Source organism: Equus caballus, chromosome 13 (genome assembly GCF_041296265.1).
Source record: "Equus caballus isolate H_3958 breed thoroughbred chromosome 13, TB-T2T, whole genome shotgun sequence".
Classification (NCBI taxonomy): domain Eukaryota; kingdom Metazoa; phylum Chordata; class Mammalia; order Perissodactyla; family Equidae; genus Equus; species Equus caballus.
The window spans coordinates 9,441,743-9,554,573 of record NC_091696.1 but is presented as its reverse complement, the minus strand read 5'-3'; the positions used below and the strand labels follow the sequence as shown (position 1 = coordinate 9,554,573).

At 39.0% G+C, this 112,831-nt stretch overlaps 1 protein-coding gene across 6 annotated transcripts; it reads left to right on the top strand.

The window, feature by feature from the left end:
* Positions 1-8,210: 8,210 nt before the first annotated feature.
* Positions 8,211-100,693, top strand: LOC102148675 (NXPE family member 3). Of its 6 annotated transcripts, XM_014729875.3 has the most exons (8): positions 50,672-50,957; positions 65,663-65,761; positions 66,200-66,351; positions 78,171-78,925; positions 85,720-85,799; positions 86,173-86,385; positions 93,743-94,239; positions 100,564-100,693. In XM_014729875.3, the coding sequence occupies exons 3-8, from the start codon at positions 66,283-66,285 to the stop codon at positions 100,567-100,569; spliced, it is 1,620 nt and encodes a 539-aa protein (XP_014585361.1). In that variant the 5' UTR covers positions 50,672-50,957; positions 65,663-65,761; positions 66,200-66,282; the 3' UTR covers positions 100,570-100,693. The 6 variants fall into 6 exon arrangements, with proteins under 6 accessions (XP_070086907.1, XP_014585361.1, XP_005598675.1 ...); XM_070230806.1 differs by lacking the exons at positions 50,672-50,957; positions 100,564-100,693 and adding an exon at positions 8,211-8,792 and having other exon boundaries at positions 93,743-95,981; XM_005598618.4 differs by lacking the exon at positions 100,564-100,693 and having other exon boundaries at positions 66,265-66,351; positions 93,743-95,981.
* Positions 100,694-112,831: the final 12,138 nt, after the last annotated feature.

Genomic DNA, 112,831 nt, shown 5'->3' with positions numbered 1-112,831 from the left:
AAGTAAATGTTAAGTGGTGAGAAGTGCTATGAAGAAAAATAAAGCAGAATTTCGTTTACATAAAATTCAAAAACAGAAAAAACGAGATAATTTATTATTTATATAATAATTATATATTGTATGATATATTATATATTAATGTAGCATTATTTACTATATTATTATTAATATGTATTATATAATAATAGGGTGTTATTTAGTGATTTATCTACTTATCTATATCTATCCATATACAGTCATGCATTGCTTAAGGGCAGGAATACTTTCTGAGAAATTCATTGTTAGCTGATTTCATTGTTGTGTGAACATCATAGAGTGCACTTACACAAACCTAGGTGGCATAGCCTACTACACACCTAGGCCATGTGCTACTAATCTTATGGGACCACTGTCGTATATGCAGTCTGTCGTTGACTGGAACATCATTATGCAGCACATGACTGTATCTCAAAACAAAAAAGATAAGGGAATGAGAAATAAAATTTGGAATAATGGTTACTTCTGGGATAGAGAGGGGAATGGGATAGAGAGACACACAGAGGGTTTTAAAGTGTTGATAATTTCTATACGTCCACTGAATGTTTGTCTCCCACCCCCATAAATTCATATATTGACTTAATCCCTAATTTGATGGTATCTGGAGGTGGGGACTTTGGGAAGTGCTTAGGTCATGAGAGTGGAGCCCTCATGAATGGAATTAATGCCCTTATAAAATAGACCCTGGAGGACCCCTCGCCTTCCACTTTGTGAGGATGCAGTGCAGATGGCAGGCTATGAACCAGCAAGTGGGCCTTCATCAGACACTGAATCTGCTAGTGCCTTGATCTTGGACTTCCCAGCCTCCAAAACTGTGAGAAATAAATGTTTGTGTTTATAAATCACCCAGTCTATAGTATTTTGTTATAGCAACCTGAATGGACTATGGCAGTAACATTCTATTTCTTAAGTTCTAGGTCTCTCTGTCTCTCTCTTTCTGTGTACATACATACACACTGTTTTTTTAAAAAGCGTTTTTAAAGACTGGCACCTGAGCTAACATCTGTTGCCAATCTTCTTTTGTTGTTGTTGTTGTTGTTTCTTCTTCTCCCCAAAGCCCCCCAGTACATAGTTGTATGTTATAGTTGTAGGTCCTTCTGGTTCTGCTAAGTGGGACGCTGTCTCAGCATGGCTTGATGAGTGGTGCTAGGTCACTGCCCAGGATCCGAACCTGTGAAACTCTGAACTGCTGAAGTGGAGCACATGAACTTAACCACTCAGCCACAGGGCTGGCCCCCATACATGCTGTTTTTAATACATGAAAGATCTAATAATTTAAAAAAGTAAAGTAGGTCTAGTGACCCAGCAACTTCACCCCAAGGCATATACCCAACAGAAACGTGTATGTATGTTCGCTCAAAGACGTGTACTGGGATGTTCATGCAAGCTCAAAACTGGAAACTACTCAGATGCCCATCAGTGGTCGAATGGATAAATAAATTGTGTCACATTCACACAATAGAACCCTATAGAGCGATGAGAATGAATGAACTAAAACTACCCACAATAGCATGAATGAAACACACAAACTTGATGTTGAGTGAAAGTGATGTGGGGTCGGTGAGCTGAGGAGTCGAAAGAAAGATTTCTTGGACTCTCAAGGGCTGACAGTAGTGCTCTTTTATTTAGATAATAGTATGGAATAGCATGGGGACAGGACCCGTGGGCCGTCAGAGCTGCTGCTGCCACCGCTGCTGCTGCTGCCATGGGGACAGGACTCATGGGCAGTCAGAGCTGCTGCTGCAAAAATGGGTGGAGAGTAAGGCTAAATTTAAGGCATAGGTATGTGAGTTATCTCTTTACAGGACAAAGGAAAGAATATGTAAAAAGACTTGTTAAAATGGTATCAGTGCTGGTAGGATCTGGTTATTGGGTGGTCCTATAACTTTTAGATAAGAGTCAAACCAGATTAAGTAAATGGCAGAAGCCACCGCTTAAATATTATCTTCAGCTAAAGACAAAGGAGGATGTTGGGGGGAGGGGGGCGTTCAGTTACATGAGGTTGCCAGACAGTAAACAACTTAAGTCCTTGCCTTCCGCATTAAGAGTTTCCAGAGATAAGGCCATCCCGCATTCCTCCTGGTGCAGAGAGGGAGTCCCCACAGATGGAGACTTCCTTCACAAATGCAAACGCCTCTCATCAAAGGGCAAGCAAATTCCAGTCCTCAGAGCCTCCTTCTCATCTGCAGTTTTAAAAGTAACCAGCCTAAAATCCTCATCAAAAGAAGTCAATCAGAAGAATACATTTTGTGTGATTCCGTTTATGTGAAGTATAAAAACAGTAATGTATACCATTAGAAAGCAGGATAGGGTTATCCATGAGGGAAGGGTTGAAACTGGATGAGAGGGGTGCTTCTGGGGGCTGGTAATGCTGTTTCTTGATCTGGATGCTGGTGTCATATGTGCATTCAGTTTGGGAAATTTAGTAAGCTCTACACTTGTGACATGTGAGCTTTTCCTGTATGTATATTATACTTGAGTAAAAAGTTAAAAAACACAGTTGGGTGAGAGGATACAGCAGTTCAGGGTGGTTGGTGGTGTGCTATTTTATATGAAATGGGCAGGATCGACCTCTCTGATGAAGTGATAACTGAACAGAGCCCAGAGGGAGTGCACAATTGTGGTATCTACCTGGGGAAAGAATACTCTTGTGAGTGCTCAATGAGCTTATCTTAGACTATGAATACTTGAAGATAAGGATCTGGTTCCCCTTTAAAATTCCAGTGTCTACCTCAGTACCTAGAATGTTGCTAACCTTCGAGTTGAATGCTTTTTTTCTATATTGTCCCAGCTACTCCCAGGACTTTCTGGTTTTCAGAGATTTTTTTCTTTGGTCTCATGGTGTCTAACTCTGCTCTTTGTCCTTCCACGGTTCTTTCTTCTTTTGAAAAGGAGGGAAGGAATCCTGAGATGTGAAATAAACGTATTTACATCCATGCCAGCGGCAGAGCTGGCCTCCTCATTCCTGTCCAAGCTGTTTGCAAAGAGCCACAACACTCCCTCTCTCAGCCTAGCAGAGCATCCTGACTGGGGAGCACACATTCCTTTATTTACCCCTAACTCAACTCTTTCAAACACACACACCTTGTCCCACCAGGATCTCAAGAGACTCCCATCTCTAGTGCAGCGCTTACTACACTTCACTGCGACTGAGTGTTTGCCTGCCAACTCATGCACAAGCTGAGCAGCCTGGGAGTCAGGGATGTGATGTTTTCAATATTTTATTTCCAAAGCACATGACCATTACCCCATGGTCTTAAAAAAGTACTGTTTGAATGGATGTGTCAAGGTTAAGAGAACCAAGCAAGGCAGAATTGGACTTGGGAAGCTTGTTGACGGCTCTTCAATAGGGTAATAATAGGTACTAGGAAAATAAGAGAGGAGGCTGTGTGTAAGAGGCAAGGAGGTCTAGTTTCAAAGCAAGCAATAAAATTAAAAAAAATCTGGATCGAAAAGAAGAATGATGCTAAGGGAGGCAGCAAAGACGTGAAACCAACAGAAACTAGCCATAACTTAGCCACAGTATTATTTAGGGCCCTCCAGAGAATAAGGGAGAGAGAAAGAGGGAAATTTTAAGGAATTAGCTCATGCAATTGTGAGGGCTGGCAAGTTCAAAATCTGCAAGACAGGCCAGCAGGCTGGAAACAGGGAAGAGTTGACGTTGCAGTCTTGAGTCTGAATTCCACAGGCTGGAACTCAGACAGGGTTTCTATGTTATTATAGCCTTGAAGAGAATTCAATATTCATCATATCTAAAAAATACTTTCACAGTGTAAGGGAGGCAAAATTGTATCTCTGCCCTCTTAGGGTTTTCGGCTGGGTCTGAGAATTAAATTATGTCAGATTAACAGGAGAAAAGCATACAAATTTATTTAACATATGTTTTATGTGACACAGGAGCCCTCACAAGGAAATAAAGATCCAAAGAAGTGGCAATACCTAAATGCATTTATACTAGGTTGAACAAAGAGAAGCAATTGTGAAGAAGCAACTAAAATATGTGGGGAGGTGACAGAATGATCAGAATTATTTTTTATTTTTTTATTTTTATTTTTTGTGAGGAAGATTGTTGCTGAGCTAACATCTGTGCCAATCTTCCTCTATTTTGTGTGGGGTGCAGCCACAGTGTAGCTTGATGAGGGGTGCTAAGTCTGCACCTGGGATCCGAACCTGCAAACCCTGGGACCGTGGAAGCTTAGTGTGTGAACTTAACCACTATGCCACCGGCTGGCCCCCCAGAATTATTTTAATAAGATCTGTTTTACAAAATTCTCTAGGTCTCAACTTCTCATCCTTGATGATAAGAATGTTACTTTCCTTCCGGGATAAGGAGGACATTTCCCATACTAAGTTCTTATCTCCCGCTTTCTGGAAGAAAAAGGGGAGAGTCTGAGTGCCTTTTTTGCACCTACTGTTTTTTTCATTTTTTAATTTTTTTATTAATGTTATGATAGATTACAACCTTGTGAGATTTCAGTTGTACATTATTGTTAGTCATGTTGTGGGTACACCTCTTCCCCCTTTGTGCCCTCCCCCCACCCCCGCCTTTTCCCTGGTAACCACCAATCAGATCTCCTTGTCAATATGTTAACTTCTACCTATGAGTGGAGTCATATAGAGTTCGTGTTTCTCTGACTGGCTTATTTCGCTTAACATAATACCCTCGAGGTCCATCCATGTTGCTGCGAATGGGCCAATTTTGTCTTTTTTATGGCTGAGTAGTATTCCATTGTGTATATATACCATATCTTCTTTATCCAATCATCAGTTTCTGGGCATGTAGGTTGGTTCCACGTCTTGGCTATTGTAAATAATGCTGCGATGAACATAGGGGTGCAAGGGACTCTTGGGATTTCTGATTTCAGGTTCTTAGGATAGATACCCAATAGTGGGATGGCTGGGTCATAGGGTATTTCTATTTTTAACTTTTTGAGAAATCTCCATACTGTTTTCCATAGTGGCTGTACCAGTTTGCATTCCCACCAACAGTGTATGAGGGTTCCTTTTTCTCCACAACCTCTCCAACATTTCTCACTCTTGGTTTTGGATGTTTTTGCCAATCTAACGGGTGTAAGGTGATATCTTAGTGTAGTTTTGATTTGCATTTCCCTGATGATTAGCGATGATGAACATCTTTTCATGTGTCTATCGGCCATATTTATATCTTCTTTTGAGAAATGTCTGTTCATGTCCTCTGCCCACTTTTTGATTGGGTTGTTTGTTTTTTTGTTGTTAAGCCATGTGAGTTCTTTGTATATTATGGAGATTAACCCTTTGTCGGATAAGTGGCTTGTAAATATTTTTTTCCCAATTAGTGGGCTGTTTTTTTTGTTTCAATCCTGTTTTCCCTTGCCTTAAAGAAGCTCTTTAGTCTGATGAAGTCCCATTTGTTTATTCTTTCTATTGTTTCCCTCAACTGAGGAGTTATAGTGTCCGAAAAGATTCTTTTGAAACTGATGTCAAAGAGTATACTGCCTATATTCTGTTCTAGAAGACTTATTGTTTCAGGCCTAATCTTTAGGTCTTTGATCCATTTTGAGTTTATTTTGGTGTGTGTGCACCTACTGTTTTTTAAAATGCCTTTGGCTCAAAATAATTTTTATGTCAAAGAGGCATATTTTGGGGTGACATATTCTGGTTTCCATCAACAGCAACATCTAGACTGGTGTTTGACCCAACAACTGGGTACCATAGCCTAGCCAAGTTGACACATAAAATGAACCATCACAGCCACAAAACCCAAAAAGGATGGGTGCCCCTTGGCTGTGATAGTCTCTGTGGCAGCATTCATACCTGGGCCTCCTGGGTAATCCTTCCCACTGGCTTTCCCTCTTTTACCCCCACCCCCACCAGGAGTATTATGGGATAACTGAGCAAAAGGGAAGGAATGTGCTTTGTAAGTACCTTTGTTGGGGGAAGCACTGATAAGCCAGAAGGGGAGGAAGCATTTGGGTTTCTGGGGCATAGCAGCCTGTGAGTGCCAGGAGCCCATGTAATGTTGCAGAGTCCACCTCCTTGCTTCTCTGTGCCCAAGAAGGAACAAAGCTTATCTGATATAGGAAGGCTGTCTTAAAGCCCAGGCCACTTCTATTTCTCAAATTCAGTAGTGCGTGAAAAACCAAAGAGAAGCAAAAACAGAGTACCAAAACTGTGGCATGATTGACATAGTTAACATTTAACAAAGGAATGCTTTCAACACAGAGACATTAAAAGCTTTATGATTTTGATGGTCATGCAATAATTACAGGGTTTACCAAGTTAATCCATGGGGAGGATGCTGTAATGAGACACCAGTTAAGTTCTAAGCTCAAAGTTTTCTTCATTTCTTGTGGCTGTGTCTCTGGCTGAATATATAACTTTAGAGGGCAAGTTCAAAACCTGCATTTGAGGCTCTTTGTGAATGTGAGGCCCAGGCAAAAAGTTCCTCTCGCCTTGGCCTAGGCTCCAGACACAGCTTTAATATGCCTCAATTTCTAGTTATTCTTATGACCCTAAGGATGAGGTCTCAGGCAGAATTAGTAATATGGTCATGAGTCATCCTCAGGCCCTGGCCTCATACTTTTTTTCTGGTTATAAATCACACTCAACTGAATTTATAGTGCCTTCTAGGACTTAAGTTTTTCCCCTCGTGCTGGAAAGGATTCATTTGTCCGTTACTGAGAGGTACTATATGCCAGGCATTGTTCTAGGGACTGTGAATAGAACGAAGATCTCTACCCTCATGGAGCTTGTATTCTAGTGGATGGAGACAGAAAACAAGCAGTACACATAAAAGGAAAGTTAAATAGCGTGTTAGAAGATGAAAAGTGCTATAAGAAAAAAAAAAAAACAAAAGTAGATCAGGGTGATTGGGTCCAGAGTGTGGAAGCAAAGGGAGCATGCTGCAGCATTAAATAGGGTGGCCATGGTAGGTCTCTCTGAGGAGAATTGAGAAGAGTCAAGTAAAGACTGGAAGGAGGTGAAGGAATCAGCCAGGAGGAAACCTGGGAGAGAGTAGCTGTGGCAGAGGTAACAGCGAATGCTAAGGCTCAATGTGTGCACATACATGTGTGCCTGATGTACTTGAGAATCTGCAAAGAGGCCAATGTGGCTGGAGCTGAATGATCAGGAGGGAGAATAACAGCAGATGAGCTCAGGGAGATAATGGGGGCCAGATTATGTAGGGCTGTGTAGGAATTTGATTTTTCTTCTGAGTTAGTGATTGTCAACTTTTTTCCCCCATAAGTATGCCACTTAGGAGCCTTTTTAGACAATTTTATCTTCCTAATTGCTACCCTTTCATAAAATTTTAATACCATAGATATAACACACACTTGCTTATGTACTGTGGCCCTTTGAGGGCCACAAACCATTGTAATATCAAAGATTTTTTCACCTCCCGCCCCCCAGGAAACAACTTTCATCCCCTTGGAGATGCTATTGCTTCTGTTGAGAATGCATGCTCTGAGAGAAATACGGAGTCACTGGGGAGTTTGAACAGAGGAATGACATGATCTCATTTTTAAAAGGATCATTCTGGCTGTTTTTTGAGAAAAGACTGTAGGAAGGCAAGTGTGGAAGCAAGGAGACCAGTTAGGTAAGGGATTATGGTGGCGTAGACCAGGGTGATAGCAGTGGAGGTAATGAGAGGTAGCCAGATTCTGAGTATATTTTGAAGGTAAAACCAAAAGGATTTCCTGATGAGCTGAATGTAGGATGTGAGAGAAAATAAAGAGATAAGAATGATTTTAAAGTCAGATGGAGAAAGTCAAATACCGTGTGATATCACTCATAAGTAGAAGATAAAAATGACAGACAAACACATAGCAACAAAGATTGGATTGGTGGTTCCCGTAGGGGAAGGGGGAGAGGGGAGGGCAAAAGGCTTAATTAGCCTCACATGTGAGGTGACGGACTATAATTAGCTTTTGGGTGGTGAACATGATGTAATCTACACAGAATTCAAAATATATTACGATGTACATCTGAAAGCTATATAATGTTATAATCTAATGTTACTGTAATAAAAAAAAAGAAGAAAAACAAAAGAATGATTTAAGGTTCTTGGCCAGAGCTCCTGGAAGGATGACATCAACTTAGAAAGGAAAGGCTAAGGGTGGAGCGGTTTATTTGGAGAGTGGGTGGTGGTGGTGGAATCAGGAGTTCGGTTTTGTACACATCTATCTGAGAAATCTGCTACACATTCAAGTGGAGATTTTGAGTACACAGATATATGAGTCTGGAATTCAAGAAAGAGTTCTGGGATAGAGATTTAAATGGGGAACTGTTGGTAGATGGATGGTCTTTTTCTTTCTTTCCTTTCTTTCTTTCTTTCTTTCTTTCTTTCTCTCTCTCTCTCTTTCTTTCTTTCTTTCTTTCTTTTTTAAGGAAGATTAGCCCTGAGCTAACATCTGCTGCCAATCCTCCTCTTTTTGCTGAGGAAGACTGGCCCTGAGCTAACATCCATGCCCATCTTCCTCTACTTTATATGTGGGATGCCTGCCACTGCATGGCTTGACGAGCAGTGCATAGGTCCGCACCCAGGCTCTGAAGGAGTGAACCCCGGGCTGCCGAAGCAGAACGTGCGAACTTAACCACTGCTCCACCAGGTCAGCCCCTGTATGGTCTTTAAAGTCATGAGACTGGATGAGCTCACCAAGGGAGTGAGTATAAATAGAGAAGAGAACCGAGGACTGATCCTAGGAGCATGCCAACATCAAGAGGTTGAGGGAAGAGGAGGAACTTGCAAAGGAGTCTGAGAAGGAGCAATCCGTGAGGTAAGAGGAAACCAGGAAAGTGAGATGTCCTGAAAAGCAGGTGAAGAGCATGTATCAGGGAGCCGGTGCAGATGCTGCTCATAGGTGCTGAGAACCTTTGGTAGTTGATTGATAATTGGATTATGCACATAAAGGTCATTGGTAACTTTGAGAAGATCAGTTTCAATGGAGTGGTCAGAACAAAGTCTGATTGGAACCAGATCATGAGATAATGGGAGTGGAGAAAAGACATTGAGTAAATGCACCTGCTTTGAAGAGTTTACTGCAAAGGGATCAAAGAAACGGAGCAGTAGTTGGTAGAAGGCATATCAGTGATCAGATCAGACCTCAGTGATCAGTGAGTTCATGGGAGGGTTTTGTTAAGATGAGAGAATAAAAGTGTAGCTGTATGCTGATGGGAATAACTCAGAAAAGAGGAAATGATTGGTGATGCAAGGAGAATTTCTGGGGCAATGGCCTTGTAAAGGTGAGAAAGAATGGGGTTTCGGTTAAGGGTCTTCTTGGATAAGAGTATAGACAGTTCATCCATGGTAATTGGTGTGCAGGCCGATTATGTGGATGCAGATGCTGATAGGTGGGTAGAAATGTGGGTGGGGGAGTCTGTGGAATATTTTCAGAAGCGGGAACTGTGGTCTTTGGTTGAGAGAGAGGATAAGAGCCGGTATTGGAGTTTGAAGACAGAGACCCAGGTGTGAAATGGTCAGCCTAGAGTGAGTGGCTGAGAAAGTGCGGATGACAAGATCATTGGTGGAGAGCAGCTCGTTGAACAGAAAGGCTGTAGTGTTGAAAGGTTCACCTACATGGATTTTGAAATTGCTGAGTGTTAGGACAGATAGGGAATTGGAGAGAGTGACACTGAGCCAGATGCTGACATTGTTTAGAAGTAAGGAGGAAGTACATGGTGGCTGGTAGATAGCAGGAGCAACTTGCAGTGGGATCATAAAGGCCCTGAAAAATTGTTAGCTTGACTCCGATTCTTGGTCAAAGAAGTGGAGCTGGGAGTGAGGCAGGTGAGGGTGAGCAAATGTGATCTCAGTGGAGCAGCATGGTGCATTGGAGGGCCAAGGCCCAGAACCAGCCACCGAGGGACAGCCAAGTGACCAAGCAGATTGGGAGCCTGGGTAAGGAAAGGCTCTTCTTATGGCTTCATGAGAAGAGGAGTGTGTACTGGTTGGGACAGGCATTTGTATCTGAAAGATGCTGATGGTAAGACGGAGATGTGAAAATTCTCAGAGCTGCTAGTACAAGTGACCCCATACTGGCTGAAAGGATGGGAATCCAGTTGGTTTGTTGGCATCACTGTGGACTTCCCTTGCATCTGTAGAGAAATAGCCTTATATTACCTGTATTTGACATTATCAAAGCATCCTCTATTCAGTCTCTGAAACCTCAGCTCAGGGCTGCTATTAGAAACTTGCAAACTAAGAACAAGTTCATAAACTGGGGCCATATTGTCTCAACATTAGACAAAACAAAACCAAATAAAACAAAATTCAGGCCCACAAACATAATTTCCATCTATCTTTTTCCCTTCGAATCCTCCCTCTCCTTCATCCTCACCTCCCATTCCATGAGACCACTCACAAGAGATAAGGCAGCCAAATGTGGTGACCTTTTGCTTGCCTCAAAGAAATGACAACATGGCCCCTGCAGAAACAGGGAGAAGAATGGGAGACAAGGAAGGAGCTGAGTATGATAGGGAGTGGGACAGGAATGTGAACCCAGAGAGGTGTATGCTTGGGTGTGGGGGTCCAACTGAGCTCCAAATCATCTCAGAGAGATGGGGGAGATTGGCTCCATTGGAGAGATCTTTCCTTGGTTAGACTTGAGTGAGAATCCTTTCTGATATTGTCTTTCCCCTCAAAAACTCCTCCAAAGTTGATGAGATTGTAGTGTGATGAGATGACTGAATTTTATTTCATGATTCTTAACCTTTTCATCACCAATGACCTCCTTTGTATGGACTGAATGTTTGTGTCCCCCCACATTCATGTGTTGAAATCCTAACCCCTAATGTGATGGTATTAGGAGGTGGGACCTTTGGGAGGTAATTAGGTCATGAGGATGGAGCCCTCATGAATGGGATTAGTGCCCTTACAAGAAGAGACAGGAGAGAGCTTCCTTCCTGTCTCTGCTCTCTGCCAAATGAGGATAAAAGTAGAAGTCAGCAGCCTGCGATTCAGAAAATGGCTCTAACCAGAACCCAACCACGCTGGCACTCTGATCTCAGACTTCCAGCTTCGGGAACTAAATTTCTGTTGTTTAGAAGCCACCTAGTTTACGGTAATTTGTTATAGTAGCTGGAACTAAGACATCCTTCTTAGTCTCTTTTTAGAAAAATTACATTATGATGTAAACTTTTCCTCACTTTTGTTTTTCAAAACTTTAATTTCTACTTCCAATATCCACTGGATATTGGATACTTCCAGCAAGCATTTCTACTAAGTATTTTAAATGCTGAAAATAGTTCACAGATAGTCACAAACCCAACCGTGGGAACCCGACTGCCTCATTTCCTTTGTGACCCTCTTTGAGCAGCTCCCGCCATCAGTTCCTGTGTATGGTGCCTGCCACGTCCATATTACTATTGCCTTTCATCAGGGCTGACTTCATGTGTGCTGAAACCGTACAGTTGCACAAGGCCTAGTGCTTAGAAGGGCCTTTGCTGAGTTTAATGCTCTGCTGTCCCCATCTTGAAATTCGTAATAATTTTTGAACAAGGAGCCCCACATTTTCATTTTGCACTGGACCCTGCAAATTTTGTAGTCCATCCTGTTTATCATGATTGCTGGATATCCTGGGGGTGGTGGGCCCTGAATCACTCTGAGAATCTGCTCAGGAACTTGGCACGAGTGAAGGAGATCTCACTTCCTGACAATCTACACTTCAGACCCACTTTGTTTACTTGCATTAAAAAAATTTAAGCATGGACATGTATTCCCTCTTGCCTCTTCTGGCGGAAAACCCCTCCCACAAATCCTGTGCCTGTTGCTTTCATTTTTGTTTCCTTGTGCTTTATTTCATTTTCCCGCATGACCAAGTATGTATGTGTGAGCAAATATGACTCCCCTAAATGCCTGAGAGCTGCTGTGGGGACCCCTGCTCACCATCTCCCCCACCACTCTTTGCCCTTACCATGTGGGCACCAGTGCCTTTGCAAACAATTCCTGCTGCTGTTGATTGAACTTTCCCACCAAAAATGCAGTGAGAACCAAGGGTGGTGAAGGGCACAAGGGAAAAGAGAATGAAGGAGAAGGAATGGGAGAGAGAGGAGGGAGAAAAAGAAAGGAAGAGAGAAGTAAAGAGCAAGTAGGTGTAGCGGGGGAAGGTGAGGGTTGGGAAGTGCTTGGGATGAGAGGATGCTAAATGTCTCTACACAGCTGGTACCCTGCAAACCCCTCCCACCTAGGTAGGGAGACCCCTCAATGATCCTATGAGTGCTCTCCCAAGACCACAACAAAAACAAAACCAAGAAACCCTGAACTGGGTTTTAAGTCCAAACTCTTTAGTGAGGTATTAAAAAAACCCTTCATGATCTGGCTGCAACCTTCCATTCTAACTGCATCTTCTGCATCTGCCATCCTGGGATTACCCATCTTGGTCTCTCTGTATATGGTACGTCTATGTGGATGCTCTTCCCGCCTCTGTCTATCTGTGCACTATTTCATCCTTCAAGGCCCTCTTCAAACCACCACTTCCTCTGTGAAGATTTCCCTGTCACTAGATTTAATCTCAGGGTCTTCTGTGCTGTTCTAGTCTCTACAACATCGTACTGCTGCTACTAGTCTATGAGCTGGGGTTCCCCACTTTAGTTGTGAGCTCTTCAAAGCATCCCAGCAGCATATCCAAACCAGTTGTTGATCCATGTTTGCAGAATGAATAAATAAAAAGAGATAGATGAGGAAGGAGAAAATGGAAAAGAGAAAGAGCAGAAAAGGAAGAAAACCTGTTGATGCAAATAATCCATAACCAACATATAAATCAAAATTGAGGTGAGTTTATTATGAGCCAGAGTGAGAATTATAACCTGGGAAGGCCTTAGAAGGCATTTCGGCAAAGCATGGGTTTCACTACAGTCTTCTATCTTTTTAGAGCAAAGAACGTACATTAAACACACCCTGGGTACATTTTCATCAAAATTTCAAAGAGGTATTCAGTTACAAATTAGCAGGTCAACACCACCCTGATGTCAGGAAAGGGACTAATCCGGGCGTTACCAATAGGGCGTAGGAAGGGAAGTATGCATTCTTAAGCAGATGTACAATGTATGTTTGATAGGCCATAAGTCAGGCTTTTTAGTTCAAGCCAAATCAGTTTTGAACCCAAAAGTTACCCCATATACTTCAATATGTGAAAATCTCTTGTCAATTTCCCCTTCTGATCAATAATCTTTTAAAAAAAATTTTTTTATTAAGGTTATAAAAGTTAACATCCTTGTGAAATTACAGTTGTACATTATTATTAGTCATGTTATAGGTACACCACTTCACCCCTAGTGCCCTCCCCCCACCCCCCTTTCCCCTGGCAACCACTGATCCGTTCTCTTTGTCCATATGTTAACTACCACCTATGAGTGGAGTCATACAGAGTTCGTCTTTCTCTGTCTGGCTTATTTCACTCAACATAATACCCTCAAGGTCTATCCCTGTTGTTGTGAATGGGACGACTTTGTCCTTTTTTATGGCTGAGTAGTATTCCATTGTATATATATATATACACCACAACTTCTTTATCCAATCATCAGTTGCTGGGCACTTAGGTTGGTTCCATGACTTGGCTATTGTGAATAATGCTGCAATGAAGATAGGGGTGCATGGAACTTATGGAATTGCTGATTTCAGGTTCTTAGGATAGATACCCAGTAGTGGGATGGCTGGGTCATAAGGTATTTCTATTCTTAACTTTTTGAGGAATCTCCATACTGTTTTCCATAGTGGCTGCACCAGTTTGCATTCCCACCAGCAGTGTATGAGGGTTCCTTTTTCTCCACAGCCTCTCCAACATTTGTCACTCTTGGTTTTGGATATTTTTGCCATTCTAACAGGTGTAAGGTGATATCTTAGTGCAGTTTTGATTTGCATTTCCCTGATGATTAGTGATGATGAGCATCTTTTCATGTGTCTATTGGCCATCCATATATCTTCTTTGGAGAAATGTCTGTTCATGTCCCCTGCCCATTTTTTGATTGGGTTGTTTGATTTTTTATTGTTGGGTTGTGTGAGTTCTTTGTATATTATGGAGATTAACCCTTTGTAGGATACATAACTTGTGAATTTTTTTTCCCACTTAGTGGGCTGTTTTTTTGTTTCAATCCTGTTTTCCCTTGCCTTGAAGAAGCTCTTTAGCCTGATGAAGTCCCATTTGTATATTCTTTCTATTGTTTCCCTCATGTGAGGGGTTATGGTGTCCGAAAAGATTCTTTTGAAGCTGATGTCAAAGAGTGTGCTGCTGATATTCTGTTCTAGAAGACTTATTGTTTCAGGCCTAATCTTTAGGTCTTTGATCCATTTTGAGTTTATTTTAGTAAATGGTGAAAAAGAATGGTTGACTAGCTTTACACCTTCAGAGGTGCTGGAACGGTAGGAGAAAACATCGCTTGCTCCCCTAGAGTCTGCGATCGCTGCGGCGCGGGTCGGGAAGGAGCAGAGGAGGGGCTGCGCGACCAGGGGTTCATCCAGGACTCCTGCCACTGATTCAGTGGAGACCCGCTGATGGGGGGAAAGCTTCCATCCGCGGGGACCCCATAAATCAAGGGCCTTGGGAGACCAGAGAACAGAACTGATCTGAACCCAGACCAGCGCGTGTGAGTAACAGCCCCTCCCCCCCAGCAAAGCCAGTGGGTGCAGCCATCTTGCCCCAAGGCGGAGAGCTAACACGCCGCTCTTGACCCACATCTAGTGGCGACAGGCTGTAACTGCAACTGAATTCTACCACCATGAGAAAAAACCGCTCCTCTACCATCCAGCAATTTATAAAAGCTCCAGAGCAGAAGGAAAACAATAAAAACACAGAATTAAGTCCTGAGGACTTGGAATTAGGTAAACTAAGTGATAATGAATTCAGAGCAGCTATAATCAAAAAACTCAATAAGGTAGAGAGAAAGATAGAGAAACAAGCCGAGTTCTGGAGTTACTTCACAAAAGAGATTGAACTCATAAAGAAGAATCAAACAGAATTACTTGAGATGAAAAACACAATGGACCAGATAAAACAGAATACGGATTCCCTGAATGCCTGTGTAGACAACATAGAGGAGAAAATTAGCATAATCGAGGACAGACAGGCTGAATGGTGCCAGACAGAGGAAGAAAGAGAACTAAGAATTTAAAAAAATGAGGAAATTCTCTGAGAGATAATGGATTCAATGAGGAGTAAGAACATAAGGATCATAGGAATTCCCGAGAATATGGAAAAGGAAAATGGAGCAGAAAGTGTGCTTAATGAAATTATTGAAGAGAACTTCCCAAATCTAGGGATCAACGGAGAAATGTGTGTAGAGGAGGGTTTTAGATCTCCTAGATTTGTCAATGTAAAAAGACCCACCGCAAGGCACATAGTAGTAAAGTTGGCAAATAGGAATGATAAGGAGAGAATACTCAGAGAAGTAAGGAAAAAAAAGAGAATAACCTATAAAGGAGCCCCTATCAGACTGTCAGCAGATTTCTCTACAGAAACCCTACAAGCTAGGAGACAATGGAGTGATATATTCAAAGCTTTAAAGGATAAAAACCTTCAGCCAAGAACACTCTATCCGGCAAGAATTTCCTTCAGATATGAGGGAGAAATTAAATCTTTTCCAGACAAACAAAAGTTAAGGGAATTTGTAACTAAAAGCCCTCCATTACAGGAAATCCTCAAGAAGGCTCTCATACTTGAAAAAAGAAAAAAGGGAGAAAGGGGACACAATCCACAGACTAGGGAGACCAATGGATAGAACCAGAACAGAATAGCAAATATTTAACTATAGCATTAGGGTAAAAGTAAGGAAACTACCAAAACAAGGATGATCTTAGCACTCTAACTACAAATTAATAAGACGAGTTGGAATAAAAAATGAAAATAATTATTTAGGAGGGGAAGAGCAAAGGGTCTAAATCAGTATTGGTCAAGTAGGTAAGAGACCACCAGAGAATAGACTATATTATACACGAGATTCTAAATGCAAACTTCAAGGTAGACAGTAAAATAAAGTACAGAACAGAGTCACAAATCATAGATAAGGAAAAATCTAAGAAACCCAGCATAAGAAATTGCAGTATTAAATGGGTAGTCTAAAGCACACAGGAAAAGAAACACAGGAAAACAAGATAATGAGTGACAGATTGACAGCATTAAGTCCACATGCATCAATAATCACTCTCAATGGGAACAGATTGAACTCTCCAATAAAAAGACACAGAGTGGCAAAATGGATTAAAGAACACGATCCAACAATTTGTTGCCTCCAGGAAACACACCTCAGCCCCAAGGACAAACACAGACTCAGGGTGAAGGGGTGGAGGACAATACTTCAAGCAAATAGCAAGGAAAAAAAGGCAGGTGTTGCAATTCTCATATCAGACCAAGTGGATTTCAAAATAAGATAGGTAAAGAGAGACACAGAGGGACAATATATAATGATCAAAGGGACACTTCATCAAGAAGAAATAACGCTTATAAATATCTATGCACCCAACACAGGAGCACCAAGATTCATAAAGCAACTATTAACAGACCTAAAGGAAGATGTTAAAAACAACACAATAATACTAGGGGACCTCAACACCCCACTCACATCAATGGACAGATCATCCAGACAGAAAATCAACAAGGAAATAGTGGAGCTGAATGAAAAACTAAAACAATTGGACTTAATAGACATATATAGAACACTCCACCCTGAAAGAGCTGAATACGCATTCTTCTCAAGTGCACATGGAACATTCTCTAGGATAGACCATACGTTGGGAAACAAGGCAAGCCTCTACAAATTTAAAAAAATTGAAATAATAACAAGCATCTTCTCAGATCATAGTGCTATAAGGCTAGAAATTAATTACAAGAAAAAAACTGAGAAAGGCACAAAGATGTGGAGACTAAACAGCACACTACTGAAGAAGCAATGGAAAATTGAAGAAATTAAAGAAGAAATAAAAAAATACCTGGAGACAAGTGAAAATGATAGCATGCCATACCAACTCATATGGGATACAGCAAAAGCTGTATTAAGAGGAAAATTCATCGCAATACAGGCATATCTTAACAAACAAGAAAAATCCCAAATAAGCAACCTTAAAGCACACCTAACTGAACTAGAGAAAAAAGAACAAATGAAGCCCACAGTCAGCAGAAGGAGAGAAATAATAAAAATCAGAGCAGAAATAAATACTATTGAAATGAAAAAGGCAGTAGAAAGGATCAATGAGACAAAGAGCTGGTTTTTTGAGAAGATAAATAAAATTGACAAACCACTAGCCAGACTTACAAAGAAAAAAAGGGAGAAAGCTCAAATAAACAAAATCAGAAATGAAAGAGGAGAAATAACAACAGACTCTGCAGAAATACAACAGAGTATAATAGAATACTACAAAAAACTATATGCCAACAGAATGGATAACTTAGAGGAAATGGATAAATTCTTGGACTCCTACAATCTCCCAAAGCTCACTCAAGAAGAGGCAGACAATTTGAACAGACCAATCACAAGGAAAGAGATTGAAACAGCAATCAAAAACATCCCAAAGAATAAAACCCCAGGACCAGATGGCTTTCCTGGGGAATTCTACCAAACTTTCAGAGAGGATTTAATACCTATCCTTTTGAAGCTATTCCAAAAAATTAGGGAAGATGGAACACTTCCTAACACATTCTATAAGGCCAACATCACGCTGATACCAAAACCTGACAAGGACACCACGAAAAAAGAGAACTACAGGCCAATATCACTGATGAACATAGATGCAAAAATTCTAAACAAAATTTTGGCAACCAGAATTCAGCAATTCATCAAAAGAATCATACATCAGGATCAGGTGGGATTCATACCAGGGACACAGGGATGGTTCAACATCCGCAAATCAATCAACGTGATACACCACATCAACAAACTGAGGAATAAAAACCACATGATCATCTTGATAGATGCAGAGAAGGCATTTGACAAGATCCACCAGCCATTTATGATAAAAACTCTGAACAAAATGGGCATAGAAGGAAACTACCTCAACATAATAAAGGCCATATATGACAAACCCATAGCCAACATCATACTCAATGGGCAAAAACTGAATGCCATCCCCCTGAAAACAGGAGCGAGACAAGGATGCCCTCTATCACCACTCTTATTTAACATAGTACTGGAGGTCCTGGCCAGAGCAATCAGGCAAGAAAAAGGAATAAAAGGAATCCACATAGGGAGGGAAGAAGTGAAACTCTCGCTGTTTGCAGATGACATGATCTTATATATAGAAAACCCCAAAGAATCCATTGGAAAACTCTTAGAAGTAATCAACAACTACAGCAAAGTTGCAGGGTATAAAATCAATTTGCATAAATCAGTAGCAGTTCTATACTCCAGTAATGAACCAACAGAAAAAGAACTCAAGAATACAATACCATTCACAATCGCAACAAGAAGAATAAAATACCTTGGGGTAAATTTAACTAAGGAGGTGAAGGACCTATATAATGAAAATTACAAGGCCTTTCTGAGAGAATTGGATGACAACATAAGGAGATGGAAAGACATTCCATGTACATGGATTGGAAGAATAAACATAGTTAAAATGTCCATTCTACCTAAAGCAATCTACAGATTCAACGCCATCCCAATCAGAATCCCAATGACATTCTTTACAGAATTAGAACAAAGAATCCTAAAATTCATATGGGGCAACAAAAGACCCCGAATTTCTAAAGCAATCCTGAGAAAAAAGAACCAGACGGGAGGCATCACAATCCCTGACTTCAAAACATACTACAAAGCCACAGTAATCAAAACAGCATGGTACTGGTACTAAAACAGGTGCACAGATCAATGGAACAGAATTGAAAGCCCAGAAATAAAACCACACATCTATGGACAGCTTATCTTTGACAAAGGAGCTGAGGGCATACAATGGAGAAAAGAAAGTCTCTTCAACAAATGGTGCTGGGAAAACTGGAAAGCCACATGTAAAAGAATGAAAATTGACCATTCTTTTTCACTATTCACTAAAATAAACTCAAAATGGATTAAAGACCTAAAGGTGAGACCTGAAACCATAAGGCTTCTGGAAGAAAACGTAGGCAGTACACTCTTTGACATCAGTATTAAAAGGATCTTTTCGGACACCATGCCTTCTCAGAGAAGGGAAACAATAGAAAGAATAAACCAATGGGACTTCATCAGATTAAAGAGCTTCTTCAAGGCAAATGAAAACAGGATTGAAACAAAAAAACAACCCACTAACTGGGAAAAAATATTTGCAAGTCATATATCTGACAAAGGCTTAATATCCATAATATATAAAGAACCCTCGCAAGTCAACCACAAAACATCAAACAACCCAATCAAAAAATGGGCTGGAGACATGAACAGACATTTCTCCAAAGAAGATATACTGATGGCCAATAGGCACATGAAAAGATGTTCATCATCGCTGATCATCAGGGAAATGCAAATCAACACGACACTAAGATATCACCTTACACCCGTTAGAATGACAAAAATATCTAAAACTTATAGCAACAAATGTTGGAGAGGTTGCGGAGAAAAAGGAACCCTCCTACACTGCTGGTGGGAATGCAAACTGGTGCAGCCACTATGGAAAACAGTATGGAGATTCCTCAAAAAACTAAAAATAGAACTACCATACGATCCAGCCATCCCACTACTGGGTATTTATCCAAAGAGCCTGAAGTCAGCAATCCCAAAAGTCCTGTGCACCCCAATGTTTATTGCAGCACTGTTTACAATAGCCAAGACGTGGAAGCAACCTAAGTGTCCAGCAACAGACGAATGGATAAAGAAGATGTGGTACATATATACAATGGAATACTACTCAGCTGCAAAACAGAACAAAATCATTCCATTTGCAATAACATGGATGGACCTTGAGAGAATTATGTTAAGTGAAATAAGCCAGCGAGAGAAAGATAATCTGTGTATGACTCCACTCATATGAGGAATTTAAAATTATGGACCAAGAACAGTTTAGTGGATACCAGGGGAAAGGTGGGGTGGGGGGTGGGAACAAAGGGTGAAGTGGTGCACCTACAACATGACTGACAAACATTAATGTACAATAGAAATTTCACAAGATTGTAACCTATCAATAACTCAATTAAAAAAATGGTAAAAAAAAAAAAGGTTGATTTTCATTCTTTTACATGTGGCTGTCCAGTTTTCCCAGCACCATTTGTTGAAGAGACTTTCTTTCCTCCATTGTAGGCCCTCAGCTCCTTTGTCAAAGATTAGCTGTCCATAGATGTGTGGTTTTATTTCTGGGCTTTCAATTCTGTTCCATTGATCTGTGCATCTGTTTTTGTACCAGTACCACGCTGTTTTGATTACTGTGGCTTTGTAGTATGTTTTGAAGTCAGGGATTATGATGCCTCCAGCTTTGTTCTTCTTTCTCAGGATTGCTTTAGCAATTCGGGGTCTTTTGTTGCCCCATATGTATTTTTGGATTCTTTGCTCGATTTCTGTAAAGAATGACATTGGAATTCTAATTGGGATAGCATCGAATCTGTAGATTGCTTCAGGTAGTATGGACATTTTAACTATGTTTATTCTTCCAATCCATGTGCATGGAATGTCTTTCCATCTCTTTATGTCGTCGTCGATTTCTTTCAAGAAGGTCTTGTAGTTTTCGTTGTATAAATCTTTCACTTCCTTGGTTAAATTTATCCCAAGGTATTTTATTCTTTTCTTTGTGGTCGTGAATGGGATTGAGTTCTTGAAATCTTTTTCTTTAGTTCGTTGTTAGCATATAGAAATGCTACTGATTTATGTATGTTGATTTTATACCCTGCAACTTTCCTGTAGTTGTTGATTGTTTCTAATAGTTTTTGTATGGATTCTTTGGGGTTTTCTATATATAAGATCATGTCATCTGCAAACAGCGAGAGTTTTACTTCTTCGTTGCCTATTTGGATTCCTTTTATTTCTTTTTCCTGCCGAAGAGCTCTGGCCAACACCTCCAGTACTATGTTGAATAAGAGTGGTGAAAGTGGGCACCCTTGTCTTGTTCCTGTTCTGAGAGGGATGGGTTTCAGTTTTTGTCCGTTGAGTATGATGTTGGCTGTGGGTTTGTCATATATGGCCTTTATTATGTTGAGATACTTTCCTTCTATACCTATTTTATAGAGGGTTTTTATCATAAATGGATGTTGGATCTTGTCGAATGCCTTCTCTGCATCTATTGAGATGATCATGTGGTTTTTGTTTCTCATATTGTTAATGTAGTGAATCACGTTGATTGGCTTGCAGATGTTGAACCATCCCTGTGTCCCTGGTATAAATCCCACTTGATCATGGTGTATAATCTTTTTGATATATTGCTGTATTCGGTTTGCCAAAATTTTGTGGAGGATTTTTGCATCTATATTCATCAGTGATATTGGCCTGTAGTTTTCCTTCTTTGTGTTGTCCTTGTCAGGTTTGGGGATCAGGGTGATGTTCGCTTCATAGAATGTATTAGGGAGTACTCTATATTCCTCTATTTTCTGGAACAGTTTGAGAAGGATAGGTATTAAATCTTCTTTGAATGTTTGGTAGAATTCTCCAGAGAAGCCGTCTGGTCCTGGACTCTTATTTTGGGGGAGGTTTTTGATTACTGTTTCTATTTCTTTACTTGTGATTGGTCTATTTGGATTCTCTATTTCTTCCTGATTCAGTTTGGGTAGGTTGTATGAGTCTAGGAATTTATCCATTTCTTCTAGGTTGTTAAATTTGTTGGCATATAGTTTTTCATAGTATTCTCTTATGATCCTTTGTATTTCTTTGGTATCTGTTGTGATTTCTCCTCTCTCGTTTCTAGTTTTATTTATTTGAGACTTCTCTCTCTTTTTTTTTTTTAGTAAGTCTGGCTAAGGTTTTCTCGATTTTGTTAATTTTTTGAAGAACCAACTCTTTGTTTCATTGATCCTTTCTACTGTCGTTTTTGTTTCAATATCATTTATTTCTGCTCTAATTCTTATTATTTCCCTCCTTTTACTGACTTTGGGCTTTGTTTGTTCTTCTTTTTCTAATTCCATTAGGTGTCGTTTGAGATTGTTTATGTAAGATTTTTCTTGCTTATTGAGGTGAGCCTGTATTGCAATGAATTTCCCTCTTAGGACTGCCTTTGCTGCGTCCCAAATAATTTGGTATGGCGTGTTTTCATTTTCATTTGTCTCCCGATAGTATTTGATTTCTTCTTTAATTTCTTCAATAATCCATTGTTTGTTCAGTAGCGTGTTGTTTAGTCTCCACATTTTTGGTCCTTTCCCAGCTTTATTCTTCTAGTTGATTTCTAATTTGATAGCATTGTGATCAGAACAGATGCTTGATATTATTTCAACCCACTTGAACTTATTGATGCTTGCTTTGTTTCCCAAGATATGGTCTATCCTTGAGAATGTTCCATGCGCACTTGAGAAGAATGTGTAACCTGCTATTTTTGGATGAAGTGTCCTATATATATCTATTAGGTCCATCTGATCTAATTTTTCATTTAATTCTATAATTTCCTTGTTGATTTTCTGTCTGCATGATCTGTCCATTGGTGTTAATGGGGTGTTGAGGTCCCCTACTATTATTGTATTGCTGTTGATGTCTCCTTTTAGTTTTGTTAATAGTTTCCTTACGAATTTTGGTGCTCCTGTGTTAGGTGCGTATATATTTATAACTGTTATGTCATCTTGATGGAGCATCCCTTTCATCATTATATACTGCCCCTCTTTGTCTTTCTTTATCTGTTTTGCTTTGAAGTCTACTTTGTCTGATATAAGTATGGTGACACCTGCTTTCTTTTGTTCATTATTAGCTTGGAGTATTGTCTTCCAGCCCTTCACTCTGAGTCTGTGTTTGTCTTTGGGGCTGAGGTGTGTTTCCTGGAGGCAGCATGTTGTTGGGTCTTGTTCTTTGATCCATCCTGCCACTCTGTGCCTTTTGATTGGAGAGTTCAATCCATTCACGTTTAGTGTGATTATTGAAATGTGGGGGCCTACTGTTGCCATTTTATCACTTGTTTTCCAGTTCTTTTGCATTTTGTCCTGATGTAGAGCTGTTACTTTGTGTTATTGACCTTCTGCTTATCTCCTTTGTTTTGGATTTTGTAACCTCTTTCCTTTTTTTGATTTTTCAGGAATGAGTTTCTTCCTGAGCAATTCTTGAAGGGGAGGTTTTGTGGTGATGAACTCCCTTAACTTTTGTTTATCTGGGAAAGTTTTTATTTCTCCATCATATTTGAAGGATATTTTTGCTGGGTAGAGTATTGTCGGCCGCAGGTTTTTGTCCTTCAGAGTTTTGAATATTTCATTCCAATCTCTTCTAGCCTGTAAGGTCTCTCCTGAGAAATCTGCTGATAGCTTTATTGGGTTTCCTTTGTAAGTTATTTTCTTCTGCCTGGCTGCCCTTAGTATTTTCTCTTTGTAGTTGACTTTTGCTAGTTTCACTGCTATATGTCTTGGGGTTGGTCTTCTTGCGTTAATAAAGTTTGGAGATCTATTGGCTTCTGTCACGTGAAGTTCCATCTCTCTTCCCACGTATGGAAAGTTCTCAGCTATTATTTCTTTGAACAGGCCTTCTGCCCCCTTCTCCTTCTCTTCTCCCTCTGGTATACCTATAATCCTTACGTTGCATCTCTTAATTGAGTCAGATAATTCTCGGAGAGTTTCTTCATTTCTTTTTAGTCTTAATTCTCTCTCCTCCTCTGCCTGCAGCATTTCTATATTCCTATCCTCCAGATTGCTAATTCTGTCCTCCATATTATCGACCCTACTGTTCAGAGAGTCCAGATTTTTCTTAATCTCCTCCATTGTGTTCTTCATCTCCAATATTTCTAATTGGTTCTGCTTTATAGTGTCAAGCTCTTTTGTGACATAGCTCCTGAACTCATTGAGTTGTCTATCTGAATTCTCTTTTAGGTCGTTGAGTTTTTTCATAATGACGGTTTTGAAATCATCGTCATTTAGGTTATAGATTTCATTATCTTTGGGATTGTTTACTGCGTGCTTATCATTTTCCTTCTGTTCTGGAGATTTAATATACTTTTTCATCCTGCTTGATGGCATGGATTTGTGCCTCCACATAGGGATAGAGTTTAGTCGCTGCTTCCACTTGTTGTGACTGGTGTGGGGGAGGGACAGCTATTTAGACTGCCCCAACCAGAAACCCTGCCAGCTGTTACTGACTGGGCCTGAACCCCTCCTCGTAGTCACAGTGGTCCTGTGGGGTCCCTTGTCAGTTGTGGGGGCAGTCGCAAGGGGGCCTCAGGCTGCTGGTACCTACTGCTGAAGCCCACCTAGACGCACACCCTCCTTGTGGTCTGCAGCGGTGTTGTGGGCTTTCCCATCAGCCAGGAGCAGGATCACCTATAATCTCTGATTTGTCCCTAACAGAGCCCACCAGATCACACTTGTCCACTATAGCTCCCAGCAGAGCTATGGATATCTTCTGCAGTCTGTCATTAGCTCACCTAGCTGTGCTACTTTTGCCCCAGGGTCTTTCCACCTTGTGATTGCTTGTCGGGACCTCTCCACTAGTGCTGTGCAGAGGCTTTCGCTAAGTCTGCTGTAAGAACCTGGAGTTCCCCCCTGGGCTACGTAGCCATTTCACCAGAGCTGTATTCTGCCCCACTTCACTCTCACGGGATCTCTGGGAGCCCCTTGCCTCGTCTGGGACACGGCCAGAGTCCGTGGGCCTGGCGGTGGCTTGTAAGCTGCTGCCTTGTGGGGAATTCTGCTCTAGGGAGCTTCCTGGTGTTCCGAATGCTGGGCGGGGCCTCTCTGCCAATGGTGTGCAGAGGCCCTCCCTGCTGGGGGGATGTGGGACCCTGGAGTGAACCCCCGGGCTGCAGAGCCGAGTGTTGGAGCTCCACCCAGTCCCCAAGCATGTCCACGGGATGTCCAGGCACCCCCTGCAGTGACCCGTGTGCCAGAGACCGTGAGCCCAGTGGCACCTTGTAGTCTGGAGATGCCCAGGGGCATCTGCCCACCAGGAGCTCCCCTTTGTCCTGGATTCTGGGTGTGGCCTCCGTGCTAATGGTGAGCAGAGGCTTTCTCTGCCAGGGAGGTGCAGGATCCCCGAATCCTTCCCCTGCGCTGCAGAGCCAGGCGCTGGAGCTCCAAACGTGTCCTCAAGCACGTCTACAGGAAGTCTGGGCGCCTCCTGCACTGAGCCGTGCGCCGGAGACCGTGAGCGGTCTGGTGCCATGCCAGGCCTGCCAGGAGCTTCTCTTTGTTCTGGCTTCTGGGTGGGGCCTCCCTACTAATGGCAAGCAGAGGCCTTCCCTGCTGGTGGGTGTGGGACCCTGGGGAATTCCCTCTGGGCTTAGGTGTGATCACGGGGGGCTTGGGTAGGAGTGTTGTCACCTGTTTCCACCGTCGCTCTGCTGGTGAGTGCACACTCCTGCCCTTGGTGTGTGGTGATGCTATGGGGGAGTCTGCTGGAAGAGAGCCTCCTGCAGGAACTAGGCTGTCCAGCAATTGGGGGTCAGGGCTCAGAGAGTTTTCACTTGTTTCCACCTCCTCCCGGGGGGAAGTCCATCCGCCTTCTGATATGTAGTAGCACGAGACTTTTAGGTGTCTTGAGATGCTATCTGGATATCCTTTGTTAATCGGTGAATGTCCAATTAGTTGTAGATTCAACAGGGGAGAGACAAAGAAGACCTCTCACTCCACTATCTTGGTCCCGCCCCCTTGATCAATAATCTTTTGATAGAAAGCACTGCTGATCAAAATATTGTCTCTCGGTGCCAGAGTGGTTGTTGCCTGCCCTGGGTCCATCATGTCCCTTGGTGTTAAGCTTTTACTTTGTTGATTTTCCCAGTTATCCACACTGGGGGCAAATAGTCAGATATGGTGGACAAGCATAGAGGTATATATTAACAGGAGAAGTCTTTTATAGGTTATGTAACTTGTCAATTATTTTTAGATTATTGCACAAACGTTGAACCTGTGCTTTTGCATGAATTCCTATAGTTATATTGTTTATAACAATTATAGAACAAGTACTTGAAATGACTAGCTTAAAAATGAACTCTTAGGCACAGCCTTAATAAGAAAAGGGATTCATCCAGGGTTGTAAGATCAATCAACCACCTCAAGTCACTGAGAAATCATTACTATAGCTTGCATGCCAGTCATACAACACTGAGAAAATAGTAATTAGTTTTAATATTATGACTAACACAAGAATTCCAAGGAGCAATCGAAATAGGAATTGCAATCCAGGCCAAAAATGGAAGCCAATACCAGAAGGGAGCCAACCAAACAAATCAAGACCAGGTATAGGATTGCTCAAGGCATTAACCTCCTTTTTATCATGTGCTTTAGCAGAGACCATACACTGGAGGACTCATCAGGTGTGAAAACACAGCATTCAGTTTGAGTGTTATATATGTACCACCTTGGGATGCTGTAAGAGTATCTAAGACCATTCTATTTTGAAGAACAGCCTTTCTCATAAAAGGCATTTCAGTATATAATAAGGGTATTCCTGCTTGACTACTGTTAAAGGTTTCTGTATGTGCTGTGAGATCCTCTAGCCTCAAAGAAGGAGCAACTAGCTAGCTGCTCAGTGGTCATACCAGTGGAACACTGAATGAGGCCATCTGGCCTTAAGGAGAGGGAGATTGGCAACAGGTGTTAGCTCAGTGTGGCTCCTTCCCTGCATCCAAGGGAAACTCAGGGTGTAGTGGTTTAGCCATCCAGGCAGTAGCCAAGGCCAGAGACTTGTTCTACATAACCACTGAGTTCCATTAGGAGCCACCCAATAAATGCCTGGCTTTTAAGACCAGTCTGTTCCAAATCAGTCACTTTATTCAAGTATGATGGTATTTTGAAAACTTAAATGGAACAATTATAAAATAGGTATACAGTTTAAGCATAACAAAGGTTTAAATGAGGAGACACAAGGTTGGGAATACAGGTCTGGTCCAGAGTCTTTGGGACAGCTGTCTACAACAGATGCCATCTTCTCACCCTGGTTTGGAGATATTTGTCTTGATTAGTTGAAGTTGGGTATCAGAAATAGGAACTGAAACTGACTCAAGTGGAGAGGGCTTTTAAAAATGATCAATGTGAATCCATGAGTCTATGTCTTTTGATTCTGCAGTGGGTGAATTGGTTAAAAGTACCTGATATGGTCCTTTCCAACAGGGCTGCAAAGAGTCTTTTATCTGCTGCCTCTTCTAATAAATAAATTCTTCAGGTCATAGTCCATGATCTTTAAGGTCTCGGAGCTCTCTGTGAAAAGAATCAGCTACCAACCTTTCATTTATTTTAAGCATCTCAATGAGACCGTGATAACAATGTAATATCTCCCTTAAGCAAAGTTGGTTTATATATTTCCTCATCTAATTGCATAGGCCATCCAGTTATGATCTCGAAAGGAGACAGCCGATGTTTACCAAAGGGTGTGGATCTAAGATTGAAGAGCATTAGAGGAAGAGCTTTTGGCCATGAGAGAGTAACTGCTTCTGAAAGCTTTGCCAATTGCCAATTGATTGTGCTGTTAATTATTTCCACTAATCCTGAGGATCAGGGATGGTAAGCGCAGTGGAAATGCTGCATTGTTGGCCAAATGTTACAAATAGATTTAATTATTTGGTGAAATGAGTTCCCTAGTCACTATGTAACTCAGTAGGAATTTCTCAAACAAGAATTATGCTTTCCAATAATAATTTACCTATAGCCGTTGCTGTTCTGAAGGAAAGGCCTGAACACAATGTGAGAACAAACAGATCGTTACAAGATATATTTATCCTTGAGGTGGTGGCATTTGGACAAAGTCCAATTGCCATACCTCAAAGGATCCCTTAGGAAGGGGAAAGTGGCCCTGTGATTCATGAAATAATTTCCCTAGATTATACTTTGGGCATATAGCGCAATGAGTATAGGCTTTTTAAGCCACTGTGGAAGAAAGTTTCCAAAAGTATTGTTTTCCCCCTTTTGTTGCCACCCTTGCTTGTTTCCTTCTGTGGCAATTTCTTGAGCCTATAGAAGGAAACCTTTTACCAGGTTAGCAGAGTTAATAGAAAGTAGCAGGCATTCTTAAAGCTGGACAGCATATACAGCTTGATGACATCCCTGCTTATCATTTAAGTAAGACCCATCTGTAAACCAATTAAATAAGAGAATGCAGTCGTCTTTTCCTCTTGTGATGTTGAGAAGCAAGATAACAGGGTTAAAATAGCAAATAGTATTTGCCTACACAATATAACCTAAGAAGGTTTATCATCATTTACTTGACAATGCTTCCCATGCAATTTAGCACACCAAACAGGCCTAATTAGTATACCACCTTTTAAAGGGAGAGAGAATAAATTTTTTTGAGAAGTCTCAGGGACCCTCTGAAAATCATCAAAGAAATTGTCTTCCTTCTTCCAGGTCAAAAGAAAGCCTTCATTCAGGATTTGAATATTTTTTGCAGGGGAGCGTGTCAAAAATATCAAAAGGTTTTAAAACACTTGTTCAAACGGGAAACAATGCTGACTGCAAAACAATGCTCAGTTATCTATTAAACAGTCAAGGTCAAACAGTGAGTTAAAACAGCCAAAAAAATCTTAATAGTGGGCCAGCCCGGTGGTGCAGCAGTTACGTTTGCACATTCTGCTTCAGCAGCCCAGGGTTTGCTGGTTCAGATCCTGGGTGCAGACCTACACATTGCTTGTCAAGCCATGCTGTGGCAGGCGTCCCACATATAAGGTAGAGGAAGATGGGCACAGATGTTGGCTCAGGGCCAGTCTTCCTCAGCAAAAAGAGGAGGATTGGCAGCAGATGTTAGCTCAGGGCTAATCTTCCTAAAAAAAAAAAAGAAAAGAAAAGAAAAGAAAGAAAGAAAGAAAGAAAGAAAAAAATGTTAATATAGAAAATTATTTTAACAAAACAGGTTTTCTGCCTTTTAGGTAGACTTACTCAAACATAAAGAAAAACCTTTTACTAGTTCTTTATCAAGAGCAGACTGAGAGTTTAAGAAAATTATTCCTTTTAAGGGAGAAAGCCAATTCTAATTCTCATACCAGCTGCTTTTTATATTCAAACTCATTTACTTAATTAGATTCATTTCAATCTTAGCCAACTTGACCATGCACAAAACTCCTCAGGGTTTTACTTCTGTTAATCATCTGTCACTTCCTTTTTACATTCAAAATTTGTCCAGTGCCTTTCTTTTCCTTCCTAGTACTCAGGGACAAATTTTTCTTCTTCTTCTTTTTTTTTTTTTGGAAAGATTGGCACCTGAGCTAACAACTGTTGCCAATCTTTTTTTTTTTTTTTTCCTGCTTTATCTCCTCAAACTGCCCCCCCCTCCCCGTATATAGTTGTATATCTTAGTTGCAGGTCCTTCTAGTTGTGGGATATAGGGCGCTGCCTCAATGTGTGCTGATGAGTGATGCCATGTCTGCACCCAGGATCTGAACCCTGGGCCGCCACAGTGGAGAGCATGAACTTAACCACTCGGCCATGGAGCTGGCCCCCAAAATTTATCTTTCTTAACAAACAAAAACCTTCCATTCTTTATACCTTCTTCACTGAAAACATATATTTTACTTTCCTTGAATACAATGATGTTTTCCTTATTAATTCTTAATAGCTTTAATTACACATATTAATTAGAATTCTTAACCCTTATAGACCTTAATTTCTAAGTAAAAACTAAGTAAGCAATTAGAAACTTTCTTTTACCTGAGCATTTTTGGGCTTGGTGAATTTATAAATACCTTTTATAATTTCTGGAAACGTGTTATCTTTGTAGTACAATCTTTCAATAAAATATAAGACATGTTTACTAATAGACCCAAACATCTTTTAGTTTCTCTGTAATAAGAAGCCAAAAGGAGATAAACTTATACATGTTTAGTGATCATATTTCAGTATTTTATCTTATTTGAAAATGACCTAGATGCTCAATAAATTTCTATCACTTAACCTAATTTAATAAAACTCTAACATTTTAAATTACCAAAAAGAATTTGGAAGCTGTTTCTTTCAAGTATACATATCATAAAACATAATTATTGTACCCACAAACTCTTGCTCATTTTCATCCATCTAAAGCATTTGTTTTGAACAATTATGTTCAGAAAACTTCATGAGACATTAGACAAAATTAGCTATCATTTCAAGCTGTTATTTTGCTGACGCATTTGTAACAGGGATAACAAGAGCTTATTTGACGCGTAAACCCAGGCTGCATGCCTGCATCGTATCCAAATACTGACAACTCAGAAGACATGCCCATTTCAATCAAACCAACAAACTTAAACAAGCTTTCATTTACCCAAGACTAATTTATCTCATGTTAACTTGAAAGACATTTGGGTTAATTTCTATTACATTTAGAACTTATGTAAGTGCTTACTTTAAGCCAGTTAGACAGAGCTCTTAATTTTGGCCACACCATTGGAGATAAAATATCACACATATATAACATACATATAGACACACATACATAGAGTCTCCACAGCTATTGTTTTAACATTACTGCCATGAATCAGTTACAAGAATACACTAGTTATGAATCCAAATTTTGTTTTAAGATTTTTTACTAATATTTGTAGAGAAGACACTCAAGATGCTAGATTTTGGGCAAGATGCTCTTATGGACATTTTTCGGGCCTTTCCCCCCTTTTTTTGTTCTTCAGTTTTAGGAATTGGTGATGAGCTAGATAACAGTTCCCAGAGAGGCGAGGCTATAATCTTCTTCTGAGATAAAAGAACTGTGTGGAATCTGAACTGCCGCTAGAACCACTTTTCCAGTCCCACAGGGGTTTGTAAGTTGAAGACACCTCTCCAACTGTGTCACCCTATTTTGCTTTTTCCCCTGGGTGCTTAGTTTTATTTTAGCTTAAGCAAGAAGGCCTGGAAAGAAAATCCCTGTCAGGCTCTGACTATCAGCTTCTGGTTTGGCCAAGTTTCTGATCCTAAGTTGCTAAATCCTTTCAAATACCTTGTCAGCTTTCAGCCAGGACAAACAGTAACTTCCTGGTGGAATTGAACAGTTCCAGTAATCTTTAAAGTTTCAGTTTCCCAGAAAATCTCTCAAAGTTTCATTGACTAGAAGAGTAGATTACAGGTTTGTCTCTAAAGTCATGGCCTAATATTTTTCTTTAAGTAGTATTTATAACTTAATTTTCTATTTGCAACAAAACTTTCAGTAAGATTATTTTGGAACTTTAAAGTCTTTGCTTTTAAGTGCACTTCTTAAATTATCTTATTTAATTGGAATTTTCCTTCTAATGGCCAATGTGATTCCCCTGAGGCTGGCAGCAGTTTAGTAGGACCGTTAGCCATGAATGGAGAGCAACCAACATTTCTGTCTGACTATCTCTGACTGCAAAATGGGGTGCAACCACATTTGTCTGACCATATTTTGGGACCTCTAACCTACTGATTATTAAGCCAAGCCATCAGGACATGAAACAAACTTAGTAAGATTTTTTTTGCTGTTCTTTGTAAGTATTTACAGTTTCCGGAACCTTTAGTTTGAGCAATTGTGCTGGAAATTGGCAAGCTCAATTCTTTAAAGATCTGTTACCTGGCTCTTAAAAAGAAGCCCCACAGTGGCCACTGAAATGTCAAGTTATACCAGGTTATCTTGCCAGCCATTTACAGCTATCCTTATTTTGTTAAGCACTTGCAAGTCACAGCATGAAGCCAGCCAGAGTTCGGAGGTAAGGCTGCCCATTTGGGAACTAGCAGGCTTTTAGAAGCTCAATTTCCCACTTTTCTTTTAGTTTTGTTTTGCCATAAAGTCTGAGTAATTCCCACGGACAGTGTAGTGGGTCAGAAGTGTGCTGCTTGTGAGTGTTACTCTCTAAAAAAAGTCATAAACACTCTCTTATGTGCCTTGATTTTTCCTGCTGGTAGACTAAAACTGCCACAGGGGCTGTAGGGAAGGGAGACATTTCCTCTACCCACTCTGTGTCCTTCTGGCTGGACAGTGAATTAAATTCACATGAAACAGAATAAGAGGAGAAAATTAAACAAAGCTTTATAACAAGTATACATGGGAGAGACTCAGGAAAACTGAGTAACTCCCAAAAATGGCAGAGGTTCTCATCTTCAATACCGTCTTCATCTACAAAGGACAATGTTGGGGGTGGGGGAGTCAGTTATGGGAGATTACCAGAAGAGTACAGTAAACAAGAGAAAGGTTATTCTGCAGATTTAAGTCTTTGCCTGCACATTGATAAGAGTTTCTAGTGATAAGGTCATCCCCCCTTCTTCCTGGTACAGAGAGGAAGACACCTTTACAGATGGAGATCTCCTTTACAAATGTAAATGTCTCTTAACAAAGGGTAACTTCTACTTTTCAGAGTTTCTCTCATGTCTGCAGTTTTAAAAAGTAACCAGCCCAGAATAATCCTCATGTCAAAGAGGCAGATCGTGGGGTGGCCAATTCCAATCCTCCACAGGGCTCAGAACTTGGGTGACCAACCCTCATGTGAGCTTCCCCGGAGAAGCCTTTAATTAATTAACGTGAATGATAGTGGAGTTCCCTATGGGATCACTACACATCGTGAGGATTTGACCCTCCGACACACCTACTACTCAGGTTCTCAGTCACCTGAGAATGCCTTTCAGCCTAGAGGAGCAATGTCCATTTTCTTTGGAGCTGAACACATTCACTCTGTTATTTCTCTATCAAACAGTTTGTTCAGAGTTTATAAACAAAATTCCTTCCGATTTAAAGCCAAATTAAAAAGATCAGCCTTCCACTCCAAAGTTCCCTCTAGGCTTCCCATGCCTAGGAAATTCCCCCTAGGTTCGTCTGTCCTAGTAATTCCCCCCTTAGCTCCCTCTTGCCTAGGTATGTACTGCTATCCCATTAAGACACCTAGTCTTAAGGTTTGAAACAGCTCACATAAACTCTGAGCCATAGACTTAAAATAAGGAGGCCTGGGTTTTAGGAGAACTAGAGTCACCTGAAGAGTGCAGTGCTCTGGGGGTGCTCAATGGGACCTTATTGGTACCAAATGCAGGTTCAGTGTAGATTCTAGGTGGTCTCCGGTGGGTTTCTCTAAATTCCTGCCATGACTACACTACAAAAAATCAAAGGAAATAATCCATAACCAACTTATAAATCAAAATTGGGGTGAGTTTATTATGAGCCAGAGTGAGTATTATAACCTGGGAAAGCCTTAGAAGGCATTCTGGAGAAGCATGGGTTTCAGTACAGTCTTATATCTTTTTAGAACAAAGAACATACATTAAACACATCCAAGATACATTTTCATCAAAATTTCAAAGGGTATTCAGTTGCAAATTAGCAGGTCAACAAGACGCTGATGTCGGGAAAGGGACTAATCCAGGATTACCAATAGGGTGTAGGAGGGGAAGTATGGATTCTTATCTTAAGAGAGTGCATTATTTACTTTAATTGGTAAGCAGATGTGCAATGTATGTTTAATAGGCCATAAGTCAGGCTTTTTAGTTCAAGCTGAATCAGTTTTGAACCCAAATAGTTACCCTATATCCCTCAATATGTGAAAATCTCTTGTCAAACCTAATATGTGGTCAAAGAGGCATGAGAGCAAAAGAAGAGATTAAAGAGGAAAAAAATCATGCCTCATTCAGAATTTATAAAGTGCATTTTATGTCTTTAGAGCATTCACAGATTATATTTACCAACACGACTACTTTGTAATGTGAATAAGGTAGATATGATTAATTAACTTGCAGAAGAAACAGGTTAAACAAGTTATGTAAGATATATAATAAGAAAGTAGATACTAACAGTGAGTATGACCTGAATCCAGGATGTTTTTTGAGGGGAGTGGTGGTGGTGCATTATATATTTTTTCCCAGAGAAAAGGAAAAAAAAGATCAAGTGAAAGGAGAAGACCCCCCACCTCCCTCCAGAAAAAGAAAGGAGGGAGAAAAATATTTGAGCAGGGGTGGGGTAGGTTTTATTTCTATGCATTTCTCTTAGGTCAATTGTCACATTTAACTCCTCAACCCTACAACACTAGAGAATGGATTTGAGGTTATTTGTTTTGGAGAAATGAAGGCAGAGGAAGTGTGTAAGGGGGAAAGGAAACAAGTTGAGACTTAGGGTGAAAGAAAATAGTGACATCTCATTCTTTTGTCATCTGGACTAGAGACAGCTTGGGGTAGTACAGACTGGAACCCGAAAGGTGCAAAATGGGAAGAGGAAGATGAGAGTATGGTGGGTTTTGTGTAGGATCTCTAGGCTAAAACGTGTAGAGAAACAGAATTCAATACCTCAAAATGTCACTTTGGCGTGAGGATTATTTTGGGCTGGTTACTTTTAAGAACTGCAGATGGGGAAAAGCTCTGAAAATGAAGTAAAAGTTATCCTTTGTAAGAGACGTTTATATTTGTAAAGAAGACCTCCATTTGTAAAGATATTTCCCTCTCTGTACCAGGAAGAGAGGGATGATCTTATCTCTAGAAACTCGCATCAATCCAGAATGCAAAGACAAATCTTCATAATAACCTAACTCTTGTTTACCATGCTTTTTCTGGTAATCTCCCATAACTCACTCCCCTCACCCCCAACATCCTCCCTTGTCTTTAGCTAAAGATGGTATTTAAAGTGACAACTTCGGTCATTCCAGCGAGTTGCTGACTTTTCCTGGGTTTCCTCCATGCATACATGTTATAAAGCTTTGTTTGATTTTCTCTTGTTATTCTGTCTCACGTCAATTTAATTCATAGACCAGCCAGAAGGACCAAGAGGGTAGAAGACTTGTCTTCCTCCCCTATAACTCTATCCCAAGGGCAAAAGAATGGAGGAAGTTTGTTAATGAAGGCAGTTAATGTTTTAAAAACCAAATAATACATAAGCATTGTAAAAAAATTTAGGAAATATGCATAAGCAAAAAGAAGAAAATAAAAGTTACCCACAATCTATTATTCAGAGATACCTATTACCATCTGGAGTATAGTCTACCAGACATATATAAACACACATTGTTCATAGTATTTTATAATTTTTTTTGCCTAACAATAATTCAACCATTGTTCCATAAAATATATGCATATATTTTAACTACACACTTAAAATAGCTACCTAGTGTAGGGGATGAAGGGAATTCCTTTACCCTCTCTAGGTCCTTCTGGTTGGGTGATGAATTAAATTGAGACAAGAAAGAATCATAGGAGAAAGTCAAATAAAGCTTTATAACATGTATACTTGGGAGAGACCCAGGATAACTGAGTAACTCACGGAAACGGATGAGCTGTCAGCTTAAATATCATCTTCCACTAAAGACAAAGAGGATGTTAGGGGTGGAGGGAGTCAGTTATGGGAGATTACCAGAAAAGCACAGTAAACAAGAATAGGGTTATTATACAGATTTAAGTCCTTACCCTCCACATTGATAAGAGTTTCTAGAGATAAGGTCATCCTGATATTGAACCCGAAGTGAGTTTGCTCATCCATTGCACAGCAAGCCAATCTCTGACACTGGGTATAGTGGAAGGAAGCAGGAATTTTATTGCAAAGTGCTGAGCAAGGAGAATGGGCAGCTAACACTGTAATTCAAAACTCCTCGGAAAGCCACAAGAAGGGGTTTTTATTTGGGGTTTTAGGTAGGGGAGAGGGACATACAGCCTTGCTGGTTGGTGTCTTTCCACCAGCCTGCATTTGGCCTTGTGAGGCTGCTTGCAAGGAGGAGAGAGCCTGTGACATAAGGGATGTCCTTGAGGAGTAAGCAGGCAAAATGCTTTGATTTTAACCCCATATATGCTGGGTTCAATATAGGGGAACTGATATGAGGGCAGGTATCAATAGCCCCTTCTTCTTGGTACAAAGAAGGAGACATCTTTACAAATGGAGATTTCCCTTTCAAGTGTAAATGTCTCTTACAAAGGGTAACTTCTACTTTTCAGAGCTTCTCCCTCATCTGCAGTTTCTTTTATTTTTTCTCCCCAAAGCCCAAGGACATAGTTGTATATCATAGTTGTAGGTCATTCTAGTTCTTATATGTGGGATGCCACCACAGCATGGCTTGATGAGTGGTGTGTAGGCCTGTGCCCAGGATCCAAACCGATGAACCCTGGGCCGTCAAAGCAGAGTATGCAAACTTAACCACTCGGCCATGGGGCTGGGTCCCTCTAGCTTCTTAAAAGTAACCAACCCAAAATAATCCTCATACCAAAGAGACACATTTTGGGGTGGTCAATTCTGATCCTCCACACTAGCATTCAATTATATAATTTATATAATTTAATAATTTCCTCTTGTACACTGGGTTACTAAATTGTTTATAATTTTCATTTTTAGATACATGCACTGAGAATTCTTTTGCACATCCAGGATGATTTCCTTAGAATAACTTCCTAGAAGGAGCATTTTAAAGGATGCCAGGACACAATGTAGAGTAGTGGCTAAAAGCATGAGTTAAAAGCACTTATTTGCTGGGCCAGCCCAGTGGCACAGTGGTTAAGCTCGTATGCTCTGCTTTGGCAGCCTGAGGTTCACTGGTTCAGATCCCAGGTGTGGACATAGCCCCATTCATCAAGCCATGCTGTGGCAGGTGTCCCACATATAAAGTAGAGGAAGACGGGCACAGATGTTAGCTCAGGGCCAATCTTCCTCTGCAAAAAGGAGGATTTGTGGTGGATGTTAGCTGAGGGTTAATCTTCCTCAAACAACAACAAAAAAAGCACTTATTTGCTGTGTTACTTAGTTAAGTCATTTAATTTCTCTGTGTCTCTATTTCCACATCTGTAAAATGAGGGTGTGGGGGATCAGAATTGGCTACCCCAAAACATATCTCTTTGCCTTGATTATTCTTAAGAACAAAAGACTCTGAACGAAACTTTGACCTTCTCCCCAACTGCCTAAAAGAATTTAAGATAAAAGCCCTGTCCCCGGGACAGGCCATCACCATGGATAACTCTGGGTACTGGTAGACTGTGAAGGTCCTTGCTAAGCTGATTCTTATCTGCCAAACATTTACTTTTCCATTTCCATATGGAGTGCCTTCCTCCTATTTGAAGCCCTAAACCACCAGCCCCAAAATCCTCCTTTGTCTTTAGCTGAAAATGGTATTTAAGTTGGCAGTTTCAGTCATTCTGTCTGAGTTGCTCATTTTTCTAGGTTTCTCCCATGTATAGATGTTATAAAGCTTTGTTTGATTTTCTCCTATAATTCTGTCTCATGTCAATTTAATTCATAGACCAGCCAGAAGGACCTAGATGGGTAGAATTCTCTTCCTCCCCTACAAGAGTGATATCACACTACACCTTAGCACTATTGTGAGGATAAAAAAAATTAATAACACACTTAGCCTAGTGTATGGCACATGATAAAAGCTCAATAAACATGAGATATTATTTGCCAGAGAGCTCTTTCAAAAAGCAGTACAAATTACAAAGCACTCTATATCAGGTTACACTCCCACTTGAATTAATATCAGGTGTTATCACTCTTTTAAATTAGTGATCCTCAACTTTGCACTTTGGAATCACCTGGGGAGGCTTAAAAATACTGATACTGATACTGGCTCCACACAAGCTTGACATAAGGGAAGGCATTTTTGTAGAAAGGGAACAGTGTTGTCACTATGGATACCCTCTAAGTAATTAACCCAGCTGGACATACTCTGGCTTTCATGTAGGCTAGATAATAAATAACTGAAAAATAGAGAAAACTGCATGCATTATGACTTATGACCTCTGCTTAGCTTTATACCTCCTAGCTGCAATAAGACAGTAACTTTGTTCTTTTGAGTTCCTTAGAAATGTAGTGACCCTCAGTCTATGGCACCAGGTGACAACATTCTTGACTCTTTCCTTCACCACCCCCCAGAGAGAGATTCTATACTGGCATACATCATAAATGACACCTGAAAGGTCTGATGTGGTGTCCCCCGCAGTGTACAGCACCAGATGGTGTGGTGACCCCCAGTTTGCAGTGCCAGATGGTCAACATTCTGAACCTCCTCCTCTGTAGCCCACTAGCCCTATGTAGCTGCTTCAAGATTCTGTATTCTCTTTAAGATGGTTCATTAGGACATGAGTCCACTGTCTTCTGATTAGCTGGATTTTCACTTAATAAAAGTCCTTTCTCTACCACCATCTTGCCTCTTGATGGATTGGTTTTTGTCTTGTGGTGAGCAGATCATGCCCTTTGCCCAGCAATACCCAGGTCCCACACCAAAAGATTCTGATTTAATTGGTCTAGGATGTGACCTTGGGCATTGGAATTTTTTAGGCTTCCCAGGTGATTCTGATGTACAACTGGATTGATTATCACTGCTTTAATTCCTCCTTGATGGAAAAGTTAGATCAGTGTTGCCAGCAACTGGGAGGAGAGGAAATGTAGAGTAAGTGCCAAATAGATAGTAGGTTTCCTTTTGGGGTGATGCCAAAATTTTGGAATTAGATAGATGTGGTGATTATATAATGTTGTAAACGTACTAAATGCCACTGAGTTGTTCACTTTGCAATGATTAATTTTATGTTATGTGAATTTCAATTCAATAAAAAAAATTAACCTGGGGGGCTAGCCCAGTGGCATAGTTGTTGGGTGGCTCAAGATTTGCTGGTTCAGATCCTGGGTGCGGACCTACACACCACTCATCAGGCCATGCTGTGGCAGCATCCCACATAGAAAAACCAGAAGGACTTACAACTAGGATATACAACTGTGTACTGCGGCTTTGGGGAGAAAAAAAAGAAAGATTGGCAACAGATTTTGGCTGAGGGCCAATCTTTCTCACACACACACAAAAATTAACCTGGAACTATATTATGTCTTTTATTTTAATTTCCTTATTTACAAGTGTGATTAATTATATGTTTAGTGGTCATTAGAATGATTTTTCTTTCATTTTCTTAGGCCTGTCTATTTCCCACTTTTTTAACTAGTGTGTTCATTTGATTGATTTGCAAGAGCTCTTAGAATGTTAACCTTTATCTGACAAACATTTCAAATATTTCCTGTTTGTTTTTTGCCCTTCAATTTATTCATGCGTTTTTTTTTTTTTTTTGATGAGCAGGAGTTAAATTTTTTTTCTTATAATTATGCTGTCAATTTTTTTCTTTATGAGTTTTTTCTGTGGTGTCAGGCTTATAAAGTATCCCCCCCACACACATACACCACTAGAAAAGAGGAGCAAACTAAACCCAAAGATAGTATAAGGAAAAAAATAATAAAAATTAGAGAGGAGTAAGCAAAGTAGAGAATATAAAAAGAATAAAGAAAATAAATTAAACCAAAAATTAGTTCCTTGAAAAGATCAACAGAATTGACAAACCTTTAGCCAGACTAAGAAAAAAATAGAAGACTTAAATTAATAAAACCAGAAATGAAAGCGATGACATTACTACTGACCTTACTGGAAAAAAATGATTGTAAAAGAATATTATCGGCAGTTCTATACCAACAAATTAGATAATCTAGATAAAATGGACAAATTCGTAGAAACACAATGTGCCAAAACTGGCTCAGGAAGAAATAGAAAATCTGAATAGACCTATTAGAAGTTAGAAGATTGAATCAATGGTCAAAGACCTCCCAAGAAAGAAAAGTCTGGGACCACATGGCTTCAATGGTGTCACTCACTGAAAAATTCTACAAAACATTTAAAGAAGTATGAACAATTCTTCTCAAACTCTTCCGAAAAATAGAAAAGGAAGGAACACTTCCTAATTCGTTCCATTAGTCCAGCATTATCCTTACACCAAAGTTGGAAAAGTACATTACAAGGAAAGAAAACTGCAGACTGACATCCTTTATGAATATAGATGCAAAAATTCCCAACAAAGTATTAGCAAACTGAACCCAGCAGCATATTAAAAGGCTTATACACCATGACCAATTGGGAGTTATCCCAGGAATGCAAAGATGGTTCAACCTACAAAAATCAGTCAATGTAATACACCACAAGAATAGATGAAGGAAAAAAATCCCCATATGATGATCTCAGTGGATGCATACAAAACATTTGACAAAATCCAACATCCTTTTGTGACAAAAACACTCAGGAAACGAGAAATAAAAGGGGACTTCCTCAACATGATAAAACGTATTTATGAAAAACCCACAGCTAACATCATACTCAATGGCAAAAGACTAAAATCTTTCAAGAACAAGACAGGGATGCCTGCTTTCACCACTTCTGTTCAACATTGTGTTGGAAGTTCTAGCCCGAGCAATTATGCAAGAAAAAATAGTTATCCAAATTGGAAATTAAGAAGTGAAACTATCTCTATTTGCAGATGACATAATTTTACATGTAGAAAATTCCAAAGAATCAACAAAAACACTACTAGATTGAATAAATTGATTCAGCAAAGTTGCAGGACACAAGATCAACACACAAAAGTCAGTTGTATTTATGTTCATTAGCAACTAACCATCAAAAAAGAACATTTAAGAAAACAATGTCATTTACAAAAGCATCTAAAAGAATAAAATAGTTAGAAATAAAGTTATCAAAGGAGGTGCAGGACTTGTACGCTGAAAACTGCAAAACATTGCTGAAAGAAATTAAAGAAGATCTAAATAAGTGGAAAGACATCCATATTAATGGATTGCAAGACTTAATATTGTTAAGATGAGAATACCGTCAAAAGTGATCTACAGAGTCATCACAATCTTTACAATCCCAAAGGCCTTTCTTGCAGAAATGGAAATCACTCCTAAAATTCATATGGAATTGCCAGGGACCTTGAGTAGCCAAGCAATCTTGAAAAAGAACAAAGTTTAAGAACTCACGTGTCCCTATTTCAAAACTTATTACAAAGTCACAGTAATCAAAACATTGTGGTACCATCATAAAGATAGATATACAGATCAAAGAATCAGAATTGAGACTCCAGAAATAAATCCATACATCCATGGTGAAGTGGTTTTTTTTTTTCAAAGATTTTATTTTTTTCCTTTTTCTCCCCAAAGCCCCCCAGTACATAGTTGTATATTCTTCGTTGTGGGTCCTCCTAGTTGTGGCATGTGGGACGCTGCCTCAGCGTGGTTTGATGAGCAGTGCCATGTCCACGCCCAGGATTCGAACCAACGAAACACTGGGCCGCCTGCAGTGGAGTGCGCAAACTTAACCACTCGGCCACGGGGCCAGCCCCGTGGTGAAGTGGTTTTTGACAAGGATGCCAAGAGCATTCAATAGGGAAAGAAGGGTCTTTTCAACAAATGGTGTTGGTACAACCGGATATCCACATGCAAAAGAAACTTCACACCCTCTAAAAACTGAAATCAAAGTGGATCAAAGACCTAAATATAACAGCTAAAACTGTAAAACATCTAGAAGAAAATATGAGGGTAAATTTTCCTGACCTTGGATTAGTTAAAGGTTTCTTAGATATGACACGAAAAGCACAAATAGAAAAGATGAAATGTATAAATTGTACATCAACATTAAAAATTTGGGGCATCAAAGGTCACTAGCAAGAACGTGAAAAGACAACCTACAGACTGGGAGAAAACATTTGCAAAGCACATTTCTGATAAGGGCCTAATATCTAGAATATATAAAGAACTCCTACAATTCAACAAGAAAAAGACAAATAACCCAATTAAAACGTGGGAAAAGGACTTGAATAGACATTTATTTGAAGAATACTTATGAATGATAAACAAGCACATGAAAAGATGCTCAATATCAGTAGTCATTAGGAAATGCAAATCATAGCCACTAGGATGGCCATAATTTTTTTAAAACAGAAAATAACCTGTTGACAAGAATGCAAAGAAATTGGAGTCTTCATGCATTACTAGTGGCAATGTAAAATGTTGCAACTATTGTGGAAAAGAGTTTGGAAGTTCCTCAAGAAGTTAAAATGAGGGGCTGGCCCAGTAGCATAGTAGTTTAATTCATGCGCTCTGTTTCGGCAGCCTGGGGTTCGTGGGTTCATATCTCAGGTGCAGACCTACACACTACTCATCAAGCTATGCTGTGGCAGTGTCCCACATACAAAGTGGAGGAAGATTGGCACAGACGTTAGCTCAGCAACAATCTTCCTCATCAAAAAGAGGAAGACTGGCAACAGATGTTAGCTCAGGGACAATATTCTTTACAAAAAAAAAAAAGTTAAAATCAAAGTTATTCTATGACCCAGCAATTCCACTTCTAGGTATATCTCAAGAGAATTCAAAACATGTGTTCACACAAAAACTTGTATATAAATATTTGTAGCGTCTCTATTGACAATAGCCGAAAGGCAGAAACAAACAAAATGTCCATCAACTGCTGAATAGATAAACAGAATGTAGTATTATACATAGAATGGAATATCATTTGGCCATTAAAAGTAATGACGTACTGATGCATGCTGAAACATGGATGAATTTGGAAACGTGAAGCGAAAGAAACCAGAAACAAAAGGCCACTTATTGTATGTTTACTTATCGTACTTTTATTGTATCTAAAATTTCATTTAGATAAAATGTCTAGAAGAGGCCAATCCGTAGAGACAGAAAGTAGATTAGTGCTTAATGGGAAGAGGAGTGGGGAATGAGAAGTGATTGCTTAATGGATATGGGATTTCCTTTTGGGGTGATATAAAAATTCTGGAACTAGTTAGTGGTGATGGTTGCACAATATCGGAAATGCACTTAATGTCACTGAATTGTATACTTTAAAATGATAAATTTTATGTTACATATATTTTACCACAATAAAAAGTCCTTTCCAGTGCAATATTATATAAATCTTAATTTTCAAAAAATAATGGGTTTTGGTTTTACTATTAAAATTTTAGCACTTTAATCAAAAATTATCACAACACCATCTATTGAATAATGTCTTTATTCTGCACTGGTTTGAAATGCCACCTCTGTCATATGCTATCTACCATGCTTGGTCTGAGTCTAGGCTTTCTCTTCAGCATATGGTTGGATTATGTAGTTTTATTAGTCTGTCTAGTCTGTTACTAGTATGTGTTCTTATCTATCATAGCACATTTTAGTTTAAAGCATATTTTAAGATCAAACTACCTCTCGTTACTATTTAAGCATTTTCTTGGCGATTTTTGCACAATTTTTCCCTAGATGAACCCAATGATTATTTTGCTAAGTTAAGAATACCCAATGGTAAAATGAGTAAGATACATGAACTGGAAATTTATAGAAGAGAAAATCTTTATAAACACGTGACAACATAATGAACTTCATGAGTAATCAGAGAACTCCTAATTAAAACCACAATGAGGTACCATTAGAATTCGCTGGCTTGGCAAAACTTAGCAAGTCTGATAATACTCGTAAATATGTGGAGCAAAGGAACTCACCATTACTGGTGAGTGTATAAATAGTACAGTCACTTTGGAGAGCAATTTATCCACACCTAACAAAGCTGAAGATGCATATACCTTATGAAGTTCAGCAATTTTACTCCCTGATATAAATTGTAGAAAACTCTTCATGAATTGCTCACAAGGAGACATGTATGAGTATTCATTTCAACACTATTTACAAGAGTGAATAATTGGAAGCAAGTTAAATGTGCAACACCAGGAGAATGAATCAATTAACTATATTTTATTTATTCAATCATTTACTAAACAGCAGTTAAAATGAATATATTAGGGCTATATGCACAATTCTCAAAAATAATTAAGTGGCGGGGATACAGCAAGTTGTAGAATGGTATCTTTTATATAATGTTCATAACATGCAATTATTATGATTATTTAGTGGTACATGTTTGTATGGTAAAATAATGAAAAATGCTCGTCTGGTATTTTTCATTTCTCTTTTCTGGCAATTTATTTTTAATATATTTTACAAAAGCATCAGTTCATGACAGATCAGAAAGAAAATTAGCCTGGTCCTTTAGCACGGAGAGTTTGCAAAGTATTGTTCTAGAGAAGTCATCACACTTGCCCACAAGCAGACAAGCATAAGGATGTGAGTTGCAGCTTTGTTTCTAAGTATGAAAAATTGGAAACAACCTAAATTCCTATGGGCAAGAGAAAGTATAAATAAGTTGTCATATTCACACAACAGAATATGATTCAGTTTGTTAAATGAGTGAACCAGAACTACATATATTAATAGGAATAAATCTCAAAAACATATTGAGAAAAAAAGCAAGTTGCAGAAGGAGACATACAACTTCCACTTCTATACATGTTGAAATCAGGCAGATACAATTATATATATATTTATTTATATATATTTTTATGGATACATTTTGTGGATGGTGTTAACCGAATGAGCAGCTTTACAAGGCAAAAGTAAGTTTTAAAGAAAAGTGAGTCTTTATTAAAAAGTTTGAAAACTAAGGAAGTATACCTCAACCCACAAGTTGATAGGTGAGACCCCCTCAGTCTTTGGGTGGCTGATTTTTAAAGGCAAAAAGTACAACCTTTGCCAGGTAAGACTGAGTCCAGTTCTGATTGGTCACCCATGCCAGCTACAGTGTGTCTTGTGTTCGGAGCTTTCTAAACATCCTAACTGCAGGGAAAGACTACTGCATGGTTCTTCAACCATCTGGTGACAGTCAAGGTTAAAATGTAGTTTTTTACTTATGCCCATAGTTCATCCTTGAGGTAGTCATGATAACCCTCATGTCAACTCTGGCCTCTTTCTTTTCTTTTTCTCTTCTTTTCCCCCTATTGATCATAGATTTGACAATGTGACTTCTTTGATCAATTCAGGGAGTATTCAGGTCCCTCAAAATCTAAGTCCCCCCCCCCCCCAGCTGCTTGGGCTCCATCTAGTCCTACATGAGAAGCATCAGAGTGTGACATCGGCTGAACGTAAGTTGTGGCTTGAACCAGCATTGTGTGGGTTGCTGGAGTGGGTGACATCCAGATACTACTGCACAATGTTTGATCAGGTGAGTGGAGGAACTGTCAGCAAGCTGCCCTCTTATCAGAGGTCCTCCTGTTGTTCTGCAAAACAAGCTCAGAAACTTTGGTTACTTTGTTTCCCATGTCAATCTTGTGGGTATGAGGCATGGTTTTACCATAATCCAGGGAAAAATACAACTCTTTCAATCTCAGTTTCAATCCTACTGTTTTTTTTTTTTAATCATTTCTCAGTCTTGGGGAATGGGAGGGAAGACCTCTTTAGCTACTTCCTGCTGTTAAAAGGTGAAGATCAGGGTCAGAGGAATGAAATTGTTCTACCTTTATTTAAAATACTTTGGGTACCAGGTGGGGAGAGCAAGGAATGTTTTGCATGACTAATATTTTAGCACTTTGATCAATGGCTTTGGGACAACACTTAAGTCTATATTTTATAATTATATAGATGACCACACATATTAGCAAAATAGACAGTTGAAACTTTAGAATCCCCTCCATAATGGACCTGAATTATTGGGGAATCCAAGAGAAGAGGTCTATAAACCAATCGAGGTTAGGGCCTGGAAACTCAAGTGAAATCTGATGAAACAAAAAGAAAAACAAGAATAATGGTTGGAGCAAATCATAAATTAATTCTTGAGCCCAGGGGATGACCAGTCAAGAAGATTTTTAGCTGTCAGGGTCAAAGCATCCTTTGCAGTTTGAAATGTCTCTGATGATGTCATCAAGTGTTCAGGTAAACTTTTTGAGTGGCTTATACAGCTACAGCCATGAAGATTGTCTAAAATAGGCCATCATAGTGATCTCTCTTAAGTTTATACCGAGCCATCCAGTTTCAGTTTGCATGGCCTCAGGAAAAAAGGGTGGCCTCAATTCTCAATGATTTCAAATGAAAAGGATGAAAAAAAATGGAAACATTAGTTTGGAGATTTGTACCAGATATTTGAGGAAACTAGAAGAATTTGGCATTCAGTTCAGTTTATAGGTGGAAAACAAAAACCTCAAAGATACTTAATAGAATGAGAATCCACTATCTAAAAATGTGTACTATAGTTTTTACTGAAACATAATTTTTAAAAATAATTACACTCATGTTTACCCAAAATAGCCAAATTAAGACTCATTGGTTTGCAAAATAAGTCTAGTTTTAATAAACTTGGCCCAATTATTTACATAAGTACAATAAAAATACCAATTGATCATAAAGTGTCTTTTAAATCTGTTTTGCTGGAACTTTTTTATAAGGAATCTCAGATTGAACTTTAAAGGCCTCTTGGGGCCTGGAAAGTCAACCAAGGACTTGTCATCAGACTCTTCCTGCAATACCCACAGATTTGAGTGAATTCCTCTCCTTTTGATGTCCCCAAAATGCCCTAAGGTTCTTGCACCTGCCAGGGAATTGACCTTCATTACTTACCTGGGAAGGTTGCTGGGAACCCTGTAAGCAAGATTTTAGGCCAATATTTCCAAGCGGCTTTATTTGATCCATAAAGTCTACCCTTGTTCCTCAAAGCTGTTTGGCCATATCTGAGTTTATGTATGTTTTTCTCAAATATGACATTCCGTCAAAGCCATGGTAATATAACCAGTGTTTCTGATTGTGTCCTGTAGAAAACAGATTCTTGTTGAACTTATGCAAATAACTATATGGTCATGAATATAAGAATATTCATTCATTAAGAATTTTTAAATTTTGGAGGGATTAGATAGGGAGAAAAAGATAGATGCTTTAATTCTGCTTGCAAATTTCTATAAGTCATAGTTCCTCAAGAGAAAAAGATCTCCTTAAACCTGGAAAAACACAATATAAAAAAATCAGCAATATTTCAAATGAAGTCATAAAAATTATAATCATCCACATCAATTTATTTATTCCCATGTAATCAATTTTTGATCTTGGTCTTCCGTTAGCAGTTTTATCAGGCCAACAGTTTCTCAGTGTTCTTATCCAGCTCAGTTTTATAATCTGAAAGTTCACCAGAAACATGTATTTTAGAGCAAGTGTCAGAATCCTTTCCATGAATCTCTCTGAAGATGAAACATATTTTCAAAAACATCAGAGCAAAACATCTATCTGGAAATAATAAAACACTTAAAAATGGCAATTGAGAAAGAAAGACACTTGGCTATCTGTGACATACAACACTTTGAGATAATAACTAGAATTATGACTGACAACCAGGACAGATCATAACTTTTGGAATATCATATAATTAAAAAAAATTTATATTAATAACATTTACCCACATAATATAATCTAAGAAGGTCCACTATCATTTATTTGACAATGTTTCCCATGTAACTTAACACATCAAACAAGTCTAATAAGCTTAATATTTCTCTCTTTATAGAAAGAGAGGACAAGTTCTTTGAGAAATCCCAGGGCTGATTGGAAATTCTGAAAGTTTGTTTTTAAGTCATAAGAAAGATTTTTATCTAGGATTTGAACCCTCTGGGAAGTTTGTTAAAAATGTCAAAAGGTTTAAATATATTTGATCAAAAAGGATAACAAATTTTCGAGGACTTAATAAGACAAAACACAGATTCTTTATTTCCTAGGCAGATTACATTAAAGGTAAAGGAACTTTGTTTACAATTTCTTACTAAGAGAAGACCAATAATCTGAGAAGACTTTGTCCTTTAATAGCGAGAAAAACCAAATTCTAAATTTGCACCAGGGTACTTTTTTTTTTGTCAAGGAAGATTCGCCCTGAGCTAACATCTGTGCCAGTCTTCCTCTACTTTGTATGTGGGTCACCACTGCCACAACATGGCCACTGACAAGTGGTGTAGGTCCGTGCCTGGGAACCAAAGTGGACTGCCAAAGTGGAGTGTCCTGAAATCACTTGCTAGACCATGGGGCTGGCTGCTGTACCAGTGTACTTTTGATATAAAAATTTATTTATTTATTTTTTAAGATTTTATTTTTTCCTTTTTCTCCCCAAAGCCCCCCGGTACATAGTTGTGTATTCTTCGTTGTGGGTTCCTGTAGTTGTGGCATGTGGGACGCTGCCTCAGCGTGGTCTGACGAGCAGTGCCATGTCCGCGCCCAGGATTCGAACCGACGAAACACTGGGCCGCCTGCAGCGGAGCGCGTGAACTTAACCACTCGGCCACGGGGCCAGCCCCTGATATTAAAATTTATTTTTTAAAAAATTTATTTTAATCTTAGCCAGCTTGACCATGTACAAAACTCTTTCCTCAGGGTTTTACTTCCACAAACCTTTTGTCGCATTTTTTTACATTGAGAATTTGTCCCATGTCCTTTTTTTCTTTCTCTAGTGCTTGAGGACAAATTTGTCCTTTTAAATAAAACAAACAAAAATATTTTTATTTTTTATACTTCTTTACCGAAAACACATATCCTATTTTCTACTTTTCACATATAGTCCATTTTCTCAATTTTATAAGTTACAAAGCTGACCTAGAAAAGAAATGCAAGGCAATTGTTATAGAATAATTACAGATTTTATACTTAGAGGATAGCATAATTGCCTATACACTACATCAAATGAATATAAACTTCTTTTATATCATATAATTAAAATAAGCCATACACTTTTTGGAAATAACAACATGAGGTTCCCTTGTGTCTATAGGTTTATCCTGACGTTGCTCTGCTAAACTGGGAGTGATAGAACAGGCAGAGGCAAGAAGATCCCCATATTATTGCTGAAAGGGGTTGCTCTAAACTGAGTAAGCAGAATAAAGACTTGAAAGATGGAATAATAGCTTTGAAACTGATGGCAGAGCTACAAATATCTGGGAAGCCACCACCAGAATTTTTAGCTCAGTACTTTAGCAAGTACTTATAAGAAATGGGGGAATTTCTTTTAAACAAAGATTATTGTTTGGCTATAAATCTTAAAAGACAAGGCAGCAGAGGTTGAGCCTGTCAGAGAGTGATTACAGCTTGGCCTTGAGGAGTTATCACTGTGTGTACAGGACAGAAAGGGTGGTTGCTCCCGTATGGCCCTCTCTATCTGGCTGTGTAGCCCCTTGTGTTGCTCAATTTACTGTGGTATAAGAACAGTGGCTTTTAAACATGTTGGATCATATCATGGTAAGAAATGTACTATATGTTATGGTCCAGTATGTGCCTATATATAAACATAAAATCATATAAGTAACAGAAATAAACATTTATTAAACTGACATGTATTTTTTATTTCAGTATATGCCATACATGTATTTTGCGAAATTACTGTCTTTCACTTAAATATGTAGATTTTATAATAAATTTATCTATATATTATAAATAAAATTGAAAAATATATATCATCCATTTATCCATATTGATAAATGTAGATGCCATGTACATTTTTTATTTACATAAATGTTACTTATAAGTTATCAATAGTCTGTTATCATAGTTTGAAAAATAGGAAGTTACAGTAAATCCTCCACAGTAGGAGAAAGCTCTTATCAAGGTTCCATTGTTTTTCATCTTTTAAAGGGGCTTGTGGTGCTTTGTCTGCACCCTCTCAGCATCAATGTGCCCTGTTTTCATAGAGTTAATTTATGATTATTACTCTAAGTGTTCTGACATTTTCTCTTTGATTCCTTTTGTATTCTCAGCTTTTTTCAACTTTAAAAAAAACTATTTGTTGGGGGCCGGCCTGGTGGCACAGTGGTTAAGTGCGCACATTCCATTTCGGTGGCCTGGGCTTTGCCAATTCGGATCCCGGGTGCGGACATGGCACAGCTTGGCAAGCCATGCTGTGGTAGGCGTCCCACATATAAAGTAGAGGAAGATGGGCACAGATGTTAGCTCAGGGCCAGTCTTCCTCAGCAAAAAAGAGGAGGGCTGGCAGCAGTTAGCTCAGGGCTTACCTTCCTCAAAAAAAAAAAAAAAGACTAAAAAAACTATTTGTCATCTTTATTTTCCATTGAAAACTAGGAAGCAGGCAATTGTGAACTGTCTATCATATATTAACATCCTGTAGTAGTTTAGCAAACCCATAAACACATTTTATAATTTCCAAAAGCATGTTTCTCTTTACAGAAAATTTATTAATGTGGCACAAAACATGTCTCTTGATATACCCAAATTTGTTTGTCTCTGTAAAAAAACTAGGAAGCCCAAACTAGACAAACTTATGTTTAGCAACCAATATCTTAGTATTCCATCCTACCCAGAAATGATTTAGATATTTAATGAATATCCATGATTAAGTTTAATATAGTATAAGTTTTTGTTTTATTTACATTTATTTGAACACTTTTTTTAACAATTATGTTTGGATTAGACATTAACTAGTTAAACATTACCCCAAGTTATTTTTCCTGCTGAAAAATTCCACAGCAGAAACAGCATGAGCCCATCCAACCAGTAAACCCAGGTAGAAAAAGTTGTATGTTGGCATTATATTCAATATTGATAACTCTGAAGACATTCCTGTTTTTATTAAACCGGCAAATTTAAACAAGCTTTTATTCACTAAAGATTATTTTTATATCATGTTAACTTGAAAGATATCTGGGCTAACTTCTATTACATTTAGAAATAATTTATATAAGCACTTACTTCAAGCCAATTAAATAGAGCTGCTTTAGAAATTTTACCATCCAGAGGCAGACAACTATATATAGAGGGAGACTCACATACATAAACATACTGTGGGGGACTGGAATTGGCCACCCCAAGACATGTGTCTTTGGTATGAGGATTATTTGGGGCTGGTTACTTTTAAAAACTGCAGACATGAGACAAACTCTGAAGAGTAGAATTTACTTACCCTTTGTTAAGAGAGATTTACATTTGTAAAGGAAATCTCCATCTGTAAAGGTGTCTCCCTCTCTGAACCAGGAAGAAGGGAAGATGCCTTTATCTCTAGAAACTCTTAATGTGGAAGACAAGGACTTAAATTTGCATAATAAACTCACGAGGTTTACCGTGCTTTTCTGGTAATCTCCCCTAACTGTCTCCTCCCACTCCTAACTTCCTCCTTTTGTTTTTAGCTGAGGATGTTATTTAAGGTCACAGCTCTCACTGTTTTGGCAAGTTACTCAGTTTTCCTATGTCTCTCCCATGTATACACATTATAAAGCTTTGTTTAGTTTTCTCCTGTTATTCTGTCTTATGTGAATTTAATTCGATGTCTGGCCAGAAGGACCCAGGTTGGGTAGAGGAAATGTCTTCCTCACCTACAGTTTGGTGATCAGGGTGTGATAAAATTTCACTGGCTGGACACTGCTCACTCCTGGACTTCTGCAGCTGAGAGATCCTGGGCCCCTAACAAGAGCTGGCAAGAGGTAAGAGTTCTTACCACATCAGTCTCCCGGATCTCTGCCTGCAGGGTCCAATGGAAGCAAGAATGATGAGGTTTTTTTTCTTTTCTAAATTTAGATTAGCAGGAGAAAATTTTGGTGAGGCTAGCTTCTTGGATTCAGCTACTCTAGAATTTGGTTGAATACTCCTTGGTTGTAGATCCTTTTCCTCTCAGAGATAGTACTTTCCTTGTCTCTGTCTTTTGTTGTTTTAAAATATTTTTAATTGCTTTTCTCCCCAAATCCCCCTAGTACATAGTTGTATATTTTAGTTGTGAGTCCTTCTAGTTGTGGCATGTGGGATGCCACCTCAACATGGCCTGACAAGTGGTGCCATGTCTGCGCCCAGGATCCAAACCGGCAAAACCCTGGGCTGCCGAAGTGAAGTGTGCGAACTTAACCATGTGGCCATGGGGCCAGCCCCTCTGTCTTTTCTTTTTTTGTCATAAGACACAGGCATCTCTATAAGCCTGTTGTCTGGGCCTTTTGTCTTGTTCTATGTCTTGAGAGCTTGGCTTTGTGACCTTTCTGGTCTCTGCCATCAGAGGATGCATGTACTGGGACACATCTTGGTGGCCAGTCGAGTAGACTGGGATTCTGGGACAGACTGTCTTTGTCCAGCTGTGTCAGCTCTCAGGGGAGTTTGTAATAAGGGATCCCAATTGCTTTCATAAGGGGTCTTTGTCATCTCAACTTTCATTGCTTGCTGTGCAATGAAGGTCTTTACTTTCTTAGACTATTTTTGGGAGTGAATTTTCTGGATCTCTTTTGGGGATGCCTCTTGCACCCATGGTTAAGCTTATTGGTATGAGTTGCTGTTAAGATCCTATTTGTCAATGTGGCGAGATGATGGATCATTTAAATTGGAAAAACTTCTAAATTGAGGAAAAAAGTTTGTGAGAGCTCTCATCATAAATTTTATTGGTACCTATGGAAAGTCCAAATTAAAAGGAAGCACACACAAAAATAATGACTAGCCTTAAGGCCCTGACTCAGGTTACAATTGAATTGATTAAATGTAAAAGTCTAAGTGCTGATAAGATTACAAAGGTAGGAATGCTTGAGCTGACTTTTTAACAAAGAGGCTATATCGACTTTACCTGAGTATGTTTTAAAATGTCTGGCTGGGGATACTTCCCCTATCCAGTATTATAAAATGAACACCTATTGATAAAGTCCTAATGAAAGCTATTAGTAGAGGTATATGAGTTGATGGGATTCAGATGAAATTTATAGAAAATTGATATATTTATGGGGTTTATGTAAAGTGATTGTATCTCTTTTTGCTTGATTGTATTATAGATTGTATTGTGCAGACAGACATTGTCTCACTGGGGAATGTTTCCCCTGCCTGATTGTAAGACTCTTAAAAGTATGACACATTGTCCTGAAAGTTTTAGAAAACACAAATCTTTGACTCACCTCTTAAGTTAAAAATTTTCCTGATATAAAGAAGCAATTGGAAGGGTGTAGCTGGAGGGGTGAGTCAGCCTTTTCTTTTTCTTTCTTTCTTTTTTTTTTTTGTCTTTCAGGCTGTAATGCTATTCTTTGGGAGAACTGGAAGCAGCGGTTTTTGTCTTGCAAATTTCTGCAAGGCCGGATGTGTGGTTCTAGCGGGAAGTTCAAAGTGCAGCTGTCTTTTGCCAATTGCAAAGCCTCCCTTCATTCCTCAAAATGCTCCCAGATGTTAGTTGAGACAAAAGAGTAAGACATTAGAAATAGATAGGGCAAGTATGCCCCAGAAACCCCATTTTTAAGAAAACTTGACTGGTTTCTCTGTATCTTTATGACGTAAATTTTCTGCTCCCATCTTCTCTAGGACATGAGAGCCATTCTTTGAAATGCAAATGTTTCTCAGAAACTAGTGAGTTTTGTATTGCACCTGATTCATAACAAAAATTTAACATCTCTGTCTGTGTCTACCTGCGTGTTTATGTATGTCTATATGTATGTTATATATGTGTGCTATTTTACCCCCAGATGGCATGGCCAAAATTAAGAGCTCTGTTTAATTGGCTTAAAGTAAGCACTTACATAAATTCTAAATGCAATAGAAATTAACCCAATGTCTTTTAAGTTAACACGATATAGATTAATCCTTGGTAAATGAAAACTTGTTTGTTTGTTGGTTTGATTAAAATAGACATGTCTTAAGACTTACCATCACTGGATATGATGCAGGTGTGCAGCCTGGGTTTACTAGTAAAAAAAAGAAAAAAAGTTCATGTTATCCCTGTTACAAATTTGTCAGCATAATAACTTAGATTGATAGCTAATTTTGTCTAATGTCTCATGAAGTTTTTGTGGGTAATCTAAACATAATTATTTGGAACAAATGATTTAGATATAAATGAAATAAGAGTTTATAGATAAAATTTTAGCAATAATTATAGTTTATGGCATGTGTATTTAAAATAGCTTCCAAAATCACTGGTAACTTGAAACTTTGAAGTTTTGCTAGGTTAATTTAAATGATAAAATTCATTGAGTGTCTAGATCATTTCCAAATAAGATATTAGACATTAATTATTAAATGTAAGTTTATCTACTTTTGGCTTCTCATTGCAGAGAGGCTAACAGTGTTTGAGTCTATTAGTAAACATGCCTTGTGTTTTATTACTTGAAGTAGTATGTTTCCTAGAAATTATGAAAAGTGTTTAGAATGCTCATATAAAAGACAGTTCATAGTTGCTCACCTTTTTAGTTTTTACTATGGTTTGTTAAGGGCTAAAATTCTAATTAATATATGTAATTAAAACTACCGAAAGCTAATAAGGAAAACAGGTCTGTATTCAAGGAAAGTAAAATGTATATTTTCAGTAAGGAAGGTATAAAGAATGGAAGTATTTTTGTTTGCTGGCTTAAGAAAGATAAATTTGTCCTAAAGTCTTCCTAGAAAGGAAGAAAGGAGGCATGGGACAAATTCTGAATGTAAAAACAAAGCTGTAGAAGGTTTTTGAAGGAGAAATTCTGAAAGGAGTTTTATGCTAGTCAAGTTGACTAAGATCAAAGTAAATCCAATTAAGTAAATGAGTTTTAATGTTAAAAATAAGCTGGTGAAGAAATTAAAATTTGGTATTCTCTCAAAGGATAATTTTCCTGAACTTTTAGTCTGCTCTTGGTGAAGAGAGTATGGAAAGCTTTTTCTTTAAGTAGATTAGCAGAAGGGTAGGGATTTTATGTTTTATCAAAATAAATTTCCCATATTGTTTATTAAGTCTTTAACCACAGGTGCTAAGGTCTTAAAGCTATTTAATCTTTTGGATTTCCCTAAAAATCTTTAGTTGTCACTATGCTTAAATGGATAACTAAACATTGTTTCAAAGAGATCTATGGTATTATGTGGGTAAATGTTATTGATATAGGTGTTTAAAAAATTATGTAGCATTCCTAAAATTCTGATATGTCCTGGTTATCAAGCACAATTCTGGTTATTATCTTAAAGTGTTGTATGTCACAGAAATCACCAAGTTTCTTTGTCAATTGTCATCTTTAAGCCTTTTGTCACTTACAGACAGTTATTCTTTTACTCTGAAGCTTTTGCAAATATGTTTCATCTTCAGAGAGATTCATGGAAAGGCCTCTGACATTTACTCTGGAATGCAGGTTTCTGATAAACCTTCAGATCTTAAAACTGAACTGGGTAAGAAATTACAGAACTCTAATGGAGAAACTAATGACCTCATAAATCTGCTAATAGAAGATTAATATTAAGAATCAATTATATAAGACCGTATGAGCTGATGAGGGTGATTATAATTTTTTAAGACTTTTCATTTGAAATATTGTTGATTTTTTAATTTTTTTCTCAGATTTAAGGACATCTTTTTCTCTTTTCTCTTATGCTAACTACGATGTATAGCAATTTGGTGAAATTATACCTTTGTGAGCAGAATTGAAGCATTTGTCTTTTTCTCCCTATCTGATCCCTCCAGAATTTGGAAACTCTTAGTAAGTATTGTTATTTTCATGGCAATATAGTTACTTGCATAAGTTCAATAAGAATCTTTTCTTCTTATAACAGGACACAATTGGAAACACTGGTTATCTTACCAAAGCTTTGACTGGAATGTCATATTTGAGAGAAACAGGCATAGACTTATATATGACCAGACAGATTTTGAGAAACAAAGATTGGACTTTATGGAATAAAGCCACTTGGAAATATTGGCTTGGTACCTTTTTTACAGAGATTCCAGCAATTACTTATCTGGTAAGTAAGGAAGCTCACTTATCTGGCAGGTGCAAGGAACCTCAAAATATTTTGGGGGACCTCGAGAAGAGAGGAGTCCACCAAAATCTGTAGTTACAGGGAGGCAAAATCTAATGGCAAGTCCTTGGCTTGGCTTTTTCAGCCTCAAGAAGCCTTTAAAGTTCAATCTGAGATTCCTCATAAAAAATTCCAGCAAGGCAGATTTAAGAGCTTATGTGATCAATTGCTATTCTTGGGGCACTTATGTGAATAATTGGGCCAAGTTTTTTTGAAACTGTTTAGTCTTAATTTGTCTATCTTTGGTAAAAATGGGGGTGACTTTAGAGAGAAAAATTATGTTTCAGTAAAAAACTATAATACACATTTGTGGATATTAGATCCTAGTTCTGTTAATTGTCTTTGAGGGTTTTTTTCTACCTGTGAACTGGACTGGATCCTGAACTCTTCAAGTCTCCTGAACTTTCTGACTACAAATCCCAAAAACTAATGTTTTCAATTTTTTCCCTCATTTTCATTTGGAATCATTGAGAATTGAACCTGCCCTTTTTCCTGAAGCCTTGCAAACTGAAGCTAAACAACTTGATATAAACATACACAGCAATGGTAAGATGTAAACCTCTTAGAAAGATACCTGAATGCCTGATGACATCATTAAAAACATCTCAAGCTGCAAAAGATGCTTTGACTCTGACAACTAGAAATCTTCTTGACTGGCTGCCCCTTGGGCTTAGGAACTGGTTTATAATTTGCTCCAACCATTAACGTTGTTTTTCTTTTTATTTCCATAGAAATATTTACTAAATACCTGATTGCTTCCTTCCACAAATAGGCCCAACTTTGGGAGACCTCCTGCATCATCACCTTCTAAAATGAATTTAATTGGACTGATCTATTATCAGGACTAAGAAATGTTCAGTGAGATGAAACAATCTACCACTCAACTTCTGGACCATGAAACTTCTTAAAATTTCAAAGGACTGTGAAACTTAAAAATTTCAAAGGCAGGACTGTGGGGGAGTGGAATTGGCCACCCCAAGACATGTGTCTTTGGTATGAGGATTATTTGGGGCTGGTTACTTTTAAAAACTGCAGACATGAGACAAACTCTGAAGAGTAGAAATTACTTACCCTTTGTTAAGAGAGATTTACATTTGTAAAGGAAATCTCCATCTGTAAAGGTGTCTCCCTCTCTGAACCAGGAAGAAGGGAAGATGCCTTTATCTCTAGAAACTCTTAATGTGGAAGGCAAGGACTTAAATCTGCATAACAAACTCACTCGGTTTACTGTGCTTTTCTGGTAATCTCCTCTAACTGACTCCTCCCACCCCCAACGTCCTACTTTTGTCTTTAGCTGAGGATGTTATTTAAGGCGACAGCTTCTGCCATTTTGGTGAGTTACTCAGTTTTTCTAGGTCTCTCCCATGAATACATGTTATAAAGCTTTGGTTAATTTTCTCCTGTTATTCTGTCTCATATGAATTTAACTTGTAATCTGGCCAGAAGGACCTAGAGTGGGTAGAGGAAATGTCTTCCTCACCTACAATACACACACAGATATAGACAGAGACTTCTAAAATTTTAGCCACATCTCAGGCACAAAACTCGAAAGAATTTTTGGAGCCAGATAGCTTCCTGGCAGTTGCACCTGTTCAGATGGCTAAAGATTTTTTACTAAAAATTCTTTTCTTTTGTGGTAAGGATCCTTTTTAGAGCTGTTTTTGAAGTCATTTTATCTTTTAGAAGCTTCTGTATATTAATCAAAGAATGCATTCCATTGTTTCTGAGAGGTATGATAGCCCCCTTTTTCCAATTGAGCACACAAAGAAACCAATTTGGGAATATCAAAGGAGCTCCATTGTGGCCAGTGTAATTTTAGATCATCTCTAGTAATTTGGACCCACAGGGGAAGGAACTTGCAACTGTTTGGTCAATAATTTTTGTACATAAATGCTGCAGGAGTGATGGCAGGCAGTTGGCCATTTTCTACTTTTCTTGAGCAATCTTTAGAACAAAAGATTGTTCTGAAGTCCATCCTGAATGGAGACACCTCCCTGTATTGGAGACACCTCCCTGGAGAAAATTCCCTGGAGAAACCCCCTTGGAAACCAGCTGCAGCTGAACCTTATTAGGGAATCCCCTCTTAAGGAGCCTCTAGACCTCTATCAAAGTATGGGAGCTCAAGGATGCGAGAGGGCCTTACCTTGATCCTCCTCCTGAGGCCATTGGAGATGTGGAGGAACAGTCAAAGGGCTCTGGGCTGTGCCAGCATGCAATGTCCAGTAGACCCCCAAGAGGAAATCTGGTAGCCATTTCACATCCCATCTTCATCACCAGAAATGTTAACTGAAATGAGCAGCTTTATGAGGCAAAGATAATTTTTACAGAAAAGTGAGGTTTATTAAAAGGTTTGCAAACTGGGGAGGTACACCTCAACCCTCAAGTTGATAGGTGAGCTACCCTTTGGTCTTTGGGGGGCTGCTTCATTTTTTTGTAAGGTAGATTGACCTTGAGCTAACACCTGTGCCAATCTTCCTCTATGTTATGTGGGATGCCTCCACAGCATAGCTTGATGAGAAATGCATAGATCCACACCTGGGATCCAAACCTGTGAATCCTGGGCCATCAAAGCAGAGTGCACAAACATAATTACTACCCCAACGGGCCAGCCCCTGTGTGGCCAGTTTTTAAAGGCAAAAAGTGCAGAGTTTGCAAGACTAAGGCTGAGTCCAGTTCTGATTGGTTTCCCTTTCCAGCTATAGTGTATCTTGCGTCTGGGGCTTTCTAAATGTCCTAACTGCAGGGAAAGGCTACTGCATTGTTCTCTGGCCATCTGGTGACAATCAAGGTTCAAATGTAATTTTTTGTTTCTGCTCGTAGTTCCACCTTGAGGTAGTCATTGTAACTGTCATGTCCACTCTGGCCTTGTTCTTATCTCTTTCTTTTATCAATGATATTGATATTGAGCCTGAAGTGAGTTTGCTCACCCATTGTGCAGCAAGCCAATCTCTGACACTGGGTGTAGTGGAATAACGTAGGAATTTTATTACTGGACAGTGCTGAGCAAGTAGAGAGGACAGCTAATGTTGAAACCCCAAACTCTCTGAAAAGCTAACAGGATGGGTTTTTGTTTGGTGTTTTAGGTAGGGGAGGGGGAGCATACGGCCTTGTTTGTCAGAGCTTTCCCACCAGCCTGTGTTTGGCCTTGAGATGACTTGCAGAGAGGAGGGAGCCCATAACCTTGTTGATCAGCAGCTTTCCCACCAGCCTGCATCTCTTTGTAGGGAGGAGATAATGAAAATAGGTTCTTGCCCTTGGCTGTGTCTGTCTTCATGGAGAATAGTGGATTCTGGAGCTAGGGAGCCAGGGAGTAAGCAGGGAAGGAGTGCTTTGGTTTTAACCCCATATATGCTGTGTTTGATGTAGGGAAACCCATATCAGGGCTAGTATCAATCCCCCTCCCCATTTTATGTTTATCCCTCAATCTTGAGGCATTTGCGGTGGTGACCAATCTAGCTACTTCCTGCTGAATTGGGGCACAGGTTGTGTCATTTCACTGAACCAGTCTTTTAATAAGGTGGTGATGCAGGTAGGCTCCCAAAGTTAGACCTGTATCGTGTAAGTAAGGAACCAGGTATTTAATAAGAAGTTTTTCTAGAGAAACAAAAAGAGAAAAACAAGGTTAACGGTTGGAGCAAATTGTAAACTAGTTCTTAAACCCAGGGGTCAGCCAATCAAGATTTCTAGAAGTCAGGATTGAAGCATCCTTTTGCAGTTTGAAATGTCTCTGATGGTGTCATCGGGAACTGAGGTAGCTTGTTGAGTGGCTTCCACAGCAGCAGACATGAATCCCTCTTAAGTTTATATTAAGTCCTCCAGCTTCAGTTTGCAAGGCTTCAGGAAAAGGGTAGATTTAGTTTTTAATGATTCTGAATGAAAATGATGGAAAAAACCTGAAAATGTTAGTTTGGAGGTTTGTAGCCAGATATTTCAGTAGACTAGAAGTATTCAGGATCCAGTCTAGTCAACAGATGTAACAAAGATCTTAAAGGCAATTGACAGAACCAAAATCCAATATCCACAAAGGTGTATTATAGTTTTTATTGAAACATAATCTTTCTCTTTAAAATCACCCTCACTTTTATAAAGATGGCCAAATTAAGACTAACTGGTTTGCAAAATAAGTCTAGTTTTAATAAATTTGGCATCATTATTTACCTAAGTACTGCAAGAATAGTAATTGATCACATAGACTCTTTTAAATTTGCTTTGCTGGAACATTTTATAAGGAATCTCAGGTTGAATTTCAAGGGTCTCTCAAGACCAGGAAAGCCACACCAAGAACTTGTCATTAGATTTTGCCTGCAGTACCTACAGATTTGGGTGAATTCCTCTCTTTGTGAGGTTCCCTGAAATATTGAGGTTCCTTGTATCTGCCAGAAGGAATGACAGCCTTTACTCAACCTTACCGGGTTACTGAACCCATATGCAAGGTACCAGGCCAATATTTCCAAATGGCTTTATTCCATAAAGTCAACCTTTGTTCCTCAAAAGCTGTCTTCTTATATCCAAGCCTGTATTTTTTTTTTTCAAATATGATGTTCTAGTCAAAGCCTTGGTATTATAACCAGTGTTTCCAATTGTGTACTGATATAAGAAGAACAAATTCTTATTGGACTTATGCAAACAACCATATTGCCATGAGAATAAGAATACCTACTCACTAAGAATTTCCAAATTCTGGAAGGCTAAGGTAGGGAGAGAAAGATAAATGCTTCAATTTTGTTTATAAATTGTTATAAATCATAGTTCCTTAAGAGAATAGAGAAAAAGGTTTTCTTAAATCTGGAAAAAAACCAAAACATCAAAAATCAGTAATATGTCAGGCAAAAAGTCATAAAAATTATAATCGTTCCTATCAGTTTATTCTGTCCTGTGTAATTGGTTATTGATCTTAACCTTCTGTTAGCAGTTTGTGAGGTCACCAGTTTCTCTGTTAGAGTTCTGTAATTTCTACCCAGTTTAGTTTTGCAATCTGAACATTTATCAGAACCTGTACTCTAGAGTAAGCACCAGAGTCCTTTCCATGAATTTCTCTGAAGATGAAACATATTTGTAAAAACATCAAAGTTAAACAACTGTTTGTAAATAACAAAACATTCAAAAATGGTAATTGACATAGACACTTGACCATTCCTATGACGTATAACATTTTGAGATCATAACCAGAATCATGGCTGACATTCAGAACAGATCAGAATTTTAGATAAGTTTAAAAATACTTATATTAATAACACTCATTTACATAATACCATTTAAGAAAGTTTATCATAACTTATTTGACAATGCTTCCCATGTAATTTAACATACCAAACAAGCCTAATTAAATAAGCATTTTTTCTTAGAGGAAGAGAGCAAATCTCTCTGAGAAGTCCCAGGGGCCCTCTGAAAATCCCCAGAGAAAATTTCCCTCCTCATCCGGGTCAAAAGAAAGCTTTTATTCAGGACTTGAATATTTGTGTGTGTGTAGGAAGCTTGTCAAAAGTACTAAAAGTTGGGGCCGGCCCTGCGGCTGAGTGGTTAAGTTCGCGTGCTCCACTTTGGCCGCCCAGGGTCTCACCAGTTCGGATCCCAGGCTCGGACATGGCACCGCTCATCAGGCCCTGTTGAGGTGGCATCCCACATGTCACAACTAGAAGCACCCACAACTAAAAGTATACAACTATCTACTGAGGGAATTGGGGGAGAAAAAGCAAAAAAAAAAGAAAAAAGCTTGGCAAGTTGTTAGCTCAGATGCCAATCTTTAAAAAGAATATATTAAAAGCTTTAAAACATCTGTTTAGACAGGAAACAAAGCTCACTGTGAAACCATGTTCAGGTATCTATTTAAAGTGACCACAGAACCAATCAAAGGGAAACAGAGTTAAAATAGTCCAAAAAACCTTTTTATAATCTTTTTATCAAGAGCAGATTACAAGTTTAGGAAAATTATCCTTTTAAGAAAGAGGAAACCAAGTTTTAATTTTGTACCAGTTTACTTTTGACATATAAATTTATTTAATTGGATTTACTTTAGTCTTAGCCAAATTGACCATGCACAAAATTTTACAGGGCTTTGCTTTCACAAACCTTTTGTTGCTTTTTTACATTCAGAATTTGTCCCAGTACTTTAGGGCAAATTTATCTTTCTTAACTCAAGAAACAAAAATATTTTTAATTTTTATACCTTTTTACAGAAAGCATGTATTTTATTTTCCTTGCATACAGACCTTTTAGAAATATGTGTTTTCTCATAGAAAATTCCTCAGCATACATAAAACATGTTTATCAATAAACCCAAGTATTTTTAAATTTATTTGATGTAAGAAACCAAAGGTAGACAAATCTATGCTTAGTAGTTAACCTTTAATATTTTATCTTATGTGGAAATGACTTAGATACCCAATACACTTTTATTATTTAACTTAACTTAGTAAAGCTATAAAGTTTGTTTCCAAAAAGATTTTGGAAGCTGTTTTTTAAGTATGTAGACTATAAAACCTAATTATTGTACTTAAAAACTTTTATCCAGTTTTAATAATTATGTTTAAATTACTTTTAAAAACTTTATGTGACACTAAAGCAGTTAACCATCATTTTAAGTTGTTTTAAGTACATACATCATAATATATATAATTTATTGTTAAATACTTTTTCCAAAAACTTTTAGCCTTTTACATTTATTTAGTTTACCTGTTCTCAACAATTATATTTAGATTGTCCACAAAAACCTCATGAAACATTAAACAAAGTCAGCTATTATATTAAGTTATTAGTTTTGCTGATAAACTTTGTAACAGAGATGACATGAGCTCATTTGACCAGTAGACCCAGGCTGTATGTCTACATCATACCCAGTGCCAATAACTTTGAGGACATGTGTATTTTAAATCAAACCAGCAAACTTAGACAGGCTTTCGTTCATCAAAGATCATTTTCTATCATGTTAAATAACTTTGTCTCTTAGAAGTTTTTGCATATTAATTAAAGACTGTATTCTACTATGAGAGATGTTGAATCCTCTCTTTTCAGGTTTCCCAGAACGGCCCTTACAATTCCAAATTATCTCAAAAGTTTACATATTTTTACTTTTTCACTTTTAGATGAGGAATTTTGGGAAGTTGAAGGGAAGCTCAGCTTGCTGGGAAGCTCAGCAAGAGAGTAAACAAAAGCAGCAGATCTGAGTTGGGCTGCTGGCATGTTTAAATTATTTAATTATTTTCTCTTAAAGAGGAAGTAAAGTGTTTCTGATTTTTATTTAGAAGCCTCAAAAGATTAAAACAGGTTTCCCATTGTAGCTGGCTTTTCCAACTGCATATGTAAATACACCAGTTTGGGTGAACTGAAATTGGCCCATTTAAGTTTATCGATTTCTATAAAACTTTATCTTAGTTATACTAATGCTTAGACTTTTAATTATAACTTACATTAGAATTCCATTAACAAGTTTTGGTATTACAATATTGTGTAGGGGAAGCATTCCCAGTTAGACAGAACATTTATTCCCAAAGCAAATATCCAGGAAAAGTTGACATAACCTCTTCATATGATACTAGCTTAAACACTTTAATTTTTATGGTCTTATTAACATTTGTAGCCTAACTGTTGCCCCAAACAATTGCTGGTCAGGTTTTTCACTCTGATTTCTGCCTCCTGACCTTTTAAATTTTTCAAAGTGGGGTAAATAGAACAGGTTTGTCTGATGTCCTTTAATGTTGGGGAGCCAATGGGGGGGGTCCCTTTAGCCCATCCAACCTTAGGCAGTGTTTTATTAAAACCTTTGTTTTAAATTTATTCGTGTCTGTTTCATTTATCCCATTTTTCTTTTTAATAACTAGCTCAAGATTTTCATCCTGTTGGCGTGAGTTCTGTGACTCTTCCCTTTCTGATTTCTCTTTGTTAACTTAATGTTTTCATTAGCATCTGTAAGACAATGAGAAGAAACTGAGACCCCCCCCAAGTTTAAGTTTTTAAGACTAGTCATTACATTTTTCTTTTAATTTAGTCTTTTTATAGGTACCATAAAACACCTGTTTATCATGAGAGCTCTCTAAAAAGTTTCCCAACTTAAGGATCCATTGTTGGCTATTTTTCTTTCTCTGAAGTCTAAAGAATGTTGTGGCCACGTGGTGTTACAAAAGAAAATCATCCCTCTTTAGACATTGGCTTATAGCTATAGGTTGACCAGTCAGCCAAAGTTTTTCCCAAGGGGCTCTTAGGTGGAATAGATGCGGCACCTCCCATGTTAACACTTTTAAAAGGACAGACAAACAGACAAACAACAGCAAATACCAAACAAGTGCACTTTCCCCAAAACCCTCGGCCACAAACGGAAGCCAGAATAAAGACCAAAACCAAAACCAAAACTAAAAACCAAAGTGCTTCCAGTCCCAGCTTAGTCCGTGTCCTACACTCGGTGGGCGCCCAACAAATGAAGATGCGCCATGCAGATCTTCCCAAATGAGCAAGGACAAGGGACCTCGGTTGTGCACACCCGAGGGACTTACCAAAGTCTGGCTGGGGCATCACGACTTCAAAATAAACGGAGCCCAGAGGGCTGCCAGGTACCCGTTATTTCTAGCTCGTCCTGTTGGAAAAGGTTAGCACAAGGACAAAAACAAAAACTACCAGCTACTTACAAGAGACATTTTCCTAAGTCCTGAACCTAGTTTCTTCCACCACCAAAGCAAAAGCCCCGTGGGCCAATGATGTCTGGTTAGCAGCCAGTCGCCTGGGGCTGTCCCTGAGACAAGGGGCTCAGGCAGCTGCAGGACAGCTTGCAAGAGAGGGCTTTGGCCAGAGGTTAGTGTGCAACACATGAGGCGTTGTCCAGAGTTCATTGACCTCCCCGCCTTCCAGGGACACTGGGCCTGCGCCCTACATGAAGGAATGTGTCTGGGCTTGGGGCCAAAGATGGCCACTTTGGCCCTGACTCTAAGGCACAAGTTACAAAGAGTATGTCCTGCATCATGTTCCTTGTCTGGGCTGGCCACCCCTAAGGGCATCTGACAGGACTTTAGAAACATCTCATTCGTGGGAACAAAAAAGATAGAAACACCATATCCGTGGGAACAAGAAGAAATAACTCAAAAGTATCCAAATGTCTGAAACCCTGAGTCAGAACCTAGAGAAACCTTAGGATAAAAGGGAGTCACAGGCATAGAACAATTGGGAGTCTCACTGAGGAAAGGACACTTTGCCTCAGACCCAGACAATCGGAGCTCCCACCATCCACCGTACAAACTATTGGGACTTCCCTGGCTGATTGTGGTGTGGATGTTGTAAATACCGATTTGTTGTTCCCCTTTATCCCTACTCCTTGTTATTTTCCCCTTATCAATAGACTTTGATTGCTTAAACAACCAAGTAGCCTTGGCGATACCTGTCATTCCTTGCCCTTTGGGGCTGTAGACAACAGACGTCCACTTGGGATATGGTCCCTTCTCGGTCGCCAAATTGATATTGAACCTGAAGTGAGTTTGCTCACTCATTGTGCAGCAAGCCAATCTCTGACACTGGGTGTAGTGGAAGAAAGTAGGAATTTTATTTTTGCACAGCGCTGAGCAAGGAGAGAGGGCAGCTAATGCTGAAATCCCAAACTCTCTGAAAAGCTAACAGGATGGGTTTTTGTTTGGGGTTTTAGGTAGGGGAGGGGGAGCATATGGCCTTGCTGGTCAGCAGCTTTCCCACCAGCCTGTATCTCTTTGCAGGGAGGAGATAATGAATCCAGGTTCTTGTCCTTGGCTGTGTCTGTCTCCATGGAGAATAGTGGATTCTGGAGCCAGGGAGTAAGCAGGGAATGAGTGCTTCGGTTTTGCCCCCATATATGCTGGGTTTAATGTAGGGAAATCAATATCAGGGCTGGTATCAATATGAAAGATATATGGAAATCATAAATGTCCTGATGGTTATCTGGGAGAGGTTGAAGGGAAAACAACCGAGGAAGTATTTTTTGTTTACACAAATTTGAGGTGTGTACGGCAAACTGCTGCAATTTGATAGAGCTGGGTGGCTGGCACACCAAGGCTTAGTTGTAATTTTCTTATTCTTCTCTGTAGGTTTGAAATTTTTATAAAGATAATGGATAACTGCACCTTTAATTTTGTAGGTATTATTGCTTTTCTCTTCAAAATGAATGTCTTTGAATTTTTACAATGAGTAAGTTTAAGGAAAAATGTTAAGTAAAAAACAGTGTAGACAGGATATGGATATGACAAAATCATATGAAATTCCTAGTGCATGACTGAAGGATAGGGAATACTGATACGGTTTGCACTGTCTCTTTCTACCCCAGCTGATTCAGAGCGTCGGAATCAAATTTGAATCACAATCAACAATAAGAATGTTGATCATTGTTTTGGCATATTTATATTATTTTTCTTTGGATTGATATTCCAGCTCTCTATTCTACCTTATTATTATTTTACCGTATGTATTTCAGGACAGTGGGCACTGACGCATGCTGAACCCCACCCTGACTCCCGCAGACCTAAGTCACTTCTCCATGATCCTCTGGAATAATCCACGCTGACATTCTCAGGTAGATACACTCTCCCTACACTGGGAATTTGTCATGCCAAAGTCCTCCCATTTTAGGGTCACAATATATCAGTAAAAAACTACAATGAACACCAAATACATTTTATGAAAATTTACAAATGGATGACAAAATGTAAGTTCTCTCACTGATGGCTTTTGGATATGGTGAATTATTATTTAAAACAGTTGTGAAAGAGGTAATGCCTCAGTTGCGTAAACCTGGCTTAGTGTAAAGACCCAAGGGTGTCCTTGGCAACCTAGAATGGAATCTGCCTGCTTACAGGAAGCTGCATTGGTTCCAAAGGGCAGAAAGTGAGACTCCAAGTTCTAGGGGGAAACTAGGACCTATAAATGTGTATTTTTGAGAGAAACAGGGCTGTAAACTTCCACGTCCTCTTGTGGAAAGTTACCAGAGCTAACACATTTTATTTTATTGCAGGGCTCTGTTAAAGTTTTATTGCTTTATGTTCTACCTGAGTCCTTGGTTCATATTGGATATTTCAGAGAAAAGTCTAGGCTGCCATGGGTCCATTCGTGGAGCAATTCAAGGGGTACAAGAACCTGATTGTGGCATTGGTTTTTCTGGTTTGGGTGAGTACTACCCTTGCCTCTGCTCCTTCTGATCGCTGGCTCATTTGTTCTCTCCTCCTGCAACCTCAGGTTTGGGTTGATTATTTCTTTAATCTGGGAGAGGGGACTGAGGGAAGGTCTTGATCTCCTTACCTCTGCCCCTGTGTGACTCTAGGAGCAACAGTTGTAGGGTGGGATGTCATCCTCAGGAGGAGGGTCAGTGGTTGTGTGTTGGGGTCTATGAGGGAATACAGAACACAAACCCGGAAGCAATTGTTCCAGGAAATGCCAACGGAGGGAAAAAAAGCAATTCCCCTTGTTCTTAGTCCTCTCACCCTTCAAAGGTGTTTTCCTTTCTGCCCCAGCGTAAGAAAAAAAGATAGTCTATGATGTCCAGTTCTGCTTTTTAGCAGAAGAAAAAGAAGCACAGATTCAGAAAGAAAAAATCCCTGTCTGGAAAGAGAATGGACAATTGCCGGGACTCGACTTTGTTTTGTCTTTTGGGAGCTTGGGAATGGCACAAAGCTAAGAATGCCTCCAGAAGAAAGCCTTTCCCTGTTGTCCTTAGGTCAAAACTGGAGTTCTGGGCCTTCATGTTGCTGTAGATGGATTTTCTTTGGCCTGTTCAAACTCCCGTTGAAAACAGTTGAATGGGTTGTTAATATTTAAACAGTAGGAGATTTCACATGAAAATATTGATTTCTGGTTCCTGTTAAGTGGTTGATCTGACAAGATGGGTTCAATAAATTGGTCTTTATTCTAGGAGCATGAAGGAGCTTGGCAGGGGAACCCTCACTCTTTAACAATCAGGTCCAAAGAAAGCGTTGATTTCATTTCCTGAGTAACCTTTCCCTGTGAGAAGGAATGAGACTTCCAGATGCAGCAGCCAAAACTTTGCACCTTTACAAACAATTGAACTATAACTTACATAAAAATATATAAGTTGAAAGTGCTCAATGAAATAAAAGATAACATACCTGTGTATGTTATCATCACTCCAGTCAAGAAATAGAAATTACTGGTACCCCGAGAAGTTCCTCTTATGTCTCCTTCCCTCTCACTACCGCCCTCTCTTCTTTTCAACTATAAACATTATAGTTTACTTTTGCCTGATTTTGCATTTTATAAAATGTAATTATACACTGTGTACTCTTTTATATGTATCTTCTTTCACTCAATATTTCTGTGAGATTCATCCATGTTGTAGAATAAAGCTGCTATTTGTTAATTTTCATTTCATTATAGTATTTCAGTGTATGAATATATGAGAACTTATTTATCCATTCTACTGATGATGGACATTTAGGTTGTTTTCAATTTTTGTCTATTTCAAATATTGCTCTTATATGCAATATTTGTCCATGTCTCTTGGTGTGCATATGCATGGCTTTCTGTGGGGTTTATACCAACGAACTAAATTGCTTGGTCCTAAGATATGCTTACTTTGGTACATACTGCCAAACAGTTTTCTAAAGTGGTTTTCCCAGTTCATGCTCTCACCAGAACAATATGAGAGATTCAGTTGCTTCATATCCTCACTAACGTAGGTATTGTGTGTCTTTTAATTTTAGCCTTTCTTCGAATATGTAGAGGTATTTCATTGTGGTTTTAATTTGCATTCTTTTTCTTACTAATTCAGTTGAGCACCTATTCATGTATTTCTTGTCATTTGAATTTCTTCTATTATGAAACGCCTATGAAAGTATCTTCTGTCTATTTTAAATTGGGTTGTCTGTCTTTTTCTTATTAATTGTCAGGAATTCTTTGTAGATTCTAGATACAAGTCCCTTCATTTTTTACATATGTTGCAACTATCTTCTCCAGCTCTGTGCTGTGTCTGCCTTTCACTCTAATAGCGTCTTTGATCAAAAGAAATTATTTTTTATTTTTAAATTTTATTTTATTATGATCTCACAATGTGAGATCTACCCACCTAACAATATTTGAAGCATATGGCACAGTATTATAGGTACAGTGTTCTATAGCAGATGTCTAGAACTTACTCATTTTGCTTACCTGAAATTTATGCCCTTACCCCTCTTCCCAGCCCCTGGAAAACACCATTCCATACTTTGATTCTATAAATATGACTATTTTAGATACTTCATATGAGTGGAATCATGTAGCATTTGTCTTTCTGTGACTAGCTTCTTTCACCAAGCATAATGTCCTCAAGGTTCATCCATGTTGTCTCATATTGCAGAAGTTCCTTCCTTTTTTTTTTCTTTCAGGAAGATTAGCCCTGAGCTAACTCCTGCTACCAGTCCTCCTCTTTTTGTTGAGGAAAATTGGCCCTGAGCTAACATCTGGGCCCATCTTCCTCTATTTTAAATGTGGGACACCTGCCACAGCCTGGCTTGACAAGTGTGTTTAGGTTCACACGTGGGATTGGAACCAGTGAACCCCATGCCGCCAAAGGAGAGCGCACGAACTTAACGGCTTTGCCACCGGGCCGGCCCCTTTTTCCTTTTTTTAAGGCAGAATGATATTCATTATATGTACATACCACATTTTTTAATCCATTTATCTGTTGACGGATATTTCCACATCTTGGCTATTGTGAATAGTGCTGTAATGATCATGGGAGTGGTAATATCTCTTCGAGATCCTGATTTCAATTCTTTCAGATAAATACCTAGAAGTGGGATTACTAGATCATATGGTAGTTCTGTTTTTAATTTTAGGAGGAACATCCATACTGTTTTCCATAATGACTACACCATTTTTCATTCCCACCAACAGTGTGCAAGGGTACCAATTTCCCCACATCCTTGCAGACACTTCTCTTTTGTTTTTTTGTTTTTCTTTTGATAATAGCCGTCCTGACAAGTATGAAGTGATATTGTGGTTTTGACTTGCATTTTCCTGATGATTAGTGACGTTGAGCATCTTTTCGTATACTTGTTGACCATTTGTATGTCTTCTTCGGAGAAATGTCTGTTCAAGTCCTTAGCGCATTTTCTATTTGGGTTATTAGTTTTATGTTGTTGTGGTTATTGAGTTGTTGGATTTTCTTATATATTTTACAGATTAAGCCCTTGTCAGATATATGGTTTGCAAATATTCTCTCCCATTCTTTAGGTTGCCTTTTCACTCTCTTGATTCTTTCTTTTGCTGTGCAGAAGCTCTTTGGTTTGCTGCAATCTGACTTGTCTATTTTTGTTTTTGTTGTCTATGCTTTTGGTGTCATATTCAGAAATATCATTGCTTAGACCAATGTCAGGAAGCTACATCCTTGTTTTCTTCCAGTAGTTTTATGATTTCAGGTCTTAAATTTAAGTCTTTAATCCATTTTGAGTTGATTGTGTATATGGTGTGAGATAAGGGTCCAATTTCATTCTTCAGCATGTGGATATCCAGTTTTCCCAACACCACTTGTTGAAGAGACTGTCCTTTCTCCATTTATGTGTTCTTCACACCTTTGTTGAAGATTAGTTGACTATGGATGTGTGGATTTATTTTTGGGCTCTCTATACTATTCCACTGGTCTATATGTCTGTTCTTATGTCAGCACCACACTGTTTTGATTACTGTAGCTTTGTAATATTTTTTGGAATCAGGAAGTGTGATACCTCCAGCTTTATTCTTCTTTCTCAAGACTGCTTTGACTATTTGGGGTCTTTTGTGGTTCCATAGGAATCTTAGGATTGTTTTTCTATTTCTGTAAAAAGTGCTATTGGGATTTTCATGAGGATTGCATTGAATCTGTAGACCACGTTGGGTAGTATGGACATTTTAACAACATTAATTCTTCCAATCTATAAACATGGGGTGTCTTTCCATTTACCCGTGTCTTCTTTAAATTCTTTCATCAATGTTTCATAATTTTCAATGTGCAAATCTTTCCTCTTTTGGGTTAAATTTACTCCTAAGTATTTCGTTTATTTATTTTTTGTTGCTTTTTGAATGGGATTGTTTTCTCAATTTCCTTTTCATGTAGTGCATTGTTTGTGTATAGAAATGACTGATTTTTGTATGTTGATTTTGTATCCTACAACTTTGCTGAATTTTTTTTTATTGGTTCTAACAGTTATTTTGTTGAGTTTTTGGAGTTTTCTACATATCTATATTATTAAGAGTTTAAATCATGAACGGATATTGAACTTTATCAAATGCTTTTACTATGTCTATTGAGATGATCATGTGGTTTTTTAATTGCATTCTGTTAATGTGAGGTATCACATTGATTTGTGTATGTTGAACCATCCTTGTATTCCAGGGATAAATCGTATTTTGTCATGGTGTGACATCCTTGTAATGTGCTGTTGAATTTTGTTTGCTAGGTTTTTTTTTTTTTTGGTGATGAAGATTGGCCCTGAGCTAACATAACATCCATTATTGATCTTCCTCTTTTTGCTCGAGAAAGATTGGCACTGAGCTAACATTTGTGCCAATATTCCTCCATTTTGTATGTGGATGCTGCCACAGCATGGCTTGATGAGTGGTGTGTAGGTCTCTGGCTGGGATCCAAACTGGCAAACCCCAGGCCACCAAAGTGGAGTGTGTGGACTTGACCACTACGCCACTGGCCCAGCCCCGGTTTGCTAGTATTTTGTTAAGGATTATTGCATCTATGTTTATCAGGAATATAGGCCTGTAGTTTTCTTTTTTGTGGTGTCTTTGTCTGGCCTTGGTATCAGGGTGGCGCTGGCCTTAGAAAATAAGTTTGAAAGTATTACCTCTTCTTCTAATTTTTGGAAGAGTTTATTTGAAGAGGATGGATATTCATTCTTTTTTGAATATTTGGAGGAATTCACCAGTGAAGCCTTTTGGTCCTGGGCTTTTCTTTGTTGGTATGTTTTTGATTATTGATTCAATCTCCCTATTTGTTATTGGTCTGTTCATGTTTTCTATTTCTTCTTGATTCGTTTTTGGTAGTTTGTATATTTCTAGGAATTTATCCATTTCTTCTAGGTTATCCAATTTGTTGGCATATAATTTTTCATAATTGTCCCTTATGATCCTTTTTTATTTTTGAGGTGTCCATTGTAATGTCTCCTCCTTCATTTCTGGTTTTATTTATTTGAGCCTTTTCTCTTTTTCTCTTAGTGTAGCTACGAGTTTGTTGATTCCGTTTATCTTGTCAAAAAACCATCTCTTAGTTTTGCTGATTTTTTTCCTATTCTCTATTTTTATTTACTTCAGCCCTAATCTTTATTATTTCCTTCTGCTAAATTTGGTCTTCATTTGTTCTTCTTTTTCTATTGCCTTGAGGTGTAAAGTTAGGTTGCTTATTTGAGATCTTTCTTCCTTTTTAATGTGGGCATTTATCAATATAAACTTCCCTCTTAGTACTGCCTTGCTGCATTCCGTAAGTTTTGGTACATTGTATTTTCATGTTTGTTTGTTTCAAGATATCTTCTAATTTCTCTTTTGATTTCTTCTTTGACTTCTTGGTTGTTCAAGTTTATGTAGTTTAACTTCCATATATTTGTGAATTCCCCAGTTTTCCTTCTGTTATTCACTTCTAGTTTCATATCATTGTAGTTAGCAAAGATACTTGGTATACCTTCAATTTTATTAAATTTGTTAAAACCCATTTTGTGGCCTAACACGTGATCAACCCAGGAGAACGTTCTGCATGCACTTGAGAAGCATGCATATTCTGCTGCTTTTGGGCAGAAAGTTCTGTATATCTCTGTTAGGTCCATTGGGTCTATAGTGTTTTTCAAGTCCTCTGTTTCCTTGTTGATCTTCTGTTCGCATATTCTACCCATTATTGCAAATGGCATATTGAAGTCCCCCACAATTATTGTATTGCTGTCTATTTCTCCCTTCAGATCTGTTAATATTTGCTTTATATATTTAGGTGCTTTGATATTGGGTGCATGTCTATTTATAATTGTTATATCTTCCTGGTGAGTTGACTCTTTTGTCATTATGTAATGTCCTTCTTTTTCTCTTGTGAGAGTGTTTGACTTCAAGTCCATTTTGTTTAATATAAGTATAGCCACGCCTGCTCTCTTGGTTACCATTTGCATGGAAGATCTTTTTCTATCCCTTTACTTTCAACCCATGTGTGTCCTTAAATCTAAAATGAGTTTCTTGTAAACAACATATAGTTGAGTCATTTCTTTTATCCCTTCAGCAACTCTGGCTTTTGATTGGGGAGTTTAATCAGTTTACATGTAAACCAGTTACTGATCAGTTAAGATTTCCTATTGCCGTTTTTTAAATTGTTTTCTATTAGTCTTGTAGTTCTTTGTCCATCTTTTCCTCTGTTGTTGTCTTCCTTTGTGTTTTGTTGAGTTTTTGTATTGATATTCCTTGATTTCTTTGTTTTTCTTTTGTGTAACTTCTATAGATATTTTTCTCATGGTTACCATGGAGATTACATAAAATATCTTATACTCATAACAGTTTCTTTTAAGCTGATAAGAACTTGAATTCAATCACATACAAAAACTCAACTTTTACTTCTCCCCCCAACGCACTTTATGTTCATGTCGTCATAATTTACATCTATTTCAATGCATATCTGTTAGCATATTTTTTAGTTACAGTTATTTTTAGTATTTTTGTATTTTAACTTTTATACTAGAATTAAAAGTGATTTAACCACCATCATGATAATGTTATATTCTTCTATATTTGTCTACATATTTACTTTCACCAATGAGTTTAATACTTTCTTATGCTATTGTGTTGCTGTTTCTTGTCCTTTCATTTCAACTGGAAGAACTCTCTTCAGCATTTCTTGTAGGGCGGATCTAACTGTGATGAACTCCCTCAGCTTCTGTTTGTCTTGGAAAAACTTCATGTTGCCTTCATTTTTGAAGGACAGTTTTTCTGGGTAGAGTATTCTTAGTTGGCAGGTTTTCCCTTTCAGCACATTGACTATATCATCTCACTCCCTTTTGGCCTGCAAGGTTTCTGCTGAGAAACCCACTGATAATCTTATGGGGCATACTTTGTACGTGACAAGTTGCTTTTCTCTTGCCATTTTCAAAATTTTCTCTTTTTCTTTGACATTAGATAATTTGATTATAATATATTGGTGTGAATTTCTTTGAATTCATGTTATTTAGGTTCTTTTGGGCTTCTTGGATCTGGAAGTCAATTTCCTTTCCCAGATTCAGAATTTTTCAGCTGTTATTTCTTTGAATAAGCCTTCTGAGACTTTCTCTCTCCCTTCTTCTTCTGGGACTCCCATAATGTGAATATTGGTCTGTGTGACAGTGTTCCATAAGTCTCTTAAGATTTCTTCACTCTTTTTCATTCATTTTCTTTTTTCTTTTCTGATTAAATAACTTTCAACGAACTGTCTTTAGTTTGCTAATCCTTTCTTCTGTTTGACCTAGCCTACTGTTGAATCCCTCTAGTGAATTTTTCAGTTCAGTTATTGTATTATTCAGTTCCATGATTTCTGTTTGGTACTTTTAAATATTTTCTATCTTTTTGTTGAAATTCTCACTTTGTTCATGCATTGTTCTCTTTACCTTGGTAAGTAACTTTATTATGGTTATTTTGAATTCTCTGTAAGTTATAAATCTCCATTTCATCAGAATCCATTTCTGGAGATTATCTTGTTCCTTTGTTTGAAACATATTTTCCTGTTTCTTCTTCTCCCTTGACTCTGTGTATTGGTGTCTGTGTATTAGACAAAGCAGCCACTTTTCCCAGTTGTCCTGGACTGGATTTGTACAGGAGAAGACTCACACCCATTCACCCAGAGTTTCTTGAGGCCCCTCAAAACTTTGTGCTATTCCAACCTGCCTACTTTCGTTGTAGCCCCCAGATATCTAGGGTATGCCAGGTCCCATCAGTCCCTTGGGACAAGGGAGACTGAAGCTAATGCTTCAAGCAACCCCCAGAAAAGCTGGATCATTTTATGCTCTGTCCAACTCTTTCCCACCCCTGGGAGAATCTAGGAGGTGGAGTTTTTGTCTGCTTAATCTGTGCTGAGCTGGGAGGAGGAGCTATGGTGACTACCAGCCTAAGCCAGTCTTTGTTCTTTCCCAGGCAGCTAGATTCTGCTGGTCTTATCAGCATTCCAAGACTGTCAAGATAGAAGCCAGTCTTCTGGGGAGCCTCATGGAAAGATTGGGGTTCTAGACAAGTAGACCAACTCTCTCTTTCCCTTAGTAGAAGCTGGGAGCTGGGGTTCTCTTCCTGATCACATGGCACTCTCCCAGGGGTAGGGATCCTGCCAAGAGAGTGTCCTGAATCTGCCTACAAGCATTGGCAAGTCTATTTTTGTGTTCTCCTGCAGTGGAGAAGCCTTTCAATTAATTTTTGTATTTCTCACAGAGGGAATTAGTCTGTGAATTGTTGCTGAATCTTTGTATTCATGGGAGGAAAGATGATCCAGGGCTTCCTACTCCACCATCATAAAGATGCTACTCCTGAAGGTTCTCTTTTTATTTCTATCTAGATAGGTTGTAGTTTTATTTTTATAATTCCACTTTTGTTTAAGAGAATTTAATTTGTTTTTATTATGAAGTATTTCACATGTACCAGAGAATATATATAAAATGTATATGACATATCAAGAATAATAAAACAAACATCCGGGGCTGGCCCCGTGGCCGAGTGGTTTAGTCCGCGCACTCCGCTGCTGGCGGCCCAGTGTTTCGTTGGTTCAAATCCTGGGCGTGGACATGGCACTGCTCATCAAACCACGCTGAGGCAGCATCCCACATGCCACAACTAGAAGGACCCACAACTAAGAATATACAACTATGTACCGGGGGGCTTGGGGAGAAAAAGGAAAAAATAAAATCTTAAAAAAAAAAAAATCCACATAACCTCCCACATCTAATAATTGTTTTTGTATTGAACTGATATTCTTGGTCTCTGTCTCTCAGATCTGTTCAAATTTGCTGTAACCAGAAGTCTAGGCCACTCTTGCTGTTCAGTTAAAATCTTCAGGACCCTTTGTGTGGTGGCAAAACTGCAAGTGACAGAAGGAAAAACAATCTTTTCTCCTGGGAACATGGGACATGTTCATTTGCACATTTTTGCCCTTTATCAAGGTGTAGACAGGAAGCCATTCTGACTTGTGATCTCTCAGTTTATTGTTCCCCTGATATTCTCCTAGCCCAGAGTGAGGGCTTGTGAACAGGCCACACCAGGACCAGATACCTTACTAGGTACACTTTCCCCCAAGACTACACTGGCCTGGAGTGCATTCCAAGGAACCATGCGGTACTGGATCAGATACTAGACTCTATAATGTTGATCCCTGCTCCTCTCCAGCCCAGAGATGAGCCAATCCTGTAAGTGTTTTCTCTTCCATCAATCAAAACAGAAACTGCAGCCACAAGCACACCTCCCATGTGATGCCATAGCCTAATGTGAAACAACTATCCCACGTAAAACTAAGAATGCTCTCAACCTCTCCAAATGAGACAAGCAAAAGTCCCATTCAGTTGTATATTCAGCTTCAAATCCAGGATTCCTCTTCATCAGGAATGGATGCATATCCTTATAATCCTGAAACTTTTATTTACATCATAAATTTAATCTCTACCAACACACCCACCATACAATGGTGGAGGGGGAATAAGTCACCACAATATAAACTCTAATTTAATTAAAGGAAAATCAATGTACACGGTCATGGGTTAAGAGCACAAAGTTCATTTGGTGGGCAAAGATAGCAAGAAGTCATGTTCTGGGTAGTGCAGTGAATTCTCTGGTCAGCCAAAGAGTTGCTTTGGTTTTGTCTTTTGGAAAGGGTGTCTTTTATCCATTGTTCTCCAGGGTCAAGCCTCAGGAGGGATGATTTGAGGTGAGTCCCCTTCTGGGGTTGCGTTTTTGCACCTTCCCTTCTGTTGATTTGGTTACTAGTATCTTAAATTGCCTTAGTCTATGAGTGATCACAGTCCTTGATTACTAGCTCTGGAGTTCTGTTATAAAACAGCTCCATTTCAGTCTCAGTAGCTGCCAGGCCATTCAGTTCCTCTGGACTTCATTAGTTGAGTAGTAATTGTATTAGCTTCCTATGGCTGCTGTGACAAATTTTCACAAACTTAGTGGCATAAATAACACAGTTTATTCTCTTACAGTTCTGGAGATCAGAAGTTATTAAAATGGGTCCACAAGGCTGCTTTCTTTCTGAAGGCTCCAAGGGACAGTCCCTTTCTCTGCCTTTTCCACCTCCAGAGGCAGCTTGTATCCTTTAGCTTATGGCGCCTTCCTCCATCTCCAAAACCAGCAGCACAGCCTCTTCAATTCTTTCTCACTTTGGCTCTGTTCCTCTCCTTCCATCATCACATCACCCTCTGTCTTCTGTAGTAAAATCTTCTTCCTCCCCCTTGTAAGGACATTTGTGATTAAATTGAGGGCTGCATAATCTAGGATAATCTGATAACCTCCCTATTTTAAGATCTTTAACTTACTCACTTCTGTGAAATCTGGTTTGCAATATAAGGTAACATATTCAACGGATCTGGAGATCAGGACGTGGACATCTTGGAGGGTTGTTATACCGTTTAACATAATCATGACTCTCAAGCTCACACTTCTAATTCTATTACAGATGGCCCCTGACTTACAATGGTTCAATTTACAATTTCTTTACTTTATGATGGGGCAAAAGCAAGATGCACTCAGTAGAAACTGTACTTTGAATTTTGAAGTTTGATCTTTTTCTGGCCTGGCAATATGTGGTGTGATCCTCTCTTGTGATGCTGGGCAATGGCATCAAGCTGCATTCCCAGTTAGCCACACGATCACGAGGGCAAACAACCCATACATTTACAACCATTCTGTACCCATCCAATCATTCTGTTTTTCACTTTCAGTACAGCAGAATTACATGAGATATTGCATACTTTATTATAAAATAGGCTTTGCATTAGATGATTTTGCCCAACTATAGGCTAATGTAAGTGTTCTGAGCGCGTTTAAGGTAGGCTAGGTTAAACTATTATGTCTGGTAGGTTAGGTGTATTAAATGCATTTTTCACTTAGCGATATTTTTAACTTGTGGTGAGCTTATCGGGACGTAACCAGGCCGAGTGCATAGACTCCCTCCCACATCCACCACCACAAGCACACAAAGCATGGGCTTTTTCTACTACTCTTCCTATTTGGATCCTTATATTCTCTGGTCTGTATCTGTGACTTTGTGTTTCTCAGAATATGAGACCAGAGACCTCTGGGCTCCAGGATGGGACTTCTTGTCATAGCAAACACCATGTCTTCCCAGAAAAGAATCTGCCATATCTCACTCCTTTTTCCAACCCACCTTTATGTCTGTGCTTTTCTACAGGTTTTCATTTTCCAGAGGTTTCTGTGGTTGAATTGCTTCTTCCTGCCAACTTAGCTCAATTAGAGAGGGAGCTCCCTAAGAGATGTTCTCATCTCCTTCTTCTATAACCCTCAGTAGCAGTGACTAAAGAGCTCACCCGCCCCTGAATCTTTATTGGAAATCTGGGATGGAGACTGTGGCGGTGAAGTTGTGGAGAGAAGGAAGAAGAAGAGGAAAGGGGACACTTACTCAGAATGCCAGGTTCTAGGAGGGAAGCAGGATTTGTGAGGGGTCCTCAAGCTAGAGATGTGAGGGTTGAGTGCAGGCCCGCACACATATCTGTGTGGGAGTATGTGGGAGGGAGGGAAGATGATAGTGGAAGGAATAAGCCTGAGATAAGGAGAGAGTTGAGCTAAACCAGAGATCTAACTTTACCTTCACATGAGATGCTCCTTTCAAATAAATATGGTGGTGACTCATACCCCAGGCCGATGAGTGACAGACAGCATGATGGTACAGGCAGAACAGGCCTCCTGGGTCCTACCTGGCAGAAGGGATTAGCCTTGGGGAATGGAAATCTCCTTCCCAGAAGAAAGTGAGGGAAACATAAACCACTGATAGATTTCTCTTTCTCTACCCACAGATCCTCTATTTCATCTTGTCCTTGCCTGACAGCACCATCCATCGGCCCCCAGGACCCCGTGCTGCCTCTAAATCTGCCTGCAAGCCCACAGAATATCCCTCCCACTTGTCCTTTCTCCCCCAGGAGCTCGCCAACCTGACCCATCTTCTGTACTGGCCTCCAACCCCAGGGGATGAAGGGGACATTTTGGCCTCCACCAGCCCCCAGACCTCCACCTACCGCCTGAGGGGTCCTGCCCAGGCTAGCTATGCCCTGGGAGGCTACCTGGAGGCCATCCTTGTGGCCAGAGACCACCGGGGCAGGCCCAAGACCCATGGTGGGGATCTGTTTCGGGCACAGCTGCTGGGTCCTGGCTTGAAGGCGGGGGTCCCTGGGGATGTCCAGGATCTGGAGAATGGCACATACCTGTTGTCTTTCCCTCTGCTCTGGGCTGGGCAGGCCCGTGTACAAGTGCGGCTGATCCACTCCAGTGAGGCAGTTGGGGTTCTACGAAGAATCTGGAGAGAGAAAAGGGCCACAGTTGATTTTAGAGGGTATTTCCGGGGACCCACAGGAGCTGAAGAGACTGTGATTTGTAATGTTGACCCCCAGTCAACTGGAGCGAAAGGGCCTACCTGCCAGTACAGGGATGTGGTTTCAAGTGAGCTCTGGTTCTGTGCTCAACCACCTACCCTGCCCTGCAACTCTTTGGTCGGACACTCAAGTGGGAGTTACCTGAAAGTGACTGTACCACATGATGAGGCCCTGCTGGCATGGTAAGAAACTCAGAATCCAGGATGTCTGCCCCAACCCTAAGCCACACCCTTCCTTCTAAATATTGTCCCTGTAACCCAATGCCCTTCCCTCAGTTTACATCACTCATTTACTTATACTCTCATTCAACACATGCTTATTGAACACCTGTTATATGACAGACATTTCCAGACTGACATATACTACATTATACCAGTCAGCCTATCAATTGATCTGAGGTTTAAAGGAAAAATATGAGTTATCCAGGGAAGATAAGAGATAAGGTATTCAAGACAGAGCAAACGACATCAGGGCAAAAGTGGCTTGAGTGTGTCATTCATTTATCTAAATTTCTATCTTCACTTAGATTTTCATCTGAACATTGCTTATTATTTTGTTAGATCTTCAATTATTTAAATAGATTTTAAAGATATTTGTCCATAACTTTTAATCATTCTCAATGTAAGAGCTGGTGTGAATACCTGGGTCTGCCATATTACTAGGAAAAGGAAGTCTCCATTCAATTTCATTTGTTTCTGCTGGTATCTTCTCAGAAATAGGTTCCTCCTATTTCTTTTAGGATTTCCTACCTTTTTCCAGTTTCATGATCCAGAACAATCAATCCATCTATTTCAGTCTTTCTTATATGGAGTAAAAATTGTTAAGACTATAAATTTCCTTCTGACTACAGCTTAAGCTGTATCCTACAATTTTTGTATGAGAGCTTTGTTTTCATTCAGTTTTACATGTTTCATCATTTCTACAGTGAATTCCTCCTTAACTCATGAATTATTCAGGAATTATTTTTAGTTTCTGAATAGAAAGTAGGGAGGTGGCTATCTTTGTATCTTTTTTTCTTAATTTATTTGCATTATGACAAGAAATATGGTTTCTATGATATTGATTCTTTGAAATTTGTTGAGAATTTATTTGTGATGCAGCAAATGCCTGATTTTTCCTTCATAGTCTATGTTTCCTTGAAAATAATTTGTATTTTCTATTCCTTCAGAATGGAATTCTGAACCTATTTGATTTAGCTTATTTTTTTTATCCCAAACATGTATATGTTCACTAATATTGTGTCTGCTTAATCTATTAGTTTCAGACATAAATGTATTATACTGTTTTTATAGATTTGACAGTTTATACATTTCAAGGCTATATTGTTTAGTACATTCAACTTTGTGATTGTGTTTTATGTTATTAGTAAATTATTCATTTTACTTTCTTGCTTTTTGTCTTATGTTCTAATTTTTACAATGAATATTGCTATTATAGCTTTCATTTGCTTAGTATTTTCTTGGTATACTTTTTTCATGTCTTTATATTTCAAAATTTCTTTGTGAAATAGTTTCAGGCAAGTCTCTTGACATGACATTGTGGCATTTGTTTAGACCTAGTTACATAAATCATGGAAGAGACTAGATCCATAAACATAACTAACTTTATCTAAACATAGTAGGTATTCAAACCAATGGGGTACATATTGGATAGTAAATAAAAAGAAAAGAATGTGATTAGATCTAAACCTCACAGTATATGCATAAAGATCAATGCCAGGGGGATTAAAAACCTAAATGTGAAAAAGCAAATCTTAAAACTCAAAGAAGATAATAGCAGGAAATATCTTTATGATTTTGGATTAAGAAAATGTTATTTTAGGTATAACAAAGGCACAACTCATAAAATAAAATATTCATAAATTGGGCAATATATAAATCAAAAATGTTTCCATTACAAAAAGTCCCATGAACATAGTTTAAGTCAAGATGTAGACTGGAAGGTGATATTTTTGACACAAATAATTGGTACAGGATTAGTACTTACAATAGATAAAGAAATCTTATAAGGAATACTATTCAGCCATAAAAAAAGAGAATGAAATCTTGCCATTTGCTGACCACATGGGTGGACATTGAGGACATTATGCTAAGTGAAATAAGTCAGACAGAAGAAGACAAACACCATGTCATCTCACTTACATGTGAAATTTAAAAAACAAGAACAAAAACCAAGATCACAGATAACACAGAGCAGATTGGGGGTTGCCAGAGGTGGAGGATCGGGGCTGGGTGAAATGATTGAAGATGGTCAAAAGGTTCAAACATCCAGTTATAAAATAAAGGTCATGGGAATGTAATGTACAGCATGGTGACAATAGTTAATAATACTGTATTGTATATTTGAAAGTTGCTAAGAGAACAGATCTTAAAAGTCTATCATTATAAGAAAAAAAGTTTAACTAAAAAAAGAACTCTTACAAAACAATAAAAAAATTATACAGCTAAATAGAAAAATGGGCAAAAGATATAAACAGGAAACCACAGTAGAAAAAATTTAAAAATATACTCAAACTCATGAGTAATCAGGGAAATTTAAATTAAAACCAAAATATGATATCCTTTAATAATTTTTATACTAACAAAACTTTGTTTTTTGCTGAGGAAGATTGGAGCTGGGCTAACATCTGTTTCCAATCTTCCTCTTTTTGCTTGAGGGAGATTGTCCCTGAGCTAACATCTGTGCCAATCTCCTTTTATTTTGTGTGTGGGGTGCTGCCACAGCATGGCCTGATAAGCAGTGTGTAGGTCCGTCTCCTGGAATTGAAAGTGTGAATGCCAGGCTGCTCCAGTGGAGCACGTGAACTTAACCACTATGCCACCAGGCTGGCCTCCCTCACAAAGCTTTTTCATCCAACAAAAACAAGTGTGATGAGGATATGTAGAAATGGAATATCTCATATACATCTGGTGAGCGTGTAAATAACAACTTTGGAGAGCAATTTAACAATACCTAGTAAAATTGAAGATTCATATAATCTACCATCCAAAGATTTGCTTTCTATGTAGAATTGTAGAGAAACTTTCTCAGATGAGACCCAGGGCACATGTGAAAGAATGTTCATTGCAGACATTGTCTGTAATAACAAAATATTAGAAACTATCTAAGTGACAATCAATAGGAGATGGATAAATGAATTATAGTGTATTGGAACAATGGAATCATATAGAAGTTAAAATGAATAAAGAGCACCTATGTCTTATAATTTTATAATTATAAATCTTGAAAGCATAAGGAGTCAAGTAACAGTACACACATATGATACCATTTATGTAAAGTTTTAAAAGTTGCAAACAATACTATTGAATATTTTAGACACATAAATATATATAAAATGTATAAGATGTGGATGAGAATCATGAATGCTTACGATAGTGACTACATCCTTGTGGGCAGCGGAAGGGAAAAGGCAGTAGTGTGGAAGGCGAATCTGTGGTAACTTTGATCTATTTCCTTTTTTTATTTAACTTTTTATTGTGAAATAATTGCAGACTCACAGGAAGCTGTGAAAATAGTATATAGAGTCTCGTGAACACTTTAGCCGGCTTCTGCCAATGATGACATCTCATATATGTTATACAACATGAAAACAGGAAAACTGACATTGGTAAAGGACTGTTAACTAGATTTCAGACCTTATTCAGTTTTTACCAGCTTTTACACGCATTTATTTGTGTGCGTGTGTGTGTAGTTCTTTGCAAATTTACCCCATGTATAGACTTGCGTAACCAACACCACAATCAAGATATAGAAATGTTTCATTCATGCTATCCCATTATAGTCATTCCCACACCCCCATTCCTGTCCCTGTCACCTGGCAACTACCAATCTGTTCTCCATCTCTATAGTTTTGTCACCTTAAGAATATTATATAAGTGGAATCATACAGTCTGTAACCATTTGAGATAGACTTTTTTCACTAAGCATAATGCCTTTGAGATCCATCCAAGTTATTGCATGTGTCAATAATCCATTCCTTTTTATTGCTGCCTGTTATTCCATTGCATAAGTTTGTTTAACCATTCACCCTTTGAAGGACATTTAGGTTGTTTCCGGGGTTTGACTATTATAAGTAAAGCTTCTATGAATATTCATATATGGGTTTTTACGTGAACATAAATTTTCATTTCTCTGGAATAAATGCCTGAGTGCGATTGCTGGGTTGTGCAACTGGTGGATGTTTAGTTTTATAAGAAACTGCCGAACTATTTTCCAGAGTGTTCGTACCATTTTACATTGCCACCAGCTATGCCTGAGAAGTCCAGTTTCTCTGTACCTCTGCAACATTTGGTGTTAACACTAGTTTTTATTTTAGCTATGGATTTCTTTCTTTCTAAAGAAAGATCTAATTCAAACGTGGCAAAATGTTAAAATATGATAGAGCTGGATGTTGAGTACACAATAAAATAACTTAAAATGTGCTTAGAAGGTAGGAGAAGAAGACAGATAACCATGGCAGATGTCTTTCAACAAGTTGTCCTATGAAGGAAAGGAACCTGATGGAGTTGTAGCTACAGGAAGAGGTAATGGAAGAGGGGCTTGATTTAGTGGAGTAGGTTGTGATTATGTTTATATTCTGGAAGGAAAGAACTCAAGGGAAGAAGTTAAAGATGGTGCAAAAAAGGAAAGTGGTGCCATCTAAAAGATACAGAAGGAGATAGCGTTAGGGTTCAGTGTCACCTCTTCTTGTGAACATGGTAAGGAGGAAGTAAGGATGGGTGTAGAAGTTGATATGTTTTCTGGTAAGGGAGTTAATATTGAGAGAGCTCCTCTGTAAATAAGGAGGTACTGTCCCCACCTCTCTTTCTCCTGCCCTTGGATGTGAAGAGAGAAAGATAAGGTGAGTGCCCAGTCTCAGCTTTGAGGAATGGCAGAGACATCTAAGTGGAAACACATGAAATGACTGCCCAATAGTATTTCCAGCGTCACCAGAACTGGAGCCCATCAATTCTTTTTCTTTCTTTCTTTCTTTGGTGAGGAAGATTGACCCTGAGCTAACATCTATTGCCAAACTTCCTCTTTTTGCTTGAGGAAGATTGTCACTGAGCTAACATCTGTGCCAATCTTCCTCTATTTTGTATATGGGATGCTACCACAGCATGGTTTGATGTGCAATGCGTAGGTCTGCACCCGGCATCCAAACATGTGAACTTCAGGCTGCCAAAGCAGAGTGCGTGAATTTAACCACTATGCCACCAGGCCAGCTGGCTTCAGCCCATCAATTCTAGAGACAGCAGTTCATACATTTGTGCAACAAATATTTATTGTTATTTAATAGCTATTTGTTTAATTACAGCCTAATCCTATGGTCTGAGTTTTTTGTTTCAATTGAAAACATTGTTTTAAATCTACTTCATTAAGTGTAATTTACATACAGTGAAACGTACTTGTTTCCAAGGTGCAGTTCCATGAGTTTTGATAAATGTGTGTACCCATATAACTGTCACCACAATCAAGATATAGAACATTTCCATCGCACCTAAGATTCCCTTGCGTCCCTTCATGGCCAATTTCCCTCACTCATCTCTAGCCCCAGGCAAACAGTGATTTGTTTTCTGAAAGTATATATTAATTTTGCCTTTTCTAGAACTGCATAAAAATGGAATCAGACTGTATGCACTGTTGTGTCTGGCTTCTTTGCTCAGTAAAATGTTTTTGAGGTTCATCCGTGTTGTAGTTGTACATCAGTAATTTTTTCCTTTTTATTCATGAATTGTGTTGCATTGTATGGATATACCACAGTTTGTTTGTCCATTCACCTCTTGATGAACATTTAGGGTTGCTTCCAGGTTTTGGCTGTTATGAATAAATCTACCGTGAACATTGAGGTATAAGACTTCTGCAGGCAAATATTTTTGTTTCTCTTCGATAAACACCTGTGTGTGGAATTGCTGGAAGCTTTTTGTTACCATACTTTATTGTTTAGAACAGTTGTAGATTTACATAGAAATTGAGTAGATGGTACAGAGAGTTCCCTTATCTGCTTTCGCCCCCAGTTTCCTCCGTTATTAACGTCGTACATTGATGTGGTATATTTGCTACAATTCGTGAGCCAATATCGATGCATTATTATTAACTAAAGTCCACGGCGTATTTAGGTCTTTCTGGTTTTAACCTAATGTCCCTTTTCTGTTCCAGGATCTCATTCAGATACTTCATGACACTTAGTTGTCATGTCTCCTAAGGCTCTTGTTGGCTGTGACAGTTTCTCATACGTTCCTTGTTTTTGATGACCTTGACAGTTTTGAGGAGTGTTGGTTAATTATAGTGTAGTATTCCTGTCTGTTGGAATTTGTCTGATGGTTTCCTTATGATGAGATGAGGGTTATGGGGTTTTGGCAGGAAGATCACAGAGGTAAAGTTACATTGTCATCACATCATATCAAGGGTACACACTGTCACCACGATTTAGGAGCCTTGATGTTGCCCTAGTCACTTGGCGGGGGCAGTGTTTGTCAGATTTCTCCCCTGCAAAGCTACTTTCCCCATCCCATCTTTGGACATCACTCTGTACAGCCCACACTTCAGGAGTTGGGGGTTATGATCCCTATTGTCTGAGCATTTATGTAACAAAAATGATTCTGCTCCATGTTCCTTCCAGAATTTAGTGCCAGGAAACCTTTGTCTCTCCTGGCACGCTTGTCCATTCCCTTTGATCAGAGAAGAACTACATGCTCCAGCTCGGGTGTACTCTTATTACCTGGACTGTTAGTGAACTGAGGGCCAATGGGTGGGTTGATTACTGAAGGTCCTTCTCCCAGATTCCGCATACGATTTTCTCTTCCTTCCATCATTTTTTTGGAACTCCTTATTGTAATTGCCTCAAACTGTAAACGTGCTAATTATATTGTAACTAGCTCAAACCCTGTTGGACTCAGGAAGAAGAGAAATTACAAGCCAACCATTGTATGCCCATACTGGACTCAAGCTAACACTGGTTGCCTTCCCTCAGTGCTCACTCTTGGTGTTTCTCTAGGAATGTGACAGACAAGGTGCTCCCACAGGGCATTTCTCCAATCCAGATCAGAATGGCAGCCACAGGGAACAGCAGCCTGGGTGAGTGGGACTGGCACATGCTGGGTGGAGGGAGGTAGGGGTAAAAGACTTAGAAGGGTTCTATTCCTTGACTGAGAGTTTAACCACAGCCCCCCTGCCAGGTAAGTGTAGCATAGTGGTTAGTAACATGGGCTGTAAAGTCAGACTTCTTGGGTTCAAATGCTACCACTGCCCACCACTATTCTTGATCACGGGTAAATTGCTTAACAATTCAGTGCCTCAGTGTTCCCACTTGTAAATGGAGATGAGAATCGTATTTCATGGATTTTTGTAAAAGAATGAATGAAATAATACATGGAAAGCACATAGAAGAGTGCCTGGTATTTTGTAAGCTGTAAATGTGAGCTCTGTTCTGCTTTTTCCTTTCCTGTAGCCCTGTCCCCACAGCTCCCCTGCCGCCCTGGGCTCCCGGCCTCAAAGCCCTCTGGTTTCTACCACCAAGATGTGTGGCACTCACTGTCTTGCTCCGGCCGCTCCTTCTCCACTGCTGACAGCATCCTGGGCTGCCTGGCTGGCCACGTCATCCACATGATCGGGGACTCCACGCTTCGGCAGTGGTGGGAGTATCTGCGAGACAAGGTCCCCTGTGAGTGGCTGTGAAGGGAGAGGGCAGGACACCTGAAGCCCCATGTAGGAAGAGGTGAACAGGCAGGGCTCTGAGAGACAAGACTCCTGTGTTTGTGGTAGAGACATGTGGCAGGATGCTGGGACTTTTCCAAGGGCAAGTGAGCAAGGGAATCAGAGCTGGGAGGATGTAATTATTACCTTTCCGGTTTAGTTTACCAGAAGTTATGTAATGAGCTCAAATGACAGCATAAAAAAACACCTTTCAAATAATACAATTTCTGATAATTCAAAAACAGTCCCCCCATTTAGTTTCTAATTAAAAACCCCATTTCCTCTCTTAAGTAAAATCAACATGTGAAGGACAGAAAGTTCAAACTTTTGTCTCCCATCCCACCTCAACTTCTTTCTTTCTTTTATTTTTTTTGCTTGCTGCTGCATCCTGACCAGCAGCTGGTGGAAATTTGGTTCTCTTTGCACCTAAAACCCAAGTGACTTCTGCTGAATGCATGTAGTTTCCTCAGCCTCTCCAAAGTCAAATTAATCTGACCCCAAATCTTCCACGTGTACCATTTGTCTACATAGTCAAGATTAATGGGAAACAGAAAACTATCACAAGACTTGTGAGTTACCTCCCATTTAGAAAAGAAAACCAACGCTTAGCATCTGTAGTGGTTATTTTAAGTAAGATGATGTCCTAAGCAAGCAGTACCTGGTACAAAAATATTCCAAGTCTTGAAGATATGTGAGGAGGAGGAGGGTGGAACAGAAGAGCTAGCCAGAACGCCCGTCAGACTGGGGCTGCCGTTCATTGATCGTAATCTCTGTGAACTCAATTGCAAATTAGCAGCTGGCTAATTGTATCACTTGCTTACCGCGTTTTTGAGGAAAGTCCACCTAAGCTTTTATTTCCCATCTCAGACAGAAATCACAGATACATTCCTGTCTTCCTGCAAAGTTTAGAAATTTGCCATACTGTCACCCTCAGTCACTAGGCCTAATTTGTGGTTCCTCTTTATTTTAAAGAGGTGTAATTGACAAACCATAAATAGCACATATTTAAAGCTTAGAAGCTGATGTTATAACATATGTGTACACCCAGGCAACAATCTCCACAAATAAAATAGCATATCCATCACCCAGAAAAGTTTCCCCTGGCCTTTCCTAACTCCTCTCTTTCACCCTTCCCACTCCCTCACTTCCACCCTCCTTCCCCAGGCAACCACGCATCTGCTTCATGTCTCACTAGCTTAATTTGCATTTGCTACAACTTCATATAAATGGAGCCATATGATGTGTACTCTTTTTTGTGTGTGGCTTCTTTGACTCAGCGTAATTATTTTGAGATTCATCCACATTTCTGTGTATGGCATTAGTTCATTCCTTATTTATTGCTGTGTAGTATTCCCTTGTGTGGATATACCATTATTTGAATACCCATTCATCTATCGATGGACCTGTGGGTTGTTTCTAAGTTTTAGCTATAACAAATAAACCTGCTAGGAATATTTGTGTACAAGTCTTTGTATGGGTATACGCTTTCATTTCTCTTGAGTAAATATCTTAGAGTGGAATGGCTTGACCATGTGATAGGTGTATATTTACCTTTTTAGGAAACTTCCAAACTTTTCTGCAAACTAGTTGTATCATTTTACGTTCCCACCATCATGGAAACTTCTAGTTGCTCTGTATTCTCACCCATACTTGGAGAAGTCAATCTTTTAAATTTTAACTCTACTAATAGGTATGAGTGTTAACAATGGCCCAGTCAAGCATTTTTTATGATGGCTGCTTTAAAAACCCTTTTCAGATAATTCCAACATGTGAGTAACCTTGGTGTTTGCACTTGCTGATTGTCCTTTCTCATTCAAGTTGTGATTGTGTGGGTTGTTGGCATCATGAAGGATTTTCTGTTGTTTGCAGGACCTTTTGAGTAGTAATTTGTGAGTCTCTGGATCTCATTTTACCTTTGTTTTCCCAGCAGATAGTCACTCTGTGTAGATGTACTGTGCAGGTTCAGGTGGGTGTATTTTCAGCTCCCTTTTGAGGCCTGCTGGTGCCATCCCAGTGAAAATGGAGCACCAGCTCCCACAGCCTCGTTGTCACTGGGTGAAGGTGAAGTTCAGCTCCATACGTTGCCCTGCTGACATGAAGGGCAGTGAGCACAGTGCCAACTAGCATTTCTGTTCTCCACCTTTTTCTGCTATTTGGCTTCCAGCTGGGAGTGGAGGCTTAGATCCCTCCTGGAGTCAATTTTCTTTGATTTGATGTACATATCACTTTGATTCTTTCCATACTACAAAGAACCAATTAGCTATCTCAGATATTTTTCAAAAACACTCAGTAGGTGGAATACATAGAATGGATACCACATTAGAAAAATTAGTAAGCTAAAAGATTCTTCCAGAATTCAGGTCATCTCCCTCAGCACTATAATATTCTGTAGAATACTCTTTACCCTGTTATAGTTAATAACTCTTTATATCCACTTTCTCTGTTCAGATTAATGTGCAATTTCTTTCTCCTGATTGGACCTTGACTGAAACACTAGTAATTTCTAATGATTCAACTTTTGACATTTCTCATTTTTATAGTAATAAAAATAGCCCTGCAATTTCAGCGATTTTACACACTGAAAGTTTATTTCAAACCCACCCAAAGGCCAGTGATTGTTTGGGAGCAGCCTTCCACATTGCTGTCCTCAAAGCTGTGACTTTGGAACCCAGGTCCCTTTAATCCTCTGTCTCCACTGTCCCCTAGGGCCTCCCCAGAGGATCGTCTGCACCCAGCCCACTGATAGGGAGAAAGAGAGAGAGAAAGTGAGAGAGAGAGAGAGAGTGGAGGGTTGTATGGGATGCTTTATGTCCAGGCGTGGAAGTGGTGTACGTCTTCGTTGCCCAAGTTCCATCACCACAACCTGGTCATGGTCCAAACAGAGAATTTGGGAAACATAGTCTTTAGACAAAGAAAATGAGGTCATGAGCAACTAGCTAGCCTCCTCTTCCCATGTACTTTCCGATGTTTTTCCAATACTTTCCAATGTATTTTCATTAATTTTAGTCGTATCAGTTAACTGTGTTTATATTTTTATAATCATGTAAATATTTTTCTCTTCATAGTTAAAACTAATACAGTGATTTAGGTTCTTGTGTAGCCTTTTGTTTTCCCTTGTCTTTCCCTCTCTCCCACTTTGCCTCCCTCCTTCCCTCCTTTCTTTCTTTGCTTTTTCTCTCGTTTTTCATCAATGCCTATTTATTGAGCACCTCCAATGTCCAGGCACTGTTCTAGGAATATGGCAGTGAACAAAACAAAACATCAAGATTGCTGGGGCTAGTCTGGTGCTGTAGCGATTAGGTTTGCACACTCCCCTTGGCGGCCCGGGGTTTGCATGTTCGGATCCCAGGCGTGGAGCTGGCACCATTCATCAAGCCATGCTGTCGTCCTGTGGTGGCCTTCCACTTTAAATGGAGGAAGATAGGCACAGATGTTAGCTCAGTGACAATCTTCCTCAAGCAAAGACAGGAAGATTGGCAACAGATGTTAGCTCAGGGCCAATCCTCCTCACACACACACACACACACACACACACAATTCAAGATTCCTGTTTTGTTGTGCGTAAACTCCAGTGGAAAGTATCAGAAGCAAGTAACAAAATAAATATACATACAATTCCAGATAGTGAAAAGTTCTGTAAAAAAAAATATGAAAATACAAGATGGAGAGGAGGAGGAAGATAGATTAGATAGTCAGGGCAGGTGCTTTAGAGACAGTTTCATTTGGGCTGAGTCCAGAATGATAAGAAGGAGCCAGTTATGTGACGATCTTAGTAATAATCTCTGACTCATTCAACCCTCTGCCTCTTTCCCAATTATACCTGTGCACCTGAACACAACTGGAGGAAAACTTTCAACCATGCTGGCTGCTCCCTCTTGAAATGCATGCCCATGAACCTCCAGGGGCCCTAATGCTGCACAGAAATCAAGGTGGTTCTCAAAATGTGGTGCCTGGATCTCCCCAGCATCACCTGGGAGCTTATTAGAAATGCAACTTCTCACACCCCACCCTAGACCTACTGAATCAGAAATTCTGGGGAGGAGCTCTGTCTGTGCTTCAGCATGCCCTCCAGGTGATTCTGATGGGCACTGAATTTCGAGAGCCACTGCTCTGGTCCCAGGTCCCCCAGATATCACTCTCCTAGTTGACTACTTCACAGCTTCTCCTCTCTCCTGAAAGCTGCCTCAACCTCGCACTCAGCTGATGATCTAACATATTTTCTTGAATAAAATGAGGCAACTGGAAATGAAATTCTACAGCCTCTTACCACATTTCCTCATCTACCAGCATCAGTATTAGTATTCTCTGTCTTCCCACCTGCTTTTGTAAATTAGCTCTCCATGCTCTTCTCCACGGCTGGTCCTTCAACTTCAGCTCCAGATCTCATCCCTTCTTGCCTACTCAAACACATCTCTCTACCAGTTTCCCCCTCTGCCTCCTAAATCATCTTTCCTCTGAACTGCGTTATTTCCATCACATGCCCACCAGCATATAAACATGTGACTTTTTACTTTGTTTTCATATTCTTAAGTATTTGAGGCAATTACAGACATCATGACATTCCACCCCCAAAATATTTCAGTATAAATCTTTTAAAAACAATATTTTTAAACATAATCAAAATAAGATTATCATGCCTAACAAAATGAATAATAATCCTTAGCTCTAATATCCAGCTGATATTCAAATTTCCTCTATTGTCCTTCAAAAATCTATACAGTTGTCTTTTCAAAGCCAAATCCATTCCAGGACCTGGTTGTTTCCTCCCTTGATTTCTTTAAATCCAGGCTAGTCCTTCCTTTCCTTCACCCTTCTTTAAGGAAAAGTCAGGACCAGTTGTCTTGTCAAATATTTCACTTTCTGATATTTCTGATTGCTTCCTTATGGTGACATTTAGTTTGCCCTCTATTTCTTATAAACTGGAATTTAGAGTTAAAGGCTTGATAGATTCAACTTGAGCATCGGCATAAGTGATGTTGTAAGTTCTGTTTGCAGCACGTTGGGGGATGTATAGTATCTGATTGTTTACCATGAGTGATGATAAGAACAACCACTGGATAAGGGGGTAAAAACCCGATCCCTCCACGGTACAGTTATGTTTTCCGCTTTGGACCAGAAAGGAATCTACTGGTGTTGTTTTAGCATTGTATGAATTCTAGAACTCTCCGTTAACTATTCTCCTAATGATTTTAACACAGCTGACAATTATTGCCTGTATCAATCATTATATATGTGTTACAAAAGGGTGATTTTCTAACTTGATTGTTCTTTCTACACTATTAGCTGGCCTTTTTAAGTAAAAATAATGTTTTCTCTCATTAAGTGGAGCTAATAGGTTACCTTGAAAGATAGCTTCTCCTGGGAGGGCAAGAAAATGTTAAACTATTTCCCTTTAATTACCAAATTACCATTAAAAGAGCTGGTTTAAAATGGTGGCAAATGACTCCTTTTATGAATATCATTATGGATACATGGATTTTTATAACTTTCGTGTGATTGAACCTGTATTTTATTATAAAATCATTATTTTCTCTAAGTGCTTTCTTTCATTATTTTCTCTAATATTCTAATTTTCACAATCTCTGCCAAGTTGGCTCCTTTGTCCTTTTTGACAGACCTCCAGCATTAGAAAGGTTCCTTGATTTCTGGCACAGAGTTATTGTAGGCTCACTTTGTACTAGTCTGCCCTAGACCTGGAATTTGTTGATTCTTCAAGAATTCATGGGAAATTAGAAATTAATATCTGAGTTTTGTAAGTGCTCATTATTATTGGGGTATCATTATTTCTAGGCCATTCAACAGACAGAAGATGAAGATAGATGGTAGACAGGTAGATGATAGATGGATAGACTAAAAATCATGAAGTCATATTGACATTTCAAATTGATTTTAGAATTAGTGTTTTATTTTATTTGAATTTATGTTTGTATCTAATTTACGTATACAAAAATCTAAATTTAAATATATAAACACAATTACTTACCTGCTGTATCCTATCATAGTAAAAGAAAAAAGTAATTTCAAAGTAACAATACCGCCATTACTAGTAACAATAAAACCACTGAATGCAGTTGAAAGATCTGTTTATAGATGACCAGGGCTGTGTTGAAAGGACTCAGAAGTCAGCTTGCACTGGACCAAAAATAAAAACAAAAGAGAACATTTGATTATCAACAAAGACAAAAAACTGCAGTGGATTGAAACACAACAGACATGCTTAAATCCACAGATTTATAATGATAACGTTTTGGACAATTTTAGGCAACCAACTTGTTATTTTAATAACTGATAAGTAAAGAGAATCAAGTCTTTATCCTGTCTTTCCTATATAACCAAATGGCAGGAGAGGGGAAATTTCTCTCTATAAAAATATTCCAACTAATAAATAAAGAAGGAATGGTAACACTAGAATATCATCATTCTGTAACCCCTAATGAATTAATGGAGTTAGTCCATTATCATCAATAGCTGCTCACATCACAGAGTGGAGCTATCCAGACAATATGTGGCTCCTGATGGAAGCACACAATCACTACCTGTGAAGCATTGCTCCCCAAAATGAAGCACTGCCCCCAAAAATGGAATCTGAATTCGATGAAACCTCTTGAGCTAACCACTAATTATGGGAAATGCAGAGGATAGAGGAAAATGTTAAACACTATTGATGTTCAAAGCCAACTATGGGAAACTATAGAACAAACAACATGGTTTCTTTGACAAAGAATTGCAAGTGGAAAAAAAAAAGCAGGTGGAGGAGGGGAAGCCGATAGATTGAAAAAAATCTGAGAGACCTAACCACCAATCACAATGTGTGAAACTTATACCATCTGAGCCAACTGCAATATTCCTTTGTAATTCTTTTTGTCCTTAGAATGCATCTCCCTAAGTACAAAGAACTGTGTCGTGAAGTCACTTGAAATAAATTCTTTCTCTGTGTGCTTGTTATCAGTTTCATAAATATTTAGGTTTCTATCTTTCATTTATGTTCCCAGTTTCATGGATTGCACATTTCAGATTTAATTTTTGAATATGGATATACATGAATAGTTTCATATACATGAATCAAAAGTCAAAACTATATAGAAAATTACTCAGAAAGAAGTCTTGTTTCCATACCTTCCTCTCAAACTCCATTTGCCTTCCATCTATGGTAACTATTTTGTTGATTTCTTATTTATCCATCAGATATTTCTTTTTACAAATATAACCTTTTGTGCATCTGTATGCATGTCCTGGGAAGCAGGGGCTAGAGCTTTTATTTGTACAAGAGGATGGTACACAGTCCTGTATCAACCCTTAAGCCTCTTCTCTCCTTCTCCCCACAGCTCTGAAGCCAGTGGATCTACATGCCATACATCAGGCAGGGCCCCTGATGGCGGTGGAAACCACTCGGGGCATCGTGTTAAACTGGCGAGCCCACGGCTGGCCCCTGCGCTGCCTCCGTGCACCAGTGGCCTCCTTGCATTCCGTGGCCCAGGAGCTGAGCGGCCTGGCCGGGGGCCCCCACACGGTGGTGGTGCTGGGCCTGGGTGCTCACTTCACCACCTTCCCTCCATCCATCTTTGTGCGAAGACTGGCAGGGATCCGGGCAGCCGTGGCTGCACTGCTGGCCCGGGAACCCCGCACTCTTGTGATCATCAAACTGGCCAACACCGGCTACAAGTCCGTGTATGGCAGCGACTGGTTCACCCTGCAGATTAACCGGCTCCTCCGAGCTGCCTTTGCTGACCTCCGTGTGGCCTTTGTGGACGCCTGGGAAATGACCTCCAGTCTGGCCCTGCCCGACAACATCCACCCAGGACGGCTTATCGTCAGCAACGAGGTGGACGTCCTCCTCTCCTTCATCTGCCCCGCTTAAGCCCTCCTGCAGGTTTTGGAGCTGTGTGGACGGAGGCCGTCGGGATTGTGAAGAGGACCGGAGACATGATGGGACCCTGAACTAGCAGTGATTCAGAGAAGAGTGATTAACCCAAGACTTACTACCTAGGGTTAATCACTGTTAACATCTTGGTGACCATCTGTTCATACGTTTGCCTATGCATCACACATATATGTGTGTAATTCTACATAAATGAGATGATATTTTACATGCCTTTTTCTTTTTTGAGGAAGATCAGCCCTGTGCTAACATCCGTGCCCATCTTCCTCCACTTTATACTTGGGATGCCTGCCACAGCATGGTTGACAAGCAGTGCGTAGGTCTGCACTGGGATCCGAACCTGTGAACCCCAGGGCCAGCAAAGTGGAGGGTGCTAACTCAAATGCTACACCACCAGGCCGGCCCCATGCCTTCTTTTTAATTCTCTTTTTTGGAAATTTTTATTGGTTTAATCGTAGATTATGCAGTTGTAAGTTATAATACACAGAGATCCCTCATACTCTTTCCTCAGTTTCTCCCAATGGCAACATCTTGCAAAACTATAGTACAATATCGCAACTGGGATATTAACATTGGTACAATCCACCAATCTTATTCAGATTTCCCCAGTTTTATTGTATTTATTTGTATATGCATGTATTGAGTTTTATGCAGCTTTGTCCCATGTATATGTTCATGTCTAATTCTTTTTTTTTTGCATTTTGATGAGGAAGATTGGGCCTGAGCTAACATCTGTTACCAATTTTTCTTTTTGCTTAAGGAAGATTGTCACTGAGCTAACGTCTGTGCCAGTTTTCCTGTATTTTGTACGTGGGACATCACCACAGCATGGATTGATGGGCGGTGTGTGGGTCCACACCCAGAATCCAAACCCACAAACCCCAGGCCACTATTCTTGATTCTGGGTAAATGGCTTAACAATTCAGTGCCTCAGTGTCCCCACTTGTAAATGGAGATGAGAATAGTATTTCATGGACTTTTGTAAAAGAATATATGAAATAATACATGGAAAGCACATAGAAGAGTGCCTGGTATTTTGTAATCTTGGCAAGCCATGCCGTGGTAGGTGTCCGACATATAAAGTAGAGGAAGATGGGCACGGATGTTAGCTCAGGGCCAGACTTCCTCAGCAAAAAGAGGAGGATTGGCGGCACATGTTAGCTCAGGGCTATCTTCCTCAAAAAAAAAAAAAAAAAAAGAAAGAAAGAAAAAGTCAAAACTATACAGAAAATTACCCAAGGAGAAGTCTTGTTTACATACCTTCCTCGCAAAGTCCATTTCCCTTCCATCTATGGTAACTATTTTGTTGATTTCTTATTTATCCATCAGATATTTCTTTTTACAAATATAACATTTTGTTTATATGTATGCGTGTATATATATTAATGGGTGTACATAATTTTATTTAAATTTTTATTGTAAAATATAACAAAACAGAGAGAAAACGCATAAAACAGTTTAACAAGTTGTTATAAAATGATCACCCATATAACACCCACCCAAAGGAAGAAAGAGAACAAGACCCTCATTCCAGAAGCCCCCTGATAGCATGTCTTTCCCAAGTTATAACTCCTTCTCTCTCTTCCATTATTCTAGTTGTGCTCATTATTCTAACTTTTATAATATTTATGCCCTTGTTTTTCTTTATAGTTTTGCCAACTTACTGGGCATTCCTAAACAATATATGTAAATTTTGTCTGACTTTCAACTTCATATAAATGAAAACATACACTGCGAATTCTGTTGTGTCTGGCTTCTTTTGCTCAATCGTATGTATTTAAGATTCATCCGTATTCTCTCATGTAATAGTACTTCATCCATTTTCACTGTTATGTGGTATTTCATTGTATGATTATATTACACTATATTTTACATTCTACTGTCGATGGGGCTATCAGGAAAAATACCACGATCAATATTCTTGTGCATGTAACTTTACAGTCCACATGAGCGTGTGTTTCTGTAGGGTGTCACCTGGCAGTGGTTTTGCTGATCAGAGAGTAGGTGTGTCTTTAGACTTATGGATTCTGCCTATTTTTAAAAAGTGATTTTACCAGTTGACTCTCTCACCAGTAGTCCTTGTCATTCCACATTCTTGCCAGCATTTGATATTACCATTTTTAAATACTTGTCACAAATTCTGGGTGTGTAGTAGTGGCTCATGTGATTTTAACTTCAATTTCTCGATTACTTATGAGATTACACATTTTATTTTAAGTTTTGGATATTTGAATACCTGATTGACCATTGACTGGGGAGCCCATCCTTTCCCCATAGCTCTGCAGTGCATCTTCATCATGAATCATGTGTCCATGTGTGGGTCTGTTTTGGGGCTCTCTATTCCGTTCAGTGAATCTGTTTGTCTACCCCAGAACCAATACCAGGCAGTCTGCATTACTATAGTTTTGTAATAATTTTGGATTTCTGGTGGACAAGACCTGCATTTTTGTTCCTCTTTAAAAGGGCATGGGCAATTTTTCGGCCTTTTGCACCTTCGTATGACTCTTTTTAATCAATTTGTGGAATTAAAAAAAATTGCTGTTGAGATTTTAATTGTGATTATATTGAATTTGTAGTTTAATTTGGTATCAACTGAGATATTATTAACATGGTGTATCTTTCCATTAATACTATTTTTGTTATTTATTTCTAATGTAATTCATTGTGACCAGAAAACGTATTTCACATAATTTGTCTTTTGAGATTTAGTGAGACTCAATTTTTTACCCAGTATACAATCAATTTTGTAAATGTTCCACATGTGTATTCTATAATTGACAGCTTTATAAATAGAACTGGTTTTAAAATCATGTTGTTCAAATCTTCTACATCATTACCAATCTTTTGTCTACTTATTTTACCAAATACTGAGAGATATGTATGAAAATCTCTCAGGATGATTGTGAATTTGTCTGCTTGTCCATGTGTTAGGGTGTATTTTGAAATTTGCTTTATTTATTTAACACCATATTATTAGATACATAGCTATTTATAATTATTACGCATTCCTGGCAAATTGAATTTTTTATCATTATAGAGAAACCTTTCTTATTTCTACAAATGAGGTTTGCATTAAGGTCTATACCAACGTCCTTTGGTTACTATTTGCATGATGTATCTTTTCCTACTAGATTTGTTTGAATCAGGATTCAAACAAGGTACACACATTGCATTTGGTTAAGTCACCTACCTTTCTCTTAATAGTTATAGTGCTATTCAAATTAGCTATTACCTAGTAGGTGACTTGTAATAGTTTGTGCTTTTCAATGAATTGGTCCATTTCATCTAAGATGTCAAATTTACAGGTGTAGAGTTGTTTGTAGTATTTCCTTATTATATTTTCGATGTCTGCGGAGTCTGTGGTGATAGCCTCTGTTTCATTCCTGGCATTGGTAATTCTTGTCTTCTCTTATTTTTCACTTGATTTTTCTATATTTTCAGTTAAATGTGATAAGAAATGGATTTTTCAACAAATTCTACTTTGGCTTTGTTGGGATCTTTGAAAGAATAGATTGATGCCCTTCATTGCATCTTTGTTTCTGGGAAATTTTCCACCATTATCTCTTCCAATAGTAACTATTCCTATTTTTTCTCTTTTTTCCTCTGGCATTCCAATCAGATTATGTTCTATTTTTCTCACTCTATTCTTTGTATCTTCCCTTTCTTCTGTGCTTTTTGTCTTTTTCCCTCTTCACTTATTTTTGGATTTTTCTCTCCAATGTGTGTAGCAACTCACTGCTTGTCTCTTCAGTTGTGTTCAATGTGTTGTTAAACCCAATCACTGGTTCTAATTTTTAGGTATTGTAGTTTTTTACTTCCATCATTTCGGTTGATTCTTTTTCAAATCTCCAAATCTTTTCTTATAGTTCCTGGGTCATTGCTGAGATTTTCAAATTAGACTTTTATTTCCTTGAACATAGTAAGCATAGTTGCTTTATATAATGAAGTTCTTTGAAGTTAATTTTGGACTTCCTCTTTTCTCCCTATCCCATGATGTTCCTAAGCGATTTTCTTATTCCTATGGCTCTGACACCATCCATAATTACAATGAATTCCAAATTAATCTTTCTGACCCAGACCTCTCTTCTGAACTCCAACTGCCATGTGGATGCCTCTCAAGCATCCAAAAGTTCAATATAGCACTAACTTCTGGATCACCTTCCTCCTTCCCCAATCACTAAAATGTAATCTAGACTGCCGGAAACACAGTAAGTACCATTATCTCCCAATTGCTAAAACCGGGAATCTGGGACTCGTTGATATCTCCCGTGCTTTGATGCTAGCATCTAACCAATTATCTAGTCCTGTGTACTCTACATCAAAAATATATTGTTTCAGTTGTTCAGGATATGAACTAATGTACAGCATGGTGACTATAGTTAATAATATCTATTTTATATTTCAAACTTGTAAAAGGGTAGATCTTAAGTGTTCTCATCATACACACAGAAAAAGGCAACTGTGTGAAGTAGTGGATATGTTAATTAGTTTAATTGTAGTAATCATCTCACAATGCATATGTGTATTAAAATATTATGTTGTACACTTTAAATACACACAGTTTTATTTGTCAATTGTGCTTTGATAAAGCTGGAAAAAATTTAGCTACTAAAAGAATAAAAAAAATACATACATATATATATATATATATATATATATATATATATATATAAATCTGGAACCCACCCTGTTCCCTCTGTCTCTGCTTCTCTCCATCCTTGCCCATTGCCAAGCCTGTTATAAAGTCCTTTAAACTGGACTTCCTATTTCACTTCTTAGTCCCCATATCTTCACAACAGGTTTTCACAAAAGAGCAAGTAGGAGCTTTTTAAAATGTAAATTGGATCGTGTTACTCACCTTCATTGGACTCTAATTTTCCTGGGGAAAAAGTCAAAATCATTAACATGATGTACAAGAGACTACATGACCTGAACTTGCCTATATCTCTAACCTCACCTAATGCCATTCGTTATGCTCCGAGAGCATCAACCTTCTTTTGGTTTCTCAAGATTTCCACCTCCCCTTCTATGTCAGGAAATCTCTCTCTTCAAAGAGACAGTAAGCTCCATGAGGACAAAGACTTCCATCTCTTTTTCACCGTTGTTTACAAAAGCACCAGGAACAGTGCCAATTTGTACTTGGGGAATACTGTTAGGTGAATGCAGCCAAGATTATTATGAACATAAACTCAAAGTCGAATGCAAGAGTTGGACATAGGAAACCTTAAAAATGAACAAGGAATAGGACTTGAATTATTAATTATTTTTTTTAAAGATTGGCCCTATTCTAACATGTTGCCAATCTTTGTTTTTTGTTTTCCTTCTTCATTTCCCCAAAGCCCCCCAGTACATAGTTGTATATTCTAGTTGTAGGTCCTTCTAGTTCTGCTATGTGGGACGCCACCTCAGCATGGCTTGATGAGTGGTGCTAGGTCCCCGCCCAGGATCTGAACCCGCAAAACCCTGGGCCACCAAGGCAGAACACGTGAACTAAACCACTTGGCCATGGCACCGGCCGCTGGACTTGAATAATTTAACTTCAAATTAAGACGCAGAGAGGTAGCAGATGTGACTAAAACCCTCCCCATGGAGAGCTAAGAAAAAAGGATAAAACATTGGAAAGTCATCCAAAACAATAGCTGACTGATATGGCACAGTAGGGGGAAATTGAGGACGTAGAAAGAAAGATTTGTGCAGAGATAATAGACTCATTTATCACAGCAATGTATAGAATGTTCAAGCAATGGAACAATATAGAGAAAATATTGAATGGGCAGTGGGAAGTGTGGCCTCAAAGCTCAGGAAGATATCAGCTCTTAGACAAAAACTGAAGCGGCAGAAGTGAAATCCCCACAAGGTAAATGATAAAGAAATGTGGTTGATAGTGATAGAATTTCAGGGAACGCCTTCCTTTACAGAGTGCAAGGAAAACATGAAGCAAACAATTGAGCAAAGAATGACCAGAAAGGTAGGAAAAAATGGGATAATGTAGTGCTACAAAAGACAAGAAAGGAAAGGAAGATTTTCGGAAGAGGTTAACCAGCATAGGGAAGCCAAATGCCTTAGAGAATTAAAAGGAAACTGAAAAAGAGTTCTGATGGATAATAGTGAGATTCTTGGCAATCTTAAAATTTAGGGAGGTGGCATTAGGGTTTAGGGACAGAATGCTTATGTCCTGGGAAGTAGGGACTAGACGTCGTATTTGTACAAGAGGATGGTACACAGTCCTGTATCAACCCTTACGCCTCTTCTCTCTTCTCCCCACAGCTCTGAAGCCAGTGGATCTACATGCCATACATCAGGCAGGGCCCCTGATGGCGGTGGAAACCACTCGGGGCATCGTGTTAAACTGGCGAGCCCACGGCTGGCCCCTGCGCTGCCTCTGTGCACCAGTGGCCTCCTTGCATTCCGTGGCCAAGCAGCTGAGCGGCCTGGCCGGGGGCCCCCACACGGTGGTGGTGCTGGGCCTGGGTGCTCACTTCACCACCTTCCCTCCATCCATCTTTGTGCGAAGACTGGCAGGGATCCGGGCAGCCGTGGCTGCACTGCTGGCCCGGGAACCCCGCACTCTTGTGATCATCAAACTGGCCAACACCGGCTACAAGTCCGTGTATGGCAGCGACTGGTTCACCCTGCAGATTAACCGGCTCCTCCGAGCTGCCTTTGCTGACCTCCGTGTGGCCTTTGTGGACGCCTGGGAAATGACCTCCAGTCTGGCCCTGCCCGACAACATCCACCCAGGACGGCTTATCGTCAGCAACGAGGTGGACGTCCTCCTCTCCTTCATCTGCCCCGCTTAAGCCCTCCTGCAGGTTTTGGAGCTGTGTGGACGGAGGCCGTCGGGATTGTGAAGAGGACCGGAGACATGATGGGACCCTGAACTAGCAGTGATTCAGAGAAGAGTGATTAACCCAAGACTTACTACCTAGGGTTAATCACTGTTAACATCTTGGTGACCATCTGTTCATACGTTTGCCTATGCATCACACATATATGTGTGTAATTCTACATAAATGAGATGATATTTTACATGCCTTTTTCTTTTTTGAGGAAGATCAGCCCTGTGCTAACATCCGTGCCCATCTTCCTCCACTTTATACGTGGGACACCTGCCACAGCATGACTTGATGAGCAGTGCATAAGACTACAACCGGGATCTGAACCTGTGAACCCCAGGGCCAGCAAAGTGGAGGGTGCTAACTCAAACGCTACACCACCAGGCCGGCCCCATGCCTTCTTTTTAATTCTCTTTTTTGGAAATTTTTATTGGTTTAATTGTAGATTATGCAGTTGTAAGTTATAATACACAGAGATCCCTCATACCCTTTCCTCAGTTTCTCCCATTCGTAACATCTTGCAAAACTGCAGTACAATATTGCAACTGGGATATTAACATTGGTACAATCCACCAATCTTATTCAGATTTCCCCAGTTTTATTGTGTTTATTTGTATAGGCAAGTATTGAGTTTTATGCAGCTTTGTCCCATGTATATGTTCATGTCTAATTCTTTTTTTTGCATTTTGATGAGGAAGATTGGGCCTGAGCTAACATCTGTTGCCAACTATTCTCTTTTTGCTTAAGGAAGGTTGTCACTGAGCTAACGTCTGTGCCAGTTTTCCTGTATTTTGTACGTGGGACATCACCACAGCATGGGTTGATGGGCGGTGTGTGGGTCCACACCCAGAATCCAAACCCACAAACCCCAGGCCACTATTCTTGATCCTGGGTAAATGGCTTAACAATTCAGTGCCTCAGTGTCCCCACTTGTAAATGGAGATGAGAATAGTATTTCATGGACTTTTGTAAAAGAATATATGAAATAATACATGGAAAGCACATAGAAGAGTGCCAGGTATTTTGTAATCTTGGCAAGCCATGCTGTGGTAGGGGTCTACCCCTGGGATCTGAACCCGCAAACCCCAGACCGCCAAAGCAGAGGATGCGAACTTAACCACTATGCTACTGGGCCAGTCCCTGTGTCTAATTCTTTAGCATCTGTTTTGTAGCCTTGCAAAGGGAGGAAGACAAGATCTAAGGTTTTCTCCAATGTGGCAAGTCTAATAGGAGAGCCCTGGATAAACTGGGGTCTCAAAGGACTCTATCCTCAGGCTAAGGGTAATATAGAACTATAACCCCAGACCCAGGGAGCACAGTGAAAACTAATTTTGGGAAAATTGCTATGTAGATGGGGCGGGGCGAGCAATGTTTGCTAATACTTTGTAACTGTAAGCTGGTCCTCATCCTCGTTTTCAGCCTAAATTGACACTACTTGAGTGGCTCAAAAAGTCTCTAGATCAAAGTTAATGTAAGTGGTTCTAGATTCATGTTACCTCCAGACACCTTACAGAAGCAAATACATATGATTTCTGGAGAAACCTACATTTATCTCAGATCTCAAAGAATTTTCCACAGACAGTATTACAAGGGTACATTCCCAAGATAATACTACAAGAGCTGTTCACATTTAGAAATCATGAAACACACAAGAAACAAGACACCAAGAGTGAGAAAGAGCAGAAAAAACAGCAGAATTAAGAGTACAAAAATTTCAGATATTGGGATAACTAGAAAAAAACCCCATAAAATAAGTATGTTTAACCACCTTAATAAAAGAAAAGAGGGCTTTAAAATGTAGATAAAAAAGAATATTTGAAAAAGAACAAAACAGAACTCCTAAAAAGAAAAATATAACAATTAATTAAAAGCTTAGTGGATATTTAAAAGACTGGACATAACTGGAAAAAGAATTGCAAGTAAGAACTGAAGAATTTATTCCATGCCATCCCAGAAAGAGAAAAATAAATGGAAAATATAAAATAGATGTTAGATGTGATTGAAGTCCCATAAGAAGAAGAGGAGAAAGGGAATGAGGCAGAGGCTACATATGAAAAAATAATGTCTGAGATCATTCCAGAACTGTTGAAAGACATCAATTCTCAGGTTCAAAAAACTTAATGAAGTCCAAGCAAATTTATCAAAAGATAAATTGCCATCTAAACATTTCATTAAGAAAAAATCTTAAAAACTAGGTAAGAAAAAAGTCAGATTTCCTCCAAAGGAAGAACAGACTGACAGCTGACAAGATCTGAAACCATGAGACTTCTAGAAGAAAATATGGGCAGTATGCTCTTTGACATTGATCTTAGCAGCATATTTTCAAGCACCATGTCTGACCAGGCAATGGAAACAAAAGAAAAAATGAACAAATGGGACTGCATCAAACTAAAAAGCTTCTGCACAGCAAAGGAAACCATCAACAAAACAAAAAGACAACCTAACAGTTGGGAGAATATATTTGCAAACCATATATCAGATAAGAGGTTAATATACAAAATATACAAAGAATTCATATATCTCAACAACAGAAAACCCAACAACCCAGTTAAAAAACAGGCGGAAGATCTGAACAGAGATTTCTCCAAAGAAGAAATATGGATGGCCACCAGATATATGAAGAGATGTTCAACATCATTAGCTATCAGGGAAATGTAAATCAAAACTACAATGAGATATCACCTCACTCCGGTCAGAATGGCTATAATTAACAAGACAGGAAACAACAAGTGTTGGAGAGGTTGTGGAGAGAAGGGAACCCTCGTACACTGCTGGTGGGAGTGCAAACTGGTGCAGCCACTATGGAAAGCAGTATGGAGTAGCCTCAGAGAATTAAGAATAGATCTACTGTAGGATCCAGCTATCCCACTGCTGGGTATTTCTCCAAAGAACTTGAAAACACAAATGCATAAAGATACATGCACCCCTCTGTTCATTGCAGCATTATACGCAATAGCCAAGACTTGGAAGCAACCTAGGTGCCCATCAAGGGACGAATGGATAAAGACGATGTGGTATATATACATTCTGGAATACTACTTAGCCATAAGAAATGATGAAATCCCATCACTTGTGACAATATGGATGGACCTTGAGGATATTATGCTGAGTGAAATAATTCAGAGGGAGAAAGTCAAATACCTTATGATCTCACTCATAAGTAGAAGACAAAAACAATGACAAACACATTACAACAGAGATTGGACTGGTGGTTACCATAGGGGAAGGGAGGAGGGGGGAGGGCAAAAGGGATGATTAGGCTCACATGTGAGGTGATGGACTATAATTAGTTTTTGGGTGGTGAACATGATGTAATCTACACAGAATTCAAAATATGTTATGTTGTACATCTGAAAGCTATATGATGTTATAATCCAATGTTACTGCAATTAAAAAAATGCTTGTCATCACTGCTGGCACATAAAAAGCATTGTATAAATGTTAACTGTTTTGTTATTATAAACTGGTTTCACAAAATGTCCTAGCAATCAAATCTTTGAAAACTCAAAAAAAAAAAAAAAAAAAAAAAAAGAATTGATGCTTTTATCAAATGCTTTTCTGTCAGCAGAGATGATCAAATTATTTTTCCTCCTTAATTTCTGGATGTAGAGAATTATGTTAACTGAGTTTAGGATGCTGGTTAAATTCTCACTTCTTGGATAAATCTGTTTGCTGATTAGATATTATATCCTTCATATATTTCTTGATTTGATTTGGAGATATTTTGTTCAGAATATTTAAATCTAATTCAATATTGGGATTAGCCTATAATTTTCTTTACTCTTTATGTTTTTATATCAGAGTTACTGTTTTATGTTTTCTTGAGCTTGTAAATTTTCCATTTTTTTTCTTAAGAATACAGATCAAGCCATCTAAATTGAAGCTCTCTTTTATGGAAGGTTTTTATTAAAGATAGAACTTATGTAGTATTCATAGCAATGTCCAAATTTTCTATTACTTCTTTTGCCAGTTTTAATAAGTTGTATTTTCCAGGAATTTTACTATTTCATCTAGTTTTCAAGTTTATTGGTGTAATTTGTTCATCCTATGCATTCATAATTATTTTAATTTCTCTATGCTCTGGTAGATAACACTTTTGATTCCCTTTTTCTGCAACTTCTAACTTTTTGTTTTAACTAGTCTTTCAGAGAATAAATTTTATCAGATTTTTCTATAAACTAGTTTTAACTTTGCTCATCCTTTCGTGTGTGTTTATATTTTATTCATTTCTGCTTTTTTCTATCTTTTTTTTACTTGTACAATTTGATTTTAATTTGTTGTTCATCTCTACCTTCTTAAGTAAATTTCTGGATAATTAACTTCAGCATTCCTTTTTTATAAATATATACATTTAAGGCTATAAATTTTCTTCATCGTAAAGCTTTAGTTGCACTAAAGATCTTTTAAGATCAAGTATATTCATTATCATTCATTAAGAAATGTTTTATTATTTCTACTTTATTTCTTCCTTGAACCATGGGTAATTTAAAAATGTAATTTTGTTCTTGAATTTGCAAACATATGGAGTTTTAAAGTTATCTTTTTGTAGTTATTGTAGTTTAATTATGCTATGTTTAGAAACACAGTATGAATGTTTTAAATCATTTAGTGCTGGTTCACACTTGCTTTGTGACTCAGCAGATGGTCAATTAGTTAAAAATGCTTATATGCACTTGAATAGAACGTGTATTCTGCAGTTGTAGGAGGCAGTGGTCTATATCGTTCCAATAGGTAAAGCTTATGGTGTTGTTTAAAGCTTCTATATCCTTATCAATTTATTTTGTCTGTTTGTTCTGTCTGTACAGAGAGGAGTTGTGCTAAAACCTCTCATTATTATGAATTAGTGTGTTTCTTGTAGTTATTAATCTTTGCTTTATATATTTTATGCTATATTTTTAGGCACATATAAAGCTGAATTTTGAAATCTTGCTGGCAAAATAAAACTCTCATATTTAAAAAAAAAAGAAAAAATCTTCAAAACTACGTAAGGAAAAAGTCAGATTTCCTCCGAAGGAAGAATAGACTGACAGCTGACATCTCAAACAGCCATGAGAAGTCATAAAACGGTGAATATCATTCTACAATGATACCTTCAATGTAGAATTCTATAACCAGAAAAAATATTTTTATAAAATAAAGGTATATTAGTCTGCTTGGGCTGCCATAATAAAATATCACAAATGGGCTCTCTTAAAGAACAGAAGTTTATCTTCTCACAGTTCTGGAGGCTAAGGATTTGATTTCTGATGAGGCCTTTCTTCCTGGCTTGCAGATCGCTGTCTTCTCACTGTGTCTTCACATGACCTTTTCTCTGTGCGTGCATGGGGAGATAGATCTCTGGTGTCTCTTCCTCTTCTTATAAGAACACCAGTCCTACCAGATTAGAGTCCCACCCTACGACCTCATTTAACCTTAACTACCTCCTTAAAGGCTCTATCTCCAAATATAGTCACATTGTGGGGAAGAGCTTCAACATATGAATTTTAGGGGGTACACAATTCAGTCCATAACAAAAAGTAAAATTAAAACATTCCAGACAAACATAAATTGATAGAGGCTTTACCAGTAGGTCTTTACAAAAGAAAAATTTTAAAGACTATACTTTAGCCAGGAATAAAATCACTCCAGTTGGAAGACCTAATGTGTAAGAATAAATGAAGATCAATTTGGTGGTAAAAATTTATGATACTATTTTTTAAAGAACCATATGAAATAATAATAAAATCTGTAGGAGTAAGAAAAACAAGTTAAATGTTGTTGGAACACTGTCCTGAGATAAGGCTGATTCTCTATGATAAGGCTGATGCTCTACTCAATCACTCTCCTCTGAAACCCAAGCAAAATCCTTGCCCTCACATCCAGAACTTTTGATCTTCTTTTTGCTCTTTCATTTTTTCCCGAAATTGTTTGAGAGGAAGTTGCATGCGTCATACTTCTTTTCCCCTAAATACTTTGGTATGAACTTCCTGAGAACAAAGATATTCTCCTATGAAGCCAGAGTATAATTATCAAAGTCAGGAAATTTAATATGGATATAATCTTGCCCGCAGTCCATATTAAAACTTAAGAAATTGCCCCAATAATGTCCTTTATAGATATTATTTTTCCTGGCTCAAGATCCAAAACAAGGTCATGCATTGCATTTAGTTGCTATGTGTCTTTTGTCTCCTTTCATCTGTTCCTTAGCTTTTTAAATTTTTTCATGATTTCTGAAGTATACAGGGCAATTGTCTTGTAGAATGTCCACAATTTGGGTTTGTCTGATGTCCTTAATAATTAACTTCAGGTTGTGCATTTTTTAGCATGAACCCCACGGGAGTGATGTATTGTTCTCTGTTCATCTCATCAGGAAGCACACAACGTCAGTTTATCCCAATATTGGTGATGTTACTTTCACCACTTAACTAAAGTGCGTCCACTAGCTTTTTCCATTGTAAAGTTACAATTTTCCCATCTCAGTTGATAAATGATGTGTGGGGAGATATTTGAGAGTATGTAAACACCACGTTCCTCACCAAGATTTCATCTATCAGTTTTGTTACTGAAGGTTGGGTCTCTGATCCCGATGCCAATCCAAATAATGAGAACAGAGTCTTGGGGGAAAAAGGAAAGGCTTTAGCTTGCCAGGCAGAGGGAGCAAAGCAAGGGCTAGTGCCCCCAAAGTTGCTTTCTCCCTCTTAAGAAACAGATAGGGGTTTTTATTTGGGGTTTTAGGTAGGGGAGGGGGACCGTGGATTTCTTGGTCAGCGTCTTCTCATCAGCCTGTGTCTGGGGCTGCTTCCAGCAGAAGAGACAAAGGATTTCTCAGATAAGTGTCCATGGCTGTTTATCTTCCTTTTGGAGGTAGACTCTGACGTCAGAACGGCGAGGAGTTGGGCCTGGGAAGTTTTGGTTTCTTGATATGATCTGGACATCAGTTTCTCTGTTAAAGAACTTCAAGGTCCTGGGATTAGCTATAACTTTAGTTTGCCCAGTTTGATGCTTCTGGACTTTAACAGTTTGTAACTTCTGTTTGGTTGTAAAGCTCAGGGAGTTAGAGGTTAAAGAAACAAACGTTTACACATGAGCATAACTAAAGACCCAGGGAACTGGGAATGCAGGTTTTTACTTTTAACCCCATATGTGCCAGGTTCACTGTAGGGGAACCAGTATCAGAGCTGATATGAACTAAGAGCCAGTAATAGTTTTAGCACACATTGAGGTTTCTTGCCTAAAACCATTATTACTTTGATAGCTGTAAATGATGATTCTTCTCAATCCATCATTCCTTCTACATGTATTTATTAGGTGGCTTTCTACTGTAATAAGGAAGAGCTTTCCTTTCCCTCCCATTTATTTATTTCTTTGTTCATTCATTTATATCAATATGGGCTCATTATTCAATGGTCTACGTCAATTATCACCATTCTTAATTTTGATTCTCAAGTTACTCCAGATTTGGCCAGTGAGAATCTCTTCAAGTTGGAAGGCTGCTATTATTGAAAGAGTTGTTTCCTCAACTTCATTCCCTCCCTTTCACTTCTCAATCCACTTCCCCTCCAATCAGCCAAAACTATTCTCACCAAGGTAATTAGGCACCTCTTTGAGGGTAAATCCAATGAAGAATTTTCAGCACTTACCTTTTGAGTTTTGTCTGCATAACGGACCACTCCTACCTTGTTGAAACCCTCTCTTTTCTTGGCTTCTATAATATCGCATCCTTCAATCCAGATGTAACTTGAAAAATGAGGTCCACACAGGATCCACTTTGTTGGGGAGGGTGGCATCAGAGATACTTGGCTTTCAATAGTGCTGGTGGTGGTTGCAAGGTCAGGCCCCTGGAGCAAAAATGGCATCCGTGGTATAAATGATAGCGGGAATTTCCCCTACTGCTTAGTCAAGCAGCAGCAGTGGGCAGTGCAGGGGGAGAGGGAAGGTCTCAGCAGGTGCATTCTGAGCGTGGTTTAAGGGTATAGTTCCTGGAAGCTTAGCATTCAGACCTGTTTCTCCAGTCTCCCAGCAGTACACGGGCTACCCAGGAGCCTTTTATTGGTATTGTTTACTCTTTAATCAACCAGAATTATCTTCCATTTCTGGAAAGTAAGAACTCTGATTAATCAGAGTATGTGATTATGCTGTCCCCGATATTTGGTAACTACAGTTTCATATGGTAAGTGCTATAATAGAGGTGAGCTATGAGAGTACACAGGATAGGATGTAACCCATCCTTTGAGGTCTGGGGAAGAATTCTACAAAGGGAGATACTTGAACTGTGTTTTGAAAGAGGATTGTGGATTAGCTAGGCACAGAGTATCCAAAGGGCATTTCAGTCTGGGAAGAAAGGGTGCTCAAAATAACATGGCAATACTTTGAATTGAGGATAGGATGAGGCAAGAGGTGAGATAGCAGAATTAAGCGACAAATCCCCGAGGAGTTTGTATACCATGCTCAAAGTTGTTTCCTGAACTACTAGCAGGGCTAGAGCCTATGCATTGCAATGTATACCCCAGGAAAAGGTATACACCTTGACAATACCTGGAAACGGTTTTAGGTGAGTTTTTATTTTGTGTTCAGCTCCCAAACTTGCCTGGACATTCAGGGAACAGTTAGCTGAAGGTGACTATAGCCCATGATGGAAACTGCTGACCTGGAAAGAAACCAGCATGCTGAATCCCTACCTTGCAAACCCCTGAGCACGACTCCCCTCTCTTAGTCCTTGCAACTAGGACCCTATCCAGCCATTCTCCATTCCCTCAGGGACCTTGTTATCTCAAGTTCTCCCCAAAACAATTCTGTTCTTTTCCCTTTGTCTTCTACAGTTTAGTTGACAGGGAGTTTTTTCCCCAAAGTTGTAGCTTTGCTGGGAAAAGACATGTTTTATATCGTTCAGTGTTAACCTTGACGCTAGAAAAATTAAAGCTAAATTTATTGCTCATGTGGAGCAACTTCTAAGCAACAAGTTTAATTACTGGTTTATCTACCTCTGCCAGTAATTAAGTTACTGTCTCTCAGCTTCAAACACATCCTTCTATGCTCTACTTTGTGAGTCTGGGGCTGGGACTCTGAAAACATTTCCGCTCTACTTGCTGGTGGCCTATTAGGATCTTTCGATAGAGGATGCTAGAGGGAGACTGCAAGCCTGGAGGAAATAAAAGGACTTGTTATTTTGCCTGTATGCTGCATATGGGATTGCTCTTTGTGTCCTGTTCCTCTGAGCATCAGCAACCTTCTTCACACTGGCAGAATCTATCCTTCCAGGAGCAGAAGCTGAATCTAGTTTGTGGTTTTTCCAACACTTGCAGAACCAGCTGAGCAGCACCCCTTTCCAGAGGTCTGAGTTTTATCTCCATGGGACTTCTTTTCTAAGTTTTCACCATTCCAATGCCTTCACTTCATTCTCTCAGTCACAAGAGTGGTCGCTGCTTCCTGCAGTTGCAACCTACGTGACACCTTAGTGTTCTTGTTCTGCTTTTGGGTTACCTATGAACAACTCGTTATACCCAGTTAACAATTTTTTATGTTAAAATCGACTGTGATTTCTGTCTCCTTACTGGACTCAGATTGATACGCTGTCCTCTCTACTTTCGGAGTTTTCCTTTTTGTAAATCGATCTTTCTTATCTTCTCTAATCAAATCATCGGTATATTTTGTAACTAGAATAGAAATAATGTTTTCCTATGCAAACTCTGGATTTCAAAGTTTCTCTTTTTCCCCAGCCTCTCACTCATTTCTTACAGTCATGGCATTTGGAGTCCTTCTCCCAGCCCTCAGCCTGAGCCCCTTTTCTCCTTTTAGTGCTGAATGCTACTTAGAAGACAAGGAAAATTCAGACTCAGGGAAAAAGCACTCAGTCTTCAAGCAAGAACACAATATGCCATCCCCTGCACATTTCCATCATCTGCTCAGGTATGGACTCCCAGTCTAGTTTTTATCTAGAAAGGAGACATAAACGGCCCTCTTCCCAGGACCCTGCTTTTTTTCTACAGACATCAGTAGAAAGGCTTTTTGTGAGTGAGAAGAGGAAGTTGTTTCTCTTTGTCTGGGGGTTTAGACCAGTGTTCTACAGGCATTAAGCTCCTCTTGCCTGCAGCCTTATTCCCACATTTCTCCTTTGCTGTTGTGTTCTCAGCCTCTAAGTTTACTCTGCCAAGAAGCGAGGCTCTCTCTTTCCTAGTGCAATTGCCCCCTCTCCACATTTGAACTCACTCTGGGTGCCTGACTGGCCACATAATCTGCATGTTTGGAGGTGCTGTACTTTGGCAGCAGCTGAAGCATCAGCAGGACATCATCCTGTGAGTTGCTATGAGGAGAAGAAATAAGACTTTGGGGACTTTGTAGACGAAGGAGAGAAAGAAGGAGAAGAACTGAGAGATATCCTGCCATGAGGTAAGGGGCTTAGGCTCAGAGAGGAAAGGTGAGCAGAGGAAGTGGACATGTGGGCAGACTCGGGTTTACAGAACAGAGCATTTAGTCTCCTTGCCAAGCAACCAGGATGGATTAAAATCATAATCTGGGCTGAGCCTGCCCTGATGGCCTAGTGTTAAAGTTTGGCACTCACTGCTTCAAGCCACCTAGGTTCACTTCCCGGTTGCAGAATCACATCACCCATCTGTCAGTTGCCATGCTGTGGCGGCTCACGTAGAAGAACTAGAACGCCTTTCAACTAGGATGTACAACCACACTGGGGCTTTGAGGAGAAAAAAAAGAGGAAATTGGCAACAGATGTTACTCAGGATGAATCTTTCCCTGCAACACAAAACAAAACAAAAACCCCTCCCAACTTCCTCCTAAAAAAAAAATCACAGTCTGGGCAAATTACTGTCCCTAATGTTGTGTGGAATACACGGAAGGGCACAAGATATGGTGCCTGATTTCAAGAAAGTGATGTGTTCAGGGCTTAACAAATAGAACTTTGGGTAACATCCACAGATAGGGGTATGGGGCAGCATGTGAGTGACCAGGAAGAGAGGAGACTCAGGTAGTTATAAAAACTAGGATTGCATAGGGCTTCAAGGAGGAGAAGGTGGTCAACAGTTTAAAATACTGCTGAGAACTTGAGAAAAATGCTATGGAGAACTTGGAGAAAGAGATCTTGGAGATGACAATTAGCACTGGAAACCTTGAGGAGAACTGGGAGTAGATTCACAGTTGGGAGAGAGATGAGATAGAGCTTTTGCTTCTAAAAGATGTGGAGTGTCTCTAGGATAGGATCCTGGCTGTTCACCCCTTGAAAACTGGTAGCCAGCATCCAACCAGGCAGAGCCAGGGATGAGGCTAACATATCTTGGAGTGTGTGGTGCTATACCAATAGGCCCCTAGCTGACCCTGTGGTTTTGAAGCCCACCTCATGGTTTCCCTGCATGCTCATTCTTACTCATGAAGTGGGCCAAAGGGGAGAGAGAGGTAGCACTGGGCACCAGCAGAGGACTCAACCACTGTGGTTCTCATTTCCCTTTTTGCCTCTATTGACACTATCTGATGCACAGCAATCATCTAGACGGTCCTGAATACAGTGCTGGCTGGGGAACCATGCACAATGATTGCCACCTCAATTCCAACAGTAAGTTCTGGTCTATGTATGCAGCAACTTGTTCACTCATCAGCTGAGATGGCTTTGCTGGTATCCCTTTGGGGTTTGACTCTGCCCTAGACATCATTGACAATTCGGTAGGTTGATTCCTCTTCTTGGTCTTCTCTAGCTGAATGTACCTGCCTGGGTC

Excerpts from the sequence above, each read along its gene's own strand:
- LOC102148675 (XM_070230806.1), top strand. The coding sequence starts at position 66,283 with ATGGGTCCATTCGTGGAGCAATTCAAGGGGTACAAGAACCTGATTGTG. Across the intron at positions 85,800-86,172 it reads CACAGGGAACAGCAGCCTGG|CCCTGTCCCCACAGCTCCCC; the intron begins GTGAGTGGGACT and ends CCTTTCCTGTAG. Across the intron at positions 86,386-93,742 it reads TCTGCGAGACAAGGTCCCCT|CTCTGAAGCCAGTGGATCTA; the intron begins GTGAGTGGCTGT and ends TTCTCCCCACAG.